Here is a 138444-nt window from a genome sequence, read left to right as displayed (position 1 = left end):
CTGTTAAGAAGTCATCAGCATGGTGTGGTGATTTTCTGGAGGTAATTTACAACTGGAGGAATCTCACACAATCCCTTCCTCTTGATGTGCAATGTCTTCCTGCTGAACAATCTGGATGAAAGGCTAATCAAGAGGCCTCTGGTTCTCACCATGATTTTAAAGGTTCAGTGTACATGTGAGTATTGATTAGAGACTGAAAGTCTTGCCAGGGAGGAGGCAGTTTCAAGGCTGATCACTTGATCCAAGTCTTTCAAACATATAACTTTTAGAGATGCAGTTTCTCAGGGAAAGATTCAGTTAAATATTAATAAACGTAACTAACTCAGACTTTTTTTTTAAAGAATTTTTAATATTTATTATTTAGTTTTTGGCAGACACAACATCTTTGTATGTGGTGCTGAGGATCGAACCCCGGCCGCATGCATGCCAGGCGAGCGCGCTACCGCTTGAGCCACATCACCAACCCCCTAACTCAGACTTATGAGATGTTAAGACACTGACCCATTCTGAAACTTGGCAGTTCTTGACTCTTGGTGTTACCAAGGAGATAGTCAAAGGGGACTAACTGAACCCCAGAAAAGACTTCAAAGGAGCTTGCAATGCACACACCTTGACATCTCAGATGGAGTTTCTCTCAAATGATACTTCTCAGGACTTTTAAAAACTGTCTTTTTTTAATGACTGCTCTTGAGAGTTGCTTGTGTTTTTCATATCAGACCCAGCTTTTGTTTTAATTGTCCATTAAATGCCAGTACAGTGATAGTCCTTGGTGGTTATTGGGCTCTTGGACCTGTGTCACTCTTCAGCTTTGCAGTCCTGCACTCCCACCTTCCAGATCCTTTAAGATGTGAAACATGAAAACTAGATTCCCAACAACTGTCATATTTAAAATTTGCAATCAATAATCTTCCGCTTTGCTTTTTTTCAAGGGCAATTCAGCCAGGGGTGGTAGTACATGCCTAAAATCCCAGTGACTTGGGAGGCTGAGGCAAGAAAATTGCAAGTTAGCAATTTAGCAAGGCCCCAAGCACCTTAGTGAGACCCTGTCTCAAAAAATAAAAGGGGTCCGGGCACCGTGCCACATATCTGTAATTCCAGAGGCACAGGAGGCTAAGGCAAGAGGATCACAAGTTCAAAGCCTGCCTCAGCAATTTAGGGAGGCCCTAAACAACTTAGCATGTTCCTGTTTCTAAGTAAAAAAAAAAGGGGGGGGTTGGGCTAGGGATGTGGCTCAGTTGTTAAGAGCCTCTGAGTTCAGTCCCTGTACCTGCTTCCCTCAAAAAAAAAAAAAAAAAAAGAAGGAAGGAAGGAAGAAAGGGCAACAGCAAACCATTTTATGCAGAACATCCATAGCAATTATGACCTAAAATGAGTCTGAATCTCAATGGTTAACCCTGAGTAACTTTACACAATAGTAACTCAGATGTGACTTAGATTGAGAGAAGTCTCTTGCAAAATCTCACAATCTTAAGAGGGGGACTAGAGATGTAGTTGGGTAGTAGAACACTTTCCTACCATGCACAAGACTCTGACGAATTCAATTCCCAGCACCACAAGTGAAACAAACGAACAAACAAAAAATCCTTAAGAGAGATGGTATTAGAAGATAACAATTTGAAAACAGTCTTTCCTACAGACCTTAAAAAAAATTTATAAGAAGAGATTATGGGGAGCCATACAGTAAGTTTTAATGGGGATAAAGTTGGCTTGAACACTGGCTTGGTCTGAACAGTGCAACCCTAATCGGTCCTCCTAGCCTCCAACGAGGAGGGAACCTGGATGGGGAGGACATGGAGAGCCATGGTGAGGGAACCAGGGAGAGGGTCTTGCTTTCTGGAGGGTGGGTGTGTTTCTCTTTTCCGGCTACTGTTTTCAATGTGGTGAGCACATCCTTCAGCTGAATGCCCTGGAGAGGAAGCCTAGCACTTCCTGTTGTCTTACCAAATGCTGAAAAATACAAGTTAGAAATAAAGAAAAAAGGGGGGGAAAGGGAAAAAATGGAAAACTCTGGCCAGATCAGGGACCCCAGCCTCCAGGAAGAAAACTGCTCACTTTTCCTTGAGATATAGAGGAAGAGGCACATTCCATATGTCAATTGCTCCTCAAATCAATCAGGATCCAGAAAGTAATTTCTCTTTATAAAAAGAACCTTTTGAAAAACAACAGAATGGACAAGAAAGCTGGAGATCTTAAAATAAAGTATAAAGAGACGTTTAGGGTAATACTATCAAAGAAACAGACCTAACTGCTGCTTATTGCCCTTAAAAATTCTCAGTTATGGGAACGTGTCTGACTGCTGGCTACACACCAGGCTGGTTAAGTCAAGAGACAAGGTGTTGAGTAAAGGAAGGTGATGTTATTGGAAAAGCCAGTTAGATGAGAAGGTAGAGGACTCGTGTCATGAACCCCATCTTGCTTGGAAAACTGAGTGAGGAGTGGTTTACATAGGTGGTTAATGGATGTTCCCAGACCAGTGGGTGCCTGCTCACAGTGGGTGGCCAGATGATGCACATCTGATTCTAATCACCTCGTCACAAGATGATTTTCAGTTCTGCAAATCTCAACAAATATCAATATTTCCTGTAGCTAGTCTTGTCACCGATTAGTTTGCCCATATGCAGTTCCTGACAAATGACAAATTACACATGAGACAGGCTAGATTGGGTAGCTGTCCGAAGGTCCTCTGGATAATAGCCAAACTCATGATAATGAGATAAAACATAATTTATCTGATTATTGTGGAAGACAAAGGTTACGTGAGGTTAAACAAGAAGTCAGGAATGAGGTCCAGTCCCAATGCTTGACTTTATCTCCATTCTGTGAGCCTGTACCACAAAGTTTTGCAGTGTTGGAAAGAATCACTTTTATGTCAGATTTTGTTTTATTGTTTTACTGCCATGATCATCCTCACTATCTATGAGATACTTCATGGGATTTAGTGGAAATAACACCCTGCCCCCTGAGGTCAAATCCACAGGTGCTGGTGACACGGGTCATCATGTATTTATATATTTACTGATATCACTATAATCAATATAAATAAGTTTATTGTCTATATCACTGAAGAGTTTATCACTTGCCAAAATAGACTACTCTTAGCTTGCTTTATACTGACAAACAAAAAAGTTTGTCTGTATAAAGCAAGCTAAGAGTAGTCTATTTTCTTCAAATGCCAATTTTATCCCAGTTAAAATGTTGTTTGCCTGCATTCCTTCACCCCTGCCCGACGTCCTCTTTAATATGTCTTTGGGACATCTGTGGGAAGAACTGTTTACAAATAGGGATTTGCTAATGGTCACCTCTCCTAAAATTTGGAGTATGTGAGCGCTTCTCTCCAGCTTTTCAGGCTAATCATGACTTCTTGAACTAGATTGCTTGAACAATATCATCTTCCTCTATTTTCTGTGTCTCATTTTGTAGAACATCCTTCCTCAAAAAGAGAGAACAACAAAAATTCCACTTTGATCATAATTGTAGATTAGAAAAGGAAATACCTCCAATTTTCTTTTTGAAAATGTCATACTTTCCTCTTAAACTAAGGGTAAATTTTACTTCCTCAACTCAATTTCCTACAGTTTTCCTAACAGGCAACTATTGATGACCTATTAGGTGAGGATAGAAACAGAAGCTCGGTCACCTTTGTTGCTATCATTGCTTTAGGTTCTTTCTTTTTACATACAGTTTTGTTACTAAAGAGAATGTTTTTTCTTTTTTAATATTTCTTTTTTAGTTTTAGGAGGACACAATATTTTTATTTTATTTTTATGTGGTGCTGAGGATCGAACTCAGTACCTCATGTGTGTTAGGCAAGTGCTCTACCCCTTGAGCCACAACTCCAGCCCTCCCTCCCCCATAATGTTTTTTCTATTTCACTCTTTTTTTTACCAGAAGTTCCAATTGCATTTTCATTATTTTCTGGACCAATTTTTGTAAAAAAAAAAAAAAAATTGTCAAATATTCTGCAATATGTATCAGATCCCAGGGAAATGGTCAGTTTGTATCCAGTAACAACCCAAAGCAAAGAAGCAAAGAAGATCTATAGAGGAAAAAAAAAAGATCTATACAGGAAGCTGCTCAGCATCACCAGTGGGCTCTCCTTGGTAGCAGGGAATACTAAAACATAAATTGAATTCAGTTCTCTTTTCTTTTTCACTGTTGATTAAAAACCCTGCATTCATTGACAAGATGGCTATAAATTTTACTGTGACATGAATCAGAACAAATACAATGCAAATATTCATTAAGAAAGGGGAGACTGCTGGGTACGGTGGCCCACACCTTTAATCTCAGAGACTCGGGAGGCTGAGACAGGAGGATTGTGTGTTCAAAGCCAGCCTTAACAAAAAACAAGGCATAAACAACTCAGTGTAGACCCTGTCTCTAAAAGAATACAAAAAATAGGGCTGGGGATGTGGCTCAGTGGTCAAGTGCCCCTGAGTTTAATCCCCTGTACCCACCTCTCCAAAAAAAGAGGAGACTATACAAGTATAACCCAGGAATTGGGAACTTAAATGATGGTGATATAAAAACAGATTCGACATTCTGTGGTTTGCACCATATGAGGAATGACAAATTGTTGAGCAACAGCAGTCCATTTACTGAATTCAGAGAATGGATGTGTTCTTGATATAGAGGAACTAATTACCCAAGATAAAGCAGAGATATAGGACTTTATCATATACCCAGTTAATGCCATTTGGATTTGGGTTTAGATGAATGAAAAAATTACACATTGAAAAAAAAAAAGGAGAGTACATAAATGCAAAAAGAAGAAATGTCATTTTTTAAATATTAGAAGAATAAAACTTAGTAGCACAGTAGAAATGCAAAATATGCAAAAGATAGAAACAGTTCAGTTGAGATATTGCCAATAAGGCATATTATATAATGGGGGGAAAAGTAAAAGGAGGACCCCCCCCAAAAAAATTGAGTTTGTAAAGACATTTTCATCTAGAAATGAAATAACTGTTTGCATAAAGTATGTGTTCACAAGAAGAAATGCCTTTACAAAGTCTGTGGCTGAAATACAATCTTAGTGAGACAGGGTCCCACTAAGTTGTTCAGGCTGGCCTTGGAGTTTTGATTCTCTTGCTTCACCTCTCTGAGTAGCTATGTTGTTCATTCTTTTTCTTTTTGGTACTTGGCATTGAACCAGGGGTGCTTAACCACTGAGCCACATCCCAGGCCCCACCCCCCGGCCTTTTTTTTTTTTTTTTTGTATTTTATTTAGAGACAGGGTCTTGCTGAGTTGCTTAGGGTCTTGCTAAGTTGCTGAGGCTGGTTTTGAACTCATGATCCTCCTGCATCAACCTCCTGAGCTGGGGCAATTACAGGTGTGGGCCATCGTATCTGGTGCATTGTTCATTCTTTTAAAGTTGATTCAGACTGACAGTGAAATCATTTAGCAATTTGATTTGTTTTCTTCTGATGGTTATTAACTTGAGTACTCTCTCCTTTGAGCATTTAAAATCTTATAAATAGATACCATGCATTTTTCAGGTTTCAAAGGAAGGGGGAAAAAAGTCTGATATTTTGAGAAGCTCCTCCTGGAACCTGATATTGAATGCCATTATCTCATCACTGAATTTATAATTTTGTCCCTTCCAAATTGTACCTGCTCACTCCCCTTTTCTTTCATTTTTAGAAGCTCTTCTTAGGATGTTTTTGTGAATTTAATAGCAAATTTTAATTTTTTTAAAAATAATATCTTTATTTTACTTATTTATTTTTATGTGGTGTTGAGGATTGAATCTAGCACCAGGTAGAGCTCTCCTGCTGAGCCACAACCCCAGCCCCCAATTTTAACTTTTTAAGAGGCTTGCTTTTCTAATGTTGATTTCTTTACCCCTAAATACCTATCTATAATGCTTACAAAATGCTGAACTTTATTTTTGTAATTTGTAGTTTAAATCCCTGTATCACTTTGGGAACTGAATTCCTCCTGTTGCCTGCTAACCAAGATAACAACGGTCATAACCTGCTTGTTAAGACTTAAGTGGTGCCTGAACTTTGATGTCCTGATATCCTGAGCTGTGTTCATTCTTTGAGGACAATTTAATTTTGAATTGCTAACCAAAACTTATCATATTACAAGTTTCAATATTAAACTCTAGATCCTGCTTAATTTCTGGTGGTGAAAGACAATGCTTGTAACCTCCTTTGAGAAGATTAAGTATAACTTTTTTTTTGGTTGCAGGGAGTGTTGTGCCAACTCTTCTCTTTTGAGAGAGGGTTGCTAATTGAATAATTCCACTCAGTTGAGTCATCAGAGGCTCATACTTTTTTAATATTTTTATTGATGCATTATACGTTATACATAACAGTGGGATTCATTGTCACATATCCACACATGCACACAGTATAACAACAAAATTTGGTCAATATTGTTCCTTAGTATGTCTTTCAATTTTTTAATGTGACATAATGTCCTTTCCAATACCAAGCTACCCTTTTCTAGATACATGATTTTATTTTTAACTAGGGATTGAACCCAGGAGCACTTAACCACCGAGCCATACTCCTAGACATATTTCATATCTTATTTTGAGATAGAATATCAAAATATCAAAGTTGCTTTAGGGCCTTGCTAAGTTACTGAGGCTGGCTTTGAACTTGTGATCCTCCTGCCTCAGCCTCCCCAGCCACTGGGATTACAGGCATGTGCCACTGCATTTGGCCCAACACTTATCCTATTGTGTGTAACTGTAAACTTCAGGTCTGTGGGGAAACTCTATGTATATTTTTTCTGTTGTCTAGGGTGTTTTAGATAGTTCAGACTCCAAAAGTCCAGTAACCCTTCAAGACTGGTATGTCTCAGTTCTAGGACCCACTTGTGGGATATTGACTAGGAATCTTTCTCTTAAATTCTTCTAAAATGAACTGAATTCCCCTCCCCCAGTCCCCAAACAGACTGACAGCAACTGAGGAGGAGAAGACTAAGGAAAGGTTAGAGGTTCCTGAGCGTGATGTAAGCACTCCCTAAACTGCCCACAGATTTCTTGATATCAGTCAACAGAACTTTAAAAAAAAAAAAAAAAAAAAAAACCGCTTCATTACCCCACTCCACATCCTCAAATCTGATGTCCCAACCAGGGAATTACAGTTCAGTCTCTTCTCTTGTGATTTTGACATTTTAGGTCTTATTTCAAGTCTTAAGGCACAGTTCCATGTCCTTCAGTGTCCTATACAGGGAATGGCCATTTATTCATTTATTCAGCAGCTATTCATAAAGCCCCTGCTCTGTGCCAAGTATTAGTTGGCTCTGGAGATACATAAGATACCTTTCCCCCCCTTTATTGGTTGGCATTCTTACTTTTCTTCATTTGCATCTCCCAGTTCCTCCTGCATTGTTGACTTTCCTCAGTACCCTTGAGAACTGAGTACTGAATTACTCTGGTTAGTACTGGACTGAAGTACTCTGTACTCTGTTTGGGCAATTACAGGAGGGGTGTGTGGCACATGTGAGATATAAGTCCTTCTCTGCATCAATAGTTTTATTTTAATGTGCTCCTGAGAGGGGAATCAGTTTCTGTTCTTATATCAATCATGCCTTTGGTACATATACAAGGTAATAGCCCTTTTCGGTTCTTGGTTTCAAAACTGGGTGACATACAACATCAATCGGCCACAGTTCCAGTCACCCAATACACACATTAGTCCAGGCTCTGAACTCAGAATCTTAAAGAAACTGGAAAACATATTAACTGATATTGTAAGAGGGACTTAGGCTGACTTTGCTAAGAGCACTGACTCTTTACCTGGCCTGTGAATGTCCCATGGGTAGCCAAAATCAGGATAAACTGGCATCTCTGCCTTCTTTTTGAATCTGTCTCCTTTATTACCTTAAACTTTATGTTCCCTGCTTAGTTCTGCATGCAAACATGTTAATTATTTAAAGAATGCTCATCTAAAAATTTGTAATCCAAGATTTATTAACCCTAAATTTACCTAACCTAATTTAACTGAGACAAGACTTTCAGGGACATTCTGTTAGCTTCAATAAGACCCCTGGAGTGGGTGCCTAGAAGTGTTTAGTCTACACCTGATAGCACAGTGGGAAAGAGGTTAAAAAAGTACTAGTGATCAAAGTCAACATTATATTTTTAAAAATCACACCTTTCCATGTATGTATGTATGTATGTATGACATGTCAAAATACACTCTATTCTCAGGTATACCTAAAAAGAACAAATTTTTAAAAATCACCAAGTTTATTCTAGTAATACAAGATTAACATAACATTTGAAAATCAGCTAATGTAAATTTAACATTAGCAGACTAAGGGAGAATAACTGTAATCATCTCAATGTGCAAAATGCATTTTACAGAATTCAATACTTGTTAATGTAATAACACTCTACAAACCAATAATACTGAGAAACTTCTTTAATTTGATAAATGACATCAATCTGCAAAAAGCCTATAGGTATGATCAAACAATGATAAAAAATTGGGAGAAAGAAAGAAAACTGTCATTATTCACAGATGACATGATGTGCATAGAAATTCTGAGAAAGTCTGTAAATAACAATTAGAATTCATAACTGAATTTAATAAGGCTGCTAAATAGAAAGTTAATATACAAAACCAACCCTATTTCTCTGTGCTTCTACAATCAGTTAGAAAATGAAGATCTTTTAAACATCATTCATAAAATTAAAAAAAAAAAACAAACATCAGGTATAATTGGGCATGGTGGTGCATGCCTGTAATCCCAGCAAATTGAGAGGTTGAGGTAGGAGGATTGAGAGTTCAAAGTCAGCTTCAGCAAAAGCTAGATGAGACCACATTTCTTTTCTTTACTTTTTTCTTTTTTGGATTTTTCCATATTCTTAGCATTTATTACATTTTATGAGAACTTCAGTAAAGTCTTTATAGTCTGAGAGTAGAATACTGACATTGAAATTCTCCAAATAGTCTACTATAGTTGTCAGGCAATTGTTGCTTCATTTCTGATATTATTCCAAAATCCAAAACCAATTTGTCTTAGATGAAGAACCAATAAAATTGAGTTATTTCTTCAATGACAAATGTGTCTGGCCTTTGGTAACCATAATCTGTGAATAGCAGATTGTTAAGCATCTCCTTGACCTCCCTGTACCCTCTACACTATGTTATGAAACCAAAAGTTTTTATATATTATAAAACTTTAAGTTATTATCTTTTGGCTTCATATACCATTTCACATTCTTTCAATCTGGTCCTCAAAGAGGACAAGTAGCCCTTTTTTCTTTCTTGGCTTTTTCTTGTAGCTAGCAACACTAGTATTATTCTGGAAGACATACAGACCTTGATTTGTTTTTTGAACATAATTGTAGTTCATTGTGTCAAAGAAATTAGACGTGACCAAAATTTAGTGTTTAATAAAAGCTAATAAAATTTAGCCTTGAGTGATTTTTACATTAATGCATCAAAATATATCATTATCTTTTAAACTTTTTTTTTTTAATAAAATACAAAAGTAGGACTGGAGATGTAGCTCAGTGGTTGAGTGCCCCTGAGTTCATTCCCTGATCCCTCACCACCACCAAAAAGACAAAACAACAAACAACAACAACAACAACAAACAGAAAACATATCTAGGAATAAATCTAACAAAGGATGTAAAGAACTCTACACTGGGGCTGGGGATGTGGCTCAAGCGGTAGTGCGTTCACCTGGCATGCACGCAGCGCTGGGTTCGGTCCTCAGCACCACATACAAATAAATATTAAAAAAAAAACAAAACAACAACAACAAAAAAAAACCCTACACTGAAAACTACAAAACATAAGAGAAATTAAAGAAAACATAAATGGAGAAATATGTAACATGAATGAATTAGAAGTCAGTATTATTAATGTATCAAGTCTCACCAAATTAATCTATAGATTCAATACAATCCCAATCAAAATTCCAACCAACTTTTTAAAAGAAATTGATAGGAAGAGCTGAGTATGGTGGCAGACACCTAAAATCTAGTGATTCAGGAGGCAGAAGCAGGAGGATCAAACTTCAAGGTCACCCTCAGCAATTTAGAGATACACTTTTTTCAATTTCAAAAGAGCTCCTGGGTTCAATCCCTGATACAAAAAAAAAAAAAAAAGGCAATGCAAAAGACCTAGAAAAACAAAGTTGGAGAAGTTGGAGTACCAGATTTAAAGACTTAGTAGAAATTTACAATTAATCAAGATGTCATTGTTTGAAGGTAAAAATGGACAAATATGCCAATAAAAGAGAATAGAATCCAGAAATAAACTCAACATATATTTAGTCACTTGCTGTATACAAGCCACCACTGAAATACAATGGGTAAAGAATGATCTTGTTAATAAATGGGACTAAGGCAATTAGATATTCTTTTGGGGGGAAATGAAGAACCTTGATCTTTCATTTTGTACCATAGATAAAATTTCATCTGCATGAATTGTAGACCTAACTGTTAAAACTAAAACAAAATTTCTAGGAGAAAATAAAACCATATAGTCATGTTTTTAGGGTAGGCAAAGATTATCTAGCCATGACACAAAGGCGATAGCAATACCCAAAAGAAAAAAAAAAAGATAAATTAATTATAATTGAGGTTATTTATCAAAGACATACTGACAGTGAAAAGACAAGTCTTGCATTGGGAAATTTTTATAATATGTTTAATCAATAAAGAACTCATTTTCTGACTATATGAAGAACTTTTGTAATCAATAAAGACAATCTAATTTATTTAAAAAAAAATTTTTTTTAGTTGTTGATAGACCTTTATTTTGTTTATATGTGGTGCTGAGAATCAAACCCAGTGCTTCACACATGCCAGGCAAGTATACTACTGCTGAACCATAACCCCAGCCTCACAACCTAGTTTTTTTTTTTTTTTTTTTTTTTTTTAATGAGCAAAACGTGAACAAAATTTCATAGGAGGATATCCAAATGAACCAATAAGCACATAAGATGCTCACATCAGGGCTGGGGATGTAGCTCAGTGATAGAGTGCTTTCCTAACATTGCACAAAGCCCTGGATTCCATCCCCAGTACCACAGTTATAAAATGCTTGCCTGGCATGGTGACTCACTTCTGTAATCACAATGGCTCTGGAGGCTGAGGCAGGAGGATCATAAGTTTAAAGCCAGCCTCTGCAACTTAGGAGGCAGTAAGCAATTTAGCAAGACCATTTCAAAATAAAAAGGGTTGGGATGTGGCTCAATGGTTGAGCACTCCTGGGTTTAATCTCTGGTACCAAAAATAAATAAGTAATTTTAAAAAATCCACAAATGCTCAAATCAGGAAAATGTAAATTGAAACCCCCATAAATTACTAATAATTTACCAGAATGGCTCATATTAAAAATACTGTTAATATCAGTTGTTGATGAGTATGTGGAACCACTAAACTCTGTAGGAGTTTACATTGCTGGTAGGAATGTAAATCAAAGCAACTTTAGGAAACTATAGGATAGTATATATTAAAGCTAATTATAAATCTATACTATTAACCTAGTAATTCCATTCCTAGCATATTACCAAGGAAACTGAATTTACCAACAAGAGCATTTTTAGCAGTTTTATTCGCAGTAACCTAAAACTTGAGACAACATAGAAGTCATTCACAAAAAGACTAGATAACCAAATTGTGATATATTCCTAGAATGGAACACCGAATGGGAACAAAGAGTAAATTGCTGTTGTAGAATAAATCTTTTTTTATTTTATTTATTTTTTAGTTGTAGTTGAACACAACACCTTTATTTCACTTGTTTATTTTTTTATGTGGTGCTGAGGATCGAACCCAGGGTCTTGCACATGCAAGGCGAGCGCTCTACCGCTGAGCCACAACCTCAATCCCTAGAATAAATCTTATTGCCCTGTGATGAGAAAAGAAATCAGTACCATCAAAGCATATATACCATTTGATTCAATGTCATTTAGGGAAAGATGAAAACAATCTATGGTGGAAGAAGTTAGAGTAACATCTCTTAACTTTTAGGGGCTTGGGTATTGAGTAGGTTGATGGGGTGTGGGAGATGTGCTGCACGTCTTTATAAGCCATAAGGACAATGTATTTACGTGTAACATTCCTTAAACTGTGCATTTAAAATTGGTACTTTGCTGAATCTCCATAAAATAAAAAGAACTATGGAACAACAATAGTAACCAATCTAGACAATAACAAAGTAGGCAAGAACAGTGAATGGAGATGGGAGCTGTCATTTTTGAGATGATTCTTCAGGAATTGATGAAACCAACAAGAAGACACTTCCTTAGAAAGAGGGAAAAATTAAAAGAAGGAGGAGGAGGAGGAGGAGGAGGATGATAAGGATAAGAATAGTAGTAAAAGCATGCACTCCTTAAGATAACAAAGATAACATAAATGAGCTGGGCACAGTGGTATATTCCTGTAATCCCAGGGACTCAGGAGGCTGAAGAGGGAGAGTCACAAGTTCAAAGCCAGCCTCAGAAATGTAACAAGGGCCTAAGCAACTTAGCGAGACCCTGTTTCTAAATAACATTTAAAAAGGGCTGGGGATGTGGCCCAATGGTTAAGAACCCCTAGGTTCAATCCCTGGTATAAAAAAAAAAGTGTTTACTTTGCAATTTTGTCTTATATTTCAAGTTACATTGTTGCTTTAAACATTTGATATAAACAGATTTTCAAAAGTGTTACAATATAGCTTAGGAAAACTTGCTCAAAGGCTTGTTAATTAGGAAACACACTGTGATGTGTAAAACCTGCTACTACTGCTGAGAGGGCGAGAAATGAGTTGCAGGAAACAGGCCTGCAAAGAGCAGAAAGCAGGGAAAGCTGTTTCCTCTAGTCAGAGGGTACAGGTGGAGAGAGGATGCAGGTGACGTCTCTTGCCTCACCGCCACTGGGACTTTTCCCTGGCCCAAGAAGGAAAGAGATGCAGATGTGTTTGCTGGGGGGGGGTTGGGGGGGATGTTTCTCTGAAATATCGCGTAAATAGATTTTAGAACCAATCCTTAAGATTTTTCAAGTCTTCTATACAAGTATATTTGAAACATAATAGATCTTTTATACTTTGTATAAAAGATATTGGTTCTAATGGAGTTTTGGGGTAGATTTCCTAGAGTTTTATATTTAAATGACATGTTATATAATAATAAAAACAATTATGTTCTTTTCTTTAGAATCTTTATAATCTTTAGGTTTTTGTTTTCTCTCACATCCCTGCACACTGGCTAGAACCTCTGTAAAATGTTGAATAGAAGTGGTAAAAGCAAATATCCTTTTCTTGTTCCAAATTTTGGTGAGAAGATTAAAATTTTATCATTAAGAATGATGCTAGGACTGGGGATATAGCTCAGTTGGTAGAGTGCTTGCCTAACATGCACAAGGCCCTGGGTTCAATCCCCAGCACCACCAAAAAAAGAAAAATGTCAAATATTTGTTGATGCCCTTAATTAGGGTAAGGAATTTTCCTTCTAGTCCTGGTTTGCCACTAATATTTTTGTTGTATAAATGGGATTTTAATTCTGTCCAATGTTTTTACTGCCTGTGCTGAATTTTTGTAGACTTTCTTTTCCTTTATTCTGTTAACATAGTGAATGGCACTGATTGATTTCCAAATATTAAATTCATCTTGTATTCCTGAGATGGAACCTCACTTGCTCGTGATTTCTCTTTTCATGAATTGTTGAGTTTGTTTTTATATATTCTGAAACAACAAGATGTTCAAGACTCCTCATGTACTTCACCCATTCTACCATCACATTTTGGAATTAATTACTTTGTCTTACTCAGTCAAAATGAAATTTTATCTTACCTATCTTATATCTCCATCCCATCACAGAATGCCTTAGAGGAAGTAGGCACTCAGTGAGTATTTGTGGAATGAATGGTGAGATGGATGAATTGCGAAATCCTCTAGAGTGATCTGTTAGAACTTACAACTCTTCTTGGACTTGTGAAATAAATCGAATGATGCCTGTGGTTTTTACACTTAGCTCATTGGTCTTTTCAAGAAAATAAAAGTTACACCATAAAGAAACAAACGAACAACTTGTGGACTTGATGAAGCCTCAGGTCTCTGTCCTTTTAGGCACTCCATCTCAATTAAAACAAATTAAGGGAGTCAATTACTATCTTGTCAAACTCCAAGGGACCAGACTCTCTTGGGTCTGTAGCTGGTCCAGTCAGGAGTCAAGCCTAGAGTGCTGCTCTACCAGGGTATGGGTCACCAAGCCTGTGACCCCCCCTGTGAAATGGCAGGGATGCCTCTTCACCATTTCCAGGTAATCCACAGATCTTGGACACCACAAACTTCCCCCGTGAAACTTCTTTCACACTCATTATGCCAGTTAACACAGCAGCCTCCGGGGGACTGTGAGGCATCTGCTGACCCACTTGGCAAAACACCCCAAGAGTGTGTGCTCCTGTTTAAGGCAGGTAGCCAGCTCTCACTTGTAGAGCAATCTCATTAACACACATGTTTATATCCCAGTGATTCTGCTGACATCTTTAAGTCACAGACAACAGTGAGGATGCCAACACAGAAGGAAATGTTTCAACTGAGGGACACACAGTAAAGCTTAGTGGAAGGATACAAGGCTCTGTTTATGAAATTAGACAAAGTACTGAAAGGAGTAGAAATGACACAAACTAGGAACACGTGAAAGAAAGTCAGAAAAAAAGGAGCTACAGGAACATTGAAGTTTTCTTAATGTATTGCCTTAAAAAAAAAAAAAAAAAGGTTGTAAAACATTGAGAACATTGAAATGTCGAAATCAGCTATAAACTCAGGTGAGCTCTAAAAAGCCCAGTCTGTGGATTACATTCCACTTCTGCCACTCATGGAATGCTGTCACCTATTTACCTCATTCTACTTAGTTTCTTAATCTGTACAATAGTATCAGAAATTCCTCTATAAGGGCCAGGGTTGTGGCTCAGTGGTAGTGCCCTTGCCTAGCATGTGTGAGGTACTGGGTTCAATCCCCATCACCACATGAAAATAAACAAATAAAATAAAGGTATTGTGTCCATCTACAACTAAAAAGTAATATTAAAAAAAAAAAGAAATTCCTCTGTGAAGAAATTTTACCCAGTGTGGTGGTACATACTTGTATTCCAGCAACTCTGGAGGTTGAGGCAGGAGGATCTCAAGTTTGAGGCCAAACTGGGCATATCTCAAAATAAAAATAAAGAGGGACTGCAGATATAGCTTAGTGAAAGAATGCCTCTGGGTTAAACTCCAGTAAGAAAAAAAAAGAGAGCCAGGCATGGTGGCACATGCCTGTAATCCCAGCAGTTCGGAGCCTCCGACAGGAGGATTGTGAGTTCAAAGCCAGCCTGAGCAAAAAGTGAGGCACTAAGCAACTCAGTGAGACCCTGTCACTAAATAAAATACAAAATAGGGCTGGGGATGTGGCTCAGTGGTCAAGTGCCCCTGAGTTCAATCCCCTGTACAATAAATAAATAAATAAATAAATAAATAAATAAATAAATAAATAAATAAATAGAATAAAAACAAAAACAGAGAAAGAAATTCTTTTGAAGTCCAAAATGGACAGGTGGAGTGATGGAACGTTGGCATACTCCTGCCCCCTGGTGGCAATTTTTAGAATTACGTGGGCAGTGACCAGGGCAAAAATGAAATATAGAGCTTGTGAAACAAAAAGCAGCAGATGCCTTCCTTGTAACCCACGTTTGCTTTCTCCCTCCTACACCATCAGGCCGAACATACCCTGTAGGAAGTTTCAGGAGTCATCCACTTACCTTGGGTTTTGTTTTTATTTTTCTTCTCCTCTAGAGAACACGGATTTGTACAGCCTATCCATAACTTCCTGTCATTAGGATGGCCTTTTTAGGAGATGTGATCACAGAGTCTAAGCCACCAGGGATATGCAAAATCCAGCCAGCACTTGTTTAAATGTCTAGGACTGCTGCAGCACTAGCAGGTGGAAAGAATATGCAAAGAATTCAAGATTGAATGAAGAAAAAAAAAGTAAATGAAGCAATAAGTAGATTGACTGAATTTAATTAAGGGGGTAGCATTTGGCTTACGGAACTTCCCCCATCTAGCAAGTGATAAGGTGAAAAAAGCTCAAAGAATCAGGAGAGCTATAAATTGGATCCAAGGGACTAGGATTACAAATCCAACCCCATAGAACAAATTTCTTTTTTTAAAAAAATCATATTTGCCTCCTTTTTATGACTGTAAATGTAAGTTTGCAGTAGGAGTGAGGGAGGAAAGCAAAGAATGATGGGAAAGAAGTAGGAGGATGATTTCAGAAACGGGATTGGGTGAGCAAGAGGTGGGAGCAAGGTTCCCACATTTAGTAGCTATAACTGGAACTCTTGCCCTAACCTTTAGATGCCTGGTACAGTGCGTAGGGCCTTTTCCCCAGCCTGTGGCATTGCCACCTTTTTGTTGCCTCCAGGATGGCCTCGGCTCTGGCTCTGTCATCCCACCTGAATAATGGACAAGGGTTTATGAAAGGGAAGACATGTATCACTGTGGAGTAGTATGATCGGTAACTGGCAGAGCCATCAGCTGCCGCATCCGTCTTCCCCAGGTGAGCCCAGTGTTACGCCTCAGGCCCTCTCCTTTCTGCCTATCTCCTCTCCTATCACAACCTGCTTTTCAGATATGATTCCTACTTAGACCTTAATAATGTTAAATCAGAGATTTATATAATGAAATCTGAGATAGTTACACATTATTCAAAGATATTTACAAATTAAGACAAATTTCTATTTGGGTGGCAAAAACATTTTGTTCCTGTTCCATAAATGTTAACCAACAGTTTGAGGCAGAGGAGAGAAGTAAGGTTTTCCTTGGGCTCTGAAATCATTATATTTCAGGCCTGAATTATCCCATCTGAGTTGAAATTAAGAGGGAATCTTTGGCCTGGTGTGGTGGCTCATGCCTGTAATCCCAGAGGCTCTGGAGGCTGAGAAAGAAGGATTGCAAGTTCAAAGCCAGCTTCAGCAATGGCAAGGCGCTTAATAACTCAGTGAGACCCTGTCTCTAAATAAAATAGAAAATAGGCCTAGGGGTGTGGCTCAGTGGTTGAGTGCCCCCAAGTTCAATCCTTGGTACCAAGAAAAAAAAAAGAGGGAATCTTTGAGCTTTGCACAGTGGTGCATGCCTGTAAACCCAGTGGCTTGGGAGGCTGAGGCAGGAGGATTGGGAGTTCAAAGCCAGTCTTGCCCCAAGCAACTCAGAAAGATTCTGTCTCTAATAAAATATAAAAAGGGGCTGGGGATGTGACTCAGTGGTTGAGTGCCCCTGGGTTCAATTCTTGGTACCAAAAAAAAAAAAAAAAAAAAAAAAAAAAAGGTCTGGGAATATGGCTTAGGTGGTTAAACGGCTTGGGTTTAGTCCCTCATACCAAATAAACAGAGGAGGAATCTTTGGATCAGTGTTTTAAAGGGACATCTTTAGAGACTAACCGCCCCCCCTTTTTTTCTTTGCATGTAGTTGTTCTTTTTACTTTTTTAAAAAATTAGTTATTAACCAATAGACCAATCAGGTCCATTGAGAAAGTAAGTGAATAAATCTGAACTGCCTCATATTCTGTAAAACGGGAGAAATTAATAATATCTGTCTCCAGAGGTATGTTTGGAAGATTAAATAAGGTAATAGGTCTAAAGCACTTAGGGCAGTGCTTTACAGTATGTTTGAAAATTTTCAAAACATTTGGAAAATTAATTCAAAAAATAAGAATCTCACTTAAGTTCTCCACATCCTACTTTAACCTCACTCCCTTTCCATGGGTCATTGTGAGCAGCTGGCTTGTAAACATCCATCAAGAGCCTTTACTGATGTCTTTTTAACTTCATAGGATTATAACATGCCCACTCTTTGGTGACTTGTTTTTCTGGCTTAGTCACGAAGCTTGGAGTTATTTCCAGGTCACTGGGTGCAGTTCTACCCACTCTTCCCCATGGGCTTCACAGTATGCAACAGCATAGACGCACCACAGTTTATTTAATCAATGTTGTACAGATGGATATTTGGGTTGTTTCCAATCTCCCACTATCAATCCTGTTCACCTCTCGCAAGTTCTTATCATAATTCAAAACCATCAAGCTGAACCCTAATAGCTTCCTCATTTCACATCGCAGCTCATTTCCTATTGAGCAAAGCTTCTTCCTCAGGTCAGCTCTTGCCACACCCTGCAGGGGTGGGGGCTTTTTTCCACAGAAAGGAGAAGTGGAAAGATCTGCCCTGGGCTTTGGAGTAAACATGCCCATGCTCCTGATGGTGCACTCTTGCAGTCTTGCATGCAGCACCCCCCACCCCTGCCCCGCCTCTGGGCTCCTGAACAGCTTCAAAATCTATTACAACAAACCCAGCATCACTCAGGCCCCCGGGAAGTCCATTGCACTTAATAGGTTCTGCCCGTTATGTGCTTCACCACCTCACTGAAGACTTTTGTGTTCAGCAGGAGGTTGTTCCTCAGTGTCATCCCAACACATACTTCTGTTCTTGTTGCGGAAAGCTTGGTCCTTGTCCCCATGCCAATCCATTCACGAGGATTGAGAAAAAGGAAAAAGATGGTTTATTGCTTTGCTACAAAAGGAGAAACACAGGGGATTCCTGTCCTAAAGGCTGTGATTCTGCCCACCAGCAGGAACAGGGGGCTTTTATAGAGGTGATTCAGATAAAATGAGATTAGGGAGGAGAGATCAGGAAGGAAAAGATCAGGGAAAAAATCAGAGAAAATCATGGAAAAGAAGATCACTGAGAAGAAGGTTGTTGAGGGGCTGGGGTCGTGGCCCAGTGGTAGAGGGCTTGTCTCGCATGTGTGAGTCACTGGGTTTGCGTCTCAGCACCTCATATAAATAAATGAATAAAATAAAGGTCCAAAAATAAAGGTCCATCAACAACTTAAAAAAAAAAAGAAGATTGGTGAAAAGAAAAAACATGTAAGTTTCAAAGCCACAAGGGATAGAGTCAAAGCATAAAGTGAACCCCTGTTACATTCTCAGGAGTCTCCATCAATATGGTGCCTAGGTCAGGAATGCTCTTTCCTCTTCCTTCTAAATAGACAAGCCTCTCTTGGAAGGCACACAGGAATCTATCTCCTTTTTGAAGCTTTCTCAGTGCATCAGCCTGAGGTAACCCTTCCCTCTGTTGAAGAAAGGCTTGGAGTGCATAGTGTCTGGGTGAGGATGACCCTTGAGCCACAGAATGGGGGTGGGGCGTGATCTATAAGCAGTGAGACTTTTTTAAAAATATGTTTTTAGGGGAGGGGGGATAGTAGGGGATAGCAAAGGTAGCAGAATACAGCAGTCACTAATATGGCATTATATAAAAATGTGGATGTGTAACCGATGTGATTCTGCAACTTGTATTTGGGGTAAAAAACGGGAGTTCATAACCCACTTAAATCAAATATATGAAAGATGATATGTCATGAGCTTTGTAATGTTTTGAACAACCAATAAAAAAAAATACAAAAAAATATGTTTTTAGTTGCTGATGAACCTTTATTTTATTCATCCATTTGGATGCAAAGAATTAAACCCAGTGTCTCACAGCGTAAAGCAAGCACTCTACCACTGAGCTACAACCCCAGCCCAGTAGAGAGACTTTATGGAATATATTGGAGCTAATATGAATAAAAGGGAATTGTGGATTGTGGATTTCCCCAAAAAAAGAAGGAAAGCAAAATCCTAGCACAGTGTTCCTCAAAGTATGGTCTGAGGGTGGGGCTGTTAGAAATGCAGATTCACAGGCCCTGCTCCAGGCTTACTGAATCAAAAACCCCAAGACAGGACCAGAAATTTGTGTTGCAACAAATCCTCTAGATGAGTCTGATGCGTCCTGATGTCTGAGAATCATCAGTTTGAGTAGAGACTCAAAGTTTGTGTCTTGAACGAAATAGTGACTTTTGCAGCCCAAAATCTCAGAAGGTAAAACAAGAAGAAAGGACACCAGGGGTTACTTATGCTTCACCCTACTGTCCACTGCAAACATTGAAAAGCAGCTGCTATATTCTGATTCGGGGGTAGGAAATGGAAAAACAAATTCAAATGACAAATGGTGGTTCACTGTCAGGGAAGACAAGATGTTTAAATAAGCCAATAATCATATAAGATGGTCTCAGTGCCAGAGTGTGGGGAAGTTTGTTACAAATAGCATTCCCAGATCCTATTCTAGGGGATTCAGGAAATCTGAGGAGTGACTTGAGACTATATTTTAAAACAAAACTGCTCAAATGACAACTTTGAAGAGAAGCCTGGTTAGGGGAGCCCTGGTATATATAGCAGTGCTGAAGAGATTCTGAATGAGGAAGGAACTTGAGACTGGGGTGGTCCCGGGAAACCCCAGATAGCAGGGAGGGGTCCTCTACCCGGCAGGCTCTCCTCCAAGGGCCTGTTCTGGTCAACTATTTCCTGGAGGGCTGGCTGGGGACAGAAGTAAAGGTGTCCAAGACTTGAGTTCTGACAGGAACTAGGCCTCAGGATTTCTCTCCTCACTGCATGGAGATACAAGCTTTGTCTGCTACAGGAGGATCTCAGGAGACAGGAGAAAGGGGAAAGGCAGCCTATGAAGACAGACTTACAGGTTAATGCCAATTATCTCCAGAGATTGCCAGGCCCTGTGGACTCAAGAGCTACTAACTGAAAGAGTGAAAGACTGCTTTTTCTTTTCTTTCTTTCTTCCTTTTTCCCACACCCCAAAGGAGCCCACTCCAGGAAAGGTTGGAAAGTTCCAGAAGTGACTGAGGGCATTGTGTCCAAGTTGGAAAAGACAGCTGTCATCTCTGGTGGTTTCCAAATTTTGAATTTAGAAATAGAACCTTAATGAATGTATCAATGGGCCCTCTGAAATGGGGAAAACTCAAACACGTAAGAACTGAGCTGGTACGAATAAATTAGGAGTTCTATTCTCAACTCCATAGTTTTCCTATTTTCACTCCACAATGACCAGTCCCTCCCTCACCTCACCCTGTCTCCCTGCGATGCCACTCCACTGAAAGCTGTGTGTTTAACCCGGACTGCTGACCTCCTCCACTGCTTCTTTGGATTGCTTTCCGGAACTGCCTGGCCACTACTTCACAAAGTCATCCTTCTCCATGTTGGCAGTTGATATTCAGAAAAGTACGTCTATCACTGAAGTGAGAGCTACTCTCTCAATTTCCATTTACCATATATGTTTTTCCTTCTGTAAGTACTTCATATATTTTTCTACATAAACATGTTTACATAACTGAAAACCCTAAGAGCAATCTCATTTCTAGGCAAAAATCCTACCCCTTCTTTCAAAGGATTCTCATGTGAGATGGTCACTCTGTGGGATTTACTTCAGTTAGTCAATGTTCCTTTTGAAATGAGATTCCTGGAAGAGAACACAGTTTCAGACAGGATCTGGTCAGTGCAGCATAAAATGGCGCCATTCCTTTCCTTGCTGTGGACATTAAGCCTCAATTAGCGTAGTGTAAGATTACATTAACTCTTTGACAGCCACTCCTCAGCGTTCATACTGAATCTACTGCTGATTCAACCTCCTGTTTCACATTACTTGCTGTTAAGTGAATTCTTTCCAAGCCTGTGTTACTGCAGTTAACAATTCTTTATATATATATATATATATATTTAGTTTTTTAGGTATAGATGGACACAACGCAATGCCTTTATTTTTATGTGGTGCTGAGGATCGAACCCGAGTCCCGACCGTGCTAGGGGAGCGCTCTACCACTGAGCTACAGTCCCAGCCCAATGATTCTTAATGTAAGTGGTAAATATTACTTTTATTTCCACAGTATTTCATCCTGTTGGTTTTAGTCCAGTTGCTCAAAATATTATAAATTCCTGATCTGGTTTTTCCATGGGATATTACTTCACTGTCTAAGTTACATTGAATTCCAGTAAGTGTTACCTCTTCATACCTGGAAAAAAGTTAACATATACCTGGAGCTTAGAAGAGAGGTGGAGGCAAAAGGCCCAGTTCCAAGGGAAGGTTTAGCTCGGCTGTGAATGAAATTCTTGGATTTGGAGGGAAGGAAAGCAAAAGCAAAATTAATTCCAGGTTTCCTTCTCATCAACCTTTTAAAGAAAACGAGGACAGGCCCAGGAATGGACAAATAAATAAAAAACAGAAAAAAAGCTGGATTTTAAAAATAAAGTTTATTGAGCAAAAATGGTAAACTATGACTTGGTCATACTGGTGTTTTAGTTGCCAGATCTTGGAATTTGCATGTGGTGGCTTTATCAGGCTGATAAAATTTATCTTCCATGGGCTGGGATTGTGGCTCAGCGGTAGAGCGCTCTCCTAGTGCAGGCGGGACCTGTTTCGATTTTCAGCACCACATAAAAGTAAAGGCATTGTTGGGCTAGGGATATGACTCAAGTGGTAGCGCAATCCGCATACTTGCGGCCCAGGTTCAATCCTCAGCACCACATACAAATAAAGATGTTGTGTCCGCCAAAAACTAAAAAATAAATATTAAAAAAATTCTCTCTTAAAAAAAAGGCATTGTGTTGTTCATCTACACCTAAAAAATAAATATTAAGAAAAAGAGTTTAAAAAATATTTTAAAAATTTATCTTCCTTTACCTTTTCATATTCTTTAGGAGAGAATGATGATTAAGTGAAGGGTTAACCTCACATTACCATACTTTTTCTGCACAGTGTTTATGACCCATATGATATTTCTCCCCTGTGAAGTGTGAGCTCCATGAAGACAGGATCCTGGTGGCTTGTTCTCCTTGTATTTCTGTTACCTACAATAGTGTTTGGCATGGAGAAAGTGCTTAAGATACATTAATAAAAATTGACTCTAAATATGACACAGGCATCCTAGCATTTTATATTGTATTGAGGATGGAACCCAGGGGCATTGTACCACTGAGCTACATCTGCAGTCCCTTTTATTTTAAGACAGGGTCCCACTAAATTGCCCAAGCTTGTCTTGAACTTGTGATCCTTCTACCTCAGCCTCTGTAATATCTGGAATTACAGGTGAATACTAACCAATTACACCACTGCACCCTGCCATCCTAGCATTTGAAAAAGATTATATAAAGGCAATGAAAGGTTGATTTGGAGGGAAGGAAAGCAAAAGAAAAATTAATTCCAGGTTAATTGTGGATGAAGACACATTGTTTAAATTATAATACAGCTAGTATTCTTTTGATGCCTAACCAAAGCAACATTTGATCAATTAAAGAACAAATACTGCCCTCTGATGGTAGCTTTTTTTTATTCTTTCATATTTGCAACAATAACTAAACATCTTATTTTCCTTAAGATCAAACTATAACTGTGGGTTATGGCAGAGCCATTGGAAGGGAGTTTCAAGGGACACAGTGCATTTGCTTTATATGTTCAAGACAATTCTTGTAACCATTATCCATACACCCCAACTTTTATAGCTAGATTACTGCCCCTAGCCTCTCTAGAAATTCTGGAGTCCACTGGTTAAATTGTTTAGTGCAAGGATGAACCTGCTCAGAATCATTATCAAGATGACAATGACACAGCTTGATTGCTTGGGCCAACTGGGACCCAGAGAGGGGTGACTCCTATTGTGGCAGTTGTCCTTCTTCTGTCTGATTGCTCAACCTGGCCTCTTCCATTTTTTGCCTCAAGCTTTCTGTACTTTCCGGTTTCCTGTTCTCAGCTTCTCTCAACAGGTGGAAATGTGGAAAGTTTAAAGTATGTCAGCTCATTACATCAAAAGCCTGCCTCCAGGGGCTGTGACTGAGCAGTAGAGCACTTGCTGGCATATGTGAGGCACTGGGTTCCATTCTCAGCAACACACATAAATAAATAAAATAAAGGTCTATCAACAACTTAAAAAAAAAAAAAAGCATGCCCCCAAGTCCAAAAAAGATGTTAATCTTGGTATCACATAGGCTATAGTTATCAAATAATAATTTTCAAAATTTAAAAAATATAACTCATTTAAATATAAAATGAGTACAAGTTTAAGACTTGTACTCATTTTATATTTTATACCCACTCACTGATGAAGAAGATAAAAAAGATGGTAACGCAGGTTCAGAACTAAGTATTCAGAGGCATTCATAAGAGCAGATTTAAATACTGTTGATTGGTGGTATACAAAAGTGGTTCATGTCTTCTAGGAAAGCAAACCATAATCTTCAGCATTCTCTTCTTTACTGGACAGAAATCAAGTTAATATGTAACTGTACAACGTCTAGGCTCTAATCAATAGGAAAACAGCAAAGTCAAACATAGTTACCTTGTTCTGGAAAATTAAATAATTATTGGGTGAGCTTATAAACAATGCCCCAGTATAAGATGGTGGGCCCTCTTTCTTTGCCTTATTTGCAAGTTTTGGATAATTAACACATTTACATATTTTTCAAGGTATTACCTTTTTGTTTTAGCCTTTTCCTGCTTTGGAGTATGTTAGTATTTCTCCAATAGACAGTAGATATGAGAGAGAAAATGTAACTCTCAAAACTTCTTTTGTGGTCTGGGAATGTGGCTCAGTGGTACATTGCCCAGAATGCCTGAGACCCTAGGTGTGAACCCAATCACCACAGAAAGAAACAACAACAAAAATTATTACTAGCTGATAATTCTAGAGTGGGGAGTGTTTGATAAGAGTAAAGAGAAAAAGGCAAGAAAAGAGATTAAATATCTTGGATAAAAAAAGTGAACTTTGAGGATTATAATAAAAAATTGAAAATTTCCTCCCTTTCTTTTGCTTTCATTTTTAAAATATAAATTCATTTTAACTAATACCTAAAAATAAAAATTATAAACATTAATGGAGTATTATGTTAGGATTTAAATTTATTCATTTAATTTTGAATATAACATCATATCAGAAATAACAGATACTTTCATAAGTTTCTTGAAGGAAGAAAATTCAACTGACCAAAAATGTGAAAATTACTAATATCAACATATAATAAAAGAGAAGAGTGATAAAGTAATTGAGAAATACTTAACAGTAATGATAACAGATTTCTTGGCTCTGGTTAAAATTTTTTTCTAAGTAGAGAGTATAAAGTAATCTTGCTGTACTAAATTATACAAGGCTACAATTAACAAGGTCAAGGGTGATGAGGAAGGCTGCCTAATGAAATTTGCTAACTTAAGAATTCTCGAACCAAAAACTGAAAAATTCCTGGATCAGGTGTCCATATTTAATTAAAAACAAAAAACATTTATTTAATTTAAAGAATACCCTGTCTTAAATATATACTTCCAACTTTTTTGTTTGTTTTTTTTGCTTTTAGTGAAGCATGGTAGGAATTTTTTTCTGATATAATTATTTTTTTAATATGGAATGTTGTTCAGGTTACATACTGGCCAGGCTTGTCATAAAGTCACCTTAACAACTAATACATTGAAAAAAATCATTAAAAGTCCTTATTTATTATAATGCATGAGGTGATCTGGTAATTTCTTTTACTATTTAAGAATACTTTTGTATGGAAGATGATATTTTGATGATGGCATTCTAGATCTTACCTGTAAGATATTATACAAAGGAACAGAAGACCTTAGTTCTAGTCACCTTTCTGTCACTAAATCATTATACAATTGTGGAAACATTTTGTTTTCTTCTAAAATTCAAGCTTTTTTTTTTTTTTTTTTTTTTGGTGTTTAGAATTCTACATGTATATCCACTAAGACATAGTTTTTAAGTTTTAGAGTTTAGAACTTTCTCGAGTTTTATACCAAAAAAATGACCAGATCCCTTATGCAACCTGATTTGGACATCTGCAGCATCTGCAGTAATATACCTAAGTATATATTATACCTTAGGTAATATATACTTAGGTGTATATTACTTGCAGTATGTACTATCACTTGAGTTCTAGCTTTTTATCTTGGTCAGCTGTCTCTGAACTGGGCTATAATTTTCTCATTTATAAAACAAGATGGTTGTGCTGCAATGGTTGGGTTAATTATATATGAATGACTTGAAAGTTTTAAAAATAGTTTATTTTTTGGGGAAGGGTACCATTATGAATCTATGAGTGTTTTAAAACATGAACTATTTATAGATAAGGAAGGTTTTGGAATTAAGTTTCAAAACTAATGTTTAACTTTTTTGATCAGTTTTCCCCCTAAGCTCCTAAAACACGACAGCCTGCCCTTTCAATATTTGATAGTTTCTAGGATTTTCAAACTGAAACTAGTAGGTATCTGGGCACCAGTTTATTATCTCCAGCTTCTCTTCCTATTGAAAAGGAAAAGATGATTATTCTTAGGCCCAATTACTTTGAGAATTCATCTTATCAAAAATGTGGAATTATGAATTCAGTCTGTTTATGATGAACTGCCTCTGAGTTGAATTGTTTCATAGTCTAACCTATTTGGTTATAGAAGAATAATAAAAGGGAGATAATATAATAAATTTGGTATTTATCAATTTAATCAGTTTCTGAATTTAATGAAATAAAAAAACCTGAATCCCCTCAGGATTCTGTCGGTAGAAGAAATGACTATAACAAAAACTGTTGAGGTAGATTGAAAAAGAGAAGAAAATCCATAGGACCCAAAGCAGCCACCATTCATATTTTGACTACAGTTATTTGGAGTAGAATCTTGGGCAGAAAAGAAAGAAAAAGGGAAGAAAAGGTAAAAAGGAAGGAAGAAGGAAAGAAAAGACAAGGTGGAAATATTTACAGTTCATATTGTAGTACAAGAACTAATTTCCTTAATAAGAAACTTTTCATTCTGTGAGAAAAAGACAGTGACCCAATATAAAAATGAGGGATACATGGCTCTTAAATATACTCAATCCTACTCAAATAAGAGAAATGAAAACTCAAATGTGAGATATCATTTTTAAATTATAAAACTGGAAAAATTCAACAAGTTTGATTACACTTCCTGTTGAGAATGTGGGGAAAACAGGTACTCTGAAAGTATTGATAGTTTTAAGTCGACCCAACCTTTCTTGCAGAAAATGTGTGTGCTACCGGGAATGAAACCCAGGGCCTCTGCATGCTAGGTAAGTGCTCTACCAGTGAGCCACATCCCCAGCTCAAGTTGGCATAAATAATCTTCATCCTAAGTGCTATGCATTGGTAAATACATTCCAACCTCATCTACCATTTTCTCTCTTGCTCAGTTGCCCTCCTGCTTTTCCTCAAATATGCCAATTACATTCCAGCTCCAGGGCCTATGCATTTAACTTTCCCTACTAATCCTGAAAAGCACATCAATTTTTCTTTACCTCTATCAGGTAAATATCACCTCAAATAGGTAAATATTGCTCAAATAAGACCTCTTCAGTGAGGCTTTCTCTCATTACCTTATTTAAAACAGTGGCTCCCACCCCTCTTCATCATTCTTGCCACCCTAATTTTAATACAAAGAACTTATCATCTGTGTTTTATGTTTGTCTCTCCTCCCTAGCTAGACTCTACACCCAGTAAAGACAAGGTCTTTGTTGTGAATATTTCTGTATCCCAGACCCTACAGGCTTAATACACAGTAGCTGCTCATTAAAGGTACATACTGAATGAACATTTATAGAGGACAACTTAACAACATTTATTAAAATTTAGAATGTAGGGTTGGGGTTATAGCTCACTGGTACGGCACTTGCCTAGCTCGTGTAAGGCACTGGGTTTGATCCTCAGCACCACATAAAAATAAATAAAGGTATTGTGCACATCCACAACTAAAACAAAAAAATTTAGAATGTATATATACTCTGAAATTCCCCTGAAGGCATTTACCCTATAGATAATAGTTATACTTTTTTTTTGGTTTTGTTTTGTATTGGGGATTGAATCAAGAGTGCTTTACTAGGCTGGGGTTGTGGCTCAGTGGTACAGAGCTTGCCTCAAATGTGTGAAACACTGGGTTCAATCATCAGCACCACATAAATAAACAAAATAAAGTTATTAAAAAAAAAGGTAATCCTTTTTTTTTCTAAAGAGTGCTTTATACTAACCTGCATCCCCAGCTCTTTTTATTTTTAAAATTTTTACACAGGGCCTCAGTAAGTTGCTGAGGCTGGCCTTAAACTTGTGATCCTCCTGCCTCAGCCTTCTGAGTCACTGGAATTACAGGCATGTACCTCAGTGTCTGCTACCCTATGGATATTCTTGTTTGTATACAAAAAGAGAATGTATACAGCTATTTGCTATAGCGTTGTTTGTAACAGTGAAAATAGAAATGTACCTAAGGTCAATTTTAAAAATAAATTACCTACATCTATACAATAGAATAAATGGAATACTGCATAGATATAGAAGAATCTCTAATTCCGAAAATTCGTTTGCTATCTTTGGTAAACATATGTCTAAGATGTGACTATGTTAAGACCCTGATGATATCACTTTGCAAATGATCCCTTTTAATGGGGCATTTAATAGTAAAGAGGGTAGGAATAAACAGGTAGAAAGAATGAGTAATTGTTTTTACAGTTTTACTTAATATTAAATTTCCTTATAGAAAGTATAGGACTTTTACCAATTAAATAATATTTGAGTGAAAACAAATGTACCTGAATACAGATAACCTTATTAAATAAAAATCCTTTCTTTGTACATCCAAATTCATGAATAGGTTTAAACTGGCAGTACCTATTGTTCATTTATTATGGGTGGATTTCCCATTTTACAAACCAACCTCTCACTTATGGGAAGAGGTTCGTGGCTTCGGACTGTCTTTAGTATACATTTCCTTATCCCAGAGGAGCAGAATTCCCCTAATATCCATCACATAACATCCACTTGCAGCAGCAGGGAATTTTGCAGAAGTATTTTTCTACTCCAGAGCTATATACATACAAAAGAATGTTCATATATTTAAAAGCATAATGCATAAAGGATAATTTCCTGGTAACCATATATGCCCCTTAATCTCATCAAACCATAATTTGCTTAGTGTTCCTCAAATAAAAATTTCTATTTCTTGTCTCTTTAACATCCTTTTTCACTTTTATCCACTGCCCTCAGTTGGAATCCTACATATGCATCTATATAAATACTACCATTTCAAGGTCCTATCCCTCCATTAAAGGAAAAGGTCTTTGCTGACTATTTTAACCTATAATAATCTAAGTTCTGACTTTAGCCTCTGTTATCTGGCTCTAATATTTTGCTGCTTAATACTGTTAACTAGCTTTTCACAAGTTTTTGAGTTATCTCCCAATTAGATTGCAAGTTCCTTAAAGGCAGATTCCTATATAGTTTTTCCTCTATTCCTCATGCACCTACATAGTAGATATAAATGTCCTCGATTTATGACCCAATATATATAATTGGTGTTCTTTACAGATATTTCTAGAATACATCTATGTTTTTATATAAACATGGATGTTCTGCTACCCCAATAAATTGAGTGTTTGGTGTCAGAACTCATCAGCTGACTCTGTGTCCCAGCCACAGGACTGCAGTTGTTCATCCTGTGGGAATTCAACTACAATGTCATAAACAAAATTTGGATCATCTTTCTTCTTCTGATTTTTCTCAAAAAGTTCATCCATGATGCTCTTCCTTTTGGCAAGCTCCTTGTCATCTAGTTTGTTCAGGTCTTCCTCAGGATCAATGGTTGTTTCCCGTTGAATTTGTTCCATCGTTTCTGCCAAACTCTGTCCCCACAAGTAACCTCGTAAAAAAGTGAATAACTTCTTTAGCTGCTTCAGGGATACTTGTTCCAGGTAACTCTTGTGTCGTGGATTATTCTTTAACTGTTCAGCAGCTCTGGTGCAGTCTAGGAAAGGGGGAAAACATATACTACATATATAATATACACCACAAGCAATTAATGCACCACAAACTGTTCCAAGAACAAAAATGCAACAAAAAACTCAGAACCCTGAAATCATTATCCACATTATAGACAAGTGGCTAAACGGTTTTATTGGAATTAACTATTTATAAAACTATTCCTTTATAATAAATTGAGTGTGAAGGGGGAAGGATGGATGTATTTTTTACTTAACTTAAAATCACTTTGTGGAGATGTAAAAAATTTCAACTGAAGAGCATATCTAAGAAGAAAAAAATGGCATTATAGCTTTTAGGCAGCAGTAGTGGTAGTAATAAAATATTAAGATTATAAATTAAAAACATTTGGAGGGAGAGAAGTGAATTAATATTACTGAATAATGTTATCTCATTTAGTCCAGAACATTCTGAAAAGGATTAAATTATCAGTTAAAGAATTCGAAAAAAAATTATCAATTTCCTCTTATAGGGCTGGGGATGTGGCTCAAGCAGTAGCACGCTCGCCTGGCATGCGTGCGGCCCGGGTTCAATCCTCAGCACCACATACAAAGATGTTGTGTCCGCCGATAACTAAAAAATAAATATTAAAATTCTTTCTCTCTCTCTCTCCCTCTCTCTTTAAAAAAAAAAAAATTTCCTCTTATAGATATGGAAACTGAAGCTCACTGTCAATTTATCCAAAGGTCACATATCTAGTCCCTGATAAAGTCATGATTTGAATCTACATCTGTTGACTCTGAAGTCCATGTCACGTCATTGTAAGAGACTCAAACTGTACTTATTAAGCGACTTAGAGAACATTTTAGAAGGCAAGATAAAATATGAAGTACCTGAGAACTTTGAAAAATTTCGGACTGGCATGATGCGCTGGCGACTCTTTCCTTTGATTTCATTCTCATAGATTAAGATAATAGCTGGAGGCTGGAATCTAACTCCACATTTCTTGGCAGTGCACATCATTCTCACATAACTTTCAGGATAAATCAGAGGAAACCTGATGAAAATGTGTTAGTTGCATAATAATTTCTGCTGGCAGGGGTAGGGGAACAAAACAACTAGGTGTTGGATAGATAAATCTTCTTTCTTTGGCCCCACCTTCCCAGCATAGGCAGCTGTAGTCCAGTTCTGTGCATGCTTAGCCTATGAAGCTCAATACTTGGAGGCCTAGCCTGAAATTCATTTTGGCTCTGGTTAATCTTAGTCTATATCCCTAAGTTTCTTTGGGTGGGTCAGGTAAGGTGGTACACATCTGTAATCCCAATGGCTCAGGAGGCTAAGGCAGGAAGACTACAAGTTTGAGGCTAGCCTCAGCAACTTAGTGAGACACTATCTCAAAATGAAAATAGGATTGAGAATGTAGCTCAGTGGTAAAGTGCCCCTGGGTTCAGTCCCTTGGACAAAAAAAGAAAAAGAAAAAGATTCTCTGGTTCATTGAAAGATGTAGGTATGTTCACATATGAGCTGGGAGTGCAATTCAGATGGAGTTCTTAGAATACGACACTCTTACTGAAGACTGTATATGAACCCCTGAGTGAACTCAAGAACTGACTTATGGAGTCTTTCCTATTTATTAATTAAGAAACTGTGTATCAGACACTTTTTATATCAAGGTACTATGATTATTTTAACTTTCGACATTTTGTCCGGCTGGCAAATGGTGCACACCCTGTAATCCTGCCTACTTAGGAGGCTGAGGCAGGAAGCTTCCAAGTTGGAGGCCAGGCACCAGGGCAACTTGCCAAGATGCTGCCTCAAAATAAAAAAATAAAAAGGGTTGTAGATATTGCTCTGAGTGCTCTTGGGTTCAATCCTTAGTACTTTAAGAAAAAAAAAATTGTCCTTCGAGGTTTGCCAGACCAAATCTGACTCCCGTATACTTGCTCAATTATTTTACTCAGAGTCTTTTTGAAATTGTTCATTTAATCATTCATCTTCCCTTTCAGTTTATATGCTTCATGAAGGTGCATATCCATTTTCACCACAACATCTCACAATATCTAGAATGTAGTTGGCATTCTATACATACTTCTTAATGCTATCTATTAATATAACACATAGCTCCTGTATGTCATCCAAGTATTTATAGTCTAGAACCTGATCAAAGAGGCCACATACAGGTCAATAATGTTTACATGGCCTTTATTTCAGCTTATTTTTCTCACTATGTGATATTCTTCCAGTTATAAAAAATGGAGCTATTTCCAGATTAGCACTTTCTGTTTTTTCTTCCCTTCCCCACTCTCAGTGTCAAATACATTTAATTATAAAAACTGCTTTAGATGTGGCTATGACATTCCCAGGAAGATTTGAAAATTGTCAAAAACTGAGGTAGAGTGGGAGGGAAAACTTAGTTTTATTAGAGATTCACTATAACAGTGTAGTTTTTAAATATTTTAAAAGTAATTATACATGCTTATTGTAGAAAACTGAGAAAAGTAATCTCCCTTGATTACTTCATCCTTTTTTTCCTGTACATACGGTTTTATTTTTTAAACTGTCATATATTTTTACATCATATATACTATTTCCTTTTATTAACCTATGTGATTATTTCATTAATACATATTTTACTAAAAGGCAATTTTTATAGCTGCTATGTGGATTTATTTTATAATCTATATTATCACTTCTTATTGTTGGATGTGAGAATTTGTGTTCTGCCTCTGATATGATGCAATGATCAAATACTACTCCCAGTTCACTAAAATTTGATGTTAGTAAACTTTCTAGGAGATCCTACTGAGCACAATATAAACTGCACACACTACAGCAGATGGATGATGTACTTGGGAATGATGTATGCAATTGATACTCAATAGTGTAGATTCATTTACTATAAGACTTTATTTTCTCTTTCAAGTTTAACTTTCATTTTTACTAAAAAATGTTTGTATTCTGCTTGGAATATAACATAAATCCCAGGAGGATTATAATAAAAAACTACTGTCCATCTCCATAGTCAACAAGTTTCAATTCTTTTAGGCACTTTTTCCCCCCAAAATTTATCTCCATATTTCTAAATAGCATGATTATTCTGCTATTTTCAGTTTAAGATAGACACACACGCTACTCTTTGAGACAGCCGCCCCAGAGCCTTCTGTCCTACCACCAGGAGAGGGTTATTTCCACCCAACTGCAGAGCACAAAAGCACTCCCATCTGCAGTAGGTGCTCTCTAGGCTGCTTACAGATTTCGTTCAGTTCAGGACAAGGGACGGCACATTACCTAATTATTATTCTTAGACATGAATACTTTTCTGTCCAGGTCTAAGTCACTGCGAAGGTCTTGATAACTGTCCCCCATAGAACCTAAAGAAATTAGATTTCCCAATGGGTAAATAACCTCTCCCTACTCACGTCCCCACCAGTGTAAGGATGACTTCTTACCCTTAGAGAAGTACAGAAAATGTTTTTCTCCTGCAGGCCAACGTCTAAACCGCTGGGAGAGGGTTGTTTCCACCCAACCGCAGAGCACCAGAGCGCACTTCGGTTGATTTTGAGGCCGGGCGGAGCCTGGCGCTGCAGGAAGAGGCCGTAGCCACAAATCGCTGACGTCACCGCGGGGTGAACTCCTCTGTAGGAGGCCGGAGCACTCCAGGACCTGGCACGGACGGAGAAGGCCCACTCCGAGCAAAACCCGCCAGCTCTCAGGACTGAGAGCCTGGTCCAGGGCCCGCTGGGCGGCCCGCCGGGCGGCCCGCCCTCCCGAAACCCTCGAACCGTTCCCACAGCAACAGCCCGGCTTCACGTCACGACGCTTGCGTCGCTTCTTGCCCCGCCTCCGACCGGGGCCGCGGGAGGCGGGGCGGCACGAGAACGCATTTTGGAGCCGGCCCTGCGGCTTTACGTTTCGCGGGAGCTTTGTGGTGCCGGTGCTGTGGAGAACTGGGAAACCGCAAGGCCGCGGGCGTGCGTTGCACTTAGCCCTCGGTCCTAGTCCCTTAAGTCGGTGACTGCGCACTCTAGGAGCGGCGTGAGGCGTGTGTAGGCTCCTTTTTGCGTCTGCATCTGGTCCCCGCGCTCTTCTGGGGCGTCCGCCCGCCCGCCGGCGTCCTGGCTGCCCGGGCCGTGGGTGTCCGGGTCGTGGCCTGGCTGCTCCTCGGGGCGGCTGGGCTCACCCAGACGCTCGCCGCCAACTCCTCTGACGCCCCCTTCGGTGCTGGTAAAGGGGGCGGGGCTCGGGAGTGAGGTGGGGCTTGGTAGAAACTCCAGGCTGCAGGGTCATCTCCGCGCCGGGTTTGCTAAGTTTGCTAAGGTGCCTCGCGTACTCTGCGCGGCACTCTGGAAGGGTAGGGCGAGGTGGAGGAGGTTAAAACAAAGGCCGCGTGCCTTTCTCCTCCCCTCTTCCCTCCCCTTGCTCATTGTTGTCTGGCCGATTCCGGGAGTTTGGAGAGATTTAGTCCGGGCTTAGTCCGTCCGAAGTGGGACTGGAGCGCTGTTTTAAAATATGGTAAAAGAAGTACAGCGGGGAAGCATCTTGCGATGCATTGCATGAAGCTTCCAGCCGCTAACGGGCTAGAAAAACCTCCGTGACCTGAGAGGTGTGAGAATCCCAGAAAAGCAAAGTGTCTTGGGTTGTGCGTGTGCGGAGGAAACTAGTTTTGTTTACAAATTTCTTTCGTGATTGACTGGTTTGGGGTAGGTGACTCGAGGGTGGGTCAGGAGTTGATGCATATCTTTGGACCCTAGTCCGTGAGCCTTAATGTTCTGCCAAGTGCTGTGGATCCAGCCTTGAGCCATTCATGGAGCTTGCAGGATAGTGAGGGAGAGACACTTGCAAGAGAAATTACAATGCAATGACCACGTTTGGATGGGGAGGGAAAGTTAGCACAAACCATGTGAGTTTCTGCGCCTGTAAAATAAGGGTGTTAGACTAGTATGTGTCAATCAACACAGTTCTGCTTTTGTGTGTTTACAGAATTACACTTCCAAATTTATTTTTAAAAAGGATTATCAGAACAAAGAATTTTCAAGCAGCTGGACTTGACATCTGTAAAGATTTCTCTAGCTTTGAATTTTATAATTGAAAAGGGGTCACTTGACAGAGACCATTTAGGCCACCTCAACCGAATAATATTTAAGAGGAAAAAAAAATCTTGACAGTGAATCCAGATGCTTGATCTTCAATTTGAAATGATACTTTTGTCTTAAATATCATAAGTAACTAATATTTGCTTGCCTATTTGTGAATTGGCTTTTCTTCTACCCCAGGATGAATGGTTTACTACTCTAGAGTACATCCCAATAGAATTTAAACCTATTCAAGAGACCTTGTGCCTATTAGAAGAAAATGTAGGCCCAGCTCTCCATCATGTCAGCTTAGGAACTGTTCTTCAGTGACACTCTTTTAGAAGTAAAATCGAGAATCAATAAATAGGATGATATCAAACTAAAAAGCTTATTCCCAGCAAAGGAAACAAGAATATGAAGAGAAAGCCTACAGAAGGGGAGAAAATCTTTGCCACCAGTGTCTCAGAGCATTGATCTCCAGGATATATAAAAAATCTCAAAAAACTTAACACCAACAAAACAAAAACAAAAAAACAACCCAATCAATAAATGGGCAAAGAAACTGAATAGGCACTTCACAGAAGAAATATGATCAGTTAACAAACATATGAATCTATATATCTAACATATAATCTCTAGCAATTAGAGAAATGCAAATTAAAACTACACTGAAATTTCATCTTACTCTAGTCAGAATGGCAATAATCAAGAATACAAGAAATAATAAATGTTGGTGGGGATGTAGGGAAAAGATACACTCATACATTGCTGGTGGGACTGCATATTGGTGCAACCACTCTGGAAAGTAGCATGGAGATTCCTCAGAAAAATTGGAATTGAACCATCATTTGACCCAGTTATCCTACTCCTCAGCATATACCCAGAGGACTTAAAATCAGAATACTACAGTGATGCAGCCATATCAATGTTTATAGCAGCTCAATTCACAATAGTTAAGCTGGAATCAACATAGGTGCTCTTCAGCAGATGAATGGATAAAGAAAATGTGCTATATAAACAATGGGATATTACTCAGCAATAAAGAAGAATTAAATTATAATGTTTGCTGGTAAATGGATGGTACTGGAGATTATCATGCTAAGTTAAATAAGCCAATTGCAAAAACAAAAACAAAGCAAAACAAAAACACAAAAAAACCCAAAAAACACCAAAGGTGGAATGTTCTCTCTGATATGCAGATGCTAACACACAATACTGGTGGTGGTGGTGAACAGAATAGAAGTTTATTGGATTATACAAAGGGGAATGAAGGGAAAGGAGGGGGAATGGGAATAGGAAAGACACAGAATGAATTGAACATAACTTTCCTGTGTTCATATATGAATACATGAACAGTCAAACTCCACATCTGTACAACCCAGATTGGGAAGTTATACTCCATATGTGTGTAATAGATCAAAATACACCCTATGTTCATGTATATCTAAAAAGAATTAAAAAGCCTATTAATTTGAGAGATAGATGGTATCTGTTTATTTGGAGAAAAATTATATGCTTCTCCAAATCAAATAAGATTTCTTTAAGTAGCCAAGAGTGAAAATATCCTAGGCTTTTATAAAAAAGTCAGGCAAGCAAGGTAGTGGTGCACACCTATAATCTCAGTGGCTTGGGAGGCTGAGGCGGGAGGATCATGAGTTCAAAGTCAGCCTCAGTAATTTAGCAAGGCCCTAGGCAATCCAGTGAGACCATGTATTTCAATAAAATACAAAAAATGGCTGGAGTTGAGTGCCCCTGTGTCCAATCCCCAGTACGAAATAAAGTCAGGCAAGTCCACACTTATATTGAACAGTTTGGGAAGCTGAGGCAAGAACATTGTAAGTTTAAGGCCATCCTCGAAATTTTAGGAGACCCTGTCTAAAAAAGGGCTGAGGATGAACTCATTGATAGGGAACCTCTGGGTTCAATCCTCAGTACCACAAATAATCAATCAATCAATAAATGGTAAAACTTCCAATCAGTCACTTAGTTTTATGCCCAGAGCCAGTTGCTAACTATAAGTCGTGAGTTTCCTGTATGTACTAATGAAAGTAATTTTGCTTGCCTATTTGCTGGTTGTGAAATTTAAAAGAAAACATGAAAACCCCAGGTGGAAGATTGAATGTAAAAGTAACATTTTCTAATATTTTTTCCTAATTTCAAATGGTTTCTTCAAGTCATATTTCTTAATACATCCTTTTAGGATTATATCTAATGTGTTCAGTAATATTCCATAATATGTAGTTTTCTGTGTGTTTGTTTTAATATTCTTTCTATATAGTTCTAACTTTTGAGATGGGGTAAAGTTCTATAGCAAGATAGGTGCTGGTAGTATTGGTGGTGATAGAAACTGAATCTTTAGTTTTATGACACTTACATTGAGTGTTAAGTAATTTTTAGTGTCTGAATTTTGCATGGTGTCAGTATAGTAAGATTTCTATTTATTCTAAGTTTACAAAGGAACCCATTTAGCATTTAAGTGACTCCAGTTTTCTTGCCTTTTTATTTAACCCAACATCTCCACAAAGCATAAATGTACAATTGTCCCAGTTTTATAGGCATGGATGTTAGAATACAGAAGTTTCTATTATGTCTCTCATATGTGCATAGTTTCATTGAGCTAGAATTAAAATAGATTTCCTGGCTCTTTAGCCATTCTTTTTTTTTTTTTTTTTTGGTGTCCTGGGATCATCTAACTTAAGTATTTTTGGTGTTGGGCTGGAGATTGAATCCAGGGCCTTGGGCATGCTAGATAACTGCTATACCACTGAGTTATACTCCCAACCCCAAAGTACTATTAATAACAAACACTTATATAGAGCACTTACCATATGGTAGGCTCTGTTCTAAGTGTTTCTCCATATCCTAAATTCTTATGATAACCATAGAGAGAGAAACTATCTTGCCTAGACACATCACTATTAAGTGACAGACTGGAATTTGAAATCAGACAATCTTAACTCCAAAGTCAATATCTGCCCCCCTCCTTTTTTTTTAGTACTGGGGATTGAACTCAGAGGCACTTGATCACTGAGCCACATTCTTGGCCCTTTTTATTTTTTATTTGAGACAGGGTCTCAGTAAGTTGTTTAGGCCATCACTGTGTTGCTGATGCTGGCCTTGAACTTTGGATCCTTCTACATCAGACTCCTGAGTCTCTGGGGTTACAGGTGTGGCTCCATAGTCAGTATTTTTTTTTTTTTTTTTTTTAAGAGAGAGAGAGAGAATTTTTTTAATATTTATTTTTTAGTTCTTGGTGGACACAACATCTTTGTTTGTGTGTGGTGCTGAGGATCGAACCCAGGCCGCACGCATGCCAGGCAAGCGCGCTACTGCTTGAGCCACATCCCCAGCCCCATAGTCAGTATTCTTAACCACTATGTTGTACTAGAAATAGATTTAGAGGTAGCTCAAACTTGTTTTTGTTTGCTTTTAGATTGACTACTTTTCTGGCAAGTAAAACCTATTGAAATAATTATTTTCTAGTTATTTAAATATTCTTTCATTGAGTGCTTATTTTAAAAAATCTTTTCATTCTTATAGGCATAAGGGCCACTTGTTCTGAAATTATTTTAAGGCAAGAAGTTTTGAAAGATGGTTTCCACAGGTAAGTTGCCCATTGATTTCTATTTATATTAAAATACTATCTTATAATTTAGATTAAAAAGTTGATAGTTGAAACAGATAAATTGAAAAATCACTTTTAAAGTTTATCAGTGAGAGATTTATCATGTGGTTCATACTTAGAAATAATGTTTCTTTTTTTGTACTCAGGATTGAATTCAGGGGCATGCACCCACTAAGACACATCCTCAACCTTATTTTGTATTTTATTTAAAGACAAGGTCTCACTGAGTTGCTTAGTGCCTCGCTTTTTGCTGAGGCCAGCTTTGAACTCACAATCCTCCTGCTTTAGTCTCCCCCACCGCTGGGATTACAGGTGTGCACTACCACTCCCAGCCAGAAATAATGGTTTTAATAACAGTAGAGAAAAGAAGAAAACATTGTTTACCATGCGTACTTTAATTTATATATATATATATATATATATATATATATATATATATATATATATATACATACACACACACATACATACAATAGCTACATATGCAGTGCTCCATTAAATCACAAATGGCTATGAGACACATGAACTTTCTCTTGCTTTTCAGATGTGGAAACTAGGGCTCAGAGAAGTTAAATCATTTGGTAGAAGTTATGGTGATAAAGCTCTGACTCAGATTTAATACTATTATCCCATTATTCAAAGCTATGCACGCTCTTAAATACTGTCTGATACAACACTCTGAATCACTATTTCTTATTTACTAGACTTGGTTTCAAATAAAATTGTTTGAAAAAGATGAATGAGACTTTTGGTGTAGCTTAGTGGTAGGGCGCTCTCCTAGCACATGCAAGACCCTGAGTTCAATCTCCAGCACTGGGAGGGGAAAAAAAAGATGAATGAAGATGAATGTTTGCAGTATTAAAGATCTTTAGACTGGTAAAAAGCTATGAAACAGTTCCATAAGAAAACTTCCCCAAACTTTATTTGTTCTATAAATGATCATACCTGTGATTTTAAAATAATTTCATTTCATAGTCACCTTACATGAAATTCCTCTTTCCCCTCTCTTCCAAGTTAGTATAGCATATGCAGGGCTAAGAGAGAGGAAAAAAAAAAAAAACCTGGGCTGCTGTTACTTGGAAGGTTTGGCCTCTAGATGTAGGTACTCATTATCTATGTGTCCTTAGGCAAGCAAGTTACTTAAGTCTTTTCTTTGTTATCAGTAAAACTGGGTAATGTTAGTATTTCCTCATTGGTGTTGTGAGGTTTAAGTCAGAGAATATATAGAAAGTTCCTTGATATACTAGGGAAATGTTAGCCATTATTATAATGAGGTAGGTGATCAAGCTAAGCAAGCCAGTTTTAGTTAAAGAGGAGATGTGATGGTAAAGTAGTAAAATTAATTTGGGAGAGAAGATGGTGAGAGGGCACTTCTGAAAGTTTGTAATGGAGTTCCAGAGACACATTTTAAGCAATGTCCAGGTAGTTAGACTAGGTACATAGCTTCTCTCTTTACAATAATTAGCATATATAAAACTATTGTTATGGTCTGAATTTCAAGAGGAATGGGGCTACTAAATAATGTAAATTTGACAGTGCCACCAAAATGATTCTAATAAGGAAAAAAGAAGTACTTGTAGAGGCTGTTGTGATAAAAATGATTCTAATAAGGAAAAAAGAAGTACTTGTAGAGGCTGTTGTGATAAAAATGATTCTAATAAGGAAAAAAGAAGTACTTGTAGAGGCTATTGTGATAAGAAATGTAGTTTTTCAATTACACATACTGAGAATGAAAACAGGACATAAAACCAACCAAGGATAAAGAATGACAGCACCCATAATAGATTCAGAAAGTAGAAATTTGAGTTGTTTAAGATAGAAAATGTCAGTAATCCTTTTTTTCAGAAGACTTTTTAGTTATGTTTAAAGCAGATGTCTTGCTGCTAGAATGAATGAGGAAGGATTAACAAGTTATAGAACATTAGAACTTTTTTGTTCCTTTTCTTCTTGGTCACAAAGATTTACTTCTACTCTGGAAAGGGCCAAACAAATATTCACAATAGAGAACTATAGTGCAGAATACATAAGGGAATCGTACAAAAGGGCCCACTATTGTAAATAAGTTCAGAGTCTCCCTTCCTTGATGAACTCTCATTGCAGTAGGAGGGAGATTTGCTTAAAAGATTGCTGAACTAGGCCTGGGGATGTGTCTCAAGCGGTAGCGCGCTCGCCTGGCATGCGTGCGGCCCGGGTTCGATCCTCAGCACCACATACAAACAAAGATGTTGTGTACGCTGATAACTAAAAAATAAATATTAAAATTGTCTCTCTCTCTCTCTCTCCCCCTCTCTCTTTAAAAAAATAAAATAAAATAAAATAAAGATGTTGTGTCCATCGAAAACTAAAAAATAAATATTAAAAAAATTCTCTCTCTCTTTAAAAAAAAAAAAAGATTGCTGAACTAATGTTTATAACCTTTGGATAATCTGGAAGTTAGAACTACAAAATTGTGAGCTTGGTGTTGGTGTAGATTCTGGGCAGAATTCTAGATCAGATTATTAAAAGGTTGGTTTATGAACACAGAACAGGAAGAGGCGGTCGCTGGAAGTTATCATGAATTTATTACAAATATTTCCTTTATAAAGTTGGTAGATAGGTGGATCAGGGAAGTGCCAAAGTCATGGTGTATCTGATTTTCTTGAAGTTTTTTTTTTTGTGTGTGTGTCCTGGAGATTTAACTCAGGGGCACTTGATTACTGAGCCACATCCCCAGCCCTTTTTTGTATTTTATTTAGAGACAGGGTCTCACTGAGTTGTTTAGCCCCTTTCTTTTTGCTGAAGCTGGCTTTGAACTCGCTATCCTGCCTCAGCCTCCTGAGCTTCTGGGATTATAGGCGTGTGCCACTGCACCCAGCTGGAAGTTTTTTTTTTTTTTTTTTAATAAAGTTTTATATGGTATCTATGAACAAAATGAAGAAATGTTGCCTGAAAGATAATTAAGACAAATTTCTTTATAAAAATTTAAAAATACTCTAGATGTGTTGGTAAATGCCAATAATCCCAGTGACTCAGGAGGCTGATGCAGGTGGATCACAGGTTTGAGGCCAGCCTTGGCACTTTAGTGAGACTCTGTATCAAAATAAAAAATAAAAAGTTCTAATAAATAGCCACCCCTATTTATTATTAATATTTGAATATATTTTTAATCCTTTTAATCTATGTCTTTTGTTTAATGTTTTTTGTGGATAGCAAATAGTCAAGTGTTTCTCTTTCATGTAGTCTGTCAGTCTCCATATTCTAATTGGAATGATTAGACCATTTACTTTATTATTTTTTTTAATTGGTTTTGTGATACTAGGGACTGAACTCAGGTGTTCTTCACTACTGAACTACATCTTCAGCCCTTTTTATTTTTTCATTTTGAGATAGGGTCTTGCTAAGTTGCTGAGGCTGGCCTGGAGCTTGCAGTCTTCCTGCCTCAATCTCCAAGTTGCTGAGATTATAGGTATATGCCACTGTGCCTGGCCAGACCATTTCTTTTTTCTTTTTTGAATTTGTTTATGGTACTGGGTACCAGGGTGCTTTAGCACTGAGCTACATCCACAGCCCTTTTTAAAATTGAGTTTATTTCAAGTTATTTTTTGTTTCATTTCTTTTATTTATTTTTTTGTTCCAAGCCAGTCACATCAAGTTACCAAGGCTGGCCTCAAACTTGCAATCCTCTGTCTCAGACTCTCAAGTTGCTGGGATTACAGGTGTAAGCAAGTGTGCCTGCCCACACCATTAACTTTTATGTAGAGTTTTTTTTTAACCTTTGTTTTATTTATTTATTTATTTATTTTTATGTGGTACTGAGGATCAAACCCAGTGCCTCACGCCTGCTAGGTAAGTGCTCTACCCCTGAGCTACAACACCAGCCCCAACTTTTATGTAAATATTGATATAGTTATTTTGGTTTAAATTTATCCACCTTGCTACTTTTTTTCTCTTTGTTTTTCTGTTTGTTCGCTAGTTTTTTCTCTCTCATCTTATTTGGAATAAATTGATTATAAATCTTAGAATAGATTAATTTCTTTATGCTTTTGTTGTCATGTTTTACTTCTGTTATAAACTCCTCATTACATTGTTGTTATTTTTGCTTCAATTATATTTTTTATATTATTTATTTTAATTGTGATACAGTACCCGTAACATAAAAAGTCATCTTAACAGTTTTTAAGTGTACACTTCAGTGACCTTAAGTACATTCATGTGGTTGTGCTACCATCACTGCTATTCTTCCATATTACTTTTTTCATTTTACAAAACTGAAATTCTGTACTCATTAAGTAATAATTCCCCTTTCCTCTGGCTCCTGGCCACCATTTTGCTTCCTGTCTCTATGAATTTGACTTCTCTAGGTACCTCATATAAGTGGAATCATACAATATTTGTGACTTATTCATTTTCCTTTGCATAATATTCTTAAAGTTCATTCATGTTGGAGCATATATCAGAAAATTTCTTCCTTTTTAAAACTGAATAATATTTCATTGAATGTTGATGGACACTTGGATTGTTTTTCTCTTTTGGCTATTGCAAATAATGTTGCTAGGAGCATATGTGTACAAATATCTTTCCAAATTCTTACTTTTGATTCTTTTAATTCCTAGAAGTGGAATTGCTGAAGTAGCAAGGACTAGAGGTTCATACCACCAGACCTGGCCAAAAAAGTCTTTTGTATTTACCCACATAGTTACCATTTCTGATGTTCTTCAGTTTTTCTTGTGGATGTTTCCATCTGGTTATCATTTTCTACCTGAGGAATATCTTTTACTGTTCTTGCAGTGAGAAATTCACTTAGTTTGTGTTTGTCTTTATCTTTATTTTGCCTTCATTTTGGAAGGATTTTCTCCAGGATGAATAATTATAGACTGACAGCTTTTTTTGTTTTATTACTTTAAATATGCCTAGTCTTGTATAGTTGCAGCTTACTTATGCTTTGTCTTATGGCTTAGGCTTATTGTAGTTACTTTCTACAAAGTGAACTTTTTCTTGATAGCCTTTGACTGTTTTTCTTTATTTTTTGACTGAAGAATAATATACTTTGGTGTGGTTTGTTTATGTTGATCCTGCTTATGTTTTGTTGGACATCTCAGACTGATGGGCTTATAATTTTCATGAAACTTGGAACATTTTCAGCCTTTAATTTTTCTGTCGCATTCTCTCCTCTTTTTCTAGGACTCCAGTTGTACATATACTAGACCACTTGCTATTTAAAGATCACCGAAACTATTTATTTTTTCTTCCTATTCTTCTTTATTCTCTATGCTTCAGTTTGGATAGTTTATGATGCTCTTCACCAAGTCAGTGGTCTTTTTATTCTTCAGTATCTAATTGCTTTTAATCACATCTGGGTAACTTTATTTCAAGAGTCTTATTTTTTATCTCTTAAAATTGCATTCAGTTCTTTTAAAAATTACCCTTTCTTTCTTTCAGAACGTTCATGCTTGTCTTTAAATCCCTGAACCTATATGGTGAATGTACAAATACTGTTTTAATTTCCATTTTGTTACTTTTGTCGTTTCTAGGTCTGTGTCTATGGACTAATATTTTCATGGTCATATTTCCCTGCTTAATTGCATCTGTTAATAACATTTTATAGGATGCTGAACATGGAATGTTTTTGATACAAAAGTTATTGAGTTGGATTGTCTTCTTTTAGAGACTTTTTAGAGCTTTTCTTCTTTTGGCAGTTGTGACTTTTTTTAGGACTTTTCTTCTTTTGGCGGTTGTTACTTATCAGCTTGATGCTTTTTTTTTTTTTTTTTTTTTTTTTTTTTGATACTGGGTGTTGATCCCAGGGGCACTTTATCATTGAGCTATATCTTCATTCCTTCTTGTTTTTAAATTAAATTAAAAAAAAATTTTAAGACTTAGTAAGTTGCTTGAGGCTAGCCTTGAACTTGTAATCCTTCTGCCCCCCAATCTGTTTAATCCTCTCTTAACCATTTTTTTCCCCTAAATGTATATTCTTAAAGCTAAAGTGACATTTACTCTAAGGCTGTTTTTTCTACTAAGCCTTACCAGACTAGGGTCTGTAGTGAGTGCTTCAGTTTCTGTAAGTATTGGTTGGTTGGAACTTGAATGTCATCCAGTTAGTCCTATGTGAAATTTTGGAGTTTTTCACTTTTCAGTTCCCTGGTCTTTTTTTGCCCAGTTTTGTGGAGTTATATCTCACTTGTGCTTATCTTGGTATTTGGCAAAAACTCAAGGGATTTCTACCAATTGATTGATTCATTGATGATTGTACTGGGGATTGTTTTTACTTTTATGGATATGATGTTATGCTAGTTCATTTAACAATCAAATGAAGAAATTTATTTTAAATGCACTTGTTTTTCAGAGACCTTTTAATAAAAGTGAAATTTGGAGAAAGCATTGAGGACTTACAGACCTGCAGACTCTTAATTAAACACTATATCCCAACAGGACTTTTTGTGGATCCTTATGAGTTGGCTTCATTACGAGAGAGAAACATAACAGAGGTACAGCCATTAATAAATTTTTTTAGGGAATGCTATAATTTGGATTAAGACAAAATAGTAGATAAGACAATTTTATAGTATTTTAAAATTGTTATTGAAGTGTATAAAGTGATATCTTCAGAGATGGGAGTATTCTTCAATAAGTAATACTTGTTAGGACTAAGCCAACTAAACTGAGCCAGTTAAATGCTTTTCAGCAGAATGATTCATAGTTTAGTGACTTAGGAAAATTATGTTCATGTGTATACATACACACAAAACGTGTATATAAACATATATACATATATATATGTATATATGTGTGTGTGTGTGTGTGTATATATATATATATATATATATATATATATATATATGTATATCTTGAAAAGAATGCTTAATAAATAGTGCTTCAATAGCCTATATGTTAAAGTAGATAGACATATGCCCTGATATCTGTATAATTCGGAAAAGAAACTAATATTTAATATTTATTTAATTTTTGTATATTTGTTTCTAAAGGAAGCAAGGTAAAATTAATCTTTATAACAATCCTGAAGATATTATTTCCATTTTATAAATAAGGAAACTGAATCACAAGGAGGCCAAGTAACTTATAAAAGATCATATAGATAAATGGTAGAGCCAAGAAATGAATCTAAGGTTGTCTGGTTGCAAACTTGTTGCTCTTTCCTGACATGAATCTCACATAGTCAAGAGTTGATTATTGTGTTCCTGGGAAATCCCAATTTAGTACATCTAGCTTGGATTCAAATACCTTTTTTAATAACCCAGGTGGTTCCTATTAAGAAATTTTGGGCCAGATAGTGGCACATGCCTGTAATTCCATCTACTTAGAAGGTTGCGGCAGGAGGATTGCAAGTTTGAGGCTAGCCTGGGCAATTTAGCAAGACTTTGTTTCAAAATTGGGGGTATAGGGGCTGGGGTTGTGGCTCAGTGGTAGAGTGCTCACCTAGCATGCTCGAGGCACTGGGTTCAATCTTCAGCACCACATAAATGTAAGATAAAGATATTGTGTTCACCTAAAACTTAAGAATAAATATTAAAAAAAAAAATTGTGGGTGTAGCTTAGAGGAGAGTACCCTTGGGTTAAATTCCTAGTACCACCAAAGTGGGGAAAAACAAATTTTGGGAAATTGTCTTAGTTAATAATATTATTATTTACATACTTTTTTTTTTTGGTACCAGGGTTTGAACTCAGGGCACTTAACCACTGAGCCACATCCCCAGCCTTTTTAAAATATTTTATTAAGAGACAGGGTCTCACTATGTTGCCAAGTGCATCACTAAGTTGCTGAGGCTGTTTTTGACTCCCAGTCCTCCTGCCTCAACCTCCCGAGCTGCTGGGATTACAGGTGTGTGCCACTGCACCCGGCTTCACATAAGAATTTTGTAGTCATTCATGAGGGCAGTTTATTTCTAATTGTGGTTTTAAGACAATTTCTTCACTTTTTTCATTTATTTTAACTTTCTCTATCAGAGAAATATATTCTCATGGCTTAAAATTCAGGAGATAAAGAAAGGTCTGTAATGCTAAGTTTCTGACACTGAATCCTCAGTTACCATATTTCTTCCTTTGTTCTAAGTTTTTTTGTGTGTATGCATGTCAGTTTAGATACGTGTACCTAAATGGGAGGACCTCATTATTTTCTTTGCCAAGTTATGACTTTTAAGTGAAGCTTTTGGAATTTAAAATAATAGGTTTCAAATTTAAACATGGTTCTTGGCTTGTAATTATGTGAATTGGAATCATATTTAAACATACTTAATAAAATCACTTATCATGTTCTAAGAAAATGAAAGTGTTTGGATAGAGTTATCCAAAAGGAAGTTAAAGCACCCACACTTTTGATTGGGATGAGATTTGGTTGATTAGTTTGAATGTTATAAGAAAAGGTGGAAGGGAAAGGATGCCCCTATACATTGATTGACAAGTTTCTCTTTAACTGCTCTTCTAACCATCTTTCAAATCCCTAATTATAATGTTGTAAGTATATTTATTTTAAAAATTTCTACAAAAATAGATGCCAAATTTGTGATAGGTAATTGGAAGTTTATTTCTTTATATATCAGATGCTTTTCCTTTTCCTAGCTGAGAGACTGTGGCCTAATTCCTTATGCAGAGAGATTTTGTCATGAAAAGTGGTATTTTTTGATGAGGATAGAGGGGAATTTATATAAAGGGATTAATTGATGCCTATATACCTAGACTGATTTTTTTTTTTTTTTTGTCTAGAGGTTGAATTTGGGGTGCTTAACTGAGGGTGCTTAGGCCGCATCCCAGTCCTTTTTGGTATTTTATTTAGAGACAGGATCTGAATGAGTTGCTTAGAGCATTACTAATTTGCTGAGGGTGGCTTTGAACTCACAGTCCTTCTGCCCTGGCCTCCCAAGCTGCTGGGATTATAGGCATGTGCCAGTGCATCTGGCTACAGTGAGATTTTTAATTCTTTTCCTATAGATAAATAGAATTGGGCTCTCAAAGCACATGGGTGGTATGATAACAAATGCTTTTTAAGTAGCTTGTGAGCAATTTGGAAATAATTGCAAGCCTTAAATAGGTTCACCAAGGATAAGATACACGCCTAATAAATACTCACCTCATTTTTAGGTAGGGCTATTAGTGTGACTGGATCCAACTGAAGGCCTCATCCATGGTAGGCAGTACTTTACCATTGATCTATGTCCCTACTCCCTATAGATATTTTTAATCAAATTTGTCATATATTTTAAGAACAGTATAATATTAAATTCCTATTGTATAGATCCAAGTGAAAATAGTGTTTTTGAAACCATATTTTTGCCAAATCAAAATATATGGCATTAATACTTATGCCTCCGGATAAGTTGGAGAACAAGGAACAGATTTAGTCTCCCACCTGAAATAACTAGAATATATGAAATAATGAAAAAAAAAAGTCACTGACTATCAGGCAATGATATCTGAGAAGGGAAGTAATCAAGGGGAGCTCTATGGTTGTCCTGGCTTACTTCCTTGAGAGAGGTTTCTGGTTGTAGTGCAGGGAGGAGGAACTCAAACAGAGCCTGATGGACTTCTTGAGATAAAGATAGGATTCTGGGGAAAGGAAGGTCATTAGAATTCACAGGACAGTATATTTGAGGAGAGAGAACTGCATAGAGGCAGAACTCCAGAGATCTGTACAAGGTTGCCCTCAAATATGTAGCTGAGTATTCATTATTGCATGTATGTGAGGAAACCACCTGATGCCAGGAGGAGAACCATCTGACAAAATGAGAGGTAACAGTGCTTGGTCTCACACAGGACCAAGAGTATAGTGTCTCTTTCCACTGAGCAGCCTGAGAAAATCCTTATAGTTTTTGGACAATGGATAGAGTAAACAGAACAGCTTTTATTCATTAGTGGGGAGCACTTAGCCTAAAACTGAGCATTGCCTCAGTCCTGCTTAACAAATCTTAAAAGTAAGACCCTCAAAAAACCAAACTGTTTCCAGCCTGGCTTAGTGGCGCACGCCTGTAATCCCAGTGGCTGGGGAGGTTAAGGCAGGAGGATTGTGAGTTCAAAGCCAGCCTTGGCAAAAGTGAGGTGCTAAGCACCTCAGTGAGACCTTGTCTCTAAATAAAATACAAAATAGGGCTGGAGATGTGGCTTAGTGGTCAAGTGCCCCTGAGTTCAATCTCTGCTAACCCCCCCACCCCAAAACAAAAACAAAAAATCATTTCCAGATAACCTAATTGCATCTTTTTTTTTTTTTTTTTTTTGTGGTACTGGGGATTGAACCCAGGACCTTCTGCATATAAGACAAGCACTTTACCAACTGAGCTATATCCCTAGCCTTTGACCTAATTGCATCTTAAAGAAGCTCAAGAATATTTATAGGAAAGAATATATACAATCAAAAATGAGTAAATAAAGCATTTTGAATGAAAAAAAGAATATGGAAATACAGAAAAACCTAGCATCAAATGAGATCAGGTTCACAATATTATGACTTCTTTGAAAAAAGTAGCAGAGACCTGAGGGGTTTGCATAGTGGTAGAGAACTTGGTGAGCATGGACGAATCCCTGGGTTCCATCCCTAGCACTACACAGACTCACACAAAATCTAGCAGTTATCTAAGTGTATATGAAAATAAAACCTATATTGAGGAGATTATTTAATTGATTGAAACCAATCCAGAACTGGCATAGATGTTAGGATTAGGAAGCAGGTCATTAAAACAGTTGCTGTAACTATATTCAGTATGTTCAGAAAGTTGAGACATGGAAGATTCTGTAAAAAAAACAGCACTGAACTAACATTTAAGACTACAGTGTGTGACCAATCCTCAGTTCCCAAGTATGATGATGGGGTGTTCACAATGCTGTGTGAGATGTGCGTCCCTCTAAACCTTCTTATGATGTTTTGATCACATTACTCACCTGATATGGAAAAAAGACTACAGTATGTGAGACAAAAATAACTCTGGAAAGGATAAATGGCAGATCAAATATTGCAGAAGAAAAAAATTAATGAACTTGAAGGCATAGCAATAGAACCTACCAAAAATATAAAAGATAAAAGATCCAATTTAGAAGGTGACTGGAACATAAGACAACTTGTGCAACAACTTCAAGTGACCTAGTATACAAGTAATTGGAATCTCCATTGAATAAAAATAGGTGAAAATGGAAAAAGTTTTGAAAAATAATGACTGAGGACTATCTGAATTTGATGAAAGTTGTAAACTAACATATGGTTAAGATGCTTAAGTCCAAGAAGCATGAAGAAATCTACAAGTCACACGTCAACCAAATTTTTCTACAATGAGAAAAAAGACTCTTAAAAGCAGTGAGGGGGGCTAGGATTGTGGCTCAGTGTTAGAGCACTTGCCTAGCATGTGTGAGGCACTGGGTTTGACCCCCTCAATACCACATAAAAACTAACTAAATAAAATAAAGATATTGTGTCCATCTACAACTAAAACAACAAAAACAAAAACAGGAAAAAAACCTTGCATATACAGTGAAACAAAAACAACAATGACAGCAGATTTGTCAGAAATAATGTAAACAAGCTGTGATAACATCTATAAAACATTGAAAGAAAAACCTGTGAAATTCGAATTCTGTACTTATTGAAAATGTCTCAACATGAAGGGGAAATGAAGGCTTTCCGACATACGAAGCTGAAAGAACTCATCATCAGACCTCCACTACAAGAAATGCAAGTCCTTTAGGCGGGACGAAAATGATACCAAGTAAAGTCTAGATTTATACAAGGGAAAGAGAATGCTTAAAAGGGTAATTTTTTTCTCTTACAATTTAACTCTGTATGAGATTACTGACAAAAACATCAGTGTAGTGTAGTATTAGTACTATATGTAAAAGTAAAATGTGTGACAAATATCACAGAGGTTGAGTGGAGAAAATTAGAGGTATAACTTTATAAAGTTGTGAAATGAAACATGAAGTCATTCAATGTCACTTGAAGGTAGACTGTAATTTGTTAAACATGTAAATCCTGAAGCTATTACGAAAACAAAGGTCGTAGCTAATTTGTGACAAAGCAGATGCAATGGAATTATAAAAAATATTCAGGTAGCTGGGTTTGGTGGATTACACATGTAATCCCAGTGCCTCTGGAAGCTGAGGATCTCAAGTTCAAAGCCAGCCTTAGTAACTGAGGCCCTAAGCAATTTTGTGAAACCCTGTCTCAAAGTAAAATATATAAACTTCTGGTGGCTCAGTGGTTAAGCACCCCTGGGTTCAATCTCTGGTACCAAAAAGAAAAAAAAAATTCAGTTAATCCGGTAGAAGGCAGAAAAAGAGAAAAGGGGAACAAAGACCATGTTATAAGTACAGCGCAAGTAACAAGATGATGTATTTAAACTTAACCATATTAATAGCTATATTAAGGGTAAATTTCTAAATATCCCTATTAAAATATAAAGATCTTCAGATAAGAAAGCCATACTCCTCAACTGTATGTTGCTTATATGAAATGTACTTTAAATTTAAAGACACAAGCTAAAAGTAAAAAAAAGGCAAAAATATGCTCACACTAATCAAAAGAAAGTTGTCAATATTAAAATTAGGAAATAGATTTTGGAACAAGCAAAGACTATCACCAGGTCCTTTGGTTAATGAGTTCAGTGCATGAGAAAGAAGTAACAATCCTAAATATTTATGCACCTAATAAAAGAGCTTCAAAATGCATGAAGCAAACCATGCAAAGTTGCACTCTTGTAATTTCAGCTAATTGGGAGGCTGAAGCAGGAGGATTACAAGTTTGAGGTCAGCTTGGGCAATATAGCAATACCCTATTTCAGAGGAATGAATGAATGAATAAAATATTTACAGGGCCTGGGGCTTAGCAATAGAGGGCTTGCCTAACATGTGAGATTGCATCTCCAGCACTCCTCACACACAATCATTTGCCATTTTTTCCATTAACCTTTTATACACATTGTAGAAAGACTTGCTGACCTTTGCCTAACCACATTGTACTATCTTACTACCACTCCAGTTACTTCACTAAAGAACAGAAGATTACCAGAATGATATTAATAATTTATAACCTAATATAGGTTTAATAGTTTTTGTCATAGTAGCTTTTATACTTATTAAATAATGCTGTTTTTATTCACACAGTCTCTTCTTGGTACCTGTTTGTCACCTAAACAGAGGTTAATAAGGAAATTTCACAAAAATAATTTTTTTTTTTGGTAAATTTGGCACCCCAGAGTATAATTTCCCCAGTTTACTTTTATTATACACAGATCACATCCTGTGATCTACTTAAACTTGAGGATGGAAGGGAAATGAAAAGGTTGATAATGGGGGTAAATTTGACACTTCTGTATATTTGCACTGCAGTCTTCTGGTTTTACTTGTGTCTTTATTTTTCTTTATCCATTTCTTCTTTTTCTTTTTTTTTTTTTTAATATTTTTAGCTGTGGATGGACACAATATTTTATTTATTTATTTATTTTTATGTGGTACTGAGAATCGAACCCAGTGCCTTGCACATGCCAGGCAAGTGCTCTACCACTGAGCCACAACTCCAGCCTCTTTTCTTTTTCTTGATTAATGTCTGTTTTCTCTTCAACAGGCAGTGATGATTTCAGAAAACTTTAATATAGAAGCCCCAAACTATTTGTCCAAGGAATCTGAAATTCTCATTTACGCCAGACAAGATGCACAGTGCATTGATTGTTTCCAAGCCTTTTTGCCTGTGCACTATCGTTATCACCGGCCACATAGTAAAGACGAAGAAACATTTATTATAGTCAACAACCCAGATTTATTGATGTATTGTGACCAAGGTGCGTATTTCAAGTCTTTTCTGAGGGTTGAAAATAAGAATTGAGGGTATGTATGATGCCAAGTCTTCAGTCAAGGACAGGGATGGCAAAAGCATGTTTCTTTTTTATTTTAAACTTTTTTGATTGTAAAATGAAGCCAGGTATAGAAAAAACTACATATATATATATGATTTAGAGAATTATTATAAGGCAAATACCCTTGTCACTACCACCCAGTTCAAGAAATAGAACTTTGCCAGCCACCTAGTGGAAACTTCACATATTCTTTCCCACTCATGGTCTATTCCTTTTCTTTAACACTAATTCATTCTACTGATTTAATCATTCCCTTGTTTCTCAATACTTTTACTACCATAATGGGCAAGATTCTCAGACCCTAACATTTAATCTTGTCCATTAAAATAAATCTGTTATTTCCATTATGCCTGTTAGTTCAATTTTTTCCTCATTCCTTCTTTTCTTCAAAACTAATGTATTGAGAGGACCTGGGCCATTTGACCTGTAGGGTTTCTCATGATTGGTGTTTTCCTAATTGTACACATGATACAGTTCATCATGTTCCTCTGACTCCTTTAATTCCCAGAAATTGGCAATTGGCAGTTGACTCCAGAGGTATGGTTAGATGACTTGCTTTTTTTTTTTTTTTTCAGTACTGGGGATTGAACGCAGGGGTTCTCTATCATTAAGCTTTTCCCCAGTCCCCCCACCTTTAAAAATTTTTTTTAGACATTCTTGCTAAGATACTGAGCCTGGCCTAGAACTTGTCATTCTCCTACCTCACCCTCCTGAGTCACTGTGTTATAGGTGTGTACCACTATGGCTAGCTGTCACCTCTTTTGTTGTAAACTTTGTTCATGAGCTTTTGGTTTTGCTCTGTAATTGTTCTTTTGTGGAGATTTGGGTAAAGTAAGACAAAAAATTATTCTTTTGCTTTTTCTTCTTCACAGTCTTACAGTCTTTGAACTGAGTTTTTTTTTTTTTTTTTTTTTAAAAAGAAGCCTGTTTCAGATTTTGGATCCTTGTATCTTTGAATTTGGGCTGGCTTACTAGAATGTTTATAAAATTAATAGCACTGTGTCTAAAAACTGGCAGATAGGATGTTTTTAATTTTACATCTGCCACCATCATACCTTTTACAATGAGAAATTCAAAAATATTTCAGCTATCATAACTTTTCTCATCTAGTCTAATTTTCTGTTTCTAGTAATAGTATCTTTTACTTACTCTAAATAAAGTTTGAAAAGTGCCTCTTCTGAGGCAACAGTGGTGGTTCTAATGCTGTTTTGGATTTGATCAGAGTATTTGTATGTATGTATGTATGTATGTATGTATGTATGTATTTATTTATTTATTTATAGTACCAGGGATTCAACCCAGGGATTCAACTCAGTGGATTCAACCACTGAGCCACATCCTCAGCCCTTTTTTGTATTTTATTTAGAGACAGGGTCTCAATGAGTTGCTTAGGGCCTGTTAAGTTGCTGAGGCTGGCTTTGAACTCACAATCCTCCTGCTTCAGCTTCCTTAGCTGCTGGGATTATAAGCATGTGCCACTGCACCCAGCCAGAGTGCTCTTTATATGGGTGTTTTCCATGTGGAAATTTATCAAGTTATACGCTTAGGATGTGTTCACTTTAAAAATGTTATACCTTAAAAATCTTTTGTGTTAAATTTTTAATGGAGCCAGGCATAGTGATGCATGCCTTGTAATACCAGTAACTCAGGAGACTGAGGCAGGAGAATAGTAATTTCAAGGGCACCCTGGGCAATTTAGTGAAATGCTGTCTTAAAATAAAAGGGTTGAGGATTTAGCTTGACTAAGAGTCCCCCTCAGTACCACCAAAAAAAAAAAAAAAAAAAAAAGCGGGGGAGGTTATTTGTTAAGTCAAGTTTGATTTCTTTATTATTTTGTAATTTCTTAGCCATCCATCCACATAAAAAAAAGATGCTTGGGCTGAGGTTGTGGCTCAGCAGTACCTCGCTCGCCTAGCATGTGGGAGGTCCTGGGTTTGATCCTAAGCACCACATAAAAAATAAATAAATAAGTATTGTATTCATCTACAACTAAAAAATAAATATTAAAAAAAGATGCTGAAATAACAGTATGTGATAGATGGGTCCAAATCATATATATATAGTGTATTAAAATGTTTGGAGACTCATATCCCGGGATTAACTTTTGTTCATGTTCAATATAGGACTAACCTTGAGTCCAAATTCAGATTTTCTGACATTGTGTTCTACTACTTTTCTTAGAGTTCCCGATTTTGAGGTGCTGGGCTCAGTCACAAGTGGCAGCTCCTTGTGCTTTGAAGAGTAAGGATATATGCCAGTGGAACAACATGAAGTATAAATCAGTAAGCTAATATTTTAATGTTTTTAGATAGTGCTGCCTCTTTTAAGTCTTGTATTTTGTCATAGAATGTAGTTTTTGTTTGTTTTTAATGTTGTTTCTTTGCTACTGATGATAACAGTGTTTCCTTATTTGGGTAAAGTTATACAATCATTTAGGGGCTGTTAATCCTGTGCCTCATTGGGTTAGAACATAAGTATAGCTGATACACTTTTTAAAGGTGTGAAATGCTGAGGAAAAATAGTGTAAAGTTCATTTAGTTTTCCTTTATCAATAAAACTTTATTTTTATTTAGAACTTTTTATTAGTTTTTTAACAAGAAAATAATTATATTACATAGAGGAAGTAGAAAAAGGAAACTAAAACCCAGTACTATCATTTAAACTTACCATAAAGCTTCTAGACAGTTGCTATTTTTTTTTTAATCTAGTCTGGGCCACTTTGGGCCATTTGTAGTTTTGACTGTTTTGACTTCCCTAGCTTGTTTTCAGTTATTATTAAATTGTTCATTAATACTTTCTAAGCACCAGCTTTGTCTTAGGAATCTACAGTTTCTACTTACTCCCCCCCCCCCCTTCTTTGGTTAACAGAAGTCTACTTCTTTCCTCTCTTCATCATGATAAGTCTCTTTACAAAGTACCTCTTTTCCTTTTTTTTTTTTTCCCCACTATCCTTTTGTTCCCCTTTTATGAGCTGCCTTTTAATTGGTGCTTGTATTACTGTTAGTTTCTTTGTTTCTAATTCTCCTTAAGGCCTGCTTTGTTTGGTTGAATGGTACAATCTGTATCTTAATTTTTAGTATGTTTTTACAAGGAGCCAAGTGAACTTGCAACAAAAACTGTCAGTCAGATAACCAGAAGGCAGGTTTATTCATATGTACTATTGTGGATATTTAAATTTAAAGTAATTTTCTTATGGTTACTTAGAAATCTGTCCACCAGCTAGCTCAGGAAACTACTGCTTACAGTGAAGACCTACTGTAAAGCACTGCTGTATTTTTTATTGGAGGACATTCTTTGAACCAACTTTTAGGAAGATGGATGGCTGTTAATCTCTTACACAATATAGATTACCATTTTCAGTAGACTACCATTGCCATTTTGTACCTGAAAAAATCTGGAGAATTGCATTTGATTTTTTATATGAGTGAAGAGTATGCTTAAGAGTTTATAGATTGTTTTCCTTTTATTTCTTCTTTATATGTACCAGGAAAATAGGTATTAGGCCATTAATTAGGTGGTGTTCTAAATTAAGATTTAAGATGCCTTTTTTTTTTTTAAGTTGATTTTCAGATAGTGTTTGTTATAGATTTTGTTGATAACTTTTTTTTTTTTTAATGTGAAATTAAAATCCAGGTATGTATAAACAGAAAAGGAAAGTATTCCCAGGTTACCTAAATTTTAATGTTTTTTAAAAAAAACTCATTTAAAAACTTATTTTTAAACATAAAATTTCCCAAGGTTCCTAATTAAACCCCTTTATCTTCAAAACCAAACAGAACATAGAAAGTAAAGTGAACATAGGAGAATTTTTCATTGCTAGCCATAGGAAAGGATATATTCAGTTTTGTGATTTGTGAATAACAAACTGGAAAAAGCTGAGGAGAGATACCACAAAACAACTAAACAGATACTTTATTTTATTGTTTTTTCTCTAGAGCTCAAATTATAATTCTATATTCAAAGGTAAAACATAGCCAAAGGAAGTAATTGTTTATATTGATTATAGAGGTGATGCTGGGATATAGTTTTTTTAAAAAAAATAATACACTGAATTCTATATAACAAGTAGAAAAAGTCAAACTAATGTGAAATCAATTATTATGGGAATTTTAATCTATAACATTAAATGAAATGGTGGATCTGAAAGTCATTCAAACACTAATGTTGTATGTAATGCATTGGCTAAAAAATATTTAAAAGAAAAGAGAAAAAGATCAAATTAAAAAAAAATCCAAGAAATAGCAGTCTCCCTTTAGGACATACATTTGAAATGTTTCTTATTTTTTATCTTCTCTCCACAGATATATAAGAATGTGACTCTGCAAGTTCCAGTGGGACTGACTATACATACCTCTTTAGTATGTTCTGTGACTCTGCTTATTACAATCCTGTGTTCTACTTTGATTCTTGTAGCTGTTTTCAAATATGGTCATTTTTCTTTGTAAATTTTACGCAGTTTAATGTTTTCTATAAACCAAATAAGATATGTTAATGTGACTAGAGGTGTTCTTCCAGAATTAACTCATTGCTTTTTTTTTTTTTTTTTTTTTGAGGCAACAACAGAGGTAGTCATTATTAAAAGAACTGAAATAAATCTCCCAAGTCATATATCTGAGGAACTGCATAATTAAAAATGGCCAGTATTTCTAGAGGTCATTATATGTCAGAAACATTTCTGCATTAGGTACTTCATCTTCTTTCACTCATAATAGCTCTAGAATTCAGGTAATATGACTGCCTATATTTTACAGATAACATGATCAGAGTTCACCATATAGACTGCCAAGGTCACACTTGAACTCAATGGAAAATCATGGATGCAAATTCAAACAATTTGAACAGCTTACTCAAGAAGAGAAAGATGAAAAACAAGACACTACCCCAGAGAACCTTGGGATGAGATTATAATAAAAAACTATTTTCAATAATATATGGTAATTACGAACATATAGAAAAGCTAATGTAGAGTGGAGCCAACAATCATTACATAATCAAGACCTATTTTAGTAAGATTAGGAAAATGACATCTGGAGGGTGTCAGGGAGACTTGAGTGCTTAAGTGGGAAAAGATGTGTTGGGTTGAATCCATACACTTCCTGATGATAAGAATATACATTGAAATGATGAAAGTGTTACTATTTGAAATAAAGACATTTTTTTCATTTTCTTTTAAGATATATACCATGTGATTCATTGCCCCAAAATGAAAAAGACCAAACAACTATATATTAGCATAAGATATGCTGTTTTCTCTGAAGTTGGCCTTGTGATCTCAGCCAAAACCCTCCTTCTTCTCTTCCACATCTTCACATTCCTTCTCTACTCAGGCTTAAGACCACCGACCTCATCATTGGTCTCTTGGCTCTAATCCATCTGGGGATGCTGATAATTATGGGGTACATAGCTACAAATGTTTATGTGTCTCATGATTTTTGGAATGACACAAACGGTAAATCACTTTTACTCATACAGGTTTTTGAGGGTTCTCCATTTGTGCCACCTGCCTGTTGAGTGTCCTCCAGGCCATCATCCTCAGCCCCAGAAGCTCCTGCTTTTCAAAGTTCAAAGATGAATCCTTACATCCGACCTTGTGCTTCATTGTGTTTCTGTGGGTCTTCTACATTTCCTTGATTGCTCACTTCTCAATCTTACTACTAGCATCCTTAGTGTAACCTCACGTGTTCTTGTATTTATTGCTGAATCCTGTATTATTTTACCAATTAGTTACTTCCTCAGGCATTTATTTTCCATATTGGGTATATTCCAGGATGTCATTCTTATAGGGCTCATGGCCCTCTCTAGTGGGTACATGGTATCTCTCTTGTGCAGGCATAAGAGGCACTTCTAGCATCTTCACAACCTATCTCCAAAACTATCCCCTATAGAGAAAGGGCCACCTGGACCATCTTGCTGCTCATGAGCTTTTCACCCTCATGTACTGTTTGGATTGTATTTTCTCATCCACAAGCACTGTGTGGAACAATGACCATGTTTGTCATTTTATCCAGATGATGGATGTCCAATCCCTATGCCATAACCTGTCCTTCCTTGCTCCTCTGAGCACACGGAGAGTCCATAGCATCCCATGAGAGGAGGGACTAAGGAGGCTGCACAGTGGGTCCTCAGTCAACTTCCATGGCTTCCTATGGAAATGGGAAACTAAGGCCCTGGAGGAGCCCAATCTGAGGTCACATTTCTGATCTCACATTTCTGGCTCGGGAGCCCTAGGGCCTCGCTCCCTGCTGGTTCCACAGCGACCTCTGACAGGATTTCCAGACACAAGCTTCAGCCTCAAGGCCAAATGTAGGGTTTGGTAGACTATGAGAGAATGAAATAGTATGCACTAAGTATATTCTTCACAATTGTCCTAATTAATGATATAGGATGGCCGGTAAATAGTTATTGATCTGATACCTTGTATCTTTCACCTTCTTTTTAAGATCTAAATCTAGTTATATAATCTAAATTATCTTTTTTTTTTTTTTTTTTTTTTTTGGTACCAGGAATTTAACCCAGGGCCACTTAACCACTGAGTCATATCCCCAGACCATTTAGGAAAAAAAAAAATTGTTGGTTTTTAACTTGAGACAGGGTCTTGCTAAGTTGCTTAGGCCTTGCTATGTTGCTGAGGTTGGCCTCTGAACTTTTGATCCTTCTGCTTCAACATCCTGAGTTGTTGAGATTATAGGTACACCTATAATTATAGGTACACCCAGCTCTAAATTATGTCTTTTTAGGGGTTGTGTTAGTATGTCTCTGTTATTAGTAATATCTTTTTTTATTTTTATGATATCTTTATTTCAGCCTCATTCATCTGATTGATAATTTAGTTAGGTGTACACTTAGTTGTTTTCTCTTGGTACTTTGAAAATTTTATTTCATTATAGACTAACGTCTCTTTGATGCTTTGGAAAAATATGCTACGAATTTAATAAGTTGTTTCTTTGTAGGCAATGTCTTACTTTTGGTTGTTATATCTCAGGGGTTCTGTAATTTTACTTTGATATGTTTGAGATTTCTTTTTTCACTGCTTGGAATTCAGTTTGCTTCCTGAATCTGAAGATTCTTATCTTTAATAAGTTCTGGAAGATTCTCAACATTCTCACCATGAGGAGCCATTATTTCATCATGAACTGTTGTTTGATGTTACTAACAACAGAGACCTTTTGTTTTTTCTCTCCATGAATTCTCATTAGGGATATGATAGACATTTATAGTCTATCTCCATGTCTCTTAAACTTTCTTTCATTTTTTTTCTGTCTCTGAACTGTTTTCAGCCTCTCAACCCACTGTAGATTGAAACCAGGGGCATATCCTGTTCTCAGTAATTTCTTTAGATCTGTCTTCCAGTTTACTAATTTTCTTTTCAATTGTGTGCAATCTGCTTTTTAACCCAACATTGGATTTAGTTTCAGTTACTCTTTATTTCTGAAAATTCTACTTGGTTTCTTTACAAAGTTGCTTAGTCATTTTTTAAAAAATTAGTTTTGTTTCTTGTGTTTTTTAGTTCCTGTCTTATTTAATCATTTAAATAAACTTATTTTATATTCTCTAACCAGTCATTCCAACATCTGTATGGACTTCGTGTCTGTTTTAATTTCTCTTGATCTGCTCATGGTGGGTTATTTCCTTGGGTGTATTATAAGCATATTTTGGGTACTTACGTTTAGCTTTTGAAATCCTCTCATCTGGGGAATTCTTTGAGAGCTGGGTTGAAGGTGCATCTATGCAGTGAGGATTTGTATTTGTTTCTTCCAGATCCTTAATTAAGCATTATCAGTTACTTTCCTGACATGAAGTTTCCTGAATTTTGCTATAAAGTGGAACTTTTAAACTCATATAAGGGAAAATTTAGTTAAGAATTCTACAGACTAATTTTTATTTTTCTGTCTATGCCAAGCCAAGGCTAGAGTAAATATTCTGCATGTTCCCAGTATGTTCTTGAGGGTATACCCCTTTGAGTTACCAAGATCACAGACTCATCTTCCTGAACAGGTCCAAGGCCTTATCTTTGCTCTCTTGTCTCCTTTACAGCCTTTAAAACCATACAGATTTCTTTGATAAGTAGGTACTCTCAATCTGAACAACCATGCATACCACTCTGGTTTCCTTCTTGTTTGGGTTAGTGTGAAGTTTGGAAGACTACCAAAAACATTCTTCTTCTTCTTTTTTTTTTTTTCCCTGCGGGATTAGTTATGCCTTTGTAAGGATGCCCTTTTTAATCCAGTTTTTGGTGTGTTTAATAATGGGAACATTTTTCAGTTGCCTTGTTGCTTCTTGGTTCTTTTTTCTATATATGATATATCAATTGAGTTTTTTGCTCTGCCTCCTGAGATTACCTCTCTCCTTTTCCGCTGTTGTCTGCCTAGTGTCCATCATGATTACTACCTCTCTCATTCACTTGCCTTCTCCTCTTGCATCCCTATACTCTGTTCTCCAATTAGCAGTCTAGTGATCTTGAAGTATAAGCCAGATAATATCACTGCTTCACTTAAAACCTTTTAGTGGATTCTTGGGATGAATTGCAGACTTCCTACTGTGGCATTCAAAATTTTGTTTTTTGTTCATTTGTGTGGTTTTTGGTGTTTTGGTACTGGGGATTTAACCCTGTGGCACTTAACCACTGAGCCTTTATTAATTTTTTTTTTTTTAATTTTGAGACAGGGTCTTACTATATTGCTTAGGGCCTTGCTGAGTTGCTGAGGCTGGCTCAAACTTGGGATCCTCCCACCTCAGCCTCCTGAACCTTTGGGATAACAGGCATGTACCACCACACCTGGCTACATAGGCTTTCATAACTGACAATGGAAACCTATTTTCTCCTCTGGCCTGTAATGCTTTCCCTTGGATATTTCTCAGGGCTTAAGGTCAACTCTGAAAAGAGGGCTTCTTTGGCCACTCTATCCAAAGTAATCTCCCTCAGTTTTTTCCTCATACCAGATATTAGTACTTTAATTACTCTTTTCATATTTGTAAGTTTCTCAAAGACAAGGTGAGTCATGTTCACCTGTATCCCTGATGACTAATGGGTATCCTATATATTACACACTGAAATGTGTGTTGAATACATGAATACATTCATTGACTCTTGTGGAAAAAATAAAGAAGCCTTAATCTGTGAAGAGTTGGGTTTAAATCAGCAGCAAAATGTAGTAAGAATTTGTAGGTTAAAAAAAGAAATAAAAAGCAAAATGGAGAATGGATGAATTTCCAGAAACAAATGTATTGGATCAAATATGTCAGCAATCCTTTGGCAGCTCTGACAGCATCATCAGTATGCACAACCTGACTGGAGACAGTGCAATGCTGAATTAAATGAGGAAATGGCTGTCCTTCTCAATACAAAGACTATCCCCACTCCACCCACCCAAAAAAGGCAGGGTGTGTGTTGGGGGGGAAGCAGTAATCATGATTAAACTACAACTCCCAGGATCCCCGCGCGATCCCGCCCATTGGGAGGTTGTGCACAACTCCGTCCCCCGAGCCGAGGCTGCGGTCAGGGCGGGGCCGTGCTCTTGCCCCGCCCCCCGCTCATCGCCCTAGCCCTCCCCGAGGGTTGTGGCCACGCGCAGCGGCGGCGGTTGTTCCGCTTCCCCTCCGGCCCGGGCGGTCGCCATTGCCGAAGGCTCCCAACCTCCCCTCCCTGGCGCCGCCGGGCTCGGCCGCAGCCCGGCCAAGCTTACCAGCGGCTGCGCTTCCGCGCGACTCCTCCCGCCCCGTCGCGCTGTCCTGCCCGGCTCTCCACTCCTAGCACCGCGCGCTCCCCCGGGGCAGCTCCGCAGCCCGCCAGGAGCTCGGACCGAGGCGCCTCGCCGGGGCGGGGACCTTTCCTCCCCTGGGGTAAGTGTGCAGACAGGCCCGCTTGTCCCGGACGCGGGCCGTCGCCCTCTTCCCTCCCTTCTCCGCGGCCTGGCTGATGGGAGCGGCCTGGGACTACGGACCTGCCCCGCGAGGTCCGGGAAGTTGCCACCTGCGAGCTGGGGGCCCCGACTCCTGGGGCGGTGGCTCATTGTCTGCTCCCTGGGGCTGTTTTCTTCTCGGCTTTAGCCCGAAATGGGAAGCTTGCTGGGCTGCCAGGGCTCGCTCTTCCTGGACCCAGCCCTGTTCTGATCGTGGCTCTACCCTTGGTCTTGCCTTCCCTCACGTTTCACCCTCTCCCTTTTTTTCGATTTACTATCGCTGGACGGGACCTCTCGGGGTTCGTTCCTTGATTTTTTCCCCCTCTTTATCTCAGCTCCACCTTGCTATCTCTGTTCCCTGCAGTTTCACTGCTCAGGATTGTTGTCCCAGTTCTTAACTCTTCTCAACTGTAAGCTCTTTTTGCTCTAGTCCACATTAGTAGAAACAGTTTACCCGGGAGTTGAGGGCCTCCGCTTAAGAATAGAATTTTCGGATCTTCTCACAGTGCTTGTTTGATCTTCTGCCAGGAGGTGAATATTTGCTTCTTTAGGTAACTTAGGTGAAGTCGAGGTTGGCTTTTCACCATGTTTGGCTTTCTTTGAAACAGACGCGCCTGCACGCATAAGACGTTGCCACAAATTCCTCGGTGTACTCAACCTTTTGACTGATTGTTTAAAGATATAGTCACCCAAAGAACTGAAGTGTAATTGCCATTGTCAGTTGGTGTAAGTTTGCCCCCATCCAAGTACTTTTAATGGGAATAACTGAGTAATGTGAGCATGATTTGTTGCCCCTTTGATAATATCCAACTCCCATTAATATAATCTTAGTGCAAGTGATCTGTAATTTTTCTGTTTTATTTTTTAAACTTTGTAAAAAGACAATCAAAATGGTTAGGCCTAAAATTAGACTACGACGAGCTGTATTTTGGATCAAGGTTGTGCACGTCACGTTTTTTCCCCTGCTGTGTTGACTCTTCCGCTCTTATAAGTAGGCAGGATATTGAAATGTACAAGAATTTGCTCTGGGGGTTTTGCTTTTGTAGGGTTGTCCAAAAGAATAGCATTAAATAAGTTAGATCGGGATGAAGGCGGTGAACAGTAATTTTTAAAGCAGGTTAAAACTTGTCAGCTTTGCCAGAAGTTGAATGGCTATGTAAAACATTCATGTTCGTCTATATATATTTCTCCCCTCCTCCATGAATGAAAGACTTTTTCATGTTAGAGATATTGATTTAAGGCAATTCTTACTCTTTCACCCTTGGCTTTTAAGTCTTTCTAGCTATTAATTAGCTAAGAACACTGATTTACATTATGGAAACTGAACCTGGGTGTTCGCCTATAATATATGTAGGTCTTAATCTGACTTTCAGATTTTAGTGAAAGAGGTTGACCTAAATTCAGTGTGTTTTGTTTTCACTAAAAACCCCACTGTTACCTTTCTCTCCAACAGGCTCTGGAAAAATAGCTTAGTACTAGCTTCAATACTGTCATCATTTATACCAAATGATTAGTTGTCTGTAATTTATCAGGATGCCTTGTTGGCCTGAGGGATTGAGGTGTAGAAATGTAGCAGTGTGAAACTTGTTCTGTTGATACCAACTTCTCTGCCACTTATTTCTATAAACTGTTTTGTTTGTTTTATATTTGTTTTGAGCTGATGTCTCACTGTGTTATTCAGACTGGCCTCTTAACTCTGGGCTGGAGCCATCCTGCTGCCTCAGCCTTTGGTGCACCAAAACGACAGGCAAAACTCACCCTGCTCTCTAGCCGCAAAAGCAGATAATTTGTATTAAGACTTCCATGGTTATTTCACTTCCATTAGAGTCTTGATCCAGGTTTGCCATCATTCAGAAAGAGTGTTATTATTTTGGACTTGGTGACACTTAATGCCAGTGTTGCAAACTCAAACTCATAAAGTAACTGTTGAGTTTGTAGTGGTATATGTCTACTAAACATGTGGTTCTTTGATCTTCATGATAGGTTTCCATGTAGACATGGCTAACAGTTTAGTTTGTATTTCTTTTCAATTATGTTTTAAAAGAGGGAACTTAGAACTTGTTCTGATAGCTGAGCATAAACTTTCAATTTTACTTTTTTAAAAAATGAGAGAACTTGTATAAGTAGCCAAGGATAAAATAAACAGGTACTGATAAATTTTTCCTGTCTTTAATCTGTCAGTATTGGTTATTTCAATAATGGTTTTCACGTATACATTTCTTTTGGCTTCCTGAATTTTCTGTTTTTGATTAAACTGGGCCATGCGCAAGAATCAAGTCCTCAGGGATTTGATCATTTTATCAAAACCCTTTTCAGTTAGAGGGTTAATTAAATACAGACTAATCAGAGGGAGGGTGTTAAGTTACTTGGAATTTGTTCTAATGAGTTCTTACTTGTATCCTTTTTCCTTTCCATAAGTAGGGAGGAGGGAAATAGCCCCCATTGCCTCAAATACTAATAGTTTTCTTCCAATCAAAATAGTTTCACTACTGATTCTTAGATCACTAGCTGATTATAGTCTGATCATTCATTCAAGATTCTAGAGTTCAAGTCTTTTACTGTGTGGTATCTCATATTGGTATGTACTCCTTATATCCTAAGCACTTATGAATTGGAGGCCTGTATTTGAATCTTGGCTCCTCTTCTTGATCCTGGGTAAGATACACTTTCTTTTCAAAACTTAGTTTTCTCATTTATAATATGGGGATAATAATATAATAATATAATATTAATTTCATAGAGCTGTTTATGCCAGTTTAGACAATGAAGATAAAATACTTAGCAATTGCAGGGATTAAGGTGTGCACCACTGGGCCCAGCAGTCATAATTAAATTTAAAAATTATCTTTCAGGAGAATAAAGTTAATTTTACATGAGAAAAAAAAATAAAATACTTCTACTTTTGAAATAAAATACAGGTTTTTTGAAAATAGTTTTTCTAATGTAAAAGGACGCATATTTCTTATGAAAAATTTGGAAATAGTGAAAACAATTAACAGGACAAAATCATCTTAATCTCAGTTGTCAGAGATAACCTTAATAACAGACTAGAAATGTGTATTTTTCTCTTATTTTTAAAATAAATTCAAAAGTAGTACATGCTCATTATGAAAGGTTCGAACAAATTGATTAATTAAACAGTTAAAATTATTCCTTCCTCACTTTCTAGTCCTATTCCTTAGAGGTATCTACCCACTATTAAAAATATTATTTAAGCATTGGTGTCACATGTTGTATATTTTTTACATTTATTTTAAAATTTTAAAAACCTGATCATAGTGTATTATTTTCCATATTAATATGAATAGTTGCACTTCATCTTTTTGTTTTTGACAATCAGGAAGTAGATGCTCCATTATATGGTAGCAATTAATTAATTTTATTTGCAGTACTAGAGCGGTTGATCCCAGGAACATTCTATCACTGGGCTATATACATCCTCAACCCTTTTTATTATTTTTTAAAATTGTGAGACAGTATCTCACTAATTACCAAGCTGCCCTGGAACTTGTAATCCTGCTGCCTCAGCTTCCCAAGTAGCTGGAATTGACAGACGTGTGCCACCATACTAGCATCTGGTAGTTACTTTAATTATTCATAATCATTTGTTTATTTTGAACAACTAAAACTAGAGCCTTAATGAACTTCCTCATGTCTTTGTGCATACACATTTGTGCATTTCCATAAAGAGAATTTTTTAAACGTGCATTTTAAGATTTGGTAGATTCTAAATTCCCTTCCCAAAAGACTTTACCAATCTATACTTTCTTATTCCTATATTCTTATTGAATTGTAGTTCTTTACACACAATAGGTATTAGTCCTTTACGTAATAGGTATTAATTTGTTACTAAGATTGTTGGAGTGGGGGTGTAGTTTAGTTTTGGTAAGAGCACTTGCCTAGCATGCTCAAGATCCTGGATTCCAACACCAGCGCTGCAAACAAAAAATTCTTCCCCATCCACCTTTATAAAGCACATTCTTCTATATTATGGTACTTTTAATAATTGTTGTTGATTATTTATTTATTTATTTATTTTTGGTACTGGGGATTGAGCCCAGAGGTGCTTTGTTTATCTCTGAGCAACATCTCCCCGCCCCTTTTTGAGATAAGATCTCACTAAATTGCTGAAATTGGTCTTGAACTTTCAATCCTCCTGCCTCAAGACTCCACAGTTGCTGGGATTATAGGCCTATGTCACCATGCCCACAGTAATTGTTTGAATCCTCATCCTTCTGTTATGTTGTTGTTGTTCATGGTAGGTATAAGAGAGCTTAAAATAGTTTGTTACAGAAATAAAATATAGGTGTAAAAGTGTTTTAGGACTGTGGTGTGAAAATTAGTATTATTATAGGGATTGGAGGAGGAAATATATATTTTTTTGTAAGCATCACATTTGCTAAAAAGGGAAAATGCCCCTTTTTGACCCCTGCTTCTCATCTACCTGATTAATCCGCACCTTTCAAGTCTCAATTTTTGTGTGTAGCTTTCTTTGAGAATTTTTCTGATCTCACCATGATTTAGATATTATATATTTTATCTTAACATTTTAACACATAATCTTTATGTTCTGTGTGTTGAAAGCATGAGTTACTCATTTAGAAATAAGAGTTATTTCTCATTTGGGGCATTTTTTTAGTTGTAGATGGACACAATACCTTTATTTAATTAATTTATTTTTATTTGGTATTGAGGATTGAACTCAGTGCCTCATGTGTGCAAGGCAAGCACACTACCTCTGAGCTATAATCCCAGCCCAGTTTGGTGCACTTTTGAATTCTTCCTTAACTTCTTTCTGATCAAGCTATTACATTGGTAATTTGTTTTTTCATGTAAACATTTAAAAGTTTCTCAAAAGATAGAAGGTTTTACACTCAAAATACAAATTAAAGTATAATTTAGCTTTAAAAAATTCCTATTTCTTTAAGTTCTGAGATTATTTAAAAATTTTAATCTTATGAATGAGCAAATTGTTCTATAATAAAAGCAAGCAATAGAGATGGGGAAAGCATTTAGACAAAAATCTTAGGTGCTCTAAAGAGCAAATTACTAAAGAGTTGGCAGTTAGATTGGCAGATATAATAGTGGCAATCAGCTAAATTTTTGATAAAGTTTCTGTATTGTAAATTCTTTTCAAACCTTGTACTCTTCTTGTTAAAGATTTGGAAAAAATAAGGTTTAAAAAAAATTACCTCTTATATTACCTGTAGATAACTACTGTTGATACTTAGGTGTGTTTCTTGCCAGTAGTTTTTCTCCTTTTATTTATGCGTGTATTATACTTTATTTTTATAAAATCAGAATAATTTTGAATAATTGACTTTCTTTTTTACTTAATGATGGATCTTGAACATTTCACTCTGTTCTCCTTTAAAAAATGTTTAAAAATTATTTTTGTTTACCTGACTTTTCATTGTGGGGTTGTAACTAGGTGATAGTTTTTCTTTTAACTTTTTTTTTTTTTCCTCTGGTACTGGAGATTGAATTTAGGGGTGATTTACCACTGAGCAATATTCCCATCCTTTTTTATTTATACAAGGTCTTGTTAAGTTGCCCGAGCTAGCCTTGAAATTTAGATTTCTTTCACTTTAATCTCCTCAGTTGCTGGGATTACAGGTTTGTGCCACCATGCCTGGCTTCTTTTTAACTATTGATAGGAGTATTTAATACTAAAAATTTCTGTTAACTATAGGTATCCCGTAAGTCATAGATTGTGAGGATCCAAAATTTCAGTCATGAATAAATAATTTATCGAAAGGATGGATGAGAATCTTATACAAATTTAGTTTTATTAAGAGTAGGCAAAAGCTGGGCATGGTGGCTGTCATTTGTAATACCAGCAATTTGGGAGACTCAGGCAGTAGAATCACAAGTTTGAGTCTGAGGCCAGCCTGGGCAATTTAGCAAGACCCTGTTTCCAAAAGCACTGGTGGTAGAGCACCTTGGATTTAATCCCTAGTACTTCTGTAGTTACTTATATTATTTAGGAGTCACTACAAATGAGTTATTTTTGAAAATTTAATTTTCCCTGGTCAGTTTTTTTAGATTTTCACATTTATTATTGTAAAAGTTTTTGTAATATTTTTTGTCATTAAGGTCTTTTATTAGCAATTTCATTATTTTTATTTGATCCCTGATTTCTGCTTTTCTCTTTATTTACTCTTGTTCTTTCTTTTTGTTATATTTTTTCTAATCTAATGAATTTTCAGTTCCTTTTAAAAAAAAGTTTTAAAACTCTTAATTTGCTTCTTGAGTACAGCTTTGGCTGCACTCTGTAATTTTACATAAATGATGTTCTGTTCAGTACATTCCAAACAGTTGATAGTTCCAGTTTGTTGTTGTTGTTCTTCGCTTGTTTTCTTAATTTGTTTGGTATGTTCTGTTCTGCAAAGCTTCCAACAAGTTGCAATGCAATAAGTATGTGTTTATCGAGTGAATTTCTTTTAAAAATTAGAAATATTTCTAATTTTAAAAATTCTGGGTGTATGTACACACCTAAGTATCAACAGGTTTCAAATTTAGGCTTTGTTATATATAACAGCAGTTTTAGGTTCACAGCAAAACTGAATATACAGATCAGAGTTCCCATATATCTCATGCTCCCTTCCCTCAAGCCTCCTCAACATTAGCATCATGTACCAGAGTAGTTCTTTGAATCAGCATTGACATGTCATTATCATCCAAAGCCCATAATTTACATTAGGGTTCACTGTTTGTGTTGTGCATTCTATGGGTTTTGACATATGTATAATGACATTTATTCACCCTTATAGTATCATACAGAATAATTTCCCTTCCTCAAAATTCTCTGTTCATCTCTCCTTCCCCAAACCCTTGGCAGCCAGTAATCATTTTACTGTTTCTATTGTTTTTCCTTTTCCAGAATGCCATATAGTTGGAATCACACATTATGTAATTTTCAACTTGGTTTCTTTCCTTTGCAATATGCATTTTAAGTTTCTCTATGTCTTTTCATGACTTGATTGCTCATTTCTTTCTAACACATCCATTGTCTGGGTTTACCACAGTCTATTTATTTATTTTATATTATTATTATAATTTTTAATATCTTTATTTATTTATTTTTATGTGGTATTGGGGATCGAACCCAGGGCCTTGTCTGTGTTAGGCGAGCACTCTACCACTGAGCCACAATCCCAGCCCCTATTATTATTATTTTTTAAATTTTTTTTTAGTTATAGTTGGACACAACTACATTTATTTTATTTATATACATTTTTATGTGGTGCTGAGGATTGAGCCCAGGGCCTTGCATGTGTGAGGCGAGTGAGTGCTCTACCACTGAGCCCCAACCCCGCCCCTACCACTGTCTATTTATTCATGCAATTAATTACTGAAGGACATTTTGGTTGCTTCCAAGTTGTGCAATTAGGAATGAGGCTGCTATACAATATCCATTTCTATGTTTTTTTTCCCTCAGTTTTTCAATGTGGCATAAAATACACTTCAGAAAATTTGCCTTTTTAACCATTTTTAAGTGTATAATACAGTGGTATTAAATATGTTCATAGTAATGGGTGACTATTACCACCATTGCTCTCTATAACTCTCTATAACTCTTCATATTGTAAAACTAATCATATCCACTAAACATAAACTCCCCATTCTACTTCCTGTCTCTTATAATTTTGACTATTCATATAACTGGAATCATCTAGTATTTGCCTTTTTGTGACTGGCTTATAGCATGTTTAAAAATCATTTCTTTTTCCAAGGCTGAATAATATTTCATTGTATGTGTATACCATATTTTACTTACCCATTTATCTATCAGTGGAAACTTGGATTGCTTCTACATTTTACCTGTTGTTAATAATGCTGCTATGAACATAGATGTACAAGTATCTCTTTGATACTCTATTTTCCAAAGTGGAATTGCTTGGGTGTATGGTAAACCTATTTTTAAGTTTTTTGAGGAACCACCAAATTGTTTTCCACACTGGCTATACTTACATTTCCACCAACAATACAGGAAAGTTCTAGTTTCTCTATATCCTTGCTACACTTTTTTTTTGCCCCTTCCAATTTTAAATAGTAGCTATTCTGATGGGTATATGTTGTCTCATGGTAGTTTTGATTTGCAGTGCCCTAATGATTAGTGGCATTCAACATCTTTTCATGTGCTTATTGCCGTATGTATGTATTCTTCAGAGTAATGTTTGTTCAGGTTCTTGCATATAGGTTTTTGTGTGGACATAAGTTTTCAACTGATTTGGGTAAATATCAAGGAATATGATTACTGGATTGTATAGTAAGAATACTTTTAGTTTCGTAAGAAATCCAAAGCAGCTATACACCATTTTGCATTCCTACCAGCAATGAATGAGAATTCCTGTTTCCCCATTTTCTTGCCAGCATGCTGTTACCAGTGGTTTAGATTTTAGCCATTCAGGTGTATGTGAAGTAATAACATTAGTTCTTAAATTTTCAGTTCCCCAATGATTTATGATGTTGAGTATCTTTTCATATGCTTAGCCATCTATATATTTTTTCTTTTTTTTCTATTTCTTTATAAGTATACCGATCTATTATTTGTGTCATTGTTCTTTTTTTTTTTTTTTGTACTGGGGATTGAACCCAGGGGCACTGAGCTACATCCCAAGTCCCTTTTATTCATTAATTTATATTTGGAGACAGAGTCTCACTAAGTTGCTGAGACTGGTCTTGAACTTGTGATTCTGCTGCCTCACCTTCTCAAATTGCTGGGATTATAGGCATGTACTGCTGCACCAGATATCATCTTTGGTGAGTTATCTAATTAGATCTTTTGCCCATTTTTAAAAATTGAGTTCTCATTTTCCTATTGCTGAGTTTTAAGAGTTCTTTGTAAATTTTGGGAAATAGTCCTTTTTTGTGTATTTTTTTCTCCATGTGTGGCTTATCTTCTCGTCCTTTGACTCTGATGAGTTTTTCATACATTTTGATGGCAGTATTTGGTGCAGGTATAAGTTCTATGCCTCTTAAGATCTTTGTTATGGATTATACTTTATCAACAAAAAATTGTGTTGCTTAATATTTTTGCATCTTATATTTTGTCTTAAATTCCCATCTACTTTCTTTGTCCTGCATACTAGTAAAGTTTATCTTTTCTTGCAATTTTGTTTTTGTTGTGTCTCTTTTTAAATTACATGTGGAATATCTTTATTTTAGTCCAGAATGGATACTTAAGACATTTATGCTTATTGTCATAATGATTGCTGGCTTTCTGATGTTTACTTAATGTTTTCTTTTTTATTATTATTATTTTTGCTGTTGCTTTGTTTTTATTTTTAAATTTATGTTGAATATATGTAATAAAATTATCATCTCTGCCATTTTCAAGTCTTTGGTGTGAAGTCCTTTTACATTGTAATGCAGCCATCACCATTATTCATCTCAAATGTTTTCATCTTCCTCAGCTGAAACTTTGTGCTTACTAAACACTGCTCATTCCTTCCTACTGCTAACCTGTAGTGTCCTACCTCTCTAATCTATTTTCTGTCTTTATGATTTTCATAAAAGTGGCATCATACATTAATTGTCCCTTTCTGTCTGGTTTATTTTGGGTAGCATGTTTTCAGGGCTCATTCATGTTATAGTATATGTTTGTACTTCATTCCTTTTTGAGGCTGAGTAATATTCTGTTGTGCCACATTTTGTTTATCCGTTTATCTGTTGGTGTTTTCTGTTTTCATAACTTTGTTCTATTTGCATAACTATGTGAGTTAATCTTGGTTTGCTTCTATTTAAAATATTTGGAATGCATAAATTCTGTATTTAAAGTAGACTAGTTTAAGTGAATTCAAATTTGTTCTAAATTGAAAAAAATTAAACATTTCTGATTTGTCTGAAAAAGAAAATTATTTTGATTCTCCCTTTATCTGAAGACTAGTTTTTTTCCCTAGACCCTCTTCCGTTCATCCTCTTATGCCTTCCAGGATGAGCTTGGCACCCAGGATATCGTTAAAATATTTTTTGTATTTAGTATTTTTAACTTCATCTTTCAGGACTTTTGTCTTAGTAATTACATTCAGTGCTAACACATTATTTAAACTGTATTTAGGTGGATTGTCAGTTTTCTAGGTTTCAAATTTAAATTGATTGATCATATATATCACCTATCATACATTTTTAAAATTTGGTTTTTTTTTTAGTTACACATGACAGAAAATCCATTTTTTTAGAATTATGTGTACATGGACTATATCTTACTCTAATTAGGGCCCCATTGTGTGGATGTGCATGCTGATAGGATTCATTGTATGTTGTACATTTTCATATGTTATATATTTTCAACTAATATTATAGTAGGAGTATTTGGAAGCCATGCATAAAATTATCAAGTCATTGACTTCCTCAGAAATTCTGTCAAAGTTGTTCTGTGTCAACTTGCATTAATCATTTGTTTCAGGCTGTCCCTTCCCCCATTTGTTCTTTTTCCTGTGCCATGATGGTGGTAGGAATTTTCCTTTTTCTTTTTATTGAAGTATTTCAACAGATGGTGTCTTGTAAATGTTCACTATTGTTGCCTGAAATACTAGTTTCTCCTGATTGACATACTTTTTTTTTTTTTTTTTTTAAATTTCCAGAAATACCTTTGGTTGTTACTTTTGTTTCAGTTCTTTTTCTTCCTTGAAATCATTGTAATTGTGGGCTATGGCTGTGGCTCAGTGGTAGAGTACTTGCCTAGCATGTGTGAGGCACTGGGTTCGATTCTGAGCACCGCATATAAACAAATAAAGTTCCATCAATAAATAATAAAAATGTGTTGTTGTTTTTTTTTTAAAGAAAACATTGTAATTGTTAAGTTGGCTCACCATTTCTGTCCTCTCTGGGAGCTGCTCAAATGTTTGCCCTTATTATCACCTTTGATTTTCATTTTTTATCTTCAGTATTGATTTTATTTCTGCTATTGCAGTTTTAATTTTTTGCATTCTTTTAAAATTTATCCTCTCTTTTTCCTTCTCCTCCTCCTTCCTCATGTTTTGCCTCATGAGTTTGTAGTCCTTCTGCCTCAGCATCCCTGGTACCTGGGATTATAGGTGTATGCACATGGCCCCCTTTTCTTCTTAAATTACTCTCATTTTATCTTGGTCTTTTATTTCAACATACACCTGTTTTATAAAGTTTGCCTAATGTTGGGAAGTTAGTTGGTTTTGGGCCCTATTTCCATGTGAAGAGTAATCTTTCTTCTTCCTTGTGCTGATTTATTTTTTTGTTGGGATCATTGCATTTTTTTTTTTTGCTGCCTATTCATCACTGAATAATAATTGTGCATTTGTTAGAAATGTTTGTGGGTTCTCCTTGCCTTTGCAGTTGACTGTGGTTCTGGATGAAACTTTTGCTTATGTGTATGTTGAGAGTTAAAAACACAACCTATCGCCTGATTCCCAATGAATAGTGGGCATTCGTCTAATATGCAGTTCTAGTTAGGGTAATGGGATCTTATCAAAGTGTTTCTATCCGTGTAAATCTGAACTGACATAATATATAAAAATCTTTGGTTTCTAGAATGTGCTACACTAAGAGCTCTTCCTGGTTCTAGCTGGTGTAAGGTTAGAATCAAAGCAAGCTGTGTTACACTTTACTTTTTTGATTACGCCTCTCAGGAAGCGATGTGTTTGTCAGTCCAGGTTTCTGCTCTTATACAGCTCTGCCTGAACCTTACATATACACAAACACTTAGATATTTCTTATTTGTTTTCTGGAACATGCATGCCATTCTAATGTATGTAGAAAAATCAGAGAAGATAAGGAACTCTGGTTGCTACAAGAACTGCCTCTGCATAACAGTGGATGTTTTGACTAGTTTGTTCCTTTGAGAGTGACATTGAGTCTCTAAATAAAGGGATGGCTAGTGCAGAGGGACAAGGTATCTTCCTATCTTCTTTTAGGCAAAGGGTTGAACTTCATTTTATGAGGCAGAACATGGTTGGTTCATCAGTCTTTTTCAGTTAAGTTTTAATGACCTTATAGCTAGTGGGAATACTCAGAGGTCTGGTATAAATTGTGTTCATTGAAATCTGGGACAAACTACATGAGTGACTTTGATTTGATACCATTATTCACTAGAATGAGTCTGTTCCTTTGTTTTCTTGCACATGTAAGCACATACTCTACCACTGAACTACACCTGCAACTCTGTTCCAGTTTTTAAGACTTAGATTACCACTTAAGTAATCAAATCAGTCTTTTTTTAAAATATATTTTTAGTTGTTGATAGACTTTTAGTTTATTTATTTATATGCAGTGCTGAGAATCAACCCAGTGCCTCACACATGCCAGGCGAGCGCTCCTGCTGAGCTATAGCCCCAGCCTCTCAAATCAATCTTGACCTTCATCTTTTTTTTTTTTTTAATTAATTTTTATTGTAGGTTGTTCAAAACATTACATAGTTCTTGATATATCATATTTCACACTTTGATTCAAGTGGGATATGAGCTCCCATTTTTACCCCATATACAGATTGCAGAATCACATCAGTTGCACAACCATTGATTTACATATTGCCATTCTGGTGTCTGTTGTATTCTGCTGCCTTTCCTATCCTCTACTATCCCCCCTCCCCCCTCCCCTCCCCTCTTCTCTGCCTACCCCCTCTACTGTAATTCATTTCTCCCCCTTATATTTTTCCTCCTTTCCCCTCACTTCCTCTTGTATGCAATTTCGTATACCCCTGAGGGTCTCCTTCCATTTACATGCAATTTCCCTTCTCTCTCCCTTTCCCTCCCACCTCTCATCCCTGTTTAATGTTAATCTTCTTCTCATGCTCTTCGTCCCTACTCTGTTCTTAGTTACTCTCCTTATATCAAAGAAGACATTTGGCATTTGTTTTTAAGGGATTGGCTAGCTTCACTTAGCATAATCTGCTCTAATGCCATCCATTTCCCTCCAAATTCTATGATTTTGTCATTTCTTAATGCAGAGTAATACTTCATTGTGTATAAATGCCACATTTTTTTTATCCATTCGTCTATTGAAGGGCATCTAGGTTGGTTCCACAGTCTTGCTATTGTGAATTGTGCTGCTATGAACATGGATGTAGCAGTGTCCCTATAGTGTGCTCTTTTTAAGTCTTTAGGGAATAGCTGGATCAAATGGTGGTTCCATTCCGAGCTTTCTAAGAAATCTCCATACTGCTTTCCAAATTGGCCATACCAATTTGCAGTCCCACCAGCAATGTACAAGAGTACCCTTTTCCCCACATCCTCGCCAGCACTTGTTGTTGTTTGACTTCCTAATGGCTGCCAATCTTACTGGAGTGAGATGGTATCTTAGGGTGGTTTTGATTTACATTTCTTTGACTGCTAGAGATTGACCTTCATCTTTCACTAAAAGATTTTACCTGAGATTGAAAATTATCACTTTAACAGGGAAAAGTTATCTTGTCCCAATTTGTATATATTTGATATTCAGTGAAGTTGAACACTTCATATATTTATTGCTCCTCCTGTGCCCTCACCCATTTTTCTTTTTTTTATATTGGAGATTTAACCCAGTGTACCCTTTACCACTGACGTATATATCCTATTCCTGTTTTGAGACAGGGTCTCACTAAGTTGCAGGGCCTTTCTAAGTTGCTGAGGCTGGCCTTGAACTTGTGATTCTCCTGTTTCAGCCTTGTGAGTTGCTGGGATCACAAACATGCACCACCACTCCTGGCCCTTTTTCATTTTTTAAAGTTTATAAATTTTTTAGTTGTAGATGGATGGACACAATTCCTTTATTTATTTAATTATTTATTTATGGGGTGCTGAGGATCAAATTCAGTGCTTTCTACATGCAAGGCGAGACTACCACTCTCAGCTACACCCCAGCCCCCATCTTTCCATTTTGAATTGCCATTCGGAGTTTGTGGCTAAACTTAGACAAGCTAGACTTAATAGTGTTTAATGCATTTCTTCTTTCTACATTTTTTAGTAGTCTTTGTTGTTATTTGCCTGTTCTCTCCCCATTCTCTACTGTACAGATAGTACTAAAGCATTTTCTGAGCCTCATCAATTTAATTTCGCCATACTTGATCATGTTTCACTTTTTAGTGTGGTGATGGAGCAGAGGCCAAAGGAAAGAAGCAAAAAATAAATAAATAAAAAATAAAGATCACATCTGAATTACACAATTTCTTTACTCCTGCATTTTCTCTGTATACAGAGACCTCTCTTTGCCTGGCAGATTCCTTCCCATCTTTCAAAAGCCAATCTGATTTCTTTGTCTATTTATTTATTTACTTACTTACCTATTTATCTATCTATCTATTTATTTATTTATTTTATTTTTCTTTTTTGTGCTGGGGATTGAACCCAGGGCTTCAGGCATGCTAGGCAAGAACTCTACCACTGAGCCACATCCCCAGCCCTCTGGGTTTTCTTCCATTGGATTTCTTTGATCTCTTTCAGCTCTTACTTCATTGCTGAGTGTTATATGTTCCTCTTTCCCCCTGACTGACCTCAAAACCAAGACTAACTTTTTATTTTATTTTGTAGTATGAGGCCTTGTACCTTGTGAACAACACCCTGGAACTATATCAACCCTTTATTTCCTTTTTTCTTTTTTAAAATTTTTTATTTATTTATTTTTACTTTTTAACTTTTTATTAGTTGCTCAAAACATTACAATTTTCTTGACATATCATACATTTGATTCAAATGGGGTGTGAATTCTTATATTTCCACGTGTACAGATTGCAGTATTACATTGGTTTTACAGCAACTACATACAGCCATACTAGTGTCTATTGTATTCTTCTACCCTTTCTAACCCCCCTCCCCTGCCCTCCCCTCCCATCACCTCTCTTTACCTACTCTACTGTGAGACTTTTCTCTCTCTCTTTTCTTTCTTTCTTTTTTTTTTTTTATTTTTAAATTTTATTTGGAGACAGTGTCTCCCTAAGTTGCCATGGCTGCTCTTAACCTTGTGATCCTCCTGCCTCAGCCTCTGGAATAGCTAAGATTATAGGTTTACACTATAATGTCCAACTAAGACTCAAGTCTTTGATCTCTCATACCTGTTACATTTAGGCACCAAAGAAATATTTAAGGGCTGGGGATATAGCTCAGTTGGTAGAGTGCTTGCCTCTCATGCACAAGACCCTGGGTTCAAATTCCCAGCACCACACACACACACACACACACACACACACACACACTCATACACACACACAAAATATTTGAATGAATTAGGAAAAACTTAAGAATTCTTATTATTTCCCCCTAAATATGTTTTTTAATTTATTGTTTCTTATTCTAGTGTGGAAATGGGAAGAAAGCAGGAATCTCTGTTTGGGGTTTTTATAATGATCACATACTACTTTTAAGAATAAAAACAAGCTGGGCACAGTGGCACACACCTGTAATCCCAGCAGCTCAGGAGGCTGAGGCAGGAGTATTGTGAGTTCAAAGCAGCTTCAGCAAATTAGTGAGGCCCTAAGTAACATAGCAAGACCTGTCTCAAAATAAAATGGGCTGAGGATGTGGCTCAGTGGGTAAGCGACCCTGGGTTCAATCCCTGATACCAAAAACAAGCAAACAAAAAGAATATAAACAACATTCCTCAACTTCCAGGTGCTTCCATTGCCCAGTACCTACAATTTTCTTCTGGGCCCATTCAGCATAGTCTTTATTTGCGACTACTTGCTACCATATGCAAGATTATCCTTACTGTCTCACAAGCTAGGTTATACATATTTTTCCTCCTACCTGGAATCCTATCTTCTGGTTAGGAATATGATCTCTTATAAATACCAAGGGATACTTGTATTGGAAATTGAATAGTGAGAATTTAGACTATTTAATGTCCTGGTCTCATCTTGAACATATGATTATTAAGGTGTGAGGTTTCTGGATCTGTTTTATCAAAAGTTAGAACAATTAATTAAATGTCCCATTTCCATTTAATTGTCCTCACTTTCTAGAATAGTGACCTTCAAGAAGATAGTGAATGTGTGTGTCTTCTCGTTTTCTGGACCTTCATTACTCTAAAGAAGGAGAAACCCTTTAATTCTTATGCCTTCACAAACAAAATCTGTTAATTCACCAATTTATTTGTTCAACAAATAATAACTCATTGCCTACTCTGGCCTGGGCACAATGCTATGTATTAATAGAATGGGCAACCAGATAATTCACTGAGTCTGTGCTCTCAGAGTTTATACCATAATTAGAGAAGACACATTTGTTCATCAAGATGAATATTAAGATAAAGGAAATAGCTAGGCAAGGTGATGTAAGCCTGTAAGAGGCTTGCAAGTTCAAAGTTAGCCTCAGCAAGTTAGCGAGGTCCTAAGCAACTTAGTGAGAACCTGCCTCAAAATAAAAAACAAACAGGGCTGGGGATGGGGCTTAGTGGTTAAGCATCCCGGAGTTCAATCCCCAGTATACCAAAAAATAAATTAAAAAAAAAAAGGGACTGGAGATGTCAAAGATTGAGTGCCCCTGCACGCAATCCCCTTTAAGAAGAAGAACAAGGGCTGGGGTTGTGGCTCAGTGGTAGAGCACTCGCCTAGCACGTGAAGCCCTGGATTCTATCCTCAGCATCACATATAAATAGATAAATAAAGATATTGTGTCCAACTACAACTAAAAAATAAATATTAAAAAAATAACGAAAGTTACTAGCAAAAATAAATAATCCAGACAGCAGTTTTTGTTTTTTAAAATGATGACTGTTGTCAGCCTTCTTTTCACATGAAGTATAATAGCATAGAATGTAGGAGACACAGCTAAGAAATCATGAAAGTGATTCTGTTTCTGAACATAATAAAAACTAAAAGTGGTTTTGTCTCCTTCAGAAGTAATCCCATTGAAAAGCCATGTGGTTATTCCAATGATGCTTCCATTTCTTCAAATCATTTAAAAACTCTTTGAATTGCTCTTGGACCGTCATTTTGTTTTCTTTTTTTGGTAGCGGAGATTGGACCCAAGGGCGCTTAAGCACTGAGCCACATTTCCAGCCCTTTTTATATTTTATTTTGAGACAGGGTCTCACTAATTTGCTGAAGCTGGCTTTGAACCTGGAATCCTCCTGCCTCAGCCTCCCTAGTCTCTGGGATTATAGGAGGGCACCACTATGCCTGGCCCTGTTAGAGTATCTACTTCACCAGAGACAAACTCATCATCTCTGCCTCAGTGTCCGTCTTAACTTTGATGTGTCTGCCTCCCAACACTTGCTTTCTTTTCCTCAAGAACTCACTTAAAAATTTTAAGACTGAGATATAATTCAGAGGAGATCAGGCTTGTATGGCTATAAACAGGACTGAGATATAATTCATATGTGATAAAGTTCACCATTTAAGGTGAATTTTTGTATGTGTGTATATATATTCACAAGATTGTACAATCATCACCACTAATTCCAGAATATTTGAATCACCTCAAAGAGAAACTCCCATTCAAGAATAGTCACCCCTATACCCCTAAACAAGCAATAATCTGTTTTTTTTTTTTTCTGCCTTTCCTATCCTCTACTATACCCCCTCCCAAATAATCTGTTTTTAATCTTTAAATTTACTATTTGGACATATATATCCAATATGTGGTCTTTTGTGACTGGTTTCTTTCACTTAGTACAATGTTTCCAAGGGCCATCCTTCTTGTAGCATGAATCAATACTTCCTTTCTTTTTTCCCCCTTTTAGTGCCAGGGATGGAACCTTGGGCCTCCCACGTATTAGGTAAGCACTCTGCCATTGAGCTATACCCTAAGCCATTTTCAATTTTTATTTTGAGACAGTCTTCCTAAGTTGCCCAGAAGACCTCAGACTTGTTATGGTCCTACCTCAGCCTCTTGAGTAACTGCAATTACAACCATGCCCAGCTTTCATTCCTTTTATTATCCAAATAATATTTCCATAGTATGAATAACATTGCATTTCATGGATCTTTTCATCAGTTATTGGATATTAAGGTAGTTTTTTTTCTTTCTTTTTTTAATCGTTATGAACAATATTGCTACGAACATTTATGTACAGGTATTATCTTTCTGAAAAGTTTGTTAGATAAGTTATACAGCTAAAATTCATATATTTTAAAACCAAAAGTAGAAAGCTTCTCATACTATTCCATTTATAAGGCTTAGCATTGTCAATTTATTTTCTGGTGAAGATTCTGAAACAAAGTGGGTTATTATTTGTTTATAGTGCCTTTAAACTAATGAAGGTCTGTGGGCTATTTTTGCATCATTATTTGAATTAAAAGTTTATAAACATTTGTTGAAAGTATTATGTTGTACATAGATGCAGAGAAGTATGGAAGGTGTTCCTTGCCAGCCAGTTAGTATTCTTTTTTAAAAAATTCCATTTTGAGACAGGGTCTTGCTAAGTTATGAGGCTGACCTTGAACTTGGATCCTCCTGCCTCAGCCTTCCAAGTTATTAGAATTACTGGTGTGTTCTGCCTCACCTGGAAGTTAATAATTTTGTAGAAAGAAAGAAGTAAAAGTTAGAAAGCAGATGATCAACATTAAAGGAAGTGTGTAACTATCATATTGATGGATGGGACTGTATCATTCCAGGTCTAGTCAAAAGCGATTTGAACATGAAAAGAACGATTGACTGACTTTTAACAGGGGAATGGCAGGATTATGAAGAATTAGCTAGTAAAATGTAAATAGAACATAAGAAATTAAGAAGTAAGAAATAAAAGAACACGGGAATGACAAAAGCAGTGGCTACTACCACCAGAGTTGAGATAGAGCACCCAGAGATGAGCCCTCCCTCCTTCTAGTGCTAAGCTCTGAACCTTGTGGGAGAGCGTATGGTTGTGGATCACTGTAATAGCAGAGAAATCTCTGCCATTTAGTGGTTTTGTGTTGGCCATAGTTGCTGGACATCTGCCTGTAGGATGTCATGGAAAGCTGTTCACAGTTAACTCTGCTACAAAACTGCACAAGAGGGGTAGGTGGGAATAGGCTGCTGGAATGGGGCTCCACCTGAACTGGGTGCTGCTGGCCACCTTGTCCTATTGGAGTCTGACACTGGAGGAACCACCTGCCTCTGAGGAGTTTGGTGGAACCAGGAAATAAAATTCTTTTTTCCCTGAAATGTCTCCAGCGCCCTCTACTGACAAAACTTATTATTGTGCTATCTGGCCAAAGAAAAATATAGGCCCTTTTCCATTTTCAGAGTAGGCCAAAAGGATGATGTGGAATTGAGAGGCATTAGATTAGTAATCAGCATAGGAATGGCATTAAGTGCTGCTATAGGATCTCAGAGGAGTAGAGATCATGTCAGGTTATGGCAATAAAGGAATAAGCAGTGTTTGAGAGAACTTGTAAGATGAATAGATTGGTTTTTTGAAATTAAAGATAACTTACTGGTTTTCCTCAAAAAAGGAAAAGCATTCCGCTCCATTGTCTACAGGGAGATATCCAGTGTTAATCACTCAATAAAATGTGGCCAGTTAGTGGGTATGGTGTGGTGGGAAAGCTTTCTACGATGGTGCTTACTGCTGCTTTTGTATCTTTGTTTACATTAAAAAAATGTTATTGAGATGCTAAATTTCATAAAGGAATACTGTGAGGAGCTTTCTGTCTTTTACTTTTTAAACTATATGAAGTTTATTTGCAGAATTTTTCTAACCAATTTGTCAAATAGAAAATAGGTATTGTTTTGGTGTTTTTCAGGTGATCATTAAGAAGAGATTTTCTTTTCATTTTCTTTCCCAAGGATTGAACCCAGGGGCACTTAACCACTGAGCCACATCCCCCAGCCTTTTTCTGTATTTTTATTTAGAGACAGAGTCTCACTGAGTTTGCTAAGTGCCTTGTAAAGTTGCTGAGGCTAGCTTTGAATTCAGCCATCTTCCTGCCTCAGCCTCCTGAGGCGCTGGGATTACAGGCATGGGACATTGCATCTGGCTAGAAGAGATTTTCTGATGGAACATTGTATCTTTGAATTTATCTCTTCCTTGACCCCAAATTTTCACATGATTGCTCTTCTTAAGAACAGGGTTCTGTACACCAGCGGTGAAACTCCACATCATGTACAACCTAAAGATCGGGAAGTTATGCTCTATGTATGTATAATATGTCAAAATACATTCTGCTGTCATGTAGAACTAAAAAGAAAAAATAAAAAAAGAAAAAGATCAGGGTTCTAGCTGACTCTTGCCAGCAATATAGAAAATTCTCCTTGAGCCACTTACCTGTTAACACTTTTATATTTGGTCAGAATGGGAGATAATGGTATCTTCTTAATGGTTGTCATCATGGGAGATATAAAATGGTATCTGCTAGTAGCCTTAATTTATTTCCACAATTTCTGAGATTGGGCATATTCTCACGTATGTGTTTATTCTTTGTCCTCTTCTGTGAAATGCTTGCTCTTGTCCTTTGTTCATTATTTATTGGATCACTTATCTTCTTTCTGGGAATCCTTTATCCAAGATATGATACATTTTTATCAGTTACTTTTGTTGTAGTCCTGGTTTGTAGCTTTGTATTCTACAATCCAGAATGTAGTCATATTTAATAGTCTTTTTCCTCACAGTGCTTTCTAAACATGAAGATATTTTCCTATATAAAGATATACTTCTATATAATCATCTAAGATAATTTTAACTTTAATATCAAATCTTTGTCTAAAATTTTTTTGGTCTGATGTAAGATAGTAGTCTCTCTTTACCTGGATTCCCACAACTCAGAGCTTGGACAGACGGCTTATGTAACTTTACCTTATTAGGAATTTCAGAAATACTTGTGATTGAGAATGAAGTAATCATTTTCTTTCAATTTATGTCTATTTTTTTAATAGTAAGTTTTTAAGAGTAAGTTTTTCAACCTGACTCCTAAATAAATGAAACTGGAATTTTTTTTGGCCTAGAGGCAATATGAAATAATTATTGGGATGTTAAATGTACTAGGAACCAAGAATGTTTGGGAATTTCTGTTCTAGGAAATTCATATTTTTATATGATATTGTAAATGGTATCTTTTCTCCATTTCATTTTCTGTTCAACATACAAAAATTCAATTGAATTTGTGTGTATTCCTCTTTGTCCTACAAATTTGCATTTATCCTAATAATTTATCACTTAGTGTTCTAGTCAGTTTTTTTCACTGCTGTGACTAAAGGATCTGACCAGCACAACTGTAGGGAAGGAAAAGTTTATTTGAAAGCTCGCAGTTTCAGAGGGCTTAGTCCATAGAAGGCGGGCTCCATTCCTCAGGGCTCCAGGTGATGAAGAGCATCATGGCTGGAGAGTGTGGCAGAGGGAAGCAGCTCACATCAGGAAGCAGAGAGAGACAGACTCCACTTCAAACACAAATATATACACCAAAATCATGCCCTAATTCCCACCTCCTCCAGCCACACCCTATCACTTCAGTTACCACTCAGCTAATTCCTATCAGAGGATTCATTCACTGATTGGGTTAAGACTCTTATAACCCAGTCATTTCTCCTGAGCCTTCTTGCATTGTCTCACACGTGAGCTTTTGGGGGATATCTCACATCCTAACCATAACACTTAGCCTGCATTTTGTAGGCAATCATTTGCAACTAATGACATTTGTTTCTTCTAATATAACATACCAAGAGAGACAAAAGAATTAATGATAATAATAAATTTAAAACTCTTCAAAGCACTTTTCACATCCTGGAATCTCCCATCCCCATTCAATGTGAAAGAATAGATAATATAGATTATTTAGTGACTGAAGGAAGGAACTAAAAGGAAAAGTTGAATTGGCTTTCAATAGACAGCTTATATATATATATATATATATATATATATATATATATATATATATATATATATATATATTATTTTTTTGCCTAAAATGACTAACATTATTTATTTGAAAAACACATTTTGAATTTTTATGATGTATTTAATAATTTACCAGGTGCCTTGGAGAATTTAAAAAGACTTATAGATTTAGTGTCCTCTCAGAGAATTCAGGAAAGGAAATCTGATACCTAACAATAGATGATAATAGGGGCAGTATCATAATTTGGTATTTGCTAAATGTGTCATAATGGTGAAGATCCCATTGTGGATGTCATTCTCTGAATGTAAAAAACAGAAGAAATGAGAATCTTTAGCACTGCTAATTTACATTCAATTCTATTCAATATTTGGTCCTTGTTTCATGTAATTGTAAAGCTAAGCAAGGTTCCTGTGTTGTCTGAGAACTGAAAATTACAAGGACTATTTTGGTAAAAAATAGATTGTTATATTGGGTTTCTGATATTACAGGCACTATTTGTTTTGCTTATGCTGGCAATTTTATATAGTTTACAAAGGTGTATCAAGTATGCAAAACAAGAAAAAAATCCGATTTAACTCAGTGCCCTGTTTTTGTTCCCTTCCACTCCTAAAGTAATCATTAAAATATATATATATATATATATATATATATATATATATATATGTCTTAAACACACACTTCCACACAAATGATAGCTATAGGTGGTAATAGATGTGTTAGTAATCATTATACAGTGTATATCGCATCATGTGATATGTATAATTTTTGTCAGTTATGTCTCAAAGCTGGGAAAACTATGGTGCATTCTTCCATTTTTTAAAAAAATATAATCGTATACATTGATATGCCAATTTCATCCTTCCCCACTCCCTTCAGTAAATGATAGCATTACATATACACATTATATATATACATATATAGTTATATACAAGCTGTGTGTGTGTGTGCCATATATACATATATATTCCCCCCAACACCATCTTGCATTTTCATCCAATATGTTTTGATGAATATAGCAATATATGGAGTGATTTTTCCCTCTTGCTGTCCTTTTTTATTTCTTGCATGGGTTTTTTTTTTTTTTTTTTTTTTTTGTATTAGAGATTGGTGTCAGGGATTTGTTTTGTAGCTTCATAATCCCTTAGTTTGTGATATAGTTAATTCAGGCAATCCACTATTATGGCCATTGGAATTGCTTTCAGTCTTTTGTTGTTTCATATAATGCTACAATTATAGCCTAATGTATGTCTTTTTGTATTTTTGCCAGTGAAATCTTTGGAATAGACTCCCAGAAATAGGATATCTGGGTCTGTAACTTAAACTCTCTGTTACACTGCTTTCATATTAAATGTAAACCATATTTTGTTAAACCCACCCCACAGAATTTCGGGGGGAAAAAAAAACACAATGAATGCCCTAACTGTAATAGAAAAAAATAAAAGAAAACAAATATATATATTTCTGTTTGTAAATACTTGATCACAACCACACAAAAAAGTCATTCTGAAGTACTCAGAGGCTTGTATGTATATGTGGGCATGGCTACAGGGCAGTCTCACACATGTGGACTAGTTTGGTGACTTAGAATGAGCATAGTACTCTTGGTGATATGCTTTTCCAAATGGTGATTAGGCCTCTTGGTAAAATCCGAACAAAACAAAGTATAAGCTCTTCATACTGACTTATTTTTGATAGAATAGCTGGAAAATTCAAGTATGTTAAAAATACAAATTTTCAAAACAGTCTTTTAAATGTAAAAAACAAAACAAAACCTATATACCAGGTTCAGAGAATTGTGATTTTTTTTTTAAAGATATAAATTATGTATGGTAGAACATTCAGGAGTTTTAAGTACATTGTAGAACATTTTACATCTATGACCTCTGCTCCTTGAATCCCAGTAGAATCACTTTTTTCCCCTAATACTGTTTATCTGTGCTTTCTCTCTTTTTTTAGATTAATGCCACCAGACATATTTTACTAGTTTTGTCTAAGACTCAACTTTTAACTTTACTGATTTTTTTCTATTGTATATTAGTCTTTTATGCAGCAATTTTTGCTTTTATCCCAATTATTTCCTTCCCACCTTCGTAGGGTTTATTTTTTCTATTATTTGGACTTCTTAGACTGGATACTTAACTCATTAATTTTAATGCTTTTTTATATAAAAATTCAGAGTTATAATTATCTTTAAGAACCTCATATCCTATATTTTTTTTGAGATTATGGTAAAATAATATAGAACATAAACTATACCATTCTAACCATTTTAGGGGTACAATTTAGTGATGATAAGTACATTTACAGTATTACATATCCATCAGCACTATCCATGTCCAAGAATTTTTTCATGATCCCAAACAAACTTTGTATGCACTAAACAGTAACTCCTCATTTCATCCTTTCCGTAGCCTCTGGTAATCTCTTTTGTACTTTAATACAGTTCTAAAATTTCTTATTCAATTCTAAGTGTGTTCTAATAGTTTATTGGAGGTGTTTTATTTATATAAACTTAAGGGATTTCCCCCTCCAGTTATCTTTTTGATATTGATTTCCAAATCAGTTGATTTCATTTAATTCTTTCTCATATAAAAATGTGTGCAGAGTGATGCCCATCTTGTTAAATTTTTTCTTTGTTTCTGTCTTACCTCATTCTTGAGATAGTTGAGTTGGATCTTCAGTTTCTTTTGGCAGCTTTCCCCCTTACAGTACTGAAGATATTCCACTGTTTTCTTGCTTTCATCGTTGATAGCAAGAAGTAGCTGACACTTCAATTGCTGTGTCCATAAAGTTTGTCTTTTTTTTCTCTTTTGGCTAACTTTTAACAATTCTTTGTCTTTGATGTTATTTTGCTATAATGTGGCTACATGTAAATTATTATTTTTTTTTTTAAAATAGTTTTTAGTTATAGTTGGACACAATATTATATTTATTTATTTTTATATGGTGCTGAGGATTGAACCCAGTGCCTTGCAGGTGCTAGGCACACTCTACCACTGAGCCACGACCCCAGCCCATAAATTATTTTTTTATCCTGCTTTTAATTCATTTCTTCAACTTAATGAATTTATGATCACTATCAGTTCTGAGAATTCTCAGCTATTAATGTATCCAGGGGCCAACCTGGATTTGTGAACCTGCTGTTTCTAATATTATTTGCTTGGAACTCAAATAAATGTAGATTAGACTGTCTAACCTACGTATCTTCTCTTTTATATTTTCTCTTTGGTTCTCTGTGCTACATTTCTAGGCTCGCTCTTCAGACACATTCCCAGTTCACTACATTTTACTTATGCTGTGTCTGTTCTGCCTTTTAACTTTAAATGTTGAGTTTTTAATTTTCTGATATTGTTACTTTTTCTTACTGAAAGCTTTTATGGGTTTTTCACAGTAGTTGTTTTCTGCCTTTATTTTTAAGTTTGTATATTTATTCTGCCCAATCATCTCTCTGTAATCAGTCTGTATGACTAGTTCCCAGTCTCAGGGTCTTGCCTGCCTTGCTTGTGTTCTGAGTTTTCACTGAGGGCTACTCCTTTCCCTTAGAACTTTTATCTTCAGGTATTATTTGATACCTGAACTGAAGTGCTTTTTTTCCAGGGAGGCTTTATATAATAAAGACTTCTGACACTTACTAGAGAATGCTACCAACATGAAACCATATGCAGTTAAAACCTGTTTGGGGGAAGCTGGGGTTGTGGCTCAGTGGTAGAAGCACTTGCCCGGCATGTATGAGGCCCTGTGTTCAATCCTCAGCATCACATATAAATAAGTAAAATAAAAGATCCATTGACAACTAAAAAAGATTTTTAAAAAACTTTTTAGATAAAAGGTTTTTTTGGACCTTCTAGATGGAATGAATTCAGACCATCAAAATGTATTTTTAAATTAAGTTTTGCAGATTTACTTTTTCCCTCTTACCATCACCAGACTTTGTGCTTAAGGTTTTCTTGTTTCCTTCTGTCCAGAGGGATTTATTTCTGATTTATCCTATATATTAAAAGCCTTTTAGGTCCTAGCCTTATGAGAGAGGAATTCCTTTTAAATTTTTTTACCTTAAGTAGACCAAGTTTTATTTCCTGTGGTAGTCATTGGAATGGAAGCTTAAGGTCTCCAGGGTGTAGTCAAATCCCTTGAGAGGAAATGGATTAATAAATTGCTTGCTCATTTTAGTTTCTGATTTCTCTTTGCTTTGGATCTCCAAGGAATCATCCCTATTACTGGCTCCATCCATGCATTTAAAAAGATTTGATAAATTATCAGTTCTGTATTTTATCCAGCTCTACACTTATTTGATTTTGAAGCAAAGTCACCCCCGCCCCTACACCTACCTTCCCTTCTCCCAGTCTCCTGATTGTGTTTTCTGTGTCTTCCTTTTGTTTTTTCTTCCTAGCCTGGCTACTAGTTGGCCTGATGTTATGGTTATTAGCACCAAATGAAAACACTCTTTTCCTCTGATTTGTGAACCTGCTGTTTATAATATTTGTTGCCATTTTCAGGTGATATAGGTATATTTTCACTAATGCTTGTGTTCTCAGAAATTTTTGAGACTTTATTAGGGTAGAGGAAGGGCCATTGGTATTGAAGGTTTTGCAGCTTATTGAAAGATTGTTAGAAGTCTGATTGTTATTACATTCATAAATTTGTTATTTATATAAATTGTAATTAAAGATAAAAACCAGAATTGTGCTTCTCAAATTATGTTTTTCATCTTATATGACTTGTACTTGATCTCCGTGGATTACAGTAAAGTTGGACTGACTGGTTCCAGACACCATTACTTTTTTCATTTCTGCCATATATTTAACTACCCCTAGTCTCCTTCAGCAGACAATTGAGGGATTGTTTGCGCTTGAGTTGTGTCACACTTAAACAATGGGCCTATTAGAAGAGTACAGTGTGTTTTGGGCACACTTTTTGTTTCGCCTACTTGTTTGTCACTGAAAAGTAGCAAAAAGTGTTTGAACAGACAGGAAGAAGGGCACTATTTATTTGCTTTTTTTTTTTTTTTTTTTTAAAGACATATTTGAGTAATGGTGGAACAAAGCATAAGGTAAATAAGTATTTTATCACAAATTATTTTTTCTGGATAAAATGTAAGAAGAATGTAAAGAACCTTATTACAACCTCATTTGACATTTTTTAGGCATTTGACACTGTCAGTAGAAGCAGTACACAAACAAAACCCCCAAAATCTGCTTTATGGAAAAGACAAGACTAAGGCCATAAATCAGCTATAAGGGGAAAAGTACAAATATTTCCGAAGATAAGTTTTATTAATATAGGATAGTTTATATATTATCTAGTAAAAAGCTGTTTTATAGAAGATTTAATAAATTCAAGAATAGTATTTCCTTTGGGGACGGAACATGATACCATGAGTCAGTCGTCTTCATTGTCTAATATATAGAAAGTCTCTGCCTTTGAATTGCTTGAAATTTTGGTCTGGAAAAACACATAAAATGTTAAAAGTGAATTAAATTTTAAATAACTTATTTTAATTTCTTACAAAGTAAATATATTATTAGTCAGCTTCCTTCGTTGCAACAAAATACCTGAGGAAATCAACCAAAAAGAGGAAAGATTTATTTTGATTCATGGTTTCATAAGTTTCAGCCCATAGTTGCGTGGTCCCTTTACTCTGGGCTTATAAAGCGAGGTAGAACATCATGGTGGAGCAGAGCTGCTTGTTTCGTGGCTGGCCAGTAAAGCCAGAGGGAGAAAGAAAGAACTGTTTCTTCCAACTTGGCCCAACCTTTTAAAGCTTCTACTACTTCCTAGTAATGCCATCAGCCTAAGACCAAGCCTATTTAACACACCAGCTTTAGGGGGAAATTTAAAATCCAAAGCATAACAGAATCCTCAATACTTAAAATATAAAGTGGCCAGGTACATTGGTGCGTGCTTGTAATCTCAGCTACTTGGAAAATAGAGGCAGGAGGATTACAAGTTTGAGTCCAACATAAGATCCTGTTTGAAAAGTTTTTAAAGATGTAAAAAAAGGGTGGGAATATAACTCAGTGGTAGAGTGCTTGCTATGCATGTGTGCAGGCCTTGAAACTGAAATGTTTTGAAGAATTGTTATTGCTGTTGTTTGAAAATTGCTGTTTTGAAGAAACTGAGTGACTTAATAAGCATGTATTGAGAACAGGCAGGGTTAAAGGGCATGCCTACCCTAATTTAAGCAGATACGTATTGGTCTTTTTCTCTGGCTTATGGACTCTTAGAGAAATCCTAGGTCATCTTTTGTTTCCCCAGTGTCTATCATAGAGTCTTTTTTTAAAAAAATGATAATAATAGCATCTTTTAGTCTTTATTAGCTCATTTAATCTTTATTCTGTGAGATAGGTATTATTTCTTTTTCACTGAGGTGTAATCTTTTTCACTGAGGTGTAATTTACATAGCTTAAAATACTATTACTATTACTATTTTTTAAAAATTATTCTTTGTTTTTCATGTCCTTGAAAGTTTTGAGAAGTATGCTGGTCAGGAATGTTGTAGTGGGCCCCTCAATTTGGTTCATCTGATGTTTTTATTATGACTACACTAGGGTTATGGGTTTTGGGGATGAATACACACAGGTGAAGTGGCTTCTCATTACATTATATCAGGGATTAAGTTTTATTAATCTAAAACTGGTAACTGCTAACCGTGGTCACTGTTTGCCAGTTGTATTTGCTTGGCTGTATTTGCCAGGTTTAACTACAAAGTTATTTTTCCCTTTTCATCCTTTGCGAATGAATTGTTAAATCTAGTCCATACTCAAGAGAGAAAATTAATCTCAACTTCCTACAGAGAGATGTATCTACATATATAAATTTGGAACTCTTCTATACAGATTTGTCCTCCATTCATTTATTTCTACCTATGTGAAATGATGTATATTTATTGTGTACTTTGAGTTGTAATCTAATACTATATTAATTTTATTGTTTGTATCATTCCAGCATTGGTTTTTGGGAACTCTTTCCTATGTCCCTTGTCTCTTTGACATGTCCTCATCACTCCACACTTTTTTTCATTTTTGTACTGGTGCTGGCGATTCTGGGGATTGAACTCACAGAGTCTAACACATGCTAGGCAAGCATTTTACTGCTAAGCTACATCCCTGGGCCTTTTAAAAAATTATTTATTTTAATTTTTTTTAATATGCACCCGTAAGAGAGTTGTCACTTATTGTGATTGCAACAAAATTAGAGATCAATGTGAATAGTCAATTGCATTCTATTGAAGTTATATGTCCTATTGTCTGTAGTCCATCTACTTTTATTTATTTTTTTGTTTGACATGGTCTTCATTTCTGCTTTATGGAGGGATGGCATTATACATATGTTTAGTTTTCCATAGCTATTAGGTTTTTTAAAATTCTAATTAGTTACACATGACAGTAGAATGCATTTGACATTTTGTATGCAAATGAAGCAAAACTTCTCATTCTTCTGCCTTGACCCTTTTTTAAAATTTCATTTTGAGACAAGTGCTTGCTAAGTTGCCCAGTCTGACTTCAAATTTGTGATATTTCTGTTCCTGAGTAGCTAAAATCGCATGCCACCATGCCCCACACATTTATCCTTCTAAAGTACTTCCTTATCTTCTGAAAACTACAAGATGCTCTAGGCTCACTTCACATTTTCCCTGTTTCAGGCCTATAACCAGCCATTTCTTCAAGAAATCCTGAAGCACAGTCAAGTCATTTGCCCAAGGTCACACATTTAAGCTAATGGTAGAACTAGGATTCCAACCAAAGCAGATTCTAGATCCTATGCTGTTAGCCACAAAACTGGACAATGTGCTCCTGGTATTGTTCTATGTAATTAACTAATAAATTAATTTGCTTTTGTTCAGTTGCTTTTGAGTTTCTAGTTATATTTTATTTGTGGACAAGCCTTAAAATCAGTTTACATCAAGTAATTATTGTGCCCTGTGTTTGTGTTTCCTTTTTCTCTTTCTCCTTTCCTGCCCCCCTTTTCTCCCTTCCTCCCTTCCTCTCTCCCTCTGGCTCTTTCTTTCTTTTTTTATTCTAGGGATTGAACCCAGGGTCTCTTGCATTCCGAATGTATGCTCTGCAACCAAGCTGTACCCCAGTACTCTCCTGTTTTATATTACTTTGTTAACCACAGCTCTGATGATAGTAATTGAGTTTAAAAGCTACTAATTAGCCACAGATTATCACTGTTAAATTTTGGTGCATTTCCTTCTGTCAGTGCATATAAATGCGTTTAAATTTTTTATTTTCTTCTGATTTTTAAACAGTGTGCATAAATATGGAATTATAAAATACAAAATCCAGATATTGTAGCTTTATGTGCCATTTCTGTTGTAACTGGAAAGTGAATCATTCTAGGAGTACTGTGCCGCAGCCCGGCTGGCTGGGCAAAATATCCGGGGGGTGATGAATGACTTGTGTAGATTGATGCAGCAGGAATAGGAGCCATTTATTGTAGAATAAGAGCGGTATTTATACATTTTACACAGCTTATCTAATTAGCATAAAATAGATACAGCAGTCAACCAATAAGGAATCTCCACACTTAATGGCTCGCTTTTGTTACTTCACAAACCACTCCCTCTGGCATTTGGCCAGGAGCCATCCAGACTTGTTTACAGACTTTAACATTTCTCTGGCAAAATAACAGGTGCCAATCTGACTTGTTTACAGACCTTAACAGTACTGTGTGTGCCTTAGTGTTATAAGAACATTAAGACCTAAACATCCATCTTGGTTTATCTATTCATCAAGTAATCCTTGCAATACTTGATACTAAGCCTTATCTTTCTTCCATCTGTAGCAAAATAGATCCCCTGTGGTAGTGTACACATTGGTATCAATCCACACTTAAGAATAGCCAGTTGAATCTGCTTGCCTTCCCCCCTGTCCCCTTAAGAAAACAACCAGTATGCCCCCACCGCCTGCAAGCAGCTGGTTTGGAAGAATCATCTGAGGCATGTCTTTGGTGCTACCTTAGTTTCCACCCTACTGCTTCCTTAGGCAGGCAGTCTTCCATATATATATATATATATATATATATGTTTTTTATTTCCTTTCCCCAGCCTTTCTCTATCTGGTTATCCCCCAAAATGTGTACTTTTTCTCCTTAACTTCTCTTATGCTTCTTCTTGTAGGCTGAAAAATAATTGTCATTTTAGCAGATAGTAGTATGCTAAAGTAGTTCACTAGCACAGGTAGTGCTTGTGACACACTCTAACAAGGAATCAAAAGCTGTAAGATTTGGAGTAGAATTTGGTATAATCTCTTCATCCCTCAATTTTCTAAGTACTATTATTATTTTTTTCAATACACATACACAATTTTGTTTACTTAAATATATTACATACTATAATCAAATCAAATCAAGATCAGATACCAATAAAAACCTTGTTTAATGGGGAAATATGTTGTTTCCTAAATGAACTTTTGCATCAGAACTTGTATAAATTAGCATATGTAAGCAAAATTTATATTTCTACCAAAATGGCCATATCTATAAACGAGGTGACAGAACCTTGGGGTTGTGGCCCCACCCTTGGTTCTATGCTCTAGATTTAATTTTGACAGTGTACCTGAATTGGTCAAGCTTCATGTGACTGTCTTACAAAACAGACTAATGTGTGTAGATCAGAATATCAGATTTCCAGAGACATCAAACATTGCATCAGTGGCATGTTCTTTTGGGAAATTTAGGTGAAGGTAAGTTATCAATCACAAGGATGATTTGTGTGGAATCCTAACAGGGGGGTGTTAGTTCATGGGTTTAAGATCTAAGCATCCATCTCTATTTCTAAAGAGGGACCACCCAGAGATATTCTAATTGTCTGGTCTGGTCTCCTCTTTAGATTTTTCTGAGACTCCATGTTGTCTGTCCATTGGAACCGTCTCACAATCAGTTGATTAGGGGAATTGCCTTTTTTTTTTTTTAAGTTGTAGATGGACACAATACCTTGGTGCTGATGGACACAACCCAGTGCCTCACATGTGTTAGGCAAGTACCCTACCACTGGGCTATAATCCCAGCCCAGGCATTGCTTTTGATATGTTAGTTTTATCATGCTTTCCACTTGGCTTTTTAAATATTTAGTAACAATTTAAAACTAAACATTTGCTAATTTTGTTAGGGGAGATTACCTTTGTTAAGAATCACAATGTTATATATGTTACTGATTTTTGTCTCTTAAAAAATTAGTACATGGGCTGGGGATGTGGCTCAAGCAGGTAGCGTGCTCGCCTGGCATGTGCGGGACACTGGGTTCGATCCTCAGCACCACATAAAAATAAAATAAAGATGTTGTGTCCACCAAAAACTAAAAAATAAATATTAAAAAATTCTCTCTCTAAAAAAAAATTAGTACATATTAATTATACAGGATGGTGTGTTTCATTGTGGCATACTTGGGCATATGTAAGAACATAATTTGATCAATTTTACTCTTAAATGTCTCCCTCGTGATTTATTGATTCTCCCCCCCCCCCCCCGAATTTCACAGATGTCACTTTAAATGAATAACATTTTCTAATTTGGAGTGTGTGGGAATTAGTTATTACTGTCTTCTGCTTGTGCATACTGCTTTTTTTAATGTTGTTTATTAATTGTTTTTTGGGGGGTTTGCCTATCTGTTTCAGGCCATTTCATAATTCTGAATCATGTCTGACAACGGAGAACTGGAAGACAAGCCTCCAGCACCTCCTGTGCGAATGAGCAGTACCATTTTTAGCACTGGAGGCAAAGATCCTTTGTCAGCCAATCATAGTTTGAAACCTTTACCTTCTGTTCCAGAGGAAAAAAAGCCCAGGAATAAAATCATCTCTATATTCTCAAGCACAGAAAAAGGTAAATAGCTGTTGTGGTTTTAAGAGTCTCAGCATTAGTTTATTATTTTATGTTACCTGTGTTGGTCCTTCACTGTATGAACAACGAACAGATCCAAGAAAATAGTTGGTGCTGATATATAGGCACTAATGAAAACACTACTTTAGGTGATCATGGTGACTTGTGCCTACAGCCATAGCTCCTTGGGGAACCAAGGCAGGAGGATTGCTTGAGCCCTGTTCAGTGCAGGCCTGGACAACATGGTGGCACCCTGTCTATAAAACAAAACAAAACAAACAAGAAGACTAGTTTATTTGAAACTGTAATAGAAAATTGTAAAATTATAAAGTTGTTTTCATCCTACTTATTACAGCCCATGAATTTCTATGCTCATTTCCATTTTCTGAGACTTTGGGCTATAGTTCAAGGCTTTCTCACATTAGTGGGGACTTGTGATTGTCTTTGTGTTGCTTTAACAAAATATCTATGTCTGGGTACTTTATAAGAAAAGAGATTCATTTGGGTTAATAATTCTGGTGGCTGAAAAGTCCAAAGAATGTGGCCCTTATGTCAGGTTAGGGCCCTTGACATCTTGACAACATGACAGAGAAACAAAATGGGAACCAGTTGCTTGCAGAAGGGGACGTGTGTGGGCCAGAATGTAAGAGGGTGGGGAGGAGCTAGACTTGTTTTTTTATTATTTACCACCTTCTCCCTCAGGAACCAATGCACTTCTTGAGACAGGCATTAATGTATTCTGAGATGGTAGGATCCAGTTGCTTCCCACTAGGCCTCGCCTCTTAAAGATCCAGACACCTTTCAATGCTATAACTGGGGACCAGTCCTTTAAACATGAACCTTTGAAGGACAAACCATATCTATCCATAGCAGTGATATTTTGAGGAAACCTGACTTTCCACATGCAAACACACATATATACACACACACACCCTGTGGTGGGGATTAAACCCAAGGTCTCACACATACCAGGCAAGCAATCTACCAAGCTATGTCCCCCAGCCCAGAAACCTACTATTAACAGAATGGTAACATAGGGACCGCAATCCCCTTTCTGAATTCCTGGAGTCAGCTATGTTTTGGAATAAAGAGTTTTTCTGATTTTTGAGTAGTTCCTCAGAAGGATCTGAGGCAGCCTTAGTGATTAACAGTGTGTCTTCAGTAAAACATGTCTAGTCCAGGGGTTCTCAGCCTCAGCACTACTGATATTTTGGTGCCAAATGAGGTGTGGATGTAGCAGTCTGTTCCCATGCATTATAGGATGTTTAGCAACATTCCTGGTTTTTACCTACTAGATTTCAGCAACCCTCTCCCATTTGTGACAACCAAAAATGTCTCTAGACATTGCCAAATATTCCCTGAGGGACAAAAGCACTCCCAGTTAAGAACCATTGATTTTGTCACACATTGTGGGACAAAGGCTATAAATAATCCCATATATATATATATATATATATATATATATACACATACATATAGATAGATAGATAGATATACGTATCTCTATATATGAAAAGTTGTATATATTTATATGAGAAGTCAAGGAAGAAACTTTTGGTTTTCAGAGTTTTTTCAAATAAGGGTAGGGGAATTATTTATTTAAACACATTGAGCATGCTAATTTGGCTCTGATAGATGATAGTTGATATTAACAAAGATAAAGATACAGGTCCTAAGTCTACATGGAGAGGTAAACCCAATTGGAAGAATGATGCTTTGTATAAAATAATACACTTTTTTTTTTTTTTTTTTTACCAGGGCTGAATCCAGAGGTGCTTACCCACTAAACCACACCTCCAGGTCTTTTATATTTTATTTAAAGACAGGGTCTTGCTAAGTTGCTTAGGGCCTAGCTAAACTAAACTCAAGATCCTCCTACCCCAGGCTTCTGAGCTGCTAGGATTACAGGCATGTGCCACCATGCCTGGTTTGAGACACATTTGAGTTTTGTTTTTTAATTGTCAATGGACCTTTATTTTTATTTATTTATATGCGGTGCTAAGAATCAAACTCAGTGCCTCGCACATGCTAGGCAAGCACCCTACCACTGAGCCACAACTCCAGCCCCACATTTAAGATTTTAAAATAATGAAAATTTGAGTTAACATTAATAAAGAATCAAATCTTGGAGAATTTTGATTTACAAACATGACATAATCATTAGACAATTGCAAACTTGTTCATTTTGTCATATATATCACTTATTTCTAATTTTGCTTTTATTAAGATTTTATGCAAGGGCTGGGGATATATCTCAGTGCTTGCCTCAAATGCACAAGACTCTGGGGTGAATCTCCAGCACCATTAAAAAAAAAAAAAAAAAGATTTGGGACTGGATATGTAGTTCAGTGGTAGAGTGAATGCTGCATGAGGTCCTGGGTTTGATCCCCACTACCACCTGAAAAACTTTTTCCATGAGGCTATAAACTGAAGAGCCTATCGAAAGTATGGCTTTTAAATTTATGTAACAGGGGATCAGCTGTGTATGTGGTATGTTTGAAGATAAAAATTAGGCTGGATTAAGTAAAGGATAAAGGGGAAGAAGACAAAGCAGTGAACCAAAAACTGTGCATGGGAAGAGGGTGAAAAAGCATGGGTTAGCACCAAATCCTCATCTTCCATAGTAGAGGGTCAGTATGTTTAAAGTGGGAAAATCTGAAAATATCAGTGTAAACACAGCATTTGAAATTATGGAAATTAAAAATAAAATTATGGTGGTTAGTACCAGAAGAAATTGCAGAATTAAAATTACTTGCCTGTGGGGAACCAGAATCCAAAGCAGAGTAAGGGAATGTTCAAGATACGATAAAAAATATGTTGGGTACAAGATTGAAAGTATGTTGGAATAACACACGCCCGTGCACACGTACATGCATATATGTTGGGTGTAGTAGTGTATGCTTGCAATTCCAGCAACTTGGAAGGCTGAGACAGGAGGATTACAAGTCTGAGGCCAGTCTTGGCATCTCATCAAGACCCTGTCTCTAAATAAAGAAATTTTAAAACGGGATTGGAGATATAGCTTCAGTGGTAGAATACCCTTGGGTTCAATCTGGGGGCTGGATACACACACACACACACACATACATAGTTGGGGACAACCTTGTAGCTGGTAAAAGAAGACTATAAAATGAAACAAAACAAAATAGAAAATGTGAACAATCCAATACCTGACTTTGGATAATGGTTAGGGTTTATGAACAACCCGAACATGCATTTGCATAAATGTAAAACAACATACCCGTCTCTGATCATTTTTTTTTCCCATCTCTGATCATTTTGAGAGTCTTCCTTTTTTGCTCTCCATTACCAAAACTTCTCTTTCCCTTCCTTTCTCACAGAATTACCTAGGAGCTGCAACTAGCCCCGGGTCTTTTTTCTTCATCTTAAATAGAAGTTTCTGAGCTGAGGATATAGCTCAGACAGAATGTTTGCCTAGCATGAATGAGGCCCAGGATTTGATCCCTAGCACTGGGGAAAACAAAAAACACAGATGTTATTAGCCACATACAAAGTAAAGAGAATAGTATAATGAACTTCCTTCCCAGCTTCAGTCATTACCATCATTTTGCCTCCTTTTGACCCTTCTTTCCAACCCATGTTCCTGTTCTTATTGTTCCTACCTGGGAGCTACTATCAAGATGAGGGAGAATGTGTGTGTGTGTATGTGTGTGTGTGTGTGTGTGTGTGTGTGTGTGTGTGTGTGTATGCATTCATTCACGCTGGGCTGTTCCTACTATATTACTAGTTCCCCCATCCCTACCTGCTTGGCTTCTTTCTTCAGCCGCCTGCAACATTTCTGCATTAGTGTTCTACCTACATCTTGAGCCGCTGTTTCGTAGTTTTTCCTAGCTTTTCATCTTTGAACATTCCTCATATATTGTGTTCTTTTACATATAGTGATTTGGTGTAGAAGAGGAGTACTGCAATGTGTAGGTGATACACCATCTTTACAGAGGTCTAGAAGGGAAAGAATTACATTTTCATTTTAAAAAAATCACAATGATTCTACAAAAAATACTTTAAGGTGTCTTCAATGATTCCTGGTTTTAATTGGTGTCACTGGAAAAATTTAAAACATCAGAAATAACTTAAAAAATTTGATATATAATTGTACATATTTATGGGCCACTGTATGGTATTTTGGTACATGTATTCATTGTGTAGTGATGAAATCAATATAGTTGGCATATCCTTCATCTTCAATATTTATGATTTCTTTATGCTGAGAACATGTAAAGTCCTCCCTTTTAGCTTTTTTTTTTTTTTTTTGATCCTGGGGACTCAACCCAGGCCTTGTGCATGCAAGCTATTTTATTTTAAATACATAATAAATTAGCCATTAACTACTGTCACTCTCCTGTGCTATCTAATGGTAGAACTTATTCCTAATTGTAATTTTGTACCAAAGTTAATTGTAATTAATACTTCTATGTAACCTTTTCTCTCCCCCTCATCTTCCCCAGCATTTGGTAACCACTGCTCTTGACATCTATGAGATCAACTTTTTTTTTTTTTTTTTTAATCTTCCACATGAATTAGAACATACAGTATTTGTCTTCCTGTGCCTGGCTTAATTCATAGTATCCTTCAGGCCCATCTATGTTGCCACAGGAACACGACTTCATTCTTTTTTATGGATGAATAATACTGCATTGTGCATATATTCCACATTTTCTCTATCAATTCATGTATTTTGGGCATTTTGGTTGTTTCCATTCTTTTGCTTTATGAATATAGCTGCAATATGCGACTGTAGATTACTCTTTGACATAACGATTTCATATCCTTTGGATATATATGCCCGGTGGTGCGATTGCTGGATCAGATGGTAGTTCCAGTTTTAGCTTTTTGAGGCACCTCTATATTGTTCTCTATAATGGCTGTACAAGTTTATATTTCCACTAACAGTGTATAAGACTTCCCTTTTCTCTATATCCTCTCTAGCATTTATTATTTTTTGGCTTTTTATTAATAGCCATTCTAATTGGAATGAAATGATATCTGATTGTGATTTTGATTTGCATTTCCCTGATGATTTGTGATGGTGAGTAATTTTTTATATGCATGTTGGCTATATGTTTGTATTCTTTTGGGAAATGTCTGTTGAGATCATTTTACCCATATTTAAATCAGATTATGATTTTTATTTCCTGTTCCTTACATATGATTTTTTTTTTTTCTGTTCCTTGTATATTCAGGGCATTCATTCTTTGTTGGATGAATGGTTTGCAAGTATTTTCTCCTAATCTGCAGGTTGTTACCTCCTAATCTGCAAGGTTGTTTCCTTGATTGTCTGGAGGCTTTTTTTTTTTAAGTTTATGTAACTTTTCGTGACAACCCAACTGAAGAAATCTTTTTCACTTTTCTGATAATATGTATCACATGCACTGTGTGAGTCATCAGAGATACAGGAATAAGCAAAGCAGATATCCTTACTCTCATGACACCAACCAAAAACTACTGTAGCATGTAATTATAAACTATTAAAGTGACACAGGGTTAATGGAAAATGTTCGTCTAATCTGAAGTATTTGGGAAAGCAAGGAAATGAAAATAGAGCTGAAGACTAAAGGATGATAAGTGAGAAAACAGTTAAAAAGTGAGTTCAATGCCTTGGAAAGAGCCAGCCACAGTAGGCATCACAGTATAGCATGGAGCTGAGTGTAGTCCAGAGTCACTTGAAAGCTCAGAGGGTAGGTGAGAATTACAGTGTGATGTATGGAGGGGACTATGGACAACAGAGAGGTAGGCAGAGACCAGGTCACAAAAATGCCTTGTATTCTGTAGTTTTGAGCTCAGATTTTTATCTTGTTTCCTGGGGAACTACGAGAGAATTTAAACAGGGGAAAATCCTGGTCACATTTTTATTTTAGGTAGGAAGGATTGGTAGTTGTGTAGAAAATAGGTTTTGTTGGAGGTCTAGGACTGAAGTTGGAAACTAGTTAGAAGGCTTTTGCCTTAGTCCAAGTGAGAAATGGCTTAGCTAGTTTAGTAGTTTTAATAAGGAAAATAGCAGTGAGCCATTGTTTTGGTGTATTTTTCTAAGCTCTATTCAGATAGCTTGTGTTGAGTACATAATATTTATTAACTTAAAGCAATTTTTACCTCTAATTATTTAACCAACATGCACCTTCACTTCTGATTATGGAGATGATAGATGGTGAACATTCTTTCTTGTCCAAAAATCGAATGCTGGTATTAGTAGTAATAAAATTAGCCTATACTTCCCTAGAGAATGCTCTTCTGTATAGTGGAACAAATTTAGTTTCTTCAGTTTGAAGTTTTTCTAAGTCAAAATAATAAGGATGTGTGTGTGAAACAACTGGTTGTTAGACTAGAAAAAGAAGAGTCTTCCTTTTAAACAGATTTAGATTTTCTTAACCCTAAACTGTAACTCAAATGTAGCCTGAAAGGCTGAGGCCCTAAAAGGATGTGACAGTAGCCTATTTAGAATTCTTTGAAGTACCTGTTGTCAGCACTGTCTCAGGATCTTTACCTCGTTGCTAAAGTTTGCTGCCTGCCTCCTGCTCATTTGTTGTCTATTGTGAAGTTGGGAAATGATTCCAAGAATCTCGTTCTCTCCTGGGACACTAATAAGTTTTATTAAGAGAAGCTTCTTTCTCTGGTCCATTACTTCCTATCAGGTGATCTAATTCCTGTAGACACACTGTAGATGATTGATAGGCAAAAGTGGGAAGTTGATATACTTTTTTTTTTTTTTTTTTTAACATTAACAGATTTCCTTCCAAAACTAAGGTGTCCAAATAAATTGTTTTTACTTATCTTTTAGTTCTTGGCTTCTAGAGTTATGTGGTCAGTTTATATAGCTGGGTCCTTTTAGCACATTGTTCAGCTTGAGACTTGGTTTAGCACTTTTGTTTTAATGCTTTTTCTGATATCCTTTTTCCTTCCTGCGGGCACTACTAAAATATGGGGGGTATTTGTGAAAAATAAATGGAATTAAACAGATTTTTTTAGTATATTGTGTCATTTTATTTTGAACAGATTTTAACATGTAAGTATATCTCAAGTTCTGCTTAATCATTTTCGTGTCCTTCTGTAACTTTAACTTTTCATTCTATATCCCTAACATCTGAAACTTTCTTTAATATGTTTGTTTCTCTAAACTAAACACTCCCAAGTTGAAGAACATTATTGGGCCTTAGACACAACAGGAACCAGGAATTCTCTTGCTCTGTATCTTATCTTTCTCCTTTCTGTGTACCTGTTTCCTGTTTCTTTTGTATTTCAATCTGGAGTTTCTCTGTATGTAAGGAAATATAGCCCTCAACAGTAACTGGGCTTTATTTCTTATAAATGTAATCACTGGAGATAGACGGATTTTTCAGGGTGCCTAGTCTGACTTAGGTCAGATATCACTCCTTAAGCAGTTGACTGGGAGTGAGAAGGAGCAGCTGGGGCTGGCCTGGTTTGAATGAGATGCCTGCCTTGGACCAATTGTCTGTGGTTAGGATTATATAAGAAAATGGCATTTTCCCAGCCATGTACAAGGAAAGCATGAGGAATGTTCCCAAAAGTGGGATGCCAAACAGTTAAACAAACAAAAAGATAAAAGAAAAACTGCCCTGTTTTCAGAATACTTATAGATTGACTCATAGTTCTCACAGAGATTTGAGGATTTTTTTCCCCATCAGATAAACAGTATTCTTGGGAAAATAGTATACTCTAGGTATCCTGTACCCTGATCCTATCTTTAATAAAAAGGCTAGTTTATTTCCCAGTTTCCATGGTTCATCAAATTCTATTTTTTCTGTCAGCCATACAAGAACAGTGTACAAATTGAACTATTAATTTATAGTTAACAAATACTTATTTCCGAATGCAGTATACTGAGTTAGAAGCCATAGGACATAAAGAGAAGTAGAGGGTATGAGCTCAGTTTACTCAAAGTCGGTCTAGAGAAAAATGAGAGGTTGGTTATGACAGATATATGTTTCATTAAAGACAGCAAAATTTTCTGAGAGTTGTGTTTCCCTCTGTTCCTTTCCACAACAATTGTGCCCTGCTTTCTTACCATGGCCACATATGTGCATAGAAAGCCTAGAGAAGAGGTAGACATTTGAACACAAGTCTCATCATGTTCAAAAGGTATCCTGTTTCCTATTAATGCTAGATCATTACTACCTTTGTAAACAAAGAATAGCAGTAACAATTCCAGCTTTGTATGTGCAGAACTATCAAACATCACCATTTTAAACTTTTTTATAATGGGAGAATACTCAGGTTAAACATAGCTATTGACCACATGATTCTTCTTACTTTCCCTCCCAAGGCCCAACTAAAATGACAGTAGAAACATTAAAAAAAAAATAATTACAAGGACAATGAGAATAGGAGAGAGACAGTAGTATACAGGAGCTCTCAGTATATGTTTAGAGAGTGGAGTGGTGAGAAATGACACCTGACTAAATGGAACAGAGAGACATCACCTAAACATTTGCAGAAGGTAATGTCTGTGGGAAGTGAATTTTTCTCTAAAAACCTCAGAGACTCAAGATTTAGAGGCACACAGTACTGTAGAAAAAAGGGGAGGGGAGGAGGGGATATCCAGGCTGAAAGGACTGGGAATTAATTGAAAATTTTCATATGAAGTGTCAAAGACTCCCCAGGACTCATTCCTCTTTTACCTCTCCAGCCATACAAATGTAGCCCCCATCCTGGGGATGGAGGGAGGATATTTGCATTTAGTTCAGGACAAATTAAACCAAAGAGGGCCCTATTCTTTTCACAGGAAGTTAAAGGTTAGAATAAAAAACATGGATTCAATAAAAGCCAGCATATAAAACTCCTTTCCTCTGCCCTGTTTTCAGAATACTTATAGCTTGACTCATAGTTCTCATAGAGATTTGAGGATTTTTTTCCCCATCAGATAAACAATATTCTTGGGGGAAATATACTTTAGGTATCCTGTACCCTGATCCTAAATTTAGTGAAAAGGCTAGCTTATTTCCCAGTTAGATCTTTAATACTGGGCTGGGGATATAGCTCAGTTGGTAGAGTGCTTGCCTCCCATGCACAAGGCCCTGGGTTCAATCCCCAGTACCACCAAAAAAAAAAAAAAAAAAAAAGGAAAAAGATGTTCAGATCTTTAATACTTTTCTATATTATTAGATAGCAAAAGATCACCAGACATTTAAGGAAAACTCATATATATAAGAGTCCAAAATAATTGGGGAAATTTTTAAAAGGCATTTAGCCACCCATGTCAATAATGTTAGAGATTCAGGAGGCTGAGGCAGGAGGATCACAAGTTCAAGTTCAGCCTCAGTAACTTTTATCAAGAGTCTATCTCAAAAAAGAACTGGGGTGTGACTCAGTGGTAGTGATTGTCTGCATTCAATCCCCAGTACTACCAAAAAAAAGGAAGAAAGAAAAAAGTTATAAGGGCATTAGGGCATTTAGAAAAACAGACAATGTAGAGAGAAAACAAATATCAAAACTCTAGACTATACATACAGATATACTGTATAATCTTCAAAGAAGATAAATTGAACCCATGAAACGAGAAAAGAATACTTAGAAAATAATAAGAAATAATTATTAGCAATTCAGTATATAATATTACCAGAACAGGAGTTAGGTTTGTAGCTCAGTGATAGAGCTCTTGCCTAGCTATGTATGAGGCACTGGGTTTGATTCTCAGCACCATGTATTGATAATAAAATAAAATAAAGGTCCATTGGCAACTAAAAAAAAATATTTAAAAAAAAATAAAATAAAGGCATTGTGTCCATCTACAAATAAAAATATTTTTAAAAAGATTACCAAAACATACAGGAGATATCAATAGGAGGATGAGTAGAAGATAATCAAGAAAATGTTCCCAAAGAGTTAAACAAAAATATGTCAATGGGGCCAGATGATGGTGGCATGTACCAGTAATAATCCCAGTGACTCAGGAGGCTAAGGCAGGAGGATCACAGGTTTGAAGCCAGCCTCAGCAGCTCAGCGAGTCCCTGTCTCAAAATAAAAAATAAAATGGGGTTGTCGGGTACAGGGTTCAATAGAGCCACATCCCCAGCCCTATTTTACGTTTTATTTAGAGACAGGGTACCAAAAAAGCAAAAGCATGGAAAAGATGAGAGTTTCAAATTACTGATAATAAACAAATTAGAGTGAAGAAAATATCAAAGAAATAATGGAAAAAAATGTCCCAGATCTGAAGAATATTATTTCCAGATGGATGTGACTCACTGTGAACTCAGCTCAGTTAATGAATGAAGATCACAGCATCCTCAAATTTTATAATACTACAGATAGGACAGTGAAATATTGTGCTTGTAGTCAAGGTGGAGCAACAGGGACTGGATTTATACTCCCACCTAAAAGAACTAAAGTAATGGAAAAAATATACAAAACAATGGTTTTCAAGACAGTGAACATCAGGCAATGAAGAAAAATGATTAAAAAGAAACAAATGAGGTAAGCCCTACCATTGATTGAGCTTTCTGCCTGGAGAGTTTCTAGACTGCAGCACAGGGAGAGGGAAATTGGTGATCTCTTTGAGATGAGGAACAATGCAATTAAATGATTGGATTTATAGCAGAGTAGGCATTAAAGAAGAAAAGATGAGTGAATTTGAAGATAGGGCAATAGAAACCCTGCAAAACAAAACAAACAGCAACTGTGGGACAACCTCTGGAAGAGTGACATATGTATAATTGAAGTCTTGGAGGGAGGGGTGAAATACTTGAAGAATACTTTAAAAATAATGGCAGAAAACTGGTGGTGGGGCTGGGTTTGTGGCTCAGAGGTAGAGCGCTTGCCTAGCATGCATGAGGCACTGGGTTTGATACTCAGCACTACATAAAAATAAAATAAAGGTATGTGTTCACCTACAACTAAAAATATACATTAAAAAAATAAAGCTGGTGGTGTAAGTGGTACAGCACTTGACTACCATATGTGAGGTCCAGAGTTCTGTCTCCCAGCATTGGGGAAAAAAAAATGGGAAGTGGGATTATGAAAACGAAAAAAAAAAAAAATTACCACCAGCACACTGTACTTTATTACAAAAAAATGTTTAACCAGGTCCTTCAGACAGAAGGAAAATGATGTCAGGTGAAATGTGGGTCTATACTAAGAAATGAAAAGCATTGGAATAGGTTAGTTTGTTTGTTTTCATCCTGGGGATTGAACTCAGGAGCACTCGATCACTGAGCCACATCCCCAGCCCTATTTTGCATTTTATTTAGAGACAGGGTCTCACTGAGTTGCTTAACGCCTCGCTTTTTTTTTTTTTTTTTTTGCTGAGGCTGGCTTTGAACTCAAGATCCTCCTCCTTCAGCCTTGTGAGCTGCTGGGATTATAGGTATGCGCCACTGCGCCTGGTACTTATATTTTTCTCTTAACTAAATATTTTTTAAAAATAATTATATTCTGAATGAAGTACTGATACATCTATAACATGGATGATTTCAAAAATATTAAGTAAAAAAAGCTATTTGCAAAAGACCATGTATTATATTATCCCATTTATATGATTAGCCAGAATAGGCAAATCTTTGGAGACAGGAAATAGATTAGTGGTATCCCTAAGATTTGTGGTGACATAGGCGATGGAATGGGGAGTAATGATCACTGATGGGTACAAGATTTCTTCTGCTCATGATGTAAATATTCTAGTTAGAGTGTGATGATGGTTGCAAAATTTAAAAATGTACTAAAGCCATTGAATTATTGAACTACTAATTATATTGAATTATGTAGTTTAAAAAGCTAACATAACAACAAAGGTGATGAAAGGAGATGATAAAAAAATACTCGGTTAGGGCTGGAGTGGTAGCTCTGTAATAGAGTGCTTGCCTAGCATGTGTGAGGCAATGAGTTCAATTCTCAGCACCACATATTAAAAAATAACAGTAAAGGACAAAAATTTAAAAAAAATTGGTTAATCCAAAAGAAGGCAGAAAAGATTGATAAAGTAGTCCTACTCCATGCTCTCTACAGGAAATTCGCTTTTTTACATCCAGCCATAGGATAGGATAAAATAAAAAGTATGCTAAAACTGGGGGTGTAGCTCAGTGGTAGCTTAGCATGTTCAAAGCCCTGGGTTTGATATTAGCATCATAAACTTGGCCTGACTCTGTATCATACAAACTAGATTCTAGAGCTCAAAAAATATTGTCAGATTAAGAAAATTATTTCGTGATAGATCATTTAGATAATATAGCAGCTAAACATGTACTGCTAACAGTTTCAAAAAACATGACATAAAAATTGAAAGGATTTCAAGAAGAAATTGACAAATCCAGTTATAACTTGAGATTTTAATACACTTCTTTCAGTAATTGATAGAACAACTAGATAGAAAATTGGTAAGGATTTAGAATATTTGAACATTACAACGAACTTGACCTAATGGATATTTATAGAACATTCCATGCAATAACAGAATCCATAATTCTTTTAAGTGTACATGGAACATACACCAAGATAAATCATATTTGAGGAAATTTTTTAAAAAACATCTCAATAAATGTAGAAGGATTTAAACAATATAAAGTGTGAACACATGTAATTTAATTAGAAATTAGTAACAGGAAACCCTCTGAATATATTTGGAAAGTAGATAAAACACTTCCAAATAAAGAAAGGATATTTAGAAAACATACTGAATGAAAATGAAAATTAAAAAAACATCCATATTTGTAAAATATCTAAAGCTGGTCTGTTGTTATGGCTCAGTGGTAAAGTGCTTCCCTAGTATGTGTGAGGCACTGGGTTTCATCCTTAGCACTACATAAAAAATAAATGAATAAAATAAAGGTATTGTGTCATCTACAACTGAAAATAATTTTAAAATAAGATATCTCTAAAGCCCTACTTGGAGGAAGTTTTACAGTATTGGAAAAGAAAGAAATTTCAATTCAAATCAATGACTTTAGCTAAGCCATCTTTTTTTTTTTTTTTTTTTTTTTTTGATACTGGGGATTGAACTCAGGGGCACTTGACCCCTGACCTATACCCCCAGCCCTATTTAGAGATAGGGTCTCACTGAGTTGCTTAGTGCCTCACTTTGGCTGATGCTGGCTTTGAACTTGCAGTCCTCCTGACTTAGCCTCCCGAGCTGCGCCCAACCCACTGCACCTGGCCAGCTAAGCCATCTTCATAAACTAGAAGGGAATAGCAAATGTAATCCAAATCCAAAATAAGTGGAAGAAAGGAAATGATAAGAGTCAAAGCAGAAATCAGTGAAATGAAAGAAAAAGTAGTAAAATTATGAAACTAAAAACTGATTAATTTATAATACCAATAAAATGAATAAGTTTCTAGCCAGACTAGTGGGGAGGAAGAGAGAAGATAAAAATTACCAAATTGAGAGAGAATGAAAGAAGTAGATCCCATCTCTGCAGATTTTATGGATATTAAAAAGTGAAGGTATAGTTACGTACAGTTTCACATGCTTATAATCCCAGCTACTGGGGAGGCTGAGGTAGGAGGATCCCAAAGTTTGAGGCCAACTTGGGCAACTTAGTAAGAAGTACTGTGGCAGAAATGTGACAAAAGCTGTGATAGATCTGTACTCTGTAAACTGTGACGCTGTAAAACATTTCTGAGAGAAATTCAAAAAGTCCTGACTAATGGAGAGATTCGATGTTGTCATGGATGAGAAAACTCAAAGTGTTAAGAAATCAATTCTTTCTAAATTGTTCTATAGATTCAGACAGTTTCAATCAAAATCCCAGCAGGCTTCTTATAGAAATTTAACAAGATTATTCTAAAATTCATATGGAAATGAGGCAGACCTGAAATATCCAAGTAGTTTTGAATTAGAAGAAGAAAAAGAGGAGGAGAAGAACAAAGACAGGATGATGAATTGAACTTACACTGTGTACTTAAATTGCTTATTAAAAATGACAGAAATTGAGGCAGACTGGTGTTGGCATAAAGGTGTGGATAAGCAGGTCATTGTAACAGAGCAGGACATTCAGAAATAGACCTACAGCTGCAGATTCAGGCAGAGGAATTTGGGGAGGGAGAAAGGAAACTGATGTGTTTGAATTTACAGAGAATGTAATTGATAGGTGTGAGGTGTAAATGTTACATAAAGTACAAGAGTAGAATCATTCCAAAACTGGCTAGTTTTAAAATACAGCAGTTGTTAAGTAAGAAGGAGGGATTAAGTTTGTGCTATAAAGAAGTGGTCTCCAAACTGTTTGTCAGGTCCCCACATGTTTACAACAGTATAGGTTACTTTACCTCATTTACTGATTTCTGCTCAGACAGTATTTTAAGGGAATTATCTTTCCTTGAATAACTTTATTCCTAATCTGTTTTAGGAAAAATGTCAACATATGATTATAAGTGCCTTTATTAACCTTGTTTAAATACTTTTTTTCTTTTTTCTGAATGCCTTGTAGGAAGTAAAAAGAAAGAAAAAGAACGGCCAGAGATTTCGCCTCCATCTGATTTTGAGCACACCATCCATGTTGGCTTTGATGCTGTTACTGGAGAATTTACTGTAAGTTTTACCTCGTTAGACTTTGTTTATTATAATACTAGAACATCACTCAAACTTTTTCCTGTGGTATTAACTTTGAAGTTAACTTTTCTGCCCACAAGTTAATTATTAGTTCTTATTGCTTTTTCTTCTAAGTGTTAGCAGTAGTGTGTGTTTTTTCCCCTAGGGGAGCTGAGCCTATTAGTTATAATTATGCAGAATAAATATAGGAAAAGTAGACCTTTAGAAAACTAGACCAGTTAGAATTTACTCAAATCTAAAAGTATGTGTATTGGTTTGTTTTATGTATTTTGATATTTATCTTTGAAAATTAATTTTATTAGAGCAATTCAAACCACAACTCATTTCTGAATCTCTTTTTGTTAGGGCATGCCAGAGCAGTGGGCCCGATTGTTACAGACCTCCAATATCACCAAATTAGAGCAAAAGAAGAATCCTCAAGCTGTGCTGGATGTCTTAAAGTTCTATGACTCCAACACAGTAAAGCAGAAATATCTCAGTTTTACTCCTCCTGGTAAGACATCAGACGGTGGTAAAAGACTGAATCACATGGAAAATTGTAAAGCACTGCTAGATAAAAAGATTATTTCTGGAAAAATAAAAGGCTAAGCTGTATTTCTTGACCCTGCTTTCTTCTGTATTGAATCTTCTTTTTGTTAACTATCCAGTGGCTCTTGAACATCATCTGGAGTCTGAGGATTACATTACTCTCATAGTTTGTTAGAAATGGAACTGGATGTTTTAAATTTTTTCCAGATTTTTTTATACATTATAATTAAATGTGATAGTGTTATTTGTTGTTACATATACTTGGGGTTTTTTCCTCCTCACTGCTTTAAATGATTTTCAGTTTAGAAGGAAAAGATGTAGATTTATAGACATCTTTATGCTAGAGATATGTTTATTGTCAGTGGCATGGAAGGAAGTTTTGCTATATAAATGCACAGACCTTGAAGTAAAAAATGGTTTTCTACTCAAAAATTGAAATAAATAAAAAATGTAAATACATAAAAATAAACATTATAACTAAAAGGTTTATACCTCAGAATTAGGATATCAGTGGTAAGAATTAGAATATACTGGATTTTTAAAAATAGTTTGTTTAAATCAGCATCAGAATCAAGTCCACGTGGTGCAGTTGGTTGAGCGATCCCTAGAATGTCTTTTGGGATTTAGTTAGACTCCCCTTCCCCACGCTGGTTCTCCTGCTTTCTCTTCCTTGCATTGTACTTTAGAAGATGCAAATCATTTGTCCTGTTTCTCTCAGTGTAGATTTTGCCATTTACACCCCCCAGGATATTATTTTTATTTAATATGTTTCTCTGTCTCTAAAGTCATATATCTAGTTATATGTTTCTCTGTCTCTAAAGTCATATATCTAGTTTTTAAAAATAATGTAATTATGTAAAAATCATATGTGGTTTGAGTTAACTGTATTTAATATGTCTATATCATCACAGAGATAAAGGCTATGTTCAAAAAAGAAGTAGACTTCTTTGCAAGTAATATTAATCTTGATCTTTTTTACTTTAATCTAGTATATCCTTACTAAAAGTTTAGACTTTAGACCTAGAACTTTTGTGTTAAACAGTAAGTTGCATTTTTAAAAAGAAACAAAACTTACATCAAAAATACTGCTTTTGGGCTGGGGATGTGGCTCAAGCGGTAGCGCGCTCGCCTGGCATGCGTGTGGCCCGGGTTCGATCCTCAGCACCACATACAAACACAAAGACGTTGTGTCTGCCGAAAAACTAAAAAAACAAATAAATATTAAAAAAAAAAAAAATACTGCTTTTCACAGTTGCCATGTTTGAATGATGGTTTTATATCCCTTGTTCCTTGGTATGCAATTCTTTGGAGAAAGTATCTTAAACAAGAAATGTTTTATTTTATTTTTTTTAGTTGTCGATAGCCTTTTGTTTTATTTATGTGGTGCTGAGAATTGAACTCAGTGACGTACACACACCAGGCGAACACTCTACCACTGAGCCATAGCCTCAGCTTCAGCCCCTAAATGTTTTATTTTTAAAATGGATTGATAATCTTAGTTTTCCTTATATTTTAATAACTATTTAAAAAGTATAATTTGCTTACAATAAAATTCACCCATTTTAAGTATCAATTCATGTTTTTTTAAAAAGTATTTTTGAGGTTTCATTAAGATTTGAGTTATTAGCTGAGTTCTGTAAAAATTATTATTTATATTACTGTTATTGTCATTTTTCTCAGGAGATAATTCAACTTAAAATGAAATCAGGTTAAGAAATTTCACTTGCTCCTCTTTTATATTATTTTTCTTTTTGTCATATAAAAGTTTTCTTTCTTGAATTGCTAACATACTTTTCTTTTTCATATTCAGAGAAGGATGGCTTCCCTTCTGGAACACCAGCAGTAAGTTCATGATTTCTTATTGTTCTTATTCTAATTTAGGTTACCAAAACCAAATTTTTATTTTGCTTTTTAAAATAAATTCAGCCATCAGAGGTAAATAACTACTATGTTTGTAAATAGTACTCAAGAATATTTATCATATGTTTATTTCATATACTTATTTTTCCATATTTCATAAAATCACCTTTACTCTTTAATTGATTATACTGGAAGTAGTAAGGTTTAAAAATTTTAAAATTAGCTATTGAAAAAACAACTTCTTAAAGTATGTTTAAAAAAAGAGAGATGGTCACATTTTAACCTTTTTATTTTACTGGCTTGTCTTCCTTTGCTCCTGTCATGAACACAGCTTAACACCAAGGGGTCAGAAACATCAGCAGTAGTAACAGAGGAAGATGATGATGATGAAGAGGCTGCGCCTCCTGTCATTGCCCCACGACCAGATCATACGAAATCAGTGAGTGATTGGCTAATGACCTGGTGTGTGCATCTGTGTATATATGTGTTTCTAAAAACAGCTATTTGCATTTGACTTTCAGTGATTATTTCAAAAAGCCTTCAAGTTTAAAATATTTTAGTATGAGAAAATTAATTTAAGATTGAATTAAGAGTTTTACTTAAAGAGTACTCATCAAAAACTACTTTTTTGAAAAATAAAAATCCAATGGCTGCTTTAAAATTAGAATATTTAATTCACTGGGTTTTATTGTTTTTTAGAGAGAGAGAATTTTTTTAATATTTTTCAGTTTTTCGGTGGACACAACATCTTTTATTTTATTTTTATATGGTGCTAAGGATCAAACCCAGCACCCTGCGCATGCCAGGCAAGCACGTTACCGCGTGAGCCACATCCCCAGCCCCTTCACTGGGTTTTTAAATTAATTATTGTTTAATCTTCATTTATTTTTTTATTTTTATGTGGTGCTGATGATTGAACCCAATGTCTCACTCATGTGAGGCAGGTGCTCTACCACTGAGCCCCCCAGCCCCAGCCCCTGGGTTTTTTCTTTCCATGTTTTGCCCTCTTTCCCAGAGAGGTCATCTATTTATCTGTTTTTTTCTCTGTTTCATAATGTGGGTAACTCTTCTATCTAAAACTTAGATCTTTCCTCTTCCTCAGATTATGTACTTTATTTCTCATTTTGACATTTCTCTCAAAGCTTTGATGGCATTCTAAAGACAGTTGAGAGTAAAATTCCTCCCCTGCTGAGGGAGAATTTCAGCAGTAATGAGCTCAGATGGAGCCAGGGAAAGAACTACTAAGGGGGCTAGACTGTGATGTGGTGGTTCAGAGAACTGCCATTGGATCCCATCTCATGACAGATGGCTGAGTTTTCAATAATCCTTACAACTGGCTCTTTGAAGTGAAAGGGAGGGTAGGTATTATATTTATGTAAAATGTTTTATAGAAATTAGTAATAGTTATTTCAACAACAAAGTTTTAGTCTTTTGCATTTTATTCATCTTTTTTAATAAAAACATTTTTAAACTGAGCTGCTTTTTACTATGTTGTTATACTACTTTATTTTTTTTAACTTTAAAAAATATTTTTAGTTGTAGATGCCTTTATTTTATTTATTTATTTTTATGTGGTGCTGAAGATCAAACACAGTACCTCACAAGTGCTAGGCAAGCACTCACTGTACCACTGAGCTACACCCCCAGCCCATATTAGTATTTTAGGTCTAGGTACACATAAATTTTATTCATGGACCTACTATTTTGCTAGTTATAGTTTTTGGTGTTGTGGATTGAACTCAGGGGCATCTGACCACTGAGTCACATTCCCAGCCCCTTTTTTAACTTTTTATTTTGAGACAGGGTCTCACTAAATTGCTTAGTGCCTCACTGAGTTGCTGAGGCTAACTTTGAACTTGGAATCCTCCTGTCTCAGCCTCGTAAGTCCTTAGTATTACAGGCATGTGCCACTGTGCCTGGCTGCTAGATATACTTTTAAATAAATTTATTCTATGGCAAAGAAAAATGTTTCACACTTTTTTTCAATACATGTTTTTTTGTAGTCTGAAAATATTGCATTCTTTAGAACAAAAAGAGATAACAGTTTTGGGTAAAAAATTAGTGTTCCAGTAAGAATATCTGAAAATATTTTTTTCTCAAATCTCAGTAATGAACTATATCTCTGCAGATTTATACACGGTCTGTAATTGACCCCATTCCTGCACCTGTTGGTGATTCCAATGTCGACAGTGGTGCCAAATCTTCAGACAAACAGAAAAAGAAGACAAAGATGACAGATGAAGAGATTATGGAGAAATTAAGTATGTTACCTACATTTTACATTATTTTATAAAAACAAGTATTTTTTAGTTGTAGATGGACAGTAACTTCATTTTATTTATTTTTTTGTAGTGCTGAGGATTGAACCCAGTGCTTCATACATTCTAGGCAAGTGCTCTACCATTGAACCACAACCCCCACCTTACGTTATTATGTAATTAATTTATTAATTTTCTTCAAATATATGACCCAAGTCTGGGGATATAGCTCAGTAGTAGAGCACTAGCCTATTGTAAGTAAGGTCCTGGATTCTATCCCTATCACTGCAAAAAAGAAAAAAAAAAAAAGACCCAGTTGGATTGTAATATATGCTTATTATTTTGCCTCAAGGCAGAAAGAAAAATTGTTTTCTTACAGAAATAGATGCTTCAATTAAAATGTAGTGAGCTGGGCATGGTGGCACATGACTATAATCCTAGCAGGAGATTGCAGAGGATTTCAAGTTCAAGACCAGTCTGAGTAACTTAGTGAGACCCTGTCTCAAAATAAAATATAAAAAGTGCCCTGGGATTCAACCCTCAGTACTTCCCTACCGCCCCCCCCCCCAAATGTGAAGGCAAAGTAATATTCAGTTTGTTTGTTGAAACATATTATGTATTGATAGTGAAGTCAGTCCCTTTGAGAGCAGTACTTCTTTTCTGTGGGCCAAATCTGAAGGATATGAACATGGACATAGTTGCAAACTTTATCAAAAGAGGTTGTATATATTTGTCCAAACCTATAGCTTTTCAAAATAGAACGTGTAGTCATAAAATATATTCAAGGGAAAAACACTTTTCCCTTTTAATTTTAATAACTATCAGTGGCTTGAATCAAGCATTACAAATAATGTAACAGTTCCAGGAAGGGGATTACAAGGCTCCAGTAACTATAGTTAGAAAGAACATGTGACATAGAAGGATCAAGGAAAAATACTGTAAAGACAGGTTGTTATAATCACATGTTCTACATTAATTTGTTCTTGATTCCTTAGTACTTTCCAATATAAAACTGCTTTGACTGTGGTATCCTATAGATATTTATGTATATAATAGACCTTATCTTAGGAGGGCTGCTGCTTTAAAAAAATGAACTAGAATAATAGTTGTGGCTATTCATTTGTGACCTTTAGTTATCACATCCCCCTATCTTTTTGCCCTTAGCTTCTTGGCTTGAACTTAAGTGGCTGACTTGAAATTGAGTACCTATATAAGATTATGTATGTGAGTTTCCTGATATGTCCCTGTCTTCTTTTATCTTAACTAAGTGAAAATTTAATGTGATTTTCTTATGTTTTGACTTACTGGTCATAGAATTTAAGTTTTGATCTTTTCTTAATTATGACTTTGAACATTCCTAAAATACATACATAATTAGTTCATATTAGTAGTAGGTGATTTCCTAAATATATTAAAAGAAGAGATACTGAAATAGTCAGAAAAGCCATTTAGGGTTATTTCATTTGGATATCATTCATTTATTATTACTGATAGTAAGTAGTTTCATAACTTATCACTGTGTGTAATATATGCAGTGTGGTAGAAAAGTAGAGTGACCAATTTTCCAGGAATTACCAAGTTTTTGTTCCTGGGGGTTGAAACCAGCAGTGCTTTACCACCGAGCTACACCCCAACCTTTTTATTTTTTGTTTTGAGACAGGGTCTCACTGATCTCGAGTTTATGATTCTTTTGCCTCAGCTGAAATTGCCATTTGGAAAGCTGTACATCCTGAGAATCCCCTTAAATCTCAGGCAGACTAGAACAATTGGTTGTTCTGGAATGTCATGATTTTTGAGAAAGTGATTAGTTAGGAGTCCTAACCTAATGGAGAGTATGTGTCTTCTTGTTTCGGATACCTTTTTGCTTTTTTTACTAAGTTTCTTCAGTGTTTTGTTTGAAAAAAATTATTTTTGAAATTTGATGTGTTTGAAAACCAGTGTTTTAAAATCAGAGTTTATTAAAAGAAATAATTATACCAAAATTAATTTGTGTTTAAAATGTTCAACTGAGCTTTCAATGTTGTTTTTGTTTAAAATAGGAACTATTGTGAGCATAGGTGATCCTAAGAAAAAATATACAAGATATGAAAAAATTGGACAGGGGTAAGTGTTTATGATTGTATTGTCATAATATTCACTATTTACTGGGTATTCAGCATGAGCTCTCTTTTCCCCCTGACATGGAGTGTTTACTGTATTCTATGAGTGGTACCCTAGGGGATTTGTGTAAATACGTAATGTAATTGTTAAAAAAAACCCCTACATGTCAGCAATGACTTTACATCATTGTTTCTTATTAAATGTTATTTCTCATAGATGGTAAGGGATTATTAGATGGAAAAGTTTCCCATAACATATTTAAAAGACAATTTTATTGCAGGATTATAGGCCATAAAAACATTCATTTGGGGCTGGGTATGTAGTTCCATGTAGAGTGCTTGTCTAGGATACATGAGGTCCTGGGTTTGATTTCTGGCAATGCAAAAACAAAAGCAAAGCAAAGCAAAAATCTGGCAGGGGCATGGTGGTGCACACCTATAATCTGGGCATGGTGGTGCACATCTATAATCTCAGCAACTCAGAAGGCAGAGTTAGGAGGATTTCAAGTTTTTAGCCAGTTTCAGCAATTTAGTTAGATCCTAAGATAAAAAGAACTGGGGAGTAAGCTCAGTGGTAAGGCACCCCTGGGTTCAATCCCCAGTACTAAAATTAAAAAATAAAATTAAAAATAAATAAATGAATGAATGAATGTTTTTGAATCATATCATATTGAGTATTGATCTTTGAGTCTGCCAGTCAGATTTTGTTTAGTAATTTGTTTTAAACTATACTAATTAAGCTCTTTCCTCTATTGCTTGAAAGCAAATGAACATCTTGAATTTTTTTTTTTCCCCCCGGTGGACACAACATCTTTATTTTTTTATTTTTATGTGATGCTGAGGATTGAACCCAGTGCCCCGCGCATGCCAGGCGAGCACTTTACCGCTTGAACCACGTCCCCAGCCCCAACATCTTGGATTTTTTAATGTTACTAATCTCTACAAAATGTTCTGTGGATTTAGAAATAATTAGTGGGATTTAGAATGAGAATTTTTGGAAACTTCCTTTTGAATTTCTTTTTAACAACTAAATTCAATTCAGCACTGATTTTAATAATAAAAAATTGAAAATCACCTTAATTTTTTGAACATATAGATGTTATATATTGAATAATTAGTAATGAATAAGACTAATAGCTATGTATATGGATAGGTATCACAAATCCAGTTGAATATATTTGTTTGTTTGTTTATTCATTTATTTATGGTTCTGGGGATTGAGCCCAGAGGCGCTTTACTACTGAGCTACATCCCTAGCCCTTTTACAGGTGTGTGCCACCACACCCAGCCAGGTGAATTTTTAAAAAGCAAATTGCAGAGAGATACATAAACTGAAACTTCGTAGTATACAAAAATGCATGGAAATGATGCTCATCTAATACAGGATAAACAAAAAGGACAGGTTACCATTGGGTGGAGGGAGAATGCTGAAGGAAAAGGCTTACTGAGAATTTTCAAGTTTGTTTGCAGTTCTTTGTTTCTTAAGCAGGGAATTGTATTCATGAGTATTTGTTATTTTTTTATTTCTTTTTTTCCCTATATTTTTGTAGGCCTGAAATATTTCAAAGTAAAAGTTTTGTCCAGAAAGATGGCCTCCTCTTTTCCTTTATTTTTTTTCTTTTGGTTCTTAAGATATTGAATCTTAAGTGTTCTTTCATCCTTTTTCAATTGTAAGAAGGGTAAAAAATTTTAGTCTTTGGATATTATAAATGGTAGTGATTCAGAAACCTTAATTCTAATTGTGTCTTTTCTCCCCTAGGGCTTCTGGTACAGTTTTTACTGCTACTGATGTGGCTCTGGGACAGGAGGTAGCAACTTTTTCATACTTCTAGATGTTATATTAGCTTTTTATGTAGGAGAAATACTAGATAAAGCTAAGCATAATCAGTAGGAATATATTTTTAAGTTAGATAAGAATCTATGTCATTTTATAGCCATTCTCACATTAAGGGGAACAGAGAAGGAATTATGTCATGAATAAGCAAATATTTAAAAAAAATATTTTCCCAGGTTGGAGTGAAAAGAGGGTTAATTCCTGGCACTGTATTGACCTTAGGTTGGTTAATCAACTTCAGGATAAATCTGAACATATTTAGGATCCATATAGTGTATAACGCTGCATAGGCAGTGTGCAAGTGAAAATACTACTTGTTTGTCAGTTAAATCTTACTATGTAATATTGTGTGTTACTATAAATAATTAACTGGTTGGTGTTTGTTATTTTCTAAGATAATTAGGGAAACCATTGATTTTTTTTTTTTTCCCCAATTCTATTTCCCTTATAGGTTGCTATCAAACAGATTAATTTACAGAAACAGCCAAAGAAGGAACTGATCATTAATGAGATTTTGGTGATGAAAGAATTAAAGAATCCCAACATAGTTAACTTCTTAGACAGGTAAATATGTTTGAGGTTCTTTTAAATATGGGAATAAAAATATGGAAATTTGTAGTCTCATGGTTTGATGGAGGCTATCCACTTTGAAGTGTCAGTATACCGAGAAATAAACTTAAGAGAGAAAGAGGAGAGGTGAAAATAGCATATTCCAATTTAGAAGGTCCTTTTGCTACAAGGATATTACTTGGTGAGAGAGAGAAGGCAGCTAAATGAAGGACTTTGCTGATGGTGTGTATATTCGTGCAAATGATGAGAAGCTGAAACATTAAGGAATGGTCAACTGGGATTCATGTCTTAACCCACAGAGGTGACTGGCACACAATTCTTAAACTTTTAGATCAGTTTTTATTTCAAATGCTGTTCTTTGTGGGCAAATTGTATGTTTATGAAAAGTGCATGTAATTCAGATATTGATGTGTTTTTTTTAAAACATTTTTTTAGTTGTAGATGAACATGATGTCTTTGTTTTACTTTTTTTTTTAATGTGGTGCTGAGGATCGAACCCAGTACCTCAGGCACGCAAGGCAAGTGCTCAACCACTGAGCTACAACCCCAGCCCCAGACATTGATGTTAAAAAAACAAAACAAAAAAACAAAACAGAATGGAAAATTAGGTATATTCAATTTTTTAAAAAGTGATTCACTTATATGAATGAAAGACAACTAGTAAAAATATGATACTAGTGTCATATTAGAATTACAGGTGATTTTCTTCCATATGCAAATTTGTTGAGGATGGAGAAATGATAATATATTTTGAGACTTTAGCCTTAATTATGGGGTCTGTGTTCGTGAAAATAAACTTTTCAGGTACATTTCTCTGCTTTTTAAAATAGTATTTCAAGTCATCATATAATGCTGGTTAAGATAAGCCATAGGCTTTGAAATCATTAGAACTTGACTTTAGATGCTAACTCTGTCACTTACTGTCTGAGTTACATAACCTCTCCAAGCCTTTGTCCCTGTGTCTGCAAAACAAGATCAATAATCCTTACGTTAGGGTTATTTTGGTTATGTATACACCTAGACTACTATTATGGGCAAACTATGACTTAAAAATCATAATGACCCTCAGTTATTTTTTTGTGCTCTTACATAGTAACTTTTCAGTTTTCTTCTTAGCTCTCAAACTATCAGCTCTTTAGTTTTATTATTATGGTGCTTAACACTTGAAATCTTGAACCTAGAGTGTAATATGCTTAGAAAAATAAAAATACATGTTTTATGCGTTCTGTTTTTAGTTACCTGGTAGGAGATGAATTGTTTGTAGTAATGGAGTACCTTGCTGGTGGGTCACTTACTGATGTTGTAACAGAAACCTGCATGGATGAGGCACAGATTGCTGCTGTGTGTAGAGAGGTGAGTTTGCTTTCTTTGGGATAAAGAAGGGTGATGTGTAGTCAGCAAGAGATAAATTAAAGGAAAGTTTTTCTGCACAGGGAATTTTGATTGTACACATTCTCTGCAAGTTATCCCATACTGTTTCATCTCAAATGAGAGTTTCAGCCCTTCAGGTGTAAGTTACCTTGGGAATGAAATTTAGGCCCTTTTTAATTTTGGGGATGTACTGATGATTGAACTCAGGGGCCCTTTATCACTGAGCTACATCCCCTTTTTATTTTTTTATATTGAGACAGTCTCGAAACTTGCCTAGGCTGGCCTCAAATCTGTGGTCCTTCTACCTCCATTTCTGGTGTAGCTGGGGTTACACACATGCCTGGTTAAGGTCTTTGAAGAACTAGGTTAATCTTCAAATCTCTTTATAGTCATCACAATAGTTTATCATCCAGACAGGGTAGGTGCTATTAAAAACATGCCACTCAGGTGTGGTGGTGCATGCCTATAATCCCCCAGTGACTCAGGAGGCAGAGACAGGAGGATCATAAGTACAAAGTCAGGCTCAGCAACTTAGCAAGTTCTAAGCAACTTAGTGAGACCCTGTCTCAAAATAAGAAATAAAAAGGGCTAGGTTTGTAGCCTAGTAATAAAGTACCTCTGGGTTAAAGTAAAGTAGTAAAGTGCCCTGGTATCCCTCCTTGTGCTCCCCACCCCCCAAATTGGGAACTAGAACTATCACAGACCAAACAAGATAATGTGATTACCTTTAATATCACTAAGTCTGCTTCTAGCTTTATTGAGCTCACTGAAGGTGAAGAAATTGGTTGTTCTTCATATTTATTAATGAATTTATAAATGTACTATTTGCTTAAGCTAGTAGAATTTTCCAAATTGCAAAAGCAAGTGTTTCATCTGTCGCTTTTTTTTAATAGGGAAGACTTAGGTTAATGGTTTTCATTGTCATTGAAACTGATAGTACTTTGTCCTGATGTCACAGAGATCATTGTCATAAATGACAAAATAATAAAAGTTTATGAGGGACTATTGTGTAATACATAGAGAATTATTTTTATTAAGGTAATATTCTTTGAAAATTTAATTCTGAATTGTGTCCCACCTGAGTGGTTAAAGGAAATAAGAACTCTTTCATAGTTCTGAACATAGTTATATCCCTTAACAGAGTATCACTTAAAAACTAATAAAAATTTAATAAGAATTTATTTATACTTAATTTGTTTCTCACAATTTTTTTCATAGTTGATAATTTTAGGAGTTTTTCTAACTTCATTCACTTGGGTGTTCTTTTATGTATCAAAGCTTTTGAAATGTGACAAGTTAATTTCTACTTATTTGTATGAATATTTTTCTGTGGTTTTATTCTTTTCCAGAATCCAATTAAATGCCTAGTAAAAATAACATGACCATTATTATCTGTTTTTTCTTTGTATAATAGTAGAATATTTTGAATGAGACTTTTAATAGTTACAAATAATGTGCAGACTTTGTTGTTCTACTATGATGGGAATAAGAATAAAAATACACCTAACTTTTCCCAAGTACATAATTTATTGTCTCAGTTTATATTAAAAAACTATGGCGGTGCCATGCATGGTGGCATGTGCCTGTAATCCCAGTGGCTGAGGAGACTGAGGCAGGAGGATTGCGAGTTGAAAGCCAGCCTCAGCAACTTAGTGAGGCACTTAGCAACTCAGCAAGACCCTGTCTCTAAATAAAATTTTAAAAAAAGGGCTGGAGATGTGACTCAGTGGTTGAGTACCCCTAGGTTCAATCCTCAGTACCCAAAAAACCCAAAACAAAACAACAACGAAAAACTATGGGACAAAGAAATACTTAAAAATCTCATTCTTGTGTTAAAGGAAGGGAGGAATTTATCCTAATTTAAAAAAAAAAAAATTTAGTTGTAGATGGACACAAGAACTTTGTTTTATTATTTGTTTTTAATAGTGTTTTTGGTTTATGTGTTTGTTTAGTTTAGTTTTATTTCAGTTTTGGGGATCAGACCTAGGGCCTCGGACACGCTAGGCAAGTGCTCTACCACTGAGCTCTCTACCTCTAGCCATATTCCTTCATTGTTAGTGTCAGACTGTGGATATAGCATGACATAAAATCCACCATAGAAGAAATGATGAAGACATAGTACATTATCTTAATGAACCCCTAAATGCAACCAGACTACCCTCAATCTTACCTGCTTGTCTTAGTGGCTCACATTGATTAGACTTCTGAGTACCTCAGGTTTCAAGTGCAAATAACCACAAGTTTATTCTCTACTCTGGAAATAATTTCTAAAGAACTTATGTTTATTGACCAAGTACTGTGTACTACTAGGGATTTAAACTTGAAAAGGCCTAGAAGTTATATGGACTCATCCATCATTTTATAAAAGAGACCATTGAAGACTAAGTTTTAAAAATCCATGTCAGAGACTGGGGTGGTAGCTCATTAGTAGACTATATATGTAGCATCCACAATGCCCTAGGTTTGATTTTCTGTACTGCAAAAAAAAAAAAAGAAGAAGAAATCAGTAATGGATGACCTACCTGGGCACATGGCAGATGTCTGCAGTATTAGCTGCTCTGGAAGCAGGAGGAATGTTTGAGGCCAACCTGGGCAACAAAGAAAGGCCTTTTCCTTAAAAAAAAAAAAAAAAAAAAAAAGAATCATTGGGAAAAAAAGGACTTAATAAGACATCATTTAATAATGTCTCTAGATATCTAGAGATCAGAATGTTGGAAGGGATCTTCTTACTAATTAAGGTATTTTATTTTCAGAACTTTGCATATGAGAGGATGTTTTTCCTTATAAATGTTAATGTAAATGTATTGCAGGGTGTTTAGCTGGATACTAGACACATAACTACTCTATGTGAACTAGCAAGATAGTCTTTTTGGGACTATTTCATTGATACATGTTTGCTTCTGTTCAGTGTTTACAGGCATTGGAGTTTTTACATGCCAATCAAGTGATCCACAGAGACATCAAAAGTGACAATGTGCTTTTGGGAATGGAAGGATCAGTTAAACTTAGTGAGTAACAAATAAAGAAAAAAACATTCATTCATTATTTTTAATATACTTTTATTCTTTTTTAATTAAAACAAACCTCTTCTGTTAATATTTTAAATAATATATGGGGGAATTTAATGGTAAAGATTACGAACTATGAACGGACTGGGTTTAAATAGCAGATTGGCTACTAATTGCTTAATAATTTTGGGCAAGTTAATCTCTTTGTGTGTCTTTTCTCATTTATTCATCAAGGAAGATAATAGAACCAATCTCAGAATTTTTTGGGAGGTTAAAAATGTAAAGGACTACGAAGCAGTGCCTGAGCCTGTCCTAGTGTTGATGCTGTCTTAGAGATCAATTTGCATTTGTTTCTGCCATCTGTTAGACTGGTTTTTCTCATTGTACTCTTCAGCATTCTCTGAGTTTTGTACAGTATAGCCTAATCTATATAACTATATGACCGTAACCTCAGAGATGACAAATAAAATAACCTACTTTTCTAATTTTCTTCTGTATGAGACACAGTAGAGTCATGAAAAACATCCTAAACTTTTTTTCTCTGTGTTTGTATCTTGGAATTCCTGCCATGCCCTCTGGAGGAATCAAGCAGAGCTATTAAACTGTGTCCTCTAAAGGTTATTCAATTAGGTCATCAAAATATAAGATTCTATCTTTAAATTATCTTAGTGGACAAATTGGAAGTAGATAATCACATACATTTTTGGTGGAGACATATGAAAATGGAATTAGACTTTTTTGGATAGTGTTTTATGGTGACTGTTACTAAGTAGATGAATGATCTTAGGTAAATTAACTAAAAATATATATGCCTTGGTTCCCCTGTTTGAAATGTGAATCATTTTAATAGTAAACATACCTGGGGCTGTGCACAGTGGTGCATGCCTGTAATTCTACTGGCTTGGGAGGTTGAGGCAGGAGAATCGAAAGTTCACAGCCAGCTCAATAAGTTAGCAAGTCCCTAAGCAACTTAGTGAGACCTTGTCTGAAAATAAAAAAATAACAAGCACTTGGGATGTGGCTCAGTGGTTAACCAGCCCTGAGTTCAATCCTTGGTTAAACTCCCCCCACCCAAATTGCACGCAAAAAAGAAAGAAAGAAAGAAAACTGGGTCTGGGATTATAGATCATGGTAAAGCACTTACCTATTATGCACAAAACCCTGGGTTTAATTTCCCCCGTGACTAATTCCCTGGCATCACAAGAAAATAAATAAATTTAAAAATAAATTATTTAAGATGGACGCAGTAGCCTACATCTGTAATCCCAGTGGCTCTGGAGACTGAGGCAGGAGGATTACAAGTTCAAAGCCAGCCTCAGCAACTTAACAACTTAACTTAGGGAGACCCTGTCTCTAAATAAAATTTTTAAAAAGGCTAGGGATGTGGCTCAGTGGTTAAGCCCTGGTCCCCCCCCCCCCCAAAAAAAAAAAAAGTCAATTACTCTGAACCAAATACAAAAAAAAAAAATCTTTATCATGAGAATTAGATATTTTTATAAGGTACTTGGAACAGTACCTGGCTTTTATAAACACTCATTTTCATTATAAATATTATTTTATCTAACTCCTATAGAATTACTAAATATATGCATTACAATTAATAAAAGGATATTCCCTGCAACATTGTAAAGAAAAACTAAAACTATCTTAAGTGTCAAACAGTAAGTGAATGGTAATTTGGTATATTTGTATACTGTAATATATTATGGTTTTTAAAATGAGTCAGATAAATATTCCAGTATGGAAGGATTTCTTACAGAAACAATTAACAAAATATTCTAGTTAAGTAAAAACAAACCAAGCAATTCATAGCTATTATACATTCTTATCCAAATACAAAACAGTCTAAAGTTTACAAACCTGATACCAGTAGTTACATAGTAGTTGAATGGCTTTAACAGTAGAAGGGAAGAAAAGATTATAAATTCTCATCCTGACCTTTCTACAAAATTAACATCAGGTACTAAAGTAAGTTTTCTGTTCCTTGGTTATAGTAGAGATAGTTGGAGTAGATTAATGCTAGTGAGTATCTTGTCAATACAATTGCACTCAATTCTAAGCTGTCTGCTAAGTTGTATGCTTAGTGATTCTAGCTTCTCTTTATTTTATTCTAAAGTAGTGTTGACCCTTGCCTGATTGCCTGCATTTAGATTTGGTGTCCACCTTTGGTGATTCCCTCTTCCCCTTTGGACTTTTTAAGTTTTATTAAATTTTTTAGGATAGAATTTATTAAGAATAAAAGCCATCCTAATAATTTACACTCTGTTGTAGGAACAAAAAGCAAAAAGTGGCAATATATAACATCATCAATGTATTTTAATCCCATTCTGGATTACTTTATTATTCTTTTTTTAACAAAGATTTAAAAAAGCATAACAGTCAAAATGTAATTGTGTCATCTGAAGTGAACTCTTTTATAAAACCATCACTAGAAGCTATTAACTCTAGCTGTTTTTTGTTTGTTTGTTTCTTAGCCGACTTTGGTTTTTGTGCCCAGATCACCCCTGAGCAGAGTAAACGCAGTACCATGGTTGGAACACCTTATTGGATGGCACCAGAAGTGGTTACACGGAAAGCTTATGGCCCCAAAGTTGACATATGGTCACTGGGTATCATGGCTATTGAGATGGTCGAAGGAGAGCCTCCATACCTCAATGAAAATCCTTTGAGGGTAAGACCAGTTTAACACCAGCTTTAGTGTAAGAAAATACTTTTCCTTAAAGTGTAGTTAAAACTTCTTGTGATGTTCATTGGTTAAGAATTTAGAATTGAAACTTGACAAAACCTAATCTCTGCCCTTACTTTGTATATACAAGTCATACTGCTTCTGAGTTACAGAGCTGAAAGTGTTAGCTAAGACTGTAGGTATTTATTAGTCAGCTGTATGGTTTCTGTATGGTATAAGTAAGAATATGAAGTACCCTAGTTAGATGCCTTTTCTACACAGTTAAAGTACTTTTCCTACATATTTCTGGATATAGAATAAAAATCAAGTTATCAACTTTGAACTTCAGCCTCTGTACACCAAGGTCCAGAAAAGCGGGAAATAGAACCACATCTCTGAGAAAACTCTATAACTGACAGTGTTCAAGCCCATTTTCAAACAGAGTTGACTTTGAATAAGTAAATATTCTAGCAGTTGAGGTGAAGAATTTCAACCGTCCTCCCATCTCCTTTTAAATTACCATGTGTGACCCAATTAAGGAAATATAAATTAAAATTATTTTAATTTTAATTAAATTTTAATTAAGGAAATATAATTTAAATATAAATTAAAACCAGAGGATACCTTTTTCTACCTAATGTCAGACAATAATCAGTGCTGGTGAGAATGTGGAAAAATTGGAATTGTTGGCCAGGCATAGTGGTGCATATCTGTCTGTAATCCCAGGGACTTGGGAGGCTAAGGGAGGAGGATTTTTATTTTGAGGCCAGCCTGGGCAATTTAGCAAAACCCCGTCTCAAAATAAAATCAAAAAGGCTGTGGATATACCTTTGAAGTAGAACACTCCTGAGTTCAATTCCTAGTACTACAAAAAATAAAAATGAAAAAAAAGATTGGAACCCTCTTATATTGCTAATGACAATGTAAAATGTTATACTGCTTTGTAAACAATTTGACAGTTCCTCAGGAAGTTAATATTGAGTTACCATATGACCCAGCAATTCCACTACTAGGTATATATCCAAGAGAATTAAAAGCATATATCCATGGAGTAGAAGATACAGCTCAACGCTAAAGTGCCAAGCATGCACAAGGCCTGGGTTCAATCCATAGCACTGCCAAAAAAAAAAAAAAAAAAGGTAACAAAATCATATGTCCACCAAAAACTTGCACAAATGTGTTCATAGCAGTATTATTTGAGTTTAATCCCTACTATCAAAGAAAGAGGTGGGGGCACATTGAGAGAAATGTATCATAGGGAGCAAGTGAAGGAGCTCCTAGTAGCCAAAGCTGGGAGAATTTGAACAGAAAAATAAAGTAGTAAAGAATTATAACTTGAAACTTAAAATAAACATCTGTGAGTCCATGCTGATATAAATGATTGAATAAATAAATGTGGGAGAAGAGACAGATCAATCGTCCCTGCAGACAAATCCTAAAAGTTTATGTGGATGCTCTACTTTGCAGGAAGTAGAGCATAACTCAAGTATGGAGTGCACATAGTGACTTCCAGAGAATACAGTATGGAAAGGGAAATGAAACTTCACAGTGGAAAAAGTTAACAAGCCCTTGGCCAGGTGATAAGGTCAACATCAGCAGTAATAATTCATATTCCTAGTGTGTACCTTAAATATGATGCAGAGAAAATGGTACTGTTGCCAGACATGGTGGCCTGGCTATCTGGGGGGCTGAGGCAGGTGGGTTGCAAGTTGGAGGCCAGCCTCAGCAATTTTAGTGAGACCCTGTCTCACAATTTTTAAGTTTTTAAAAAGGGCTGGGGCTGTAACTCTGCATCTCTGGGTTCAGCCCCTAGTACTGCAAAAGAAAAGAAAATGGCACTGTTAATTCTTGATTTTCCTCAAAAATCCATATTTTGATATAACCATGAAAAAAATGTCAGACACATTTCATTAGTATTATATAGCACCTGATCAGTACTCCTCAAAACTGTCTAAAGTCATCAAAAACAAGGAAAGTCTGAGAAATTGTCACAGCCAAGGGGCATCAAAGGAGACATGACAACTAAATGTATTTGTCTTACAACAGGAAAGGAGAGTAGGAGAGAAAATGGAGTAGGGAAATCTAGCATGACTGCTGAAAGCACTAAGAGCCCATATGAGCTTAGTGGATATCAATCTTAAGTGATGTCAATCATTGTAGATAAGTGGTTTATCCCACCACATTCAGCTGCATGGATACAGGAAAGGAATACACAGTTTTAACCACATTTAATCAGATAAATGCTATAAGGTGAGTGGGAGAGGGTCATGGAAGTGACATGTGAAAGGAATGATGGACACTGAGATTCCTATGAGATTTAAGGTCCAGTGGAGTCATAAGATTGCTGACCCAGAGTACTAGGAATACAAAAAGATAGGAGGTGGAGTACAACAACAATTAAGAGTTGCAGTTGCTGGTGTCTGTCTTATGGAGGGTAGGACATACATGTATATAGTGAGAAAGACTAGCACATAAGAGAAGAAGATGAGGAACTATAACATGCATCTGTGTAGCTATTGAAATAGTCATGAATCATGATAGAAATAATGTTAGAGATAACAGTGCAAAGAGCTAACATCTTGAAGTTGAGTAAGGGGGGACTGGCCTGAGGTTTAGTGGATATTTAAAACAGGGAAAGGTAGATTTGTAGTCAAAAGCCTGTGTTATAAAGGAAAAGAATGATGAAGATTTCAAAGAGCAACGAAAAGCTGAAAGGATACTTGCTTCATCTCTAGACCTAGAGTTGTGAGGAAAAAAAAATCACCCCTAGAAAGCACTGCTGGTGAAAGTAAGGAGAATATTCCGAGCCACATGGGCATTAGAGTGGAGAAACTGGGGAGATGACTGGGAGTCCTGGGCTGCTTATGATCATTAACATAAATGAAGGTAAAGCATATAGTGAGATTGATCTCAAATGGTGGGAAGATTGTGAGTAGGGGTGGGAGACTGGTGATGGTGGCGGGGTGGTAATATTTAGCTTGAGTGTTTTATGGGCTTCTGTGTATCCATTCTGTTGGAGGTTTGGAGGCTTCCAACAGTCTTTGATCTTAACCTGGAATTAATTGCTATCCAAGGCATGACGTTTTAGAGTAAAATTAATTCAGGAGAAAATCTAGGTTTTTGGCAGTGTTTTTAGGTACAACACTAAAAGGACCATCCATGAAAGAAATAAATTGGACTTCCTTTAGAAGATTTTTAGGACCGACATTGTGGCTCAGTGGTAGAACTTCTGCCTAACATGTGAGGGCCTCAGTTTCCAAGAACTAAAAAAAAAAAGTGAGGGTGGGGGAGCGCAAAATAAGACACACCGGCGGCAAATAAGCATATGAAAAGAGCTAAACTTGCAGGTAGGTAGAGAATTGGTAAATTAAAATAACAATGAGATACCACACATGTTAGAATGCTCACCTGTTAGAATGCTCAAGTCCAAAAAATCTGACAATACCAAATATTGAGTGAGGATGTGGAGCCACAGGAACACTCATTCATTGCTAGTGGGATGTTCCACTCCAGAAGACAATTTTTCGTTTTCCTGCAAAACTGAACATGATTTTATCACATAACCCAGCAATGTGTTCCTAGGTATTTATCCAAATGCACTGGAACATGTCCACATAAAAATGTATACACAAATGTTTATAGCATCTTTATTCATAATTGCCAAATCTGGAACTCTGATGTCTTTCAAAAAGTGAATGTAAGGCCTGTGCGTATCTCTATGGTAGAGCACATGCCTAGCATGTCCTGGGTTCCATCCTCAGCACTACAAATAAAAGAAAATCAGATATATATGTATTACATCCATACAGTAGAATGTTATTCATTGAAAAAAAAAAATCAGACCACAAAAAGACATGAGAATTTTATATCTATTTATTTATTTATTACAGGGAAAGAACATGGAAAATTTATTATATGCCTGTGGGATGGGTATATTAAACTGAAAGATCTTTAAGTGCATATTGTTTAGCAAAGAAATTCAGTCTAAAAAGGCTAGATGCTGTCCAAGTATAGTGTGTGGGCTGAAAGTGTTCGTCAGTTTTGTTGTTGTTGGGTTGTTTTTTGTTTTTTAAGCAATTTATAGTTTGACACAGAAATGATGAAGCTGCCAGGCCTGATGGCACACAGCTGTAATCTCAGCTTCTGGAGAGGCTGAGGCAGGAGGATTCCAAGTTTGAGGCCTGCTTGGGCAACTTAGAGATACCCTATCTCAAAATAAAATAAAAAGAGGGCTGGGTATAGTTCAGTGGTAGAGCCCTTACTTGTCCAGCATATGCCTGTGTTCAATCTACACCAGTAAAAACAAAAGGAAGGGAAAGAGGGAGGATGCAAAATCCAAACAGGTGGAGATAATGATAACCTCATGTTAGTATTTATGGTGATTGTCTTTGAAGAATTAAGAGGAGCTGGAGGGCTGCAGTTGTGGCTTAGTGGTAGAGGACTTAACTAGCATGTGTGAGGCACTGGGTTCAATTCTCAGCACCACATATAAACAAATAAATAAAATAAATCAACAACTGAAAAGAAAACTTAAAAAAAAAAAAAAAAAGACAAGCTGGAGATGTTGCTCAGTGGTAAAGTGCTTGCCCAGCATGCACAGTCCCTGGGTTTGATGTACTAACACACACACACACACACACACACACACACACAGTTCCAATTATAGTACACTATAATTTTGTTGAGCCGCCTTCAGAATGTTGCAAAGACTGTATCCGATGATTGCACACCTGTAATCCCAGTGACCCAGGAGGCTGGAGGAGGAGGATCACAGGTGGGATGTGATGGGCATCAGTATCCAAAGTACATGTATGAAGATTCGAATTGGGTGTCAACATACTTTATAAACAGAGATATGAAAAATCGTGGTATATATGTGTAATAAGAATTGTAATGCAAAAAAAGTACATGTATAAAGGCATGAATTGGTGTGAACATACTCTATATACAAAGATATGAAGAAATGTACTCTATATGTATAATAAGAATTGTAATGCATTTTGCTGTCGTGCATTTAAAAAAAAATTAATAAAACTAAAAAAAAAAAAAAAAGGATCACAAGTTTGAGGCCAGCTTAACAATTTAGTGAGACACCCTCTCTCAAAATAAAAAAATAAAAAGGGCTTGGGGATATGGCTCAGTGGTTAAGTGCCCCTGGGTTCAATCCCTGGTACCAAAAAAGAAAATAAAACAAAAAAATAAAAAAGAAGGTTTAGGGATATAGCCCACTGGTAAAGCAACCCTGGGTATACTCCTCAGTTACCAACTAAGTAGAATGTCATAGATGTTGTTTTATTTTTAGGCCTTATACCTGATAGCAACTAATGGAACTCCAGAACTTCAGAATCCAGAGAAACTTTCCCCAATATTTCGAGATTTCTTAAATCGATGTTTGGAAATGGATGTCGAGAAAAGGGGTTCAGCCAAAGAACTGTTACAGGTAAATTTGGAAATTATGCCCTTTTTGGAAAATGTTGACTCTTTTTGAATAATCAACAGAAAATTTTCATAGTGTTAATAACATTTCACTATTCATTGGTCACTGCTAGTAAGGCAGCTGCTACATTTTAGGGTTTTTGTATGCCAGGAATAAAAGTTTAGTATCATGATAGTAAGTTTTTGTATATTATCAAATATCTTGCCCATTCAATGCTGGCATGATTGTATTTATGGGCTGTTTAACTGTAGATTTTTGGAAATTAGAAAAACAACTCTGTTTTCAACGAAGAAAGTTAATATGAGGGATTTTGGCGGGTATTAAAATATGTGTTAAGTAAATTGCATTCATAAGTACTCTTCAGGGCTTAGTTGAAGGAAAATATTTTGTTTCTAAATTGATAACATTTATGCACCTTTTTCTCCCTTCTTTCTGGCAGCACCCCTTCCTGAAACTGGCCAAACCATTATCTAGCTTGACACCATTGATCATGGCAGCTAAAGAAGCAATGAAGAGTAACCGTTAACATCATTGATGGGCCTTCATATTCTTTTTTCCATTTTCTAAAAAGAAATTTTTTAATATATGAAAGTTATTTCTCTTTTGTGTGTTTAAAGAGATGGTCTGCATAACATGAAAGGAAAAAACAAACTACTACTCCCTGAAGACAACTAAGAAAAAAATTGCAAAAAGAGAACTGTGACTTTCAAGTGAATCCCTCCTTTAGGGTCAAAAAGGAATAACGGACTGAATCACTAGCCTTACATCTTTCAGCAGACAGCCTACCGAGGCCATTTATCATGCTTGAGATTTGCATTTTATTTTGCTGACTTTGGTATAATAGATCCCATTCGTTGTCTCCTTTGGGATATTTTCAATACTTGAATGGCAGATTTGAGTTTTTCAGAGTGTTTTATCTGCTGGTCTTCATTTCTCTCCTTCATAACTTTTCCTTTCCTTTCTTTGACTTGCTCCTTCTGAGTTGCTTTGAGAAGTTCTTCTCAGGCCTAAATTGAAGGCAAGTATAGTAGAAATTATGTAGCTCTTTATATTGGCAAAGGAGGCTGATATGGCTTAACTTTTTGTAGAAGTTACGACCAGCTACTGTTACATGTAATATTTCAGTTCAGAACTTGAACTGAAGGAAGCAAGGAAGAAAAGTATGTGATTTTTACCTTTTTTAACAAATGTGAAAGAGTCAGTTTTAGAAATTTCATGGTAGTGAGTTTGGCATTTGTTACATGTATAGAAAGAAAACTAATAATCTATATTTATAACTAAAATCATTGAAACAGAAAAGGAATCCCATCAACTGAACCTCCTTAAGGTTTTGTCTTCCTTTCTGCCTGTTTCCTCTTCAGACTTGGCTTTAGGAACCACAGTGATTTGTGCTTGTTCCAACTTGGGCCTCATGACTTTGGTTGGTGCCGCTGCCTTCCCCTTTCTTTTCCCTCTTCTCTCCCCTTCATTTTGGAAATAAGTTTCTGTATATGTTGCAATTTTGGGTTTGGGGGGGTTGTTTTATTTTGTTTTTAATTAACCTCCCCACACACCCCTCCCCCAACCCCTGGAACAAATAATATAATAACCATCGAGTTTTCAGAATTGAAAAATTATAACCTCTTACATTTGGGCGGGCAAAAACAAAAGTGAAAGTCTTGAACCTTAGTGAGTTCTAAAATAATTTAAATCATGAAAGAGAAATATCAATAATATAGAGATGAGACTTATGAACAAACAGTAAACTATAAAGATTTGTCATTAAGTTACTGTTCTCCCAACCCATTAGTAATGTTTTATTATCTATGAGAACTTAAATAACAAAGTAGTTGTTAATATGGATCACTTGAGATATTGAGTTAGTTTTTGTTTTTCAAATAAGTAGAAACTATTCGTGTAAAAAAGTGGAGAAAGGAAGAAAAATTGTGCTTGATGATAGTAATGCTTTTTTTAAAAAGATTTAATAAAAGGTCTGTGACCTTTAGCATTATATTAGAGTTCCCCATCTTTCCCCTCCCCTTCTTTTTTTTTCTTCTCCTTTTCATTGTTATTATTATTGCTGTTTTGCTTTTGGAGGAGGTATTGGCCATCCTGACATGCCTGGAACCACATACAGAGAAAAATCTGTGGTTGGTTCTGGCATTTTGTTCCCACCATCTTTTCCCAACGAACTCTTCACACCTGTTTGATATCCTGCAATAATACAAATCATGAATAAAAGTAATTTTGATGTTTTGGAATATATTGGGAAAATTAGCAGGGTTTCATTTTTATTTCCACCGTATCTGTTAAATTCAGGTATAAAGAGAAATGGCTTTTTTTATCGATAGTACAGGAAGGTTTTCAGAAAAATGAGTAAAATAATTAATGAAACTCATCTAGAGCACTTAATGGCCTCTGTTTTCAGTATGATTCTTGATTTCATTTTTCTCTGGACTGTATTTGGTCTTCTATAGCTGTCACTAAATTACAGAAAGAAGCTGGTTTATTTTTTGAAGTGCATCTTGAGTTCCAAATTTGAACCTTCTTTGTAAACAGTTGGATGGATTATGATAAAGAAGATGCTACTAATGAATAGAAAATGAACCTGACTGAATAAGACTGCTCATCATGACCACTCAAGAAGGCACTTCCATCCTCAGACATGGGATATGTGCCAGCCACCCCCATTTTATGCTGTGACTCAACAAAGGGCTTTTCCGTTGATAGAAGCAGTTTGGGATTTGTATACAACTTCTTTGATGGTTACCTGCATGTCCATTGCTGGCAACGGACTTTGTCATTAAAACCTGCCTCCTAGGTTAAGGGAGCTGCACTGTGGTTTATTCTTTACTTTTACTTACCTGGGTAAACTAACCTGTAATAGAAATATATTTTGGTTAATTCTGAAATGTGTCATTTGAAACAAAATAATCTTTAAAAGCAATACAAAATTGTGATTTATTAGTTAAATTAAAATTTTTAGATCTCGTGAAAGAACAATTATATCTGAATCAAGATTCATGTTTTTTAATCATCTTTTGTATTTACCCTTTTTGTTATTACTTTAAAATGAGAATTCCTATTTAAATCTAAAAGTACAGTAGGAGTCCTTTTGTGTTATTGGGACAATATTACTGTAGTACTTATTTATTACATTGTAGACTTTCTGGTCCTAAAGTTATCTTCTCTCGTTCCTTTTGCTGCTTTTAGGGATAATTGAACTGGGAAACTATAAAAATATTGATTTTTTTTTTCCCCTACCTAGAAATAATGAACATTGACTCTGTTACTTAAGTGTCTGGCACAAAGCAGGAATTTTCTGCCCTTCAACATAAATATTGAACTGCTTCAGTTTTATCTAGTAACCACCAGTCCTAAACAAACTGTGCCTTTAACAAACGAGTTTAAACTACCTATGAGTACTTCTCTGTAGGGCTCATTTAAATACATGTTTGTTTGTATATTCTGTATTCTAGCCAGAATAACTTTAGATGTGATTAGGCAGTAGCTATAGTTAGGGGGAAAAAAAAAAAAAGAGGCTTAAGGAATTTACATCAATTTTTTGAATCTAAAACTTATTAAATATACTGAGAATGCCTATCCAGTGAAATTTCCAAATGTCATAGACTATCTAAAATTCAGATGAATACTTATTTTTGGCTTTTATAATGGGATTTCATAGTAATATAAAAAGATTGTCTTCCTTGTTCCATGCTGTCAGTGGATACTTAAACAGCTAAAATCAGCTTTTCCATAGCATGAGTACAAAATGCCCACTATTTTTCTCACTCAACACATTTATTGAAAATTGTCAAAAATGCTGTGTTAGAAAGAAGAATCAAGCAGTGGCCTGGCCTTGAAAGAACTGAAGTCTGTATCATTCACCATTTTAAAACATTGCCAAGACAAGAGGCAGAAAGAAATGTCTGGTAATCCTGACAAACTTTCATAAGAAAAAGAATTACATTTTAAATTCAACGTTGTTGGTTGGAATGTGTTGGCTTTTTCCCCCCCTTGTTTTGTAGGTAGAAATGGAATTCAATGAAAGAAGTTGTCTTTTCTGTTTTGTCTTCAAATATTATATGACCTTCTATTTTAATTGAATCCCATTCAATATTTAATTGTTACATTGACATTAACTGCTGTATTTGAGACTTCATTTAATTTTGTTCTTTCAGGGCTAGAAATAAACATTTTTAATGTCCATTTTTACCTTTTCTAAACTTCCATTTTTTTCTTTTGGTCAGAATAGTATAAAAATAATAAATGTTTAAAAGTCTAAGTTTTCCAAAGAGTATACTTTGGATTACAGGTGTTTTTAGCAATATATATTTGAAAGCTTTTAATGGTGTAATGGCACCATTTTGAATGTGTAAGAAGTCATTTAAGAGTTTTTTTTTTTTTGTTGTTGTTGTTGTTTTTGTACTGCAAATTGAAACCAGGGCTCTGGGGACACTTTACCACTGAGCTACATTCCTAGCCCTTTGTAATATCTTATTTTGATACAGTGTCTCACTGTGTCTCTAGTCTGGCCTCAAACTTGGAATACCCCTTCCTCAGCCTTCCAAACCACAGGGATTACAGGCATGCACCACCATGCCTGGCTGAGTATAGTACTTTATGGTAGTACACACCTATAATCCCAGTAGCTCAGGAGGCTGAAGTAGGAGGATCACAAGTTTGAGGATAGCTTAGACCACTTAGTGAGATACTCTCTGAAAATTTAAAAAAAAAAAAAAAAAAAAAAGGCTGGGAATGTAGATCAGCTGCAGAGCACCCCAGGGTGCTCAACCCCCAGTACCACAAGCACAAAGGGTAAAATTATTTGAAATCATACAAACTTAGTTTGTGAAGTCGGATTCTCTAACATGGGTAACACCTGCACTATTGAGGGTTCATTACTAAAAAGCATACAATATACACCCTTTTAGGCTGGGGTGAGAGGTATAGGCAATAACTTCTTATATTTGTCACTATCAAGCAGTTCTAGTCCTACGCACACATACACTTTTTTCTTTTTTGGTACCAGAGTACCAGGGATTGAACCTCGGGAGTTCTATATCCACACCCCATTTTTTTATTCTTTTATTTTGAGACAGTTTTGCTAAGTTGCTTAAGGCCTTGCTGAGTTGCTGGCTTTGAACTTGTAATCCTACTTCATCAGCTTCCCAAAATGATGGGATTACAGGCTTGAGCCACTGCACCTGAGTCAAATAAATGCTAGGCTCTTGATATTATCTAGCAATTGTTGATTTTGCTTCTAGGTCTTTCTTCCTCTCCCTCTTTTCTCCAAAGCTATCTCATGATTCCCAACTCCTGTATCCCTCCATCCCATCCTTTAATTTCTTCTACCCTACTGCCAGAATTTTCTGGGTTTTCATCTTAGCCATTTTCAGGTAGGTCTCAGTGAAAGATGTTCTTCCTCTGAACAGCTAAGTCACCAAGGACCTGCCCTTCCATATTCTGTAACCTCCCAGGTTCTCAGGCCACACAGTCTTCCTGGCTCTGCTGCACCTGCCATCTGTTCCTGTGCTCTCTCTAATCCTTAGCAAAACCAAAGCGTGTTCACAAATCTCGCATCTAAAACCAAATTCCTTGGACTTTTCTTAGCTTAAGTTCTGGAAAGTGGAGACTATACCTACTATTTTCATTGTCATGATGTGTCTGCCTCTTCAACATGTTGATAACTGCCTTTTTCAACACCCACATACTAAATTCACTGGGCCCTTTTTAGTACTGTTGAATGACTTGTGTGACACGGGGCACTCTTAATCTGCCTCCTTCAAATGAGTCCCTGCATTTCTGAGGCACCCTTCTCTGGACTTTCCTCTTACACCTCTGGCCATTCCTCCCCTGCCTCTGTGGATCCCCCCAATTTGCTGTTCCCAGCCAATTGAACTTTTGTGCCTCTGACTTTTGTGATTTTTGTCTACCACTTAACTTCCAAGCCTACCTTTTCAAAGGCCTCTCTTGAACTTGAGATAAATACTGGACATCACACAGAACTTTCACACCTCCATGCACAGCTTCATGTGTCAGTCATTCCTATTTGGGAAGACCAAGTGACTGGCAGTGCCATCGGCCCTTGGACTCCTCTGGGGCTGTGCCCTTTCTCTGGGCTCATGTCTGAAAACTGAAAGTCCTATGGATTCTACCTCCTTAATGTTCCTGAAGCTGCTGCTCTCTGTCCCTTGGGTATTGTAGGCTGAATTATTTTTGCGTCAGCTTTATAACTACTTTTTCTTCATCACACTGCATTCTGGCAACACTGCTGTCGAGTGACCTTTCTAAGTTATAAAAACTCCTGCTTCAGCATGGCTAAAAGTCTTCACTGCCGGGGCCATCTCTGGTCCCAGTAAAAAATTTTTAAAAGTTACTTGTTATTTCAAAATGAAATAGGAAGGCCTTTGATACAACAAGCTCCCCTTCTCTCCTTTAAAGAAAAGAAAAATCTGATACAGATGTTGTCTGATTCTGTTGTAAGCAAGACAGTTTCCTACCTTGGAGGGGAGACGCAGGAAGGCTGAGAGCTTAGGACTGTGGTCTCTGAGATCCCATGTGACCATGAAGCAGCTTGAAGTACAAGTTGGCATGGATTCAACTTCTTGGTATTCTGGGAGTCTGCTGTTTTCACACTGGCAAAAGAAGTACTTTCATGTTGAATGTGTGCCTTGCAAGAGACTTTCAATAAAAGTTGGCTGGCTTACTCTGGGCTTGTGACCACCTGCAGTCAGACCTAAGGCATTTTTGTGAAATAGCATTCCCTGCCCCCCGCCCCATTTCAGGAAAGGAGTAACATTTAATTTTAGTTTTAGTTTATTTCATTGTTTTGATTTTTTTTTTGTATTTAGATGGACAGAATACCTTTATTTTGTAATTTTTATAGTGCTAAGGGTCAAAACACAGTGTCTCACACATGCTAGGCCAGTGTTCTGCCACTGAGCTCCAGCTCCAGCCCTATTTCATTACTTTAAAATAGATTTATAGTATGCACAGATTTGCATATCAATCTCTGAGCTTTGGTATAAATGTTTGACTCTTTGAGGAAACTGTGAAAGGGCTCAAGGGAGGGTAATGTTGGCAATGCTGAACAGCTTCAATTTTTTTTTTCTTCTTCCTCTAGAGATTCAGGGAAAAGAGGTTTTTCTTTTTTCCAAAAATTGCACCAAAATAAAACAAAGCTCTAATTGATGCAATCGTGTTGTGTAGGCATTAGCAGTACTGCCCTCATTAGATGTTCATTGGACAGTAACGCAACCCCAAGAAAAAGATGGTTCTTCCTCTAGAGACTCAGGTTGTTAAACTTTCACTACATTTCCAGAGGATTCTTTCATTGAAAGATGGCTCACTTGGCATGGTGGCACATGCCTCTAATCCCAGCAACTAGGAGGCTGAGGTAGGAGAATCACAAGTTTGAGGCGAGTGTGGGCAATTTATCAAGAGCCTGTCTCAAAAAGGCTGGGTATGTAGCTTAGTGTTTGGCACCTCCAGTTTCAATCCACAAAAAAAAAAAAAAAAAAAGATGGCTCCCTCCACCTGTTAGCTGATTTGATCACTGATGGAGATTTTTGAAGGTTTTTGAATCTTTTCATCAGACTTCCTTGTGAAACAAAGGACTTTATTTTTAGCTAAGCCCCCAATTCCATACTGGGGATGGTACCCTGGGGGCACTCTACCACTAAGCTACAACCCCATCCCTTTTTATTTATTATTTTGAGAGAAGTCTCACTGTGTTGTTGAGGCTGGCCTGAATTTACAATCCTCCTTCAGCCTCCAGAGTTGCTGCTTCCAGTGCACCACTGCACATGGCATTAGGTACT

The 138444-nt window shown here is 36.1% G+C and overlaps 3 protein-coding genes and 4 non-coding genes across 9 annotated transcripts; 5 read left to right on the top strand and 2 right to left on the bottom strand.

Annotated features, from left to right (window-relative positions):
* The first annotated feature begins 13281 nt into the window (after positions 1-13281).
* Trnav-aac (transfer RNA valine (anticodon AAC)) lies at positions 13282-13354 on the top strand. The gene has a single exon. It is a non-coding gene; the product is annotated as a tRNA-Val (tRNA).
* A 13016-nt stretch (positions 13355-26370) lies between these two features.
* On the bottom strand, positions 26371-33331 carry Cep19 (centrosomal protein 19). 2 transcript variants are annotated; one of them, XM_076867759.1, is made up of 3 exons: positions 33007-33331; positions 30451-30614; positions 26371-29603 (listed from the first exon to the last, which is right to left on the bottom strand). In XM_076867759.1, the coding sequence occupies exons 2-3, from the start codon at positions 30578-30580 to the stop codon at positions 29242-29244; spliced, it is 492 nt and encodes a 163-aa protein (XP_076723874.1). In that variant the 5' UTR covers positions 30581-30614; positions 33007-33331; the 3' UTR covers positions 26371-29241. The 2 variants fall into 2 exon arrangements, with proteins under 2 accessions (XP_076723874.1, XP_076723875.1); XM_076867760.1 differs by having other exon boundaries at positions 30451-30590.
* Pigx (phosphatidylinositol glycan anchor biosynthesis class X) lies at positions 32394-56572 on the top strand. Its single transcript, XM_076867001.1, has 8 exons — positions 32394-32417; positions 33200-33514; positions 33586-33781; positions 38170-38233; positions 44580-44721; positions 51792-52005; positions 54262-54362; positions 56382-56572. Exons 1-8 carry the CDS (start codon positions 32394-32396, stop codon positions 56523-56525), a joined length of 1200 nt encoding a protein of 399 aa, XP_076723116.1. The 3' UTR covers positions 56526-56572.
* Positions 49023-49126, top strand: LOC143409066 (small nucleolar RNA U13). Its single transcript, XR_013092578.1, has one exon. It is a non-coding gene; the product is annotated as a small nucleolar RNA U13 (small nucleolar RNA).
* A 5073-nt stretch (positions 56573-61645) lies between the features above and the next one.
* Pak2 (p21 (RAC1) activated kinase 2) lies at positions 61646-134830 on the top strand. 2 transcript variants are annotated; one of them, XM_076868834.1, is made up of 15 exons: positions 61646-61920; positions 94299-94506; positions 108891-108991; positions 109358-109505; positions 111351-111382; positions 111732-111839; positions 113529-113661; positions 115698-115761; positions 117517-117565; positions 118043-118155; positions 119397-119514; positions 122441-122540; positions 125015-125211; positions 130508-130645; positions 131082-134830. In XM_076868834.1, the coding sequence occupies exons 2-15, from the start codon at positions 94320-94322 to the stop codon at positions 131166-131168; spliced, it is 1575 nt and encodes a 524-aa protein (XP_076724949.1). In that variant the 5' UTR covers positions 61646-61920; positions 94299-94319; the 3' UTR covers positions 131169-134830. The 2 variants fall into 2 exon arrangements, with proteins under 2 accessions (XP_076724949.1, XP_076724950.1); XM_076868835.1 differs by lacking the exons at positions 61646-61920; positions 94299-94506 and adding an exon at positions 105782-105838.
* On the top strand, positions 103503-103575 carry Trnag-ccc (transfer RNA glycine (anticodon CCC)). Its single transcript has one exon. It is a non-coding gene; the product is annotated as a tRNA-Gly (tRNA).
* A 2943-nt stretch (positions 134831-137773) lies between the features above and the next one.
* Positions 137774-137899, bottom strand: LOC143409062 (U4atac minor spliceosomal RNA). The gene has a single exon (XR_013092575.1). It is a non-coding gene; the product is annotated as a U4atac minor spliceosomal RNA (small nuclear RNA).
* Positions 137900-138444: the final 545 nt, after the last annotated feature.

This window comes from Callospermophilus lateralis, chromosome 10 (assembly GCF_048772815.1).
Source record: "Callospermophilus lateralis isolate mCalLat2 chromosome 10, mCalLat2.hap1, whole genome shotgun sequence".
Lineage (NCBI taxonomy): Eukaryota > Metazoa > Chordata > Mammalia > Rodentia > Sciuridae > Callospermophilus > Callospermophilus lateralis.
Note: the sequence above shows the minus strand (reverse complement) of the source record. Positions and strands in the feature narration are given on the sequence as shown.

Bases quoted from the DNA above. Each gene is read 5' to 3' on its own strand.
- Pak2 (XM_076868834.1), top strand. From the start codon at position 94,320: ATGTCTGACAACGGAGAACTGGAAGACAAGCCTCCAGCACCTCCTGTG. The intron at 108,992-109,357 runs GTAAGTTTTACC...TCTTTTTGTTAG, and splicing joins CTGTTACTGGAGAATTTACT to GGCATGCCAGAGCAGTGGGC. The intron at 125,212-130,507 runs GTAAGACCAGTT...TTTTATTTTTAG, and splicing joins TCAATGAAAATCCTTTGAGG to GCCTTATACCTGATAGCAAC.
- Pigx (XM_076867001.1), top strand. From the start codon at position 32,394: ATGGATGATGTACTTGGGAATGAT. The intron at 32,418-33,199 runs GTATGCAATTGA...ACTCCTCTGTAG, and splicing joins ATGATGTACTTGGGAATGAT to GAGGCCGGAGCACTCCAGGA. The intron at 52,006-54,261 runs GTGCGTATTTCA...TACTTTTCTTAG, and splicing joins ATTGATGTATTGTGACCAAG to AGTTCCCGATTTTGAGGTGC.
- Cep19 (XM_076867759.1), bottom strand. From the start codon at position 30,580: ATGATGTGCACTGCCAAGAAATGTGGAGTTAGATTCCAGCCTCCAGCT. The intron at 29,604-30,450 runs GTACTTCATATT...CCCCTTTCCTAG, and splicing joins AAATTTTTCAAAGTTCTCAG to ACTGCACCAGAGCTGCTGAA.